This window comes from Anabrus simplex, chromosome 6, assembly GCF_040414725.1.
Source record: "Anabrus simplex isolate iqAnaSimp1 chromosome 6, ASM4041472v1, whole genome shotgun sequence".
Lineage (NCBI taxonomy): Eukaryota > Metazoa > Arthropoda > Insecta > Orthoptera > Tettigoniidae > Anabrus > Anabrus simplex.
In genome coordinates, this window is record NC_090270.1 from 308,224,481 (window position 1) to 308,368,659 (window position 144,179).

The window sequence follows — 144,179 nt, forward strand, 5'->3', positions numbered from 1 at the left end:
CTTCGCTTCGCTTCTGGCTTATTCATTCGTTCAGACCGATGTGTTCTGTTGTACGTAACTCAGATGTGAGAGGTTTGGCAACTACAAGCAACACGAGCCGACCAACAAGTCCATCTCCATGGCAACAGCAGTGGAACCACCCACGTTCAAAATAATTATGTTATTGGCTTTACGTCCCACTAACTAATTTTACGATTTTCGGAGTCGCAGAGGTGCCGAAATTTAATTCCGGAGGCGTTCTTATTATATGCGAGTAAATCTACCGACTCGGGGATGACGTATTTGAGCACCTTCAAATCCCACCGGACTGAGCAAGGATCGAACGTGACAAGTTGGTGTCAGAAGGCCAGCGCCTTAATCGTCTGAGCCACTCAGACCCCTCCCACGTTTCCTTGGCAGCAATACCCCTCTCTCCCAACCCAGGCAGGCAGTAAACGCACCTCCCTCTAAGAACTGTCAGAACTCATCTTTCACTATTACGACTATAGACGGTAACGCCCTCTCTCAGGCTAGCGAGATCTGATTCGGTGAAAGTAGTGTTCGGCCGCCGTGCTTTTACTGCAGGTGAATGGAAAACCACTGTGAACAATTCTCACGACAGCCGATGGTGATGACCAGCCCCTTTCCATCTCCCGATTGCAGAGCTGTAGAGCCACCAAAAACTGAAGCTACGATCATTTTGTGTACCCCTTCAGACGAAACCGCAAAGCCCTAGTTGTATGCGTACCACACTTTGAATATCAACAAACTTTGAAGTCCTTAAAATCACGCAATATTCAGACTAATTATGGTACGATTGGCAACACTGGTCCAGGTCGTACATCATATCGGGGAACCGTTCAGTGCTGTGTTTTACTATGAGAGGAGTTTGCAAGAGCAGTCATGGAACGTCGTGGTCGCGTGGGCGTATTGTACACCACTGGCTATGATGCAGGCAGCAGAGTAGAGTTACAACTGGTAAGTGGCTTGCCGGAAGTGGGGTCGCTTACCACATCCGACACTCTTCCACAAACCGCAAGTGATTAACATGTAATACAATACGCAAACAGTAAGTGGTCGGGCGCACCAAATCCCGAACTAGCACAGATGTTCCATTGTCATCAGCAGTGGTATGATCACCTTGGAGAAGTAGTGCTTAGTCGACCTGCGTAGCTCAGCAAGCTAGTCAAGGGGCCTATTACACAAAAGTATGGTCTTGGACATTACAAGTTACTAGTGTGGGTTCTTGTAATGTATGGAGTTGTACATTTCTGTTCCACAAAAGATTGAAAGTCTTTTGTATATTACGAGTGAATTGTTACAAGTTTTACAAGTGACGACATATCTATAAAGATGAATCAGCTATTTATCTTCGTATTCTATCCGTCGAATTAGGTTATGCTTGCCTCATTTATCATAACATCTTATTTTAAGGTAAGTTATGCAGCAAAGATTACTCCGCTATTATCATCCATTCTGTTCTTCCGTGATCCTCGCATATGCTCCACGATAGTCTGACATACCTTGGTCTGTCATTAGGAATCGGATGCCGCTAATAAAGATATTCGGCCGCCAAACTTAATTCTTACGAAATTGCGAACTCTGCATGAATTGTTAAAATTTCGTGTGGATATTTCTAGCCGAGTGCAGCCCTTGTAAGGCAGACCCTGCGATGAGGGTGGGCGGCATCTGCCATGTGTAGGTAACTGCGTGTTGTTGTGGTGGAGGATAGTGTTATGTGTGGTGTGTGAGTTGCAGGGATGTTGGAGACAGCACAAACACCCAGCCCCCGGGCCACTGGAATTAACCAAGGAAGGTTAAAATCCCCGACCCGGTCGGGAATCGAAGCCGGGACCCTCTGAACCGAAGGCCAATACGCTGGCCATTCAGCCAACGAATCGGACATGATGTCAAGAGAAACGAAGTTATTCATTTTGAAGGAGATAGAAAGAAGAAAAAAATATTCGTTTCGGTGCATTCAGTGCGAGTCTGAGAAAAGAAGACAAAATAAAGGGTTGGATAGAAATATTTGACTTGGGAAAAGCTCACGGACCTTTTGAGGTTAAAAGTTGGACATATGTAAGAGATATTCTGCTTATTAATGATTCCAGGAATGTCCTTCTTGGAACATGTTTGGTCACTATTTTCAGGCAAACGAACAGTTTGAGGAAATTTTATATAATTTATTTCAGCTACCACAGAATGTATTGACCTACAAACCGAAGATTTTCCATCCCATGCATATCTGGTACTGACCACCAGTTCCTAGCCAATGTAGCGATGTTAGTAACTGTTGTTTAGCAGAGAGAGATTTATTTCTATTCGTAGAATGTTTGAACCTATGCCCAATATCTATCAATAGTTCTTCCACTTGTATTGCGCTTAACCTAAAACGCTCATTGTATTCAAATAGAGTGTTGAAGGGGAATTTTATTATTTCCCTGTACAGACGGTAGTTTTCATTTTCATCACTACTGCTAGACCAAACATTTATCAAAATGTATCTGAAATAAGCATATTTAAATAGCACTTGTATATTTATACATTATTGTCCTTTCATTGGTAGAGAATACTTCCCAATTCACTAGTAAGTTACAAGTAGTGGTACTTTTGTGGACCACACCCATGAAAATTCACTGGTAATTTGGAAGTATGGAGTAGTAAAGTACAACTGTATAAAATTCTTTTGTGGAACAGAATCTCTGGTATTTGTATTAGTTACTAGAGAATTTACTTGTAATTTACAAGACCATACTTTGTGGAATAGGCCCAAGGTAGCGCGGAGTACAGGGATGGCAAGAGTACAAGGGAAAAGTAACTGGTTCGATTACATTTACTTGGGCAAATATGTTAGTGAATGACTATTACACGTTACTTTTAACGTAGACTTACGTTCCTCAACAACGGGTACAACGAAAGCAAATTTTGAAGATGCTTTTAGTGTTTGGGCAGAACGCGTACACCACCGAGAGGTCCGGCTCCGTGGCTAAATGGTTAGCGTGCTGACCTTTGGCCACTGGGGTCCCGGGTTCGATTCCCGGCAGGGTCGGGAATTTTAACCATAATTGGTTAATTTCACTGACACGGGGGCTGGGTGTATGTGTCGTCTTCATCATCATTTCATCCTCATCACGACGCGCAGGTCGCCTACGGGAGTCAAATCACAAGACCTGCATCTGGCGAGCCGAACTTGTCCTCGGACACTCCCGGCACTAAAAGCCATACGCCATTTCATTTACCACCGATAGTATTTAAATCACGGTTATGTTTAGTGTCTCAATTGACAGATAAAAGGGGAGGATACCTGTTGCAAGATTAAAACAAATTAAAAGTATGAAAATCTGAAACGTAGTATTCAGGAAAGTAAGGGAAGATGTGTACTAAATGTGTGACGTCATACCCATACTCTATTATAAGATGGCGCTGTGTTTACGAGTACTCGCGCGCTCAGTTGGATATTAGATGTCGTTGTGAATACATCGTGGTCAGTTGTATACAATTACAAATTCATTTCATAGACTCGCACTACACCGAGTTATTACCCACATTCCAAGTGTACCACATTCTACCGAATAAAATGTATTATTCACATAATATTTGTCTCTTATTTTTAACAAGTAAGGCTAGGAAACTTCAAAACCCTGCGGCAGTTACAACAGTAACAGCATACCGTCAATTTCTTCCACAAATAATCAGTAAGATTGAAATTACGGTTACAATTACTTTACAGAATGTAGTCTTAAGGCAATCACTGATTTTTCCTGGAACAATACAAGAGCTTGCAAGGAAAAGGAATATACTGTATTACTTCATTTTGTATGTGGCTTTTTCTTTTAGCACAGAGGCATTAATTGTCCATCACCACTAGGTTAGACTGAACATGATACCTTGGAATTTTCGAAATATTTTTCCATCATTTTACTTAATGAATTTTAGCGTTTGAAATGATTTTCTATTTACTTTGCAAATACGTTAATTTGTTCTCAAAATTGTTATCGCTAATCCTCGACGTCTTTTACTGAAAAAACGCACTTCAGCGTCATTTGAAAGAATACCTGTGTTTAATTTTGAAGGACGTCGTCGAAATGTCTTTGGAAGTACTGGAGAGATAAGAAAGTACCACATCCAGAACTTCTTTCTTAATCCCTTTTCACTTCAAGACTGGTTTTTTCCCTCGGAGGGATCCCACCTCTACCGTCTCAGCCGCAGTGTCCTGGAGCGTGAGACTTTGGGTCGGGGTGGGGGGATAGAACTGGGAAGGAGGACCAATACCTCGCCCAGGCAGCCTCACATGCTATGCTGTACAGGGGCCTTGTGGGGACGGGAATATTGGAAGGGATAGACAACGAAGAGGGAAAGAAGCGGCCGTGGCCTTAAGTGAGGTACCATCCCGGCATTTTCCTGGAGGAGAAGTGGAAAACCACTTTGAGGATGACTAACGAGGGAATCGAACTCCTCTCTATTCAGTTAACTTCCCGAGGTTGAGTGGACCCCGTTCCAGCCCTCGTGCCACTTTTCAAATTTCGTGGCAGAGCAGGGAATCGAACCCGGGTCTCCGGGGATGGCAGGTAATGACACTAAACTGTACACACAGAAGCAGACAAGAAGTAAATTACATGTAAAAATTATATTTTGTAAAAAGTAACGATTATATTTAGTAAAAATTACTAAGAAAGTAATCGTTACAAACCATTTGATTACCTATACTTTATTATTTCCCAACTGTGGCAAGGACTCTCTCAGGACTGTTGTGTTCAGCCTTCATAGTAAGATGTTCTTGAAATAATTTCCCTAGGTTTCTCTCATTTTATTTTTGACGTGACTAAGTCTATAAAATCAAGGTTCCAACTTTCGTGGAACGAAATCGTATGGTGCCCACATCTGGGATTATAGTTCTGAAACTAAAGTTCCGATCCGAGTGGCTGGATGCAGTTTGATTGGGAAAATATGACTCTCGATGGGCCTCAATTAAATCCACGGAGCGAGGGGATCTTAATATGAGGGATGTTTTACAGGTCTAGGGTGTGGTTTGCGAAGAATAAAGCCAAAACCAAAAGTTATACAAAGGTGGTTAAGGCGTCTAGAGCAATTGATTCCTTACATCCGCATAATAAAATGATTCGAATCCCCCAAATATGTCACAGCAAGGAAGGAAACGGTCCAAAATCTGAAGTTTGAATTTTTTGAAAATTGGACGATCTGACATTCTAAATATCAATCCCGGCCCCTAATATGGCGCACTGTCAGAGGGCTCTTACTGAATCCAAGGTGATGATAGCAAAATGGTTGCCCTACAACTGTTACGTTCCCCCTTTAAGATCTTGAACCAAGAACTCATTCTAGCATTAATTCTCACTGGAGCTCAATTGCCAACATAAATACCTTTGATTGATTTTAATAATCTACCCTTAATCCCATAGTCACCCAGTACGGCGAATATCTCATATTACTGTCGAATCTCTGTTGCCCAAAACAAAGGGGGTGGGGTGGGAGATGAAGTGGGGTTTCGGATAATCCAATTTTTTGATAATAACTGACTAATCACAAGTTGGGAATCGTTGTTGGAAGGTGTAGATAGAAGTAAATGAAGACAATAAGCTACATATAACGTACAGTGCTGACAAAGTATTTAAAAACTGGAAACACGAACTACTCAACTGTATTCACAAAACAAAGCAATGTTCAATAGTTGATGTACTGTAAATAATCAGTAGGCAATATTACTTATTTATAGAAAAGTCTTCTATTTCCCTTTGTTTTTTCTTTTCCGATCGTTTGCTAGCCGCTTATGTCATGCACATTAGCAGAAATTCAGGATAATATAATCAATTACATTTCTTTAATACGTTTTCTGTCTGACTCGTTGGCTGAATGGTCAGCGTACTGGCCTTCATTCAGAGGGTCCCGAGTTCGATTCCCAGTCGGGTCTGGGATTTTAACCTTCTTTGGTTAATTCCAATGGCTCGAGAGCTGGGTGTTTGTGCTGTTCCCAACATCCATGCAACTCACACACCGCTCATAACACTATCCTCCACCACAATAACACGCAGTTACCTACACATAGTAGATGCCGCCCACCCTCATCGGAGGGTCTCCCTTACAAGGGGTGCACCCAACTAGAAATAGCCACACGGAATTATTTATTTAATACGTTTTGTTATTTAACCATACGTTTTGTTATATAACAATTTTTCCGACTGTTTCGGTTAAAAGTGTTTCGGATGACGGAGGTTCTACGGTCCGCCTCCGTAGCGTAACGATTACCTCCCGTCCTCAGTGGTCCGGGTTCGATTCTTGGTGCTGCCGGAAATTTATGAATGGCAGGGTGGTACATGAAGCTCACCTCCATTTGGGGTGTGTCTGAAAAGAACTGTACCACCTCGGGAAGAGGACACGAGTTTACTTACTGTATTATTAAAATGAAAACTAAATACACTGCTACTGTATGTAGTATGTACATAACTGGCAGTGATCCTTTCTTCGCACTTGTTCAAACTAATCTATACTATAATATTCTTGAAAGTACCTGTGAAGCTTAACGTGCTAAGTCTATACGATAAGTTCAATAATCTGATGCAGTGGTAGATATAGCAGAAAAGACCCAAGATCATTCATTACTGGTTTCAATCTACGAAAAGGAGACAAGAATGTGTATTCTTGGAAGGCGGCGAGCAAGGTAGAAGATTTGCAGACTCTCCCTAAGTTGCCAGCGGCGTAAACGAGACCTGAGCAGCAATTATAGTCCATCTTCGTAGTAAGCGTCTTTCTGGACGACCGGAGGTGTGGCCTGGCCTCGAGTGCGAGGAACTATGGGAGCGTTCGCGCTGGTGGTGGGGGAAGAACTAGAACCTTTCCTCCAGCTGACACAGTCGAGTTCAGGCAGCGGACGTAGCCCTGGGAACTGACTGAAGTAGTGTGGAAAGCTTAGGCGCGAAACGTTCCCGGGTCGGGGTGGGCATTATGCAATGGCACATCGGTGTACATACATCACACTAACTCAAAGGTTTAGCAATTACTTAATATGATAAACTAGTGAAAATAAAATAGTACCGTACATTGTACAAATCGAGTCTTACATTTCGATTGTCTGCGTTAAACCTTGTCAATTAATTACACAGGCCTTTGAGCATAACATTCTAAAATTTCAGTTTTATTCCAGTACGGAAATACTCCGTAACTTTCGTAGTAGCCTAAATGTTGGTGACATGAAGAAATCAGAGGGTCATGCCTAAAAGAATTCACATCGGATGATGCTTTCGATACAACGTGAAATAAATCTCGGTGTATAGTAAAAGAGGAGGTCAATATTTTGGCACTCTGTAGCCTTTAATTTATTCTTGTGCCTTTTATTATTATACATTCTTACGAATATGACTGTAATATAAAATTGAAAGGTTTGAACCATTTAGTAGAAAATCAATTGAACATAAGACGGTAACTTGCAACTGGTAATACTGCGAATAAAGGAAGTTCCTTTGAAACTGTACTGTATACCAAGGAAAGGCGCATCGGTACGCGCTATCAGCTCATCAATCGCCTAACGAATAGGAGGAAGTTGTTTCCACTGACAGCCCGGAGATATAATCTACTTAACGTGATTTCTAGTGAAATACGTATAAAAGAGATTAATTAATGCAAATTTGTCAGGAAAATGCAGAGAAGAAGCTTTAGTAGAAATACTTCAGATACTTTCATAATAACATTAACAATGTCTACTTTTCTTTTCCATCAGAAGAAATATAATAATACTTTTGAATAACCTGCTATTGTTATGACTGAGAGAACAGGTCTCCTACAGCAACAGCAACAACGACTAAAACAGCAACAAAATGCTCCGGAACAATAGACAATATAAATCTGTCTCATAAAATCAGAGCAAAAATATTATCGGACTTCTTACGTGTTCTATGATCACGTTTGTTTAATATTCGGAGTTCAGGGATCTTATTTACAAATTATTCAGAATAATCTTCACTCTCGTCTGAATCAGCGCCATCTGAAGTTTCACCGAGGTTGATGTCGGACTGGTCTAATTCTAATTCCTTATGCATGGTGGTGTCACGCTCCCAGTATTCCTGCTCAATGTCTTTTACGTGGTCGCAACATTATTCCGTTTGTCTTGCGAATACTGTGCAAGCAATATCCGCAAAGAGCTTCCTTTTTGTCGAGTGTGTCTGCTGTCAAGTCACGAGAGATCTATAAGACAGATAAATATTTCGTACAGAATAATCATTTTTATTTATATTGGGAATAGGAGCGCCTCATTTATAAACAGTGAAGGCATTAGAGATGCTATGGCACACATTTTTATGCTAAAAACTAATTATGCTGTGTTACTATTAATTGAAATATATTCTTATCACGGACCTCTCCTTTGAAATCTCCCCGAACCGACTCAGTGTGATTGACATCTGGATGATATGTTTCATATGTTCACTCATTGTATAAATACTTTCACGTGCCTTGTCTCGCAGTGGTCTCGCAGATTTAGAAGAGGACCTAGAAGCCATGCTCGTCACTTCAGTAAATTCAACTTAGCCCGCACGTATCAACACGCGCCGCTTGAGAGACGTTTGCACTTCAGTGCTAGCCTGGCGACTGGACCTGCTGTAGGAGTGGGGGGACGATAGCTCCCACCACTGCATGCGCAACCATTTCTCGCGCAGGACGCTTTCAACCAAAATGGACTTTAGTGAAATGATCACAAGAGATCGATGTGCCCCAGTTAAAGAGTAACTTCGAGGACTGGTCGGTTCGGGTCCCCGGCAAGAACGAATTAAACCGCGGTCTCTCAACCAGTAGGTTATGATCACCAGAGGCCTTTTAGCAGAGCACACAGAGAGCACAATTTACTGCATAACTAAATACAGTACATAAATAGGAAAACTGTTAAAACTGTAACACGTAATTCTGTCAAACACTGACTGCCAAACAATATCTCTGAGAACAATGAGAAATAAATACAGTATAATAATAATAATTGTACCGGGCGGTACACCTCCACTCCGCTAATTTAAAATGTGCGCCAGTTGAAACTCCTCTGCTGGAGGAAGTCTGAACTTTATCTACGCTATTAATTCTCTACTTTCTCAGAAGATGTCACCACGTGGAAAATTTTGAGTTTTTGAACTGTGTCATTTTTGATGTGGTTTTGTTTCACTTGAAGTAAGAGGTGTGAACTTTCTCTTCTAGAGGACACTACTGAAGATCTACAATAGTGCAATCTAGTGCGGAGTCAAAGAACTATTTTTTGGAGAAAATTTAATTTCAAGAGTTTGTTCTTTGTTAAATTTCTTTCTGTCATTGTTTAAGTTGGCAATATTTACCCCTTTCTCCCCCTTGTTATGAATGTATCCAATCCCGAATTTCTTCTATTAATTTCTGACCAATCTGGTGTATCTTCCCCCAACTTGAATCTGTTGCGGGGTCCTACCCAATAAAGTGTTTGTGGGAGGGTGTTTTCTTTCCCCTAACGCCTAGAAACTTCCGCGAGAGTATTTAAACTACTGATTTTTGGGTCTCTCGGCCACTTCTGTTCCATCTTTCAGTGTATTAAGTACTTAGCAGGAGGCGGGAAGCGCCTCCTTCCTCGGCAGCGGTCAACAACAAGGTAATGGCCGATTAATAAATTCTTTCTTTGCTAGCTCAGCAGTTTAACTTTCGGGGCGGGTTCTAAGCGTTCCACTGTGTAACCTTTTCCTAAAATGTAACTTCTCTTTTCATCTATTCTCTTGTAAAGCTACATACTGGGATAGAGAGTGCCTACCCTCTCGAGCTCCCACTCACATTGTCTTGAGGTGAACTTATTTTCTCAACCAATTCTTCCGTAATGTAATGTAAATTGTTATTTTCTTAAGTCACCTCTGTAGTATGGGATTAGCCCTTGCACTAACGGCCTAAGGCCAAGTAGGTCTTAAACAAAGTGTATTAGGAGTGCAAGTTCGCCTCCCCTCAAATTGTATTTTAGAGGTCATGTATTAACCTTCCTGTCATTTAATAGACCTCAGTAGGTTGGGTATTTTACCCCTGTGTATATGTCCTTTGAGGACAGCTTAAAGGTGGAGTTTGGTGTGGCCTGGGAGAGGCTTAAATTTGAGAGCGAGTGGCTCTTTTGAAAATTGTATGTTGTATGCCTCGAGGAGGCTTTTCAGTGTAATGTGGAGCAAGGGCTCCTAGGTATGAATGGGGTTTTCTGCCCCTCTGTTAAAATTGTGTTTGGGGTAAAACTGAGCTGATTGCCCAAGAATTATGTTTCTGACTTTTGAAGCCCCAAATGGGGTACCTATGTAAATGTATTTTTTCAATCGTGTTTCGGCTACTAAGTACCTGTTCTATTTGTTGTTACCTAATTTTGCAAAGAAAATATAACCTTGTTAAATTTTAAAATTAATTTCACTTTAGTAGCTTGAGACCTATTCACCACCCAGCACCTTCTTTCATGCATAACTACCACCAAAACACGGTAACAAGTGGTAGCAGAGCGTGGTTGAATGGCTCTCAATTTAGCCCCTTTTGACGGCTAAATATTGTTTGTTCCGAACTCTAACTATTTTCCCAGTTGCTGGAATTTTTTGAGTTTTTCAAAATTGTTCTGTCACCATGCCCGGCCCTCGCGATGTTCTCCATCTTAATTATTTGCGCAAAGAGGAGTTGATCTATGAATTAAATATCAGAAATGTGCAATCTGGAGGCACGGTTGCAGTAGACACTAACAAGCTTAGAGAGTCCCTTGATTTGCCCATTTCCATCCCCAATTTGGGAGAGAAAGAAATTGACGATTCTCTTTCCACGATCACGGAGAACGTTACTGGGCTAGCTTCTGTAGTTAGTTTTTTTGATGAAAATGATCCGTCTCCGAATCAAATTAAGCGTGTGCAAGGCAGGCTATATCATTTTTCGAATAGGGTTAACGATCTGTTGTCTCTAAAACTGAATGACGTTCAGAGGAAGGAAGCTAGTACGCTCCTGGAAAATATTTCCGAATTATCTAGTAAGGTCACTCAATTGTTAACTGGGGAAGTTCCTCCCAAATCTGATCAACCCACCATAGTGAATACTGGTAGTGAGGAAGCGCCTCCCAAGGGAGAAGTTAATAGGGTAACCGTTGCTGCTCAAACTATCCCTGCCCCATTGGACAACGAATCTGAACGTCGCGCATCATTGAGTAACATCCGTTCTGAATTAACTTCTTTGCCATTGAAGCCTTTACCTACTATGTCACCCGGGTTTAGCAGCTTGCCTCATCCATTGGCAATGTTGCTCAGAGGTATTTCTAAGTTTTCTGTTAATACCACCAGTGATGTAATTTCATTTTTAAGATTTCTAGTGGAATTTCAGGATCATGCCCTTGTGTTTTCTCTGTCTCCATGTCAAATTTTGCAAATTATCTATCCGTATGCTATTGGTATTCTCTCTGATAAAATCGTAAGAGCCATTGCCGAGCAATCATCTATTGAGGATTTCCATGCCCACTTGCTAGCTAACTTCATCCCTGCTAGGGCCAGGTCCTCCCTTATTCAGAAGTACTATTATCGTGTACAGCGCTTGGATGAAAACTTGGCTGATTTCATACAGGACATTAAGTTTTATACTAGGGTGTTTGCCCTTCATTTTCCTGAAGATCAGATTGTACAGGCTATTGTAGAGGGAATTTCACCTCCCTATAGGTCATATTTGTGTTTCGCGGCGTGCCCGCAAACTTTCTCGGAACTTGAAGCATTGGCCGTCTCAGCGGAAGGAGTTAGATACGCCGATTCTTTGCGTGTCGCGAAAGAACCCCCGCCTTCCATTAGTAATACTCGGCCTCCACCTCGCCGATCAGTCACCCCTCGTAAATGTTATGCTTGCGGGTCGCCTGACCATCTGCGCAATAAGTGTCCTCTGATCAAGTCTAGTAGGGCAAATAATGGAGCGGGTTCATCACAAGGCTGTTTTAAATGTGGGGCTTTCTCACATATCGCAAAGAATTGTCCCAATTCGAATAGCACCCCCTCCTGCTCAACGTCTGGTGTAACTTCCAACAACAATCAAAAGTGACTAGTGGCTGCGGCTGAGTCAACTAATTCTGCTTCCCAAGGCTCAGCCCCTGGCAAAAAGGTCGAGAATTCAGGGAACGATAAGTCTTCGAATACATCTTTTGAATGCCCCAAAGAGTGTCTTAGGATTGCGGCGGATACCCCCGCACCTGTTCCTTTTTTTAAGATTGAGTTAAATAACGAGCCTATAACAGCTCTCTTAGATTCAGGCAGTGTTTGTTCGATTATTTCGGCTGAATGGTATTCTAAATTGAAAACGGTTTGTAAACTTCCTGACTATGTCTCTTCTCCTGTTCAATACGTATCGGCTAATTCATCTCCATTAGAAATTCTAGGTTCCTTACTGGTCAAAATTCGTATTTTTAAGTTTACATGGAAAAATTAAATTGTTTGTGGCCAAGCAATTGTCTTGCCCCATTATATTGGGAGCTGACTTTATTTCTCACACTGGTCTTGTGCTCGATCTCCAGTCTAGGTCGTGCACATTCAAATTTGCTTCTAGTTGTAAAATTCCACTATTAAAGTGTAATTCTGTGTCATGTTCTTCTATTTCGCCTACCCAGGATGAGATGTTGTTAGACCTTAGACATCTTCCTGAGGAGCAGGCTGATAGTATTCGCAAACTGTGTCAGTCGTTTCCCGAGGTATTCTCTGATACTCTTGGCGTTACTGACCTGATCGAATACAAAATTGAGGTCACGGATTCGATTCCTGTCCGTTTTCCACCGTATAGGCTATCTCCACCTAAAATGAAGGCTCTGAAAGAAATCATCGATCAGATGTTGAAGGATGGTATTATTAGGCCCTCTAAGTCGGCGTATTCTTCGCCTATTTTTCTAGTCCCGAAACCCCAAGGGGGCTTCAGGCCTGTAATTGACTACAGGGCTCTCAATCGGAAGGTGGTGTTACAATCTGTGCCCCTTCCCGACCTTCATTCTTGCTTTTCATGGTTTCGTAAGGCCAAGTTCTTTACTATCTTGGACTTGAATCAGGCCTATAATCAAATTCCCCTTGCTGAAGAGTCTAAACACCTTACAGCGTTTGCCACGGACTGGAATTTATACGAATACAACCGCGTGCCTTTCGGGCTCCCCACGGGGGCAGCTGTGCTCACTAGGCTACTAGATAGGGTCTTCTCCGACATCAAATTCGAGTACTTATATCACTACTTGGATGATGTCGTCGTGTTTTCGGAGACCTTCGAAGAACATCTAGATCATCTGCGAGAAGTTCTGAATCGCCTTCGTAAGGCTGGGTTAACTGTCAAGTTGTCCAAGGTCGCTTTTGCTAAGCCCTCTATGTCATTCCTAGGGCATATTGTGTCACCTGATGGTGTAGCAGTCGATCATTCTAGAACACAGGCCATCCGTGATTTTAAACCTCCCAAGGACATTAAAGGTATCGCCAGGTTCATTGGTATGGTGAATTTCTTCAGAAAGTTAATTCCTAACTTTGCTAATAGAGCGGCGCCCTTAAACCTTCTTCGTAGGAAAGGCATCAAATTCGAGTGGGGACCTTCTCAACAAGCCGCTTTTGAAGATCTTAAATTAGCTCTCTGTAATGCCCCTGTCCTTGCTATGCCTGATTTCTCAAAGAAATTCATCGTCCAAACGGACGCGTCATCGTCAGCTGTAGCTGCAGTCCTTCTTCAAGAGACTGAACTAGGGAGGCGACCCATCGCCTATGCATCTAGGGCTCTATCGGCTCAAGAAGCCAAGTATTCCATCTATGAGCTCGAAGGGTTGGCAGTCTTATTTGCCTTAGAAAAGTTCCGTCTCTATCTGGAACATGTCAAATTCGACCTGGAGACAGATAATCAAGCCTTAAGCTGGGTCTTAGGTAGGCCGCGTCGTACTGGTCGTATAGCCCGCTGGGCTATTCGTATTTCCGCCTTCCAGTTTGATGTTAGACATATCAGAGGTACCGAAAATGTTGTTGCTGATGGACTCAGCCGTATGTTTCATAACGACGTCGAGACCCACGAACCGGTCGACAGTTCATCACCTTCAGAGTCCATACTATCTGGTGTTAATGCCATCTTAACAGATGCTCCCATGCTTTTTAGGGATATTGAGAAATACCAACGTGAAGATCCGACGCTGGCTCCGATAATGGAAACCCTTTCTTCTGGGGAACATGCTGTCCCTTATGTTCTGAGGAATGGTGTTCTATGTTGCCCTTCGAGGCATGATAAGTTGATGAAAGTTGTTGTTCCAGCGGTTCTTGTACCTATGATCTTCAAGTATTATCATGAGACCCCATTAGGAGGGCATCTTGGAATCTTTAAAACCCGTGAAAAGATTCGTGAAATGTTCATCTGGAAAGGTATGGACGGCGAAATTCGTGAACTTGTAAAAGCTTGTAAATCTTGTTTGCTCAGTAAACCCACCATGTCCACCAAGGTAGGCCTTTTGTCTTCGCATCAAGCGTCGCGCCCCATGGAACGCCTGTATATCGATTATGTAGGACCCTTCCCCCAGTCAAAGGGTAATGCCAACAAGTTCATCTTTGTATGCGTAGATGGTTTTACAAGATTTTCGTGGTTATTTCCGACTAAGCTGGCTACCGCTCAGTCTACAATTACTTGCTTAAATTCTATTTTTGCTTCTTTTGGTCCGTGCTAATATGTTGTATCTGATAATGCTAAGGCTTTTACATCTAATCTTTTTCGTAAATTCTGTTTTGACTTGTCCATCTCTCATGTAACTACTTCTGCTTATTACCCTCAACCATCCCTAGCTGAACGGGTTAACCGTAATCTCAGGTCCGCACTTATTGCCTATCATCATGAAGATCATTCCAGGTGGGACACGTCCCTGCATTGGATAGCTTTTGCTTTGAATTCGGCGGTTCATGAATCTCACAAGTTTACTCCTGCTTCTTTGATGTTCAAGTTTGTTCCCAACTCGCCGCTCTCTAACCTCTCGTCTCTGAATGACATTCTACCCGAGACAATAGATCCGGATAACATTAAAGATCTTTGGAAGAAGGCTAAAGCCAATCTTAAAGTGTCTCATGAAAAGGTTAGGGAAAGGTATGATCGTGGACGGAGACCCACCCTTTGAAGGTAGGTGACCAGGTTATGGTCAAAAATTTTGTTCCCGCGGGCAAGCTTGCCCCCAGATTTCATGGGCCATGCATCATTCTCGATTTTCTCACCCCGGTTACATTGTTAGTCAGTAATCCAGCCACCGAGAGGATATTTAGGGTTCACCTGTCCCAGGTGAAACCGGTGTAAATTTTGTGTTAACTTGCTTCATATAATTTGATAGGAATATGATGGTTATATTTTTTTTGAGTTCCACACTTAAGGCATTCTGCTCCTTCTATAATATTTTGTTTTATATGTAAGCATTTCTTGTAAACCTCCCCCGACTGTTAAACTGCCATCCTGTCCTTGCCACGGCCATTACCACGCTCCCGTCTCCTGCTCCAATACACACTGTGGCTTCATAATATTAAATGCCATGGATATCTACACGCCGCTGGCCCCTCAACCTCTCCATAATGCCTGTGCCCTCAAAAAAGATGATGGTCCAACACAATTCTGCCGCCTAGCTTTATGTTTCAGTGCCCCCGCAGCCGCGCGGCGCTGTGCCGCGGCTGGGTTCGAGGACGGGCCCCCTCGGCCCCAGCGAGGACGACATGTGCACGGCGAGTCGGAGCTCTCCTCCCGGCCAAGGCTGATGTGCGGCACACGACCTGCTACTTGCCCGCAGCCTGTATATGTTCACCGCGGGCGCGGCGTGCTTCAACACCTCTGCTCCCCTCATAGTGCGGGCGAGCGGTATCTCAGGGTACTTGAGGGGTCCGAGCGGCCTCATTTGGACGCAAGCTGCAACGGCCGGTCTGGCCATCCAACTTCATTAACCTCAACTACATGAACAGTTACTATAAGCAATGACTACACTTGGGAAACCAACAAGCAATATTTGGTGGACATTGCAAAATTCTTCATCACTTTTAAGTATTACAAGTTTATCTTCAGAATTCAACTTCTACAACTTAAAGACTATACTTCACCTGCAACAAGAAAATTTTGAAATTGAAACAAACCAAATCATGAAAATCTTATAAATTTTTTTTTGGCAATTAATCTCCATATCTACATCAAAACTTGGACCATGTTCGCAAACAATTTCATGTGTCACCCCGGGAGGAACTTTTGGGGGGGGAGGTCTGTACCGGGCGGTACACCTCCACTCCGCTAATTTAAAATGTGCGCCAGTTGAAACTCCTCTGCTGGAGGAAGTCTGAACTTTATCTACGCTATTAATTCTCTACTTTCTCAGAAGATGTCACCACGTGGAAAATTTTGAGTTTTTGAACTGTGTCATTTTTGATGTGGTTTTGTTTCACTTGAAGTAAGAGGTGTGAACTTTCTCTTCTAGAGGACACTACTGAAGATCTACAATAGTGCAATCTAGTGCGGAGTCAAAGAACTATTTTTTGGAGAAAATTTAATTTCAAGAGTTTGTTCTTTGTTAAATTTCTTTCTGTCATTGTTTAAGTTGGCAATATTTACCCCTTTCTCCCCCTTGTTATGAATGTATCCAATCCCGAATTTCTTCTATTAATTTCTGACCAATCTGGTGTATCTTCCCCCAACTTGAATCTGTTGCGGGGTCCTACCCAATAAAGTGTTTGTGGGAGGGTGTTTTCATTCCCCTAACGCCTAGAAACTTCCGCGAGAGTATTTAAACTGCTGATTTTTGGGTCTCTCGGCCACTTCTGTTCCATCTTTCAGTGTATTAAGTACTTAGCAGGAGGCGGGAAGCGCCTCCTTCCTCGGCAGCGGTCAACAACAAGGTAATGGCCGATTAATAAATTCTTTCTTTGCTAGCTCAGCAGTTTAACTTTCGGGGCGGGTTCTAAGCGTTCCACTATGTAACCTTTTCCTAAAATGTAACTTCTCTTTTCATCTATTCTCTTGTAAAGCTACATACTGGGATAGAGAGTGCCTACCCTCTCGAGCTCCCACTCACATTGTCTTGAGGTGAACTTATTTTCTCAACCAATTCTTCCGTAATGTAATGTAAATTGTTATTTTCTTAAGTCACCTCTGTAGTATGGGATTAGCCCTTGCACTAACGGCCTAAGGCCAAGTAGGTCTTAAACAAAGTGTATTAGGAGTGCAAGTTCGCCTCCCCTCAAATTGTATTTTAGAGGTCATGTATTAACCTTCCTGTCATTTAATAGACCTCAGTAGGTTGGGTATTTTACCCCTGTGTATATGTCCTTTGAGGACAGCTTAAAGGTGGAGTTTGGTGTGGCCTGGGAGAGGCTTAAATTTGAGAGCGAGTGGCTCTTTTGAAAATTGTATGTTGTATGCCTCGAGGAGGCTTTTCAGTGTAATGTGGAGCAAGGGCTCCTAGGTATGAATGGGGTTTTCTGCCCCTCTGTTAAAATTGTGTTTGGGGTAAAACTGAGCTGATTGCCCAAGAATTATGTTTCTGACTTTTGAAGCCCCAAATGGGGTACCTATGTAAATGTATTTTTTCAATCGTGTTTCGGCTACTAAGTACCTGTTCTATTTGTTGTTACCTAATTTTGCAAGGAAAATATAACCTTGTTAAATTTTAAAATTAATTTCACTTTAGTAGCTTGAGACCTATTCACCACCCAGCACCTTCTTTCATGCATAACTACCACCAAAACACGGTAACAACAATAATAATAATAATAATAATAATAATAATAATAATAATAATAATAATAATAATAATAATAATAATAATAATAATAATAATGTCCGACTCCTTGGCTAGGGGCTGCCTGGCCGAGGTAAAGGTGTGCTCGGTTCGCCCGGAAGGACGTGGTTCAAATCCCAGTCAAGAAGTCGTAAAATTTAAGAAACGAGATTTCCACTTCCAGAGGTGCATATGGCCCTGAGGTTCACTCAGCCTACACCAAAAATGAGTACCAGGTTAATTCCTGCGGGCAAAGGCGGAGAGGCGTAGAGCTAACCACTCTACCCCATCACGTGCCGAGGTTAACAATGGTGGAAGCCTTTACCTTCCACTCCTCCAAGGGCCTTCATGGCCTGTACGGAGGTGACTTTGCTTTTGCTGACTCTTTGGCTGAATAGTCACCGTTGAGGCCTTCGGTTCAGAGGGTCCCGGGTTCGATTACCGGCCGGGTCGGGGATTTAAATCGCCTCTGATTAATTCTTCTGGCCCGGGGACTGGTGGTTTATGTTTGTCCCAACACTTTCGTCGTCATATTCGCACAACACACTACACTACCAACCACCACAGAAACACGCAATAGTGATTACATCCCTCCATATAGGGTTGGTGTCAGGAAGGGCATCCAGACGTAAAACAGGGGTAAATCCACATGTGCGACGCAGTTCGCACCCGCGACCCCGCACAAGTGGGAAAATGTGGTAAAAAGGAGAGATAATAATAATAATAATAATAATAATAATAATAATAATAATAATAATAATAATAATAATAATAATAAGGAATTGAAATTGGCACGTGGTCCTCTGGTGGCCCATTCGAAAGAATAATAATAATACATTGACAAATTTCAAAACAGTGTCCGGCTCCATGGCTAAATGGTTAGCGTGTTGGCCTTTGGTCGCAAGGGTCCCGGGTTCAGTTCCCGGCAGAGTCAGGAATTTAAACCTTATTGGTTAATTTCGCTGGCACGGGGCCTGGGTGTAAGTGTTGTCTTCATCATCATTTCATCCTCATCACGACGCACAGGTTGCCTACGGGCGTCAAATCAAAAGACCTGATTCTGGTGAGCCAAACTTGTCCTCGGACATTCCCGGCACTAAAAGCCATACGCCATTTCATTTCATTTCATTTCATTTCATTTCATTTCATTTCATTTCATTTCATTTCATTTCATTGCAAAACAGTTAATCTACCGGAAGCTCTATATGCATCAGATACCTTAACTTTAGGAGGTCATTCTAAATGTTACAGATACTGAAAAACAAGAACGTTACATTTTTAGGAAAATTTTTGGCTTCACACAAGAAAATGGGCATAGGATCAAAATGCGAACTGCAGACCTCTAGGGTAACACAGATAGTTTCATTAATACTGTACGGAAGAGACGTCTGAAATATTTTTGGACACATTTTTAGGATGGACAATAATAGACTCTCAAAAATGTTGTTGTCGGTTAATTATGTTTTAACTTTAATTTATTATCACACTGCTGTAAGTGATCACTGCCTATGGGATATTTCTCAATTTATAATAATAATTTATTAAACTGGTTGGAGAAAACAAGAGGGGACCTGAATGTACTGAACATCACGAAAGACATCATGAAAAAATGTTGAAGTCTTCAGGACATCAGTCAATAAAACTAGCAGCAGGAGTGGTACAAAGTGGTCAGAAGAACGGAAGACGCAACACAGTGAGTTCATGGAGAGATTTTGGAAGAATAGGAGCGCGAAAGTCATCAAGCCAATGAACAAATTCCAACGTGCTCAATGAACGGGCACAACGGAAGGATAATAATAATAATAATAATAATAATAATAATAATAATAATAATAATAATAATAATATCTTGTTGCCTCCTGAGAAGCCTGGTGCAGGTTTTTCGAGTTGACGTCGTATAGGCGACCTGCGCGTCTATCAGGATGGGGCCCTACCTGTGATGAATTCTAATGATGATGACGTCACACACACCCAGCACCCGAGCCGACGGAATTAACCAATGAAGATTAAAATTCCAGAACCGGCCGGGAATTGAACCCGGGACCCCTTGAACCAATGGCTAGCACACTAACCATTTAGCTATGGAGCCGAAAAACAACAACAACAACAACAACAACAACAATAATAATCATAATAATCCTCTGAAGAAGAGAAAGGAAGCTCCTTCGAAAAATCTTGGGTCCCAAGAAGTCTGAAAATGACCAACACACTTTCCGGTTGAGACCGAACCAGGAACTGTAAAAAACCATCGAAAAAGTTAGAACGACGATGAGGAAAAGCAGACTGACCTTTTATGGACACATTTAAAAGGATCAGTCGAGAGAGGTTGGTTAACAAAACACTTATTCTGCAAGAAAAGCAGAAAACACAGCCAGGGTGTACAGTTGTACAGGGACGTAGCAGAAGTGGATGAACAACATTATTTTAGAAAGAAGGTTTTGGGAGTGAGGGATGTACCTATTGATGGGTTAATCGAATAGTTTTAATCATCGAATAACCTCCACCAGATTATTTAAATAATCGAATAGAATAATGGAACGAGTTTCAAATATGATTCAGTTGTGTCGCAAAGAATATTCGGATGTGTCAAGAATCAATTTTTTGGTTTAAGTGAGTCAGATGGATAATCAATATTGAAATAAGCAAATAGATTAACTCTTATGAATTTTTTTTTTTTTTTGCTAGTTGCTTTACGTCGCACCGACACAGATAGGTCTTATGGCGACGATGGGATAGGAAAGGGCTAGGAGTGGGAAGGAAGCGGCCGTGGCCTTAATTAAGGTACAGCCCCAGCATTTGCCTGGTGTGAAAATGGGAAACCACGGAAAACCATTTTCAGGGCTGCCGACAGTGGGGTTCGAACCTACTATCTCCCGAATACTGGTTACTGGCCGCACTTAAGCGACTGCAGCTATCGAGCTCGGTTTATGAAAAACAGAAATACGCCTTTTTCCAAATGTATCTCCGAATGTTGATACTAAACGAGTGAATTAACTGTCTTAATAACATCACTTTTCATTCGGTTATTTCGAAAGAATTCACTATTTAATTGCCTTACTCATTCGAATGTAGTTCCAAATGAATAGGCCTAATCGAGAAATAATCGAATGGGAAAATTCACTATTCGATTGCCTCATTGATTCGAATGGAGTTTCGAATCAATAATCGAAAAAATAATCGGATGGAAAAATTCACTATTGCCTCATTCATTCGAATGAAGTTTCGAATCAATAGTCGAAAAATAATCGAATAGGAAAATTCACTAATCGATTGTCTCATTTATTCGAATGCGGTTCCAAATGAATAACCAAAAAAATAATCGAATGGAAAAATTCACTATTCGATTGCCTCATTGATTCGAATGGAGTTTCGAATGAATAATCGAAAAAATCATCGGATGGAAAAAATATTCACTATTCGACTGCCTCATTCATTCGAATGAATAATCGAAAAGATAATCGGTTCGTAAAAATATTCACTCTTCGATTGCCTCATTCATTCGAATGAATAATCGATAAATAATCGAATGGAAACTGCAATCTAATAAGCGAATACAAAATAATCGCTTACTCGATTATGTCATTTTATTCGATTATCCCATCACTAGATCTACTCGAAAAGCCACTAGGCAAGCTGTGGAACATCACGGCGGGAGAACGAGAAAGAAGGCAATGACTATCTTTCGCGAGGGTGCAAAGAGAAGGGCATTATTCAGCGTGACAGAAAGGCAGGTAGACTGTGTAAAAGGGGCCACAGGTGGCCGTATCGATGAATGATTGATGATGATGATTGTACCGGGTGGTACACCTCCACGTCGCTAATTCAAACTTTGCGCCAGTTGAAACTCCCCTACTGGAGGAAGTCTGAACTTTATCTAATGTGTTAATTTTCAAGTTTCTCAGAAGATGTCACTACTTGGAAATTTTGAAGTTTCTGAACTGGGTCGTTTTCGATGTATTTTTGTTTTGCCTGTAGTAAGAAGTGTGAACATTCTCTTCTAGAGGACACTACTGAAGAACTACAATGGTGCTTCCTAGTGCGAAGTGAAAGAACTGTTTTTGGAGAAATTTTTATTTCAAAAGTTTGTTCCTTGTTAAATTTCTTTCTGTTATTGTTTCAGTTGGCTGTATAACCCTTTCATTCCCCTTGTTTTGAATTTAGCCAATCCCGAATTTCTTTAATTAATTTATGACCAATCAGGTGTATCTTCCTCAACAGGGATATGTTGCTTAACCCTAACCAATAACATTTTTGTGGGAGGGTGTTCTCATTCCTGAAACGCCTCGAACTTTCCGCGAGAGTATATAAACTGCTGATTTTCGGGTCTCCGCGCCACTTCAGTAACATCTTTCAGTGTGTAAAGTACGTAGCAGGGGGCGGGAAGCGCCTCTTTCTTCGGGCAGCAGTTCAGCAACAAGGTAATGGCCGTTTAATAACTTCTTTTCTTGTTAGCTCAGCAGTTTAACTCTCGGGGCAGGTCCGAAGCTTTTCCACCATGTAACTTTTCCCTAAAATGTAAAGACACTTAGTATCTATTCTCTTTTAAGCTACATATTGGGATAGAGAGTGCTTAACCCTCTCGAGCTCCCACTCATATTGCATTGAGGTGAACTTATTTTTCACAACCGTTTCTTCCTTAACGTAATGTAAATTGTTTCATTCTAAAGTCACCTCTTTAGTATGGGATTAGCCCTTGCAGTAATGGCCTAGTACCAAGTAGGTTTTATATAAAGTGTGTTAGGAGTGCAAGAACGCCTCCTCTCAAGTTGGTATTTTAGAGGCCACGTAATTAACCTTTCCTTACTTAATAGGCCTCAGTAGGTTGGGTATTTTACCCCTGTTTTCGTGTCCTTGGAGGACAACTTGAAAGTGGAATTTGGTGTGGCCTTGGATAGGCTCGTACTTAAGAGCAGATTGCTCTTTCTAAAAATTTTGTTTCCTGCGCGCCTCGAGGAGGCTTTACTGTGTAATTGGGAGCAAGTGCTCCTGGGCATGATAGGGGTCTTCTGCCCCTTTGTTGAATTGTGTATATTTGTGTATATCGTAAAGTTGGGCTAATTGCTCAAGAATTGTGAGTCCGGGGCTCGAAGCCCAAATCCTGTGAATACTGTAATTGTACTTTGGTTGCCTTGCTACTCTGTACCTGCCATGCTTGTTATTTCTTGATTTTGAAAAGAAAATATAACCCTGTTAAATTTTATCTTAACTTTAATTTCGTATTTTGAGGCCCGTTCACCCCCGCACCTTCTTTCACCTCTGCTGTTCCACAGATACCTCGGAACAATGATAATAATAATAATAATAATAATAATAATAATAATAATAATAATAATAATAATAATAATAATAATAATATTGTTGTTGTTGTTTGAGTCATCAGTCCACAGACTGGTTTGATGCAGCGCTCAATGCCACCCTATCCTGTGCTAACCTTTTCATTTCTACGTAACTGATGCGTCCTACATCTGATCTAATCTGCTTGTCATATTCATACCTTGGTCTACCTCTAGCGTTCTTACCACCTACACTTCCCTCAAAAACCAACTAAACAAGTCCTGGATGTCTTAACATGTGCCCTATAGTTCTATCTCTTCTTCTGGTCTAATTTAGCCAAATCGATCTCTTCTCACCTATTCGATTCAGTATCTCTTCATTCGTGATTCGATCTGTCCATCTCACCTTCAGGACTCTTCTGTAACACCACACTTCAAAAGCTTCTATTCGCTTTCTTTCTGACAAGGGAAGGCTATGGCGCTTAGGTGACCGATTCGATCCATCTTTGGTACACATGTAGGGCATGGCCAGGGATATAGCGGGTGCAAGTAGTAAGACGCAATTCTCAGCCGTTTCCGAGAAATTAATTAATGAAAATTTGCTGTGCGCTTACTTGCAAGTTATGTTTGCGAAAAACACAGCGAGCTCAAGGGCTAAGCTCCGTAAGCGCACTATTGATGGAACGAATCTTGACGATGGACGATTGTTTTCAAGTATTTCACATGTCTCACAAATTAAGGTGTATTCAATAATGTTCATTTTCGAATCAATTCCGTTAAATTATTTTTCTAGCAGGAAAAGTGCTCCGAAAAAATCGTACAGGAGCTGCTCGAAAAATTAATATATTCCCAGTATTCTGTACAATTTATTCTATCCTATTTTTTTAATTCACTGTCGTGCTGTTCGCATCGAATTACTGCACGAGCTAGGATGACATTGCTCATATAAGTAAGGGAACAATAATTATCGCGGCATCTTGCGCAAGTGATAAATGCTGTATTTTTGCATGCGCAGGGTTTTAGAAATACATCTATAACAAAGCAAATTCGTTGCCATTCATGAAGATGTGCTGTCATCGAACAATTTGGCCGCAAACCACGCGTATTTTAACATGCTGCAGAAAATTGGCGCCGACAAATGATGGTGTACTAGAGATTGAATTTTTATACAATCTTCTGTGGTTGTGGTAGTTATTGAAGACACCTTACTTTGTGAGACAAATGAAATATTTGAAAAAATCGTCCATCGGCGGGACTCGATCCTTCGACCGCACGCTTACGAATCTGAGTACTTACCGCTGCGCCTCGAGCTCGTTGGCTTTTTCGCATACGTAACTTGAACATAAGCGAACTGCAATATTTCATTAATTAATTTCTCGGAAACGGCTGTGAATTGCGCCTTGGTACTTGCACCTGCTATATTCCTGGTCATGCCCTACACATGTACCAAGGACGGATCGAATCTGTCACCCATCGCCGTAGCCTCCCCTTGTGAGCTAATTATCGCCCACGTTTCACTTCCGTACAATGCCACGCTCCAGACGAAAGTCTTAATGTTCTAAGTGAGCAAATTTCTTTTCTTAAAAAAGGCCTTCCTTGCTTGTGCTAGTCGGCACAAACTTCCGCCATCGTTACTTATTTTACTACCCAAGTAACAATATTCATCTACTTACTTTAAGACTTCATTTCCTAATTTAATATTTCCTGCATCTGCTAACTTCGTTCGACTACAATCCATTACTTTTGTTTTGGACTTATTTATTTTCATCTTGTACTTCTTCTCAAAGACTCCATCCATATCATTCAGCAATTTCTCAAGATCTTCTTCAGTCTCAAATAAAATACATCATCAGCAAATCTCAGAGTTTTGACTTCCTCTCCTTGGATTGTGATTTATTTCCCAAATTCCTCTCTCATCCCCTTTACTGCCTGTTCTATATAAACAATGAAAAGGAGGGGGAGGCTAATAGTATTTATTTATCTATTTATTTATTTATTTATTTATTTATTTATGTATTTATTTATCGTATCAGAAGCACTAACATCGGTTGCATACAAACGCCATATTATTACAACAAAGACTTATATACATACTCACAACAAAACATAAAGAAAGAAAGAAAGAAAGAAAGAAAGAAAGAAAGAAAGAAAGAAAGAAACAAACAAACAAACAAACAAAACAGACAAAAAACCTAAGGTAGTGGATCTGGGCAGCGCAGATAACTCCGTATCGAGAACAGCGCTTGGAGAATATGATGCTGCGTTGGTGTGTTTACTCTTGCCTTTAGAGGTGCCCATCCCAACGGAAGGAATCTAACAATAACTACAAACGTGGCGGATGAACATTCTTATGTAGCTGCCGACCAGAAATAAGCTGCTTTCTGAGAGTCGGGTGTTACATTCATAAGATGATGATGACGATGATAATGATGATGATGAACCTGTCAGGTTAGCGTGCTAGGCTTTGGCCCAAGCGGTCCTGGGTTCAATTCCCGGCAGGTTCTAGAATTTAACCTTCATTTGTTAATTCCGATGTTTCGGGAACTGAGTCGTATGTGTGCCGTCTTCAGCATTAGAGTTCATCATAGGAAGTGCTCTACACTCACAGACGGAGTAGGTCGCCTATCGGGTGTCAATTAGAAAGACCTGCACCAGGCCTCTCCGTAGGCCACACGTTAATAAAAAATTAATCTAAGTCTTGTATCGTAACTTGTGACCAGCATTAAATTTAAGTAGGAGAGAACAAAAAAAAAGCACTAATCTGTGTGCATTGATAAATTCCCATTGTGAGATGACGTCCAGTTCTGTACCTATGCACAAAAGTATTTGAAGAGAAAGGTAATTCAATTTTTATTACTGTCCCGAGAGACAATAGTTCGTCCATCTACGACTTAGAGAGCTAGAGTAATTATGAGTGCCCGGTATGCTGTCATTACATTTCACACAATTATAAAAAAAGTAAAAAAGAGAAGTGCAAGCAGGTTGATAAACTCCCTTAGAGTTATTTAGGATCAACTTCCAACAAAATGTCACGGGAATATCTGTTAAAGTGCAAAATTATCCAGACCTATTTATTTTACGCGACGGTCCTATAATGAAATGTATGGCTTTTAGTGCCGGGATATCCCAAGACGGGCTCGGCTCGCCAGGTGCAGGTCTTTTTATTTGACTCCCGTAGGCGACCTGCGCGTCGTGATGAAGATGAAATGATGATGAAGACAACACATACGACCAGCCCCCGTGCCAGGGAAATTAACAAATGACGGTTAAAATTCCCGACCATGCCGGGAATCGAACCCGGGACTCCTGTGACCAAAGGCCAGCTCGCTAAACATTTAGCCATGGAGCCAGACACTGTCCTATCATTTTATTTTTTATTGACTTCTACTGACATCCCCTATAAATCAAGCCAGTATACTCTTTCGGGTCAAATAATTGTAATGGAATAAATACTTTGATGGCACATCGATATGTCAGGTTATGCTAATTATACGCCTGTTGCTACTTTTTTCTTGTCCGAATCCTTGGCTGGATAGTCAGCGTTGAGTCCTCCGGTTCAGCGGGTCTCGGGTTCGATTCCCGGACGGGTCGCAAAATGTAATCGCATCTGATCAATTCTTCACTGGCTGTTTGTGTTTTTACCAACACTGTCCTCTTCATATTCAGACAATACACCATACTACCAACCACCAGAGAATAGTTATTGGATCCCTCCACATGGGGTTAGCACCACGAAAGGCATCCGGCAGTAAAACAGGGCAAAATTCACATGTGCGACACAATTCGCACCCGCGACCCCATGTGTGTGTAAAAAAGGTAGAAGAAGGAGACGGCTTCCACCTGGAGGGTAAAGATTTCGATCTCAGATGCAATGAATATCAGAGACAGTCACCAAATAATACAGGTATGTTATAGTGTTATAGCCTAGATGTTATATTTGGAGTACAATACACTGAACATCCTTTAAAGTTATATTAACTGAAAACTATGGCTTCCTTCTCAACCGATTTAAATTCCAAAAATCAAACTTTATCTGCTAGGATTCGAACCGCGGCCATCCTGGCCAGTAGCCAGCAACGATATCATTTGACTCTCATGCCCCAATATTTGACGGAAGTGAACAGAGGATACCGGGGAAAACATCACCCAAAATGGCTGTGAAAAATTGCTGTAATCCGGATTGGAACCACGTTACTTTTGCTCTCATTCTAATTCCCAATCTTGTCATATTACGGGGCTAAAATACATGGCTAAGAGCTATCAGTTTAATTTATTCCTCCTCCTTCTTCTTCTTCTTCTTCCTTTTCTGTTTATCCTCGAGGGTCGGTTTTTTCCTCGGACTCTGCAAGGGATCCCACGTTCACCGCCTCAAGGGCAGTGTTGTGGAGCTTCAGACTCTGGGTCGGGGATACAACTGGGGAGGATGACCAGTACCTCGCCCAGGCGGTCTCACTTGCTATGTTGAACAGGGGCCTTCTGGGAGGATGGGAAGATTGGAAGGGATAGACGTCGAGGCCTTAGGTTAGGTACCATCCCGGCATTTGCCTGAAGGAGAAGTGGGAAACCACGCAAAACCACTTCCAGGATGGCTGAGGTGGGAATCGAACCCACCTCTGCTCAGTTGACCTCCCGAGGCTAAGTGGACCACGTTCTAGCCCTCGTACCATTTTTCAAATTTCGTGGCAGAGCCGGGAATCGAACCCGGGCCTCCGGGGGTGGCAGCTAATCACACTAACCACTACACCACAGAGTCGGACTTAATTTATTCCAGTCCTACAAATGTACGCCCTCATTCCCAGATGTTCATGGTTTAGGTACGGGCATTTATCTTAATGCACACGACGTTGATTGCTGAATGTTACAATCGCATGCAATGTAGCAACACTGTAGCTTCATGCTACAGCAGACATGACCCACGATCAAACCCACGTCACGAACTAATCCAAGTCACATTCATGGTCCGAGATTTTTCTATTCTTATCCTTTCACCTCGAGGGTCAGGAGTTCGATCTCAGATGTCTCGCAGACAGTCGCCAAATAATACAGAGCACGTTCAATGAGTTAATGAAGTTAGTGAGAAATGAAGTGATGTAGTAGCACATGACAACGTGAGTTTCGTCTTGTCCCTCACGGATGTATTGCGTATAGCATACTCGTTATGAGCAAAGGATAGAATAATAATAATAATAATAATAATAATAATAATAATAATAATAATAATAATAATAATAATAATACACCTTCATTATAGGCTGGTATGCCTTACAGCGTTCAGTCTGCAAACCTCTGTAAATTTACTAATCGCCACCACAATCCTCTATTTGCAACTAGTGTGGTGGCCACGTTTGTCTTTAAATCGTTGGAAACTCTGTCTAACCATCGTCGCCTTAGTCTCGCTCTACTCCTCCTACCCTACCCTCCTAGGTAACCTATCCTCCTCCATTCGCCTCACACTGCCCACCACCGAAGCCAGTTTATGCGTAGGGTCCATAGCTTCAACCATTGAGTTCATTCCTAACTTAGCCTCCTGCCATTGTTTCTACCTGTTTGTACAAGTAATCATTCTCGCTACTTTCATGTCGGTTACTTCTAGCTTATAAATGAGATACCCTGAGTCCATCCAGATTTCACTCCCGTAAACCAAAGTTGGTCAGAAAACAGACCGATGTAAAGATACCTTAGTTTCGTCCGGGAGCTGTTGATCGCAAATGCAAGCTCAGTGCAATAGCTTTACTGCACCTTGATTCAAAACCACTTAAATGCAATTTGCTTTACGTCACACCGAAACAGATAGTTCTTATGGCGACGATGGGATAAAAAAGAGCTAGGAGTGGGAAGGAAGCGGCCGTGGCCTTAAGGTAGAGCACCAGCATTTGCCTGGTGTGAAAATGGGACACCACAGAAAACCATATTCAGGACTGCCGACAGAGGGGTTCGAAACCACTATCTCCCGGATGTAAGTTCACAGCTGTGCGCCCCTAACCGCACGGCCAACTCTCCGGATCCAGCGAAAACACACATCCTAAATACTTGAAATTATCTAACTGTTCCAGCTTTGTATCACCAATATGACATACAGTCCTCTTGGATTTCCTTCCTACTGACATTAATTTAGTCTCAGAAAGGCTAATTTTCATACCATACTCATTGCACCTATTTTCAAGTTCCAAGATATTAGACTGCAGGCTTTCGGCACAATCTGCCATTAAGACCAAGTCGTCATCATAGGCCAGACTGCTTGCTACATTTTCATCTAACTGAGTCCCTCTCTGCCACATAATAACTGTCAGTAGATTATTCATATAATAATAATAATAATAATAATAATAATAATAATAATAATAATAATAATAATAATAATAATAATAATAATAATAATAATAATAATAATAATAACAATAATAATAATAATAATAATAATAATAATAATAATAATAATAATTTCGTGTGGCTATTTCTAGCCTGGTTCAACCCTTGTAAGGCAAACCCTCCGATGAGGGTGGGCGGCATCTGCCATGTGTAGGTAACTGCGTGTTATTGTGGTGGAGGATAGTGTTATGCATGGTGTGTGAGTTGCAGGGATGTTGGGGACAGTACACACACCCAGCCCCAGAGCCATTGGAATTAACCAATGAAGGTTAAAATCTCCGACCCGGCCGGGAATCGAACCCGGGACCCACTGAACCGCAGGCCAGTACGCTGACCATTCAGCCCACGAGTCGGACATAATAATAATAATAATAATAATAATAATAATAATAATAATAATAATAATAATAATAATAATAATTGTTCCGGCGATACCGTGGCTCGCAGAGGGATAAGAAGCGTGTGGCTTGAATTGCTGGACAAGAAATTAACTAGAGCAGAACTTAACACAACAAATTTTGAAATTTTACTTCTTTCCTTTTTTTTGTTCTAGTTCAAAAATTACGAAATAGAAAATGTTAATGAATAAGAATAATACTAATGAGCTCGTCAGCTCTAACAATGGCAAGGACTTCGAAGTCCGAACATGAGGTACAAAACTTGAGATAATTATCAATTAGTTGATTTACGTAGAAAAGACTGTTGACAGGAACAATATTTTACAAGAGCTAGTTTTGCTCTGATCATTTACACAACATAGGAGTTTGCGCTCCATATATACTACAGTCCCGCCTCGCGGAGGCATTAGTTTTTTATGGTGCACTCCAATTCCGCCTGACAACCTATAGGTTGTCCTCCCATTAAAGTATGTATACACAGTTGCCCCGATATGGGCTTATCTACTGCTCAACAGTTATAGAGTTCACTGTTCTCAAATAGAACCACTCTGAAAATAATATACTTGGGGCATAATAGCCCATACTACGTGGCCTTAATGGTAAAATAAAAGGTTGCACATAACCGGCCATGAACAAAAGGCAAGGAGGCGAAATTCTTGCACTCCTTCAAGAAATGTTATTAAAACCCTAAGTGTGCTTATGGCCCAATAATACAGAGGCTAATCCTATACTACACCGGGGTGACTTAATGAGAAACAGTAGTGCCAAAAGGATTTATTAAATTTAGTCACCCCATGCAAGGCTGAATGGGATACGGCAAAAGGTCAATACTTTTCATTCCCTTACATTACCGGTACCTATTTCCCCGTACGAAATAGAACAGAGTCCTTAGACTTGCTGTAAATTCTACATTTAAACCACCAGATTTAGAAATTTACATTAAATAAAAGATGTTCGAAACCTTCCCCTCAAACTATCTGCAGGAGCTAACACATGTCTATGAAAAGTCTGCGAATACCTTGAGTCGCTGGGCCTTTCTCCGACACGCCGCACTCAGAGTAACTGGAACAATTCATACTCACGGCCCTAAAGCGCCTTGTTGTTAGAGTACTTTAAGGGGAAGTTTCCAGAATTCTTTACTGATAGGCTGGATTCCTGTACACACACCCAATTTTAATTGGCTAGAGAAAATATTTACAAGCTTTTTATAGGTTGATTGCAATCGAAAAGGAACCAGCTGAAGTGTTGACAACGTCATTACATAAACACAACAATCGTCGGAACCAAAGGTTTCAACTGCAAAAATAAACATTTCTTTATGAAATAATTAAGAGTTTAGCCCGAGAGATGGAGTAAGTAAAGCGATGGTAGAGACATCTAACTGTAGAAGGCTAAAGTTTCTGGTAGTTCACAAGTTCAGGTTTGTTTACATACATGGCCTTACAGAACGGCGCGCAGTTTAACTAGCCAGGGAAAGTGTACCCCTGATACAATAATAATAATAATAATAATAATAATAATAATAATAATAATAATAGTAATAATTGGAAAGCAATAACAAACCATCCTTAGGAAAGTATATGGTCACAAGAATGGGCAATGACAGATTTGCTAAAAAACTATAATCGACTCAAATAAGGTCAAGATCAAATGGTTGGAGGAAATTACCGGTAAAGAGGATTTACAAGAAATGAACGCTATACACGACACCATAAAAAATCGTAAAGTCTTTGGAATTCTGGTTGCAAATCAAAGATTCGCGTAAAAAACAAAAGTATCACTGAAAAACAGTGGAAAGGAGAACGGAATAAACACCACAGAAAATTCATGAAGAGATTTTGGGAGGAGAAAAAGAAGGGCAAATCGTCAGACAAGTTCACACGCGCTCATTAAATTGGGCAAAATGAAGAAAGAAAGAAAGAAAGAAAGAAAGAAAGAAAGAAAGAAGAAGAATACAAAGTCACCAGACCATGAAGGCCCTTAGAGGACTGGAAGGTGACAACATCCATTATCCGTAATCTGGGTAATACAGTTATGTTTAAAAATTCATATTGTCGTGATCAGAAAATGATCGCACTTGGCGGCAATAACTGATCTCTGCTGATTTCGTTGATCAGTCTAATCACTGTTCTCTTGTCTCCCTCTGTATCTCATACCCTCTATTGCCGATTCCATTATTCCCCTCGGTAACCTCTCTGTAGGCCTAATAATTGACCTGGAGAAAATATGGCGAACAACGAAAGCATGCCCGAAGACCGATCAAAGCAAGTAAGGTTAGAGAAAAAATTCCACCATTTTTGGATAGAGAAATTTGAAATTTGGTTTTATCAAGTGGAGGCTCAGTCTAGTATTTGTAAAATTAAGACAGGTCCGCCTCTTTAGTGTAGTGGTTAGCGGCTGCCACCCTTGGAGGCCCGGGTTTAATTCCGGGCTCTGCCACAAAATTTGAAAAAGTGGTACGAGGGATGGAACGGGCTCCACTCAGCCTCGGGAGGTCAACTGAGTGGAGGGGGTTCGATTCCCACCTCAGCCATCCTCGAAGTGGTTTTCTGTGGAAAAAACTAAAAGTACCACTGGAAAACACTGGAATGCAGAATGGAAAAATCACCACAGCGAATTCATGAATAGATTTTGGGAGGAGAAAAAGGCAAATGTTGGGATGGCACCTAACTTCAGGCCACGGTCGCTTCCTTCCTCTTTCTTATCTATCCCTTCCGATCTTCCCATTCCGCACACAAGGTCCCTGTTCAGCATAACAGGTGAGGCCGCCTGGGCGAGGTTCTGCTCCTCCTTTTCAGTTGTATCCTCCGACCTAAAGTCTCACGCTCCAGAACACTGCCCTTGAGACGGTAGAGGTGCTATCCCTCGCTGAGTCCGATGGAAAAGCCTACCCTGGAGGGTAAGCAGATTAAAAAAGAAGAAAGAAAATTAAGACAGAAGGAACTAAATTTAAGATTTACTTTCTCACTAGATCCTAAATATATAGAAAAAATATATGAGATATTATTAATGATAGTAATGTAAACAGATAGTCATTGGCTAAGGAACGCCTATTAATATAGGCCTATTTAAGGAAAAAGAGGATAAATGAATTAAGAAACTAGTTACTGGAATTGAGTTGGGAGACCAGAAGCTTAGTCAATTCGAAATACAATCTTTAGCCGGAGCAGATGTGTCGGAGAAGATCCTAAAATGAAACCACTTTTACCGAGCTCGATAGCTGCAGTCGCTTAAGTGTGGCCAGTATCCAGTATTCGGGAGATAGTAGGTTCGAACCCCACTGTCGGCAGCCCTGAAGATGGTTTTCAGTGGTTTCCCATTTTCACACCAGGCAAATGCTGGGGCTGTACCTTAATTAAGGCCACGGCCGCTTCCTTCCCACTCCTAGCCCTTCCCTGTCCCATCGTCGCCATAAGACGTAAAGCAAAAAAAAAAAAAAAAAAAAAAAAAACTTTTCTCTTTGCGAAAATCAAATGATCGTAAATATGGCTCCTGGTCATGGCCATCCATCAACCAGCCATAAGACATAGCCTGCACGGTTGCTATGGTTACATTTCCGTCACACAAATTTTCGGATGACGCCATGAGACACATTTTTGTCAAACCTCTATGGTTAGAAAAACGCCCTGATTCCATTATGAACATTTTGATTGTTATTGATGAAGGACTTGAGAAAGTGGCTATAATGACCGATAAAAAATAACAAATGATATCCCATATGAATATAATTATATTCAGTTAAACATGATGACCGTGAAAACAGCTTGAAGTTCGTTACAATTAACGACATAATGGTTCGAATTTCAGGCTTCATATTATGTTCTTCCCTACCTTTAAAAGCTCCACTCAAGCTTATCCTTCTACTTATGTCATTCCATGCCAACTCTTCACTGACCGCTCGAAACATACCACATAGTTGAGCATCTCTTCTTCTTACTGCCAAGTCTTCCAGTACAAACTTTGCAACATTTTTATATCTCTACTCCTTTATCGGAAATCACCCAGAACAAACCGTGCTGCTCCTTTGAATTTTTTTCCATTTCTCGTATCACATAGTCTTGGTGAAAATCCCATATAGTGCAGCCACACTCTATCTGCGGTCTTAACAGAGACTTATACGCCCTCTTCTTTACATCCTTACTACAACTCCTACATACTCTCATAAATATGTGAAGGGTTCTGTAACCTTTCTTAACAATCTCGTTAATATGATTTCCCGAATGCAGATCATTCCTTATATTTCCACTGCATTGTTCACCATGAGGTACTATTTTTATTTATTTATTTTTATTTATTGACTTGTTTTACATAGCGTGGCTCAGGCTATGAAGCCTGCTGTTATGCCAAACCATCTTATATGTGCTACATTGTACAAACTCCAGAGTATTAAGATTTCTAATTACATATAACTAATTATAAAATTAAACTTAAATAATAGGTATAAACAAAAGGTAAATTTCTGAGAGTCACTATTAAAAAAACATTAAACACTAATTTCTTAAGTATGTACCATTTATAACATATTTTTTAAAATACATTTCTAGTATGTATGTCTCTAATTACAGCCGGAAGGGAATTCCAAGAGCGTATGGTTGCAGATATGAATGAGTTGCCGTACCCGGTCGTGCGGTAAATTGGGAAGCTCAGCAGGGAAGAGGTTTCTGACCTACAAGGTTTGGAGATGACAAGTATTTAAGATCCATTCTCAGAATACTTGGTGTGTCTGTAGGAAGAATGTTGTGAACAAGCGAAACAGAGTGAATAGATTTAATTATAATAATGATAAAATTAGTATATAAAAGTGTAAAATATTTAATGCATGTTAATTTATATGAAGGAACTAGGCAAATTTAATGTTCGCCTGTTTATAAAAGACATGTCCCTTTGAGATGTATTAAAGGTATTATTAGCCAAATATAACCACGACAGCTGTTCAAGACAATGTGATATATGACAATACCTGGGCATATTTAATACAAAACGGATGCATGTATTATAAGCCCGCTGAAGTTTAGCATTAAGTGTGGTGTTTAGGTTGTTATATATTACGTCACCATAATCAAAGATTGGTAGAATTAAGTAACTTTCTCGTATTTAGTGGAAGGAGATCCCGTAAACGTTTAAGAGAGTGCAAAGAAAAGAATACTCGTTGGCATATTTTCGTCTTGTGCTCCGTCCAGTTAAAGTACTTATCAAAAATGAGGCCAAGGTTGTTTACAGTTTCGTTTATTTATATTGGTGTGGTGTCGAATAGGATTGGGGAAATTTTAACACTTTTCAGTTTGGTGTGATTATTTTTGGATCCTATTATGATTGCTTGCGATTTGAATGGATTGACTTTAAGAGAATTATTTTTAGTCCAGTCTTTTATATTTTCCAGGTCATCGTTTAGTTTGTTAATGTCTAGTTGGATGTCTTTCGGGTTTGTATGTATATATAGTTGAATGTCATCTGCGTAGAAATGGTATTTACAGGCTTTTGTATGTTCAGCACAATAATTAAAACTGAGAGGACTTTTCCTCCTGGTGAAGTTTACAGTTTGACTTTTCATCCCATTTACCTTCATACCATTGTCTGCCGTCCATCTCACTACATTAAGTCCCCCTGCAGTCGTTCTCATTCCTGCAACTTATTCACTACTCTATACAGTATAACATCATCCTGTTCTTCACTCAATATATAAAGTCTTCCCAGTCCAAACTTTGCAACATTTTTATATTTCTACCCCTTTATCGGAAAGAAGAACAGGATGATGTTATACTGTATAGAGTAGTGAATAAGTTGCAGGAATGAGAACGACTGCAGGGGGACTTAATGTAGTGAGATGGACGGCAGACAATGGTATGAAGGTAAATGGGATGAAAAGTCAAACTGTAAACACTAGGAGGAAAAGTCCTCTCAGTTTTAATTATTGTGTTGAACATACAAAAACTTGTAAATACCATTTCTACGCAGATGACATTCAACTATATATACATACAAACCCGAAAGACATCCAACTAGACATTAACAAACTAAACGATGACCTGGAAAATATAAAAGACTGGACTAAAAATAATTCTCTTAAAGTCAATCCATTGAAATCGCAAACAGTCATAATATGATCCAAAAATAATCATACCAAACTGAAAAGTGTTAAAATTTCCCCAATCCTATTCCACACCACACCAATACAAATAAACAAAACTGCAAAAACTTTGGCCTCATTTTTGATAAGTACTTTAACTGAACGGAGCACACGACGAAAATATGCCAACGAGTATTCTTTTCTTTGCACTCTCTTAAACGTTTACGGGATCTCCTTCCCCTAAATACGAGAAAGTTACTTAATTAATATATATATATATATATATTACCAACATAACACTAAACATTTAAATAGTAAAAGAAAATCACTAATTTTAGATTCTGTGGCCTTTACATATCTTCCTACATATTCCTTTCATCTCCTCATTACTATTGTTGCTATCTATTTGCAACAGCAATCATTCTAATGAAACAATATTTAGAACGTTTATTCAATTTGGCCGGAAATAAATACAATTACATTCTGTGACTTTCTTAAGAAGGGCATATTTTATGACAGTTTTCAAGAAAGCAACGAGCGTGTTAGTTGCTACGAAAAGACAACAATCAAATTAATTACAGACAAACGATAAAAGCATTCTTAAATTCGAACCTTCATAATTAGAAAAGTCTTAATCTTGAACGGACGAGATTTCGTTCTGAAGATACAGAGCAAAATTCTCCATGAAACGTAAAGAATTCCACCTTGTTTTCCGACATGGCCAAAGCCCAAAAGCTTATTAGGAGCCGTGAAAGCATCATTCTAAATTTAAGATTTTTTGTTTCAACGACTTGACAGCTTAATCCATCCAATTCACTCTTAACTTAGTCTTTACCTCTTCACTCCACCTGCTTGTACCTACAGCCACTCTCAGGAAAAATTAGTTTTAAAAAGACTTCATCAATTTGTCCAGGTTTAAAATAATTTACAGTTCTACCACATACCCCTTCAGTAATCCAATCGAAAACAATTTTCCAACATTTTTAATATACCAGCAAAGGAATCGTAATGTCTTGAACAGCAAAAGAACTCCATCTTTTCACGGAAAACTATTACCTGCACTTAGCCAAAGTCTCCGTACATACGACGAAAAATAATCTTGAAAATGGTCACCAGAGATGAATGCGATTTCACTTCGATATGGCACGGCTTAATGATGCGAATACCTATAACTTGACTAGTTAAGAAGCTAGAAATTATGGTCAACGAATAGAATGCTCTTTTAATAAGGGACTATTGAGCATCGGAGTAACAATTGGGTGTTTACAAGATTAAAAGCCACGAAGGATAGTAGAGCTACATCTAAGGCAGCATAGGTATTATCCTGCTACAACGTTTTATAGTCAATAAAGCTGAATAGCCAATCACATATTCTACTAAATAACAACTTTAAATCAGATCAATACAGCTCTAAGTACTTTTTTTACATACCAAAACGAAACCTACATAAAGTACTGGTTCGTTTCCGACCTCATCAGATTACCGTACCTGAAAGGACAAGAGACATTTGCATTAATATGGCAATACAACTAGAGGAGAAAATTGAACAAATATGTACAAGAATGTAATACATACATACATGCATACATACATACATACATACATATATACGTACGTACATTACAATGCATACATATTCAATGAACACTGATCTGTATTTAGGGGAGTCATTCAGGTGAGAGATTCCCTATCTGTTGTTTGCCTAGTATTTTTTCTTAAATAATTGCAAATAATTTGGAAGTGTATTGAACATCTCCCTTGGTAAATTATTCCAACCCCTAACTCCTCTTCCTATAAAATAACATTTGCCTCAATTTGTCCTCTTGGATTCCACCCTTATCCTCATAATGTGATCTTTCCTACTTTCTCAACCTGTTCGTCAGCTAATGTCATTCCACGCCATCTTTCCGCGGACAGCTCGGTACGTACCACTTGAATCAAGTAATCCTGGTGACGGTCCCATACACCGGAACCATACTCTAGTTGACGTCTTACCAGAGACGTATATGTCCTTTCCTTTACATCCTTACTACAACCCTTAAATGATTTCATAACCATGTGCAGAGATCTGTACCCTTTATTTACAATCCCATTCATGTGATTACCCCAACAAACATATTTCCTTTTGTTAACACAAGTTGTTATTTAGTTCCTAAGTGGAACTTTCACCCCATCAACGCAGTAATTAAAACTGAGAGAACTATTCCTACTTGTGAAACTCACAACCTGACTTAACCCCGTTTATCATCATGCCATTGCTTACTGTCCATCTCACAACATTGTCGAGGTCACGTTGCAGTTGCTCACAATCTGTAACTTATTTATTACTGTACACAGTATAACATCATCTGCAAAAAGCCTTATTTCCGATTACAATTGTTTGCTCATACAATTTTTATATATAAGAAAACATAACGGTGCAATAATACTGCCTTTAGAAATTCCCCTCTTAATGATTACAGAATCACATAAAGTTTCACATACTCTAATTATCCGAGTTATATTTTCTAGCAATATAGCTCTAAATGAGATACGCAGTTTGTTTGGTCGAAAAACACTCAGTGGATCAAGCGCTTTCTTTTGAGGTAATAACTACTTAAATTGGTAGATTCTGAGAAAAGTTATGAGTGCACTTGTCTCCATGACGAAGATCTTTGAAGGACTCTTTAACAGTTCAGCGCGTAGTGTTGTTCCAAGGAGCGCTTAATTCAATTTCTTTGTGTGATGTATTCTCAAGTGTTTTGCTGACATAATATTACATTCTATTACCACAGCAGATCATGTGCTTTATTTCATTAACTCAAAACTTTGAAAATACTTCCGTGAGGATAGTAACGAACAACACCATACTTTGTACATTGCGGGTGGAGCCAGCGGGAAACTGCTAGTAATATTTATAAGAATGACGAGGAATTGGCCCTTATTAATGAAAAGGAGAACTGCCCATCACAGGAAATGCTGGAAACCGTGTGTTCGATGCACCAATTGGATGCTGAAACATGTATGCACGTGGGCACCTTCAGGAACGAAACATGTCATTCTATTTTAAGTTAATTGTTTCTTTTACACTATAATACTATTACCGCATGTTTTCCTCTTACAGGTAGTTTATAGATTTATTATTCTAAATTATTTTCTGCAGACTGAAGAACGTAACAGTTATAAAGAAAGTTAAAAATCCACAGCAAGCAACTCAATGTTGAAAACATCCTTCGCATATGAGCTACGAATTTTAGGTAAGTAAAAATATACTATATTATGAGAATATATTCTTCATTTATTTCTAAAAATATCAATCCTTTTCTTAATCATCGTTATCCGGTCGATTAGATCAGTAGTTTGCATTTTTTCTACCGCCACGAGCGCTAATGTGAGTCAATGCATTGTTTCACTTAAGCACTACTACGAGCGCTAATGTGAGTCAATGCATTGTTTCACTTAAGCACTACTACGAGCGCTAATGTGAGTCAACGCATTGTTTCACTTAAGCACTAGTACGAGCGCTAATCTGAGTCAATGCATTGTTTCACTTAAGTACTAGTACGAGCGCTAATGTGAGTCAATGCATTGTTTCTCTTCAGTACCACTACGAGTACTAATGTGAGTCAATGCACTGTTTCTCTTCAGTACCACTACGAGTACTAATGTGAGTCAATGCACTGTTTCTCTTAAGTACCACTACGAGCGCTAATGTGAGTCAATGCATTGTTTCCCTTGAGTACCACTACGAGCGCTAATGTGAGTCAATGCACTGTTTCTCTTAAGTACTACTACGAGCACTAATGTGAGTCAATGCACTGTTTCACTTAAGCACTAATACGAGCACTAATGCGAGTCAATGCATTGTTTCTCTTGAGTACCACTACGAGCACTAATGTGAGTCAATGCACTGTTTCTGTTGAGTACCACTACGAGTACTAATGTGAGTCAATGCATTGTTTCACTTAAGGACTAATACGAGCACTAATGTGAGTAAATGCATTGTTTCACTTAAGTACTACTACGAGCACTAATCTGAGTCAATGCACTGTTTCACTTAAGCACTAATACGAGCACTAATGTGAGTCAATGCACTGTTTCACTTAAGCACTAATACGAGCACTAATGTGAGTCAATGCACTGTTTCTCTTAAGTACCACTACGAGCGCTAATGTGAGTCAATGCATTGTTTCACTTAAGTACCACTACGAGTACTAATGTGAGTCAATGCACTGTTTCACTTAAGCACTAGTACGAGCACTAATGCGAGTCAATGCACTGTTTCACTTAAGCACTAATACGAGCACTAATCTGAGTCAATGCACTGTTTCACTTAAGCACTAATACGAGCACTAATCTGAGTCAATGCATTGTTTCTCTTAAGCACTAATACGAGCACTAATCTGAGTCAATGCACTGTTTCTCTTAAGTACCACTACGAGCGCTAATGTGAGTCAATGCACTGTTTCTCTTCAGTACCACTACGAGCACTAATGTGAGTCAATGCACTGTTTCACTTAAGCACTAATACGAGCACTAATCTGAGTCAATGCACTGTTTCACTTAAGCACTAATACGAGCACTAATGTGAGTCAATGCACTGTTTCTCTTCAGTACCACTACGAGCGCTAATGTGAGTCAATGCATTGTTTCACTTAAGTACCACTACGAGTACTAATGTGAGTCAATGCACTGTTTCACTTAAGCACTAATACGAGCACTAATCTGAGTCAATGCACTGTTTCACTTAAGCACTAATACGAGCACTAATCTGAGTCAATGCACTGTTTCTCTTAAGTACCACTACGAGTACTAATGTGAGTCAATGCACTGTTTCTCTTAAGTACCACTACGAGCGCTAATGTGAGTCAATGCATTGTTTCACTTAAGCACTAATACGAGTACTAATGTGAGTCAATGCATTGTTTCACTTAAGTACCACTACGAGTACTAATGTGAGTCAATGCACTGTTTCACTTAAGCACTAATACGAGCACTAATCTGAGTCAATGCACTGTTTCACTTAAGCACTAATACGAGCACTAATCTGAGTCAATGCACTGTTTCTCTTAAGTACCACTACGAGCGCTAATGTGAGTCAATGCACTGTTTCTCTTCAGTACCACTACGAGCGCTAATGTGAGTCAATGCATTGTTTCACTTAAGTACCACTACGAGCACTAATGTGAGTCAATGCATTGTTTCCCTTGAGTACCACTACGAGCGCTAATGTGAGTCAATGCACTGTTTCTCTTCAGTACCACTACGAGCACTAATGTGAGTCAATGCACTGTTTCACTTAAGCACTAATACGAGCACTAATCTGAGTCAATGCACTGTTTCACTTAAGCACTAATACGAGCACTAATGTGAGTCAATGCACTGTTTCTCTTCAGTACCACTACGAGCGCTAATGTGAGTCAATGCATTGTTTCACTTAAGTACCACTACGAGCACTAATGTGAGTCAATGCATTGTTTCCCTTGAGTACCACTACGAGCACTAATGTGAGTCAATGCATTGTTTCCCTTGAGTACCACTACGAGCACTAATGTGAGTCAATGCACTGTTTCACTTAAGCACTAGTACGAGCACTAATGCGAGTCAATGCACTGTTTCTCTTGAGTACCACTACGAGCGCTAATCTGAGTCAATGTACTGTTTCTCTTAAGTACCACTACGAGCGCTAATGTGAGTCAATGCATTGTTTCACTTAAGCACTAGTACGAGCACTAATGCGAGTCAATGCACTGTTTCACTTAAGTACCACTACGAGCACTAATGTGAGTCAATGCATTGTTTCACTTAAGCACTAATACGAGCACTAATGTGAGTCAATGCACTGTTTCACTTAAGTACCACTACGAGCACTAATGTGAGTCAATGCACTGTTTCACTTAAGTACTACTACGAGCGCTAATATGAGTCAATGCACTGTTTCACTTAAGCACTAGTACGAGCACTAATGCGAGTCAATGTACTGTTTCTCTTGAGTACCACTGCGAGTACTAATGTGAGTCAATGCACTGTTTCACTTAAGTACCACTACGAGCACTAATGTGAGTCAATGCACTGTTTCACTTAAGTACCACTACGAGCACTAATGTGAGTCAATGCACTGTTTCTCTTCAGTACCACTACGAGCGCTAATGTGAGTCAATGCATTGTTTCACTTAAGTACCACTACGAGCGCTAATGTGAGTCAATGCATTGTTTCACTTAAGTACCACTACGAGCGCTAATGTGAGTCAATGCACTGTTTCTCTTAAGTACCACTACGAGCACTAATGTGAGTCAATGCACTGTTTCACTTAAGCACTACTACGAGCGCTAATATGAGTCAATGCACTGTTTCTCTTAAGTACCACTACGAGCGCTAATGTGATTCAATGCACTGTTTCACTTAAGTACCACTACGAGCACTAATGTGAGTCAATGCACTGTTTCTCTTAAGCACTAATACGAGCGCTAATATGAGTCAATGCACTGTTTCTCTTAAGTACCACTACGAGCGCTAATATGAGTCAATGCACTGTTTCACTTAAGTACCACTACGAGCACTAATGTGAGTCAATGCACTGTTTCTCTTAAGCACTAATACGAGCGCTAATATGAGTCAATGCACTGTTTCTCTTGAGTACCACTACGAGCGCTAATGTGATTCAATGCACTGTTTCACTTAAGCACTAGTACGAGCACTAATGTGAGTCAATGCTTTGTTTCCCTTGAGTACCACTACGAGCGCTAATGTGAGTCAATGCACTGTTTCTCTTAAGTACCACTACGAGCACTAATGTGAGTCAATGCACTGTTTCACTTAAGCACTAATACGAGCGCTAATGCGAGTCAATGCACTGTTTCTCTTAAGCACTAATACGAGCGCTAATATGAGTCAATGCACTGTTTCTCTTGAGTACCACTACGGGCGCTAATGTGATTCAATGCACTGTTTCACTTAAGCACTAGTACGAGCACTAATGCGAGTCAATGCACTGTTTCACTTAAGTACCACTACGAGCACTAATGTGAGTCAATGCATTGTTTCACTTAAGCACTAATACGAGCACTAATGTGAGTCAATGCACTGTTTCACTTAAGTACCACTAGGAGTACTAATGTGAGTCAATGCATTGTTTCACTTAAGCACTAATACGAGTACTAATGTGAGTCAATGCACTGTTTCTCTTGAGTACCACTACGAGTACTAATGTGAGTCAATGCATTGTTTCACTTAAGCACTAATACGAGCACTAATGTGAGTCAATGCATTGTTTCCCTTGAGTACCACTACGAGCGCTAATCTGAGTCAACGCACTGTTTCTCTTGAGTACCACTACGAGCGCTAATGTGAGTCAATGCATTGTTTCACTTAAGCACTAATACGAGCACTAATGCGAGTCAATGCACTGTTTCTCTTGAGTACCACTACGAGTACTAATGTGAGTCAATGCATTGTTTCACTTAAGCACTAATACGAGCACTAATGTGAGTCAATGCATTGTTTCCCTTGAGTACCACTACGAGCGCTAATCTGAGTCAACGCACTGTTTCTCTTCAGTACCACTACGAGCACTAATGTGAGTCAATGCATTGTTTCACTTAAGCACTAGTACGAGCACTAATGCGAGTCAATGCACTGTTTCACTTAAGTACCACTACGAGCACTAATGTGAGTCAATGCACTGTTTCACTTAAGCACTAATACGAGCGCTAATATGAGTCAATGCACTGTTTCTCTTGAGTACCACTACGAGCGCTAATGTGAGTCAATGCACTGTTTCACTTAAGCACTAATACGAGCGCTAATCTGAGTCAACGCACTGTTTCTCTTGAGTACCACTACGAGCGCTAATGTGAGTCAATGCATTGTTTCTCTTGAGTACCACTACGAGCGCTAATCTGAGTCAATGCACTGTTTCTCTTGAGTACCACTACGAGCGCTAATGTGAGTCAATGCACTGTTTCTCTTCAGTACCACTACGAGCGCTAATGTGAGTCAATGCATTGTTTCACTTAAGCACTAGTACGAGCACTAATGCGAGTCAATGCACTGTTTCACTTAAGTACCACTACGAGCACTAATGTGAGTCAATGCACTGTTTCACTTAAGCACTAATACGAGCGCTAATATGAGTCAATGCACTGTTTCTCTTGAGTACCACTACGAGCGCTAATCTGAGTCAATGCACTGTTTCTCTTAAGTACCACTACGAGCGCTAATCTGAGTCAACGCACTGTTTCTCTTGAGTACCACTACGAGCGCTAATGTGAGTCAATGCATTGTTTCTCTTGAGTACCACTACGAGCGCTAATCTGAGTCAATGCACTGTTTCTCTTGAGTACCACTACGAGCGCTAATGTGAGTCAATGCACTGTTTCTCTTCAGTACCACTACGAGCGCTAATGTGAGTCAATGCATTGTTTCACTTAAGCACTAGTACGAGCACTAATGCGAGTCAATGCACTGTTTCTCTTGAGTACCACTACGAGCGCTAATCTGAGTCAACGCACTGTTTCTCTTGAGTACCACTACGAGCGCTAATGTGAGTCAATGCATTGTTTCACTTAAGCACTAGTACGAGCACTAATGCGAGTCAATGCACTGTTTCTCTTAAGTACCACTACGAGCACTAATGTGAGTCAATGCACTGTTTCACTTAAGCACTAATACGAGCGCTAATATGAGTCAATGCACTGTTTCTCTTAAGCACTAATACGAGCGCTAATATGAGTCAATGCACTGTTTCTCTTGAGTACCACTACGAGTACTAATGTGAGTCAATGCACTGTTTCTCTTGAGTACCACTACGAGCACTAATGTGAGTCAATGCACTGTTTCACTTAAGCACTAATACGAGCGCTAATATGAGTCAATGCACTGTTTCTCTTGAGTACCACTACGAGTACTAATGTGAGTCAATGCACTGTTTCTCTTGAGTACCACTACGAGTACTAATGTGAGTCAATGCACTGTTTCTCTTGAGTACCACTACGAGTACTAATGTGAGTCAATGCATTGTTTCACTTAAGCACTAATACGAGCGCTAATATGAGTCAATGCACTGTTTCACTTAAGTACCACTACGAGCACTAATGTGAGTCAATGCACTGTTTCACTTAAGCACTAATACGAGCGCTAATATGAGTCAATGCATTGTTTCACTTAAGCACTAATACGAGCACTAATGTGAGTCAATGCACTGTTTCACTTAAGCACTAATACGAGCGCTAATGTGATTCAATGCATTGTTTCTCTTAAGTACCACTACGAGCGCTAATGTGAGTCAATGCACTGTTTCACTTAAGCACTAATACGAGCGCTAATATGAGTCAATGCATTGTTTCACTTAAGCACTAATACGAGCACTAATGTGAGTCAATGCACTGTTTCACTTAAGCACTAATACGAGCGCTAATGTGATTTAATGCATTGTTTCTCTTGAGTACCACTACGAGTACTAATGTGAGTCAATGCACTGTTTCTCTTGAGTACCACTACGAGTACTAATGTGAGTCAATGCACTGTTTCTCTTGAGTACCACTACGAGTACTAATGTGAGTCAATGCATTGTTTCACTTAAGCACTAATACGAGCGCTAATATGAGTCAATGCACTGTTTCACTTAAGTACCACTACGAGCACTAATGTGATTCAATGCATTGTTTCAGTTAAGCACTTGTACGAGCGCTAATGTGAGTCAATGCATTGTTTCACCTAAGCACTACTACGAACGTTAATGTGAGTCAATGCACTGTTTCTCTTAAGTACCACTACGAGCGCTAATGTGAGTCAATGCATTGTTTCACTTAAGCACTAATACGAGCGCTAATGTGAGTCAATGCATTGTTTCACTTAAGCACTAATACGAGCACTAATGTGATTCAATGCATTGTTTTACTTAAGCACTTGTACGAGCGCTAATGTGAGTCAATGCATTGTTTCACTTAAGCACTAATACGAGCACTAATGTGAGTCAATGCACTGTTTCTCTTAAGTACCACTACGAGCGCTAATCTGAGTCAATGCACTGTTTCTCTTGAGTACCACTACGAGCGCTAATCTGAGTCAATGCACTGTTTCTCTTGAGTACCACTACGAGAGCTAATCTGAGTCAATGCATTGTTTCTCTTGAGTACCAGTACGAGTACTAATGTGAGTCAATGCATTGTTTCTCTTGAGTACCTCTACGAGCGCTAATGTGAGTCAATGCACTGTTTCACTAAACACTTATAACTACGTTCGGTGTGGTCATTTTTCAAGAAATCAAGAATCGACCGAGATTAATGAATTAAGGAGCACATTACAGAAAAAACATGTAAATAAGTTAATTTGGCTAGGATTTGAATCAAAACGAAAACGAGTAAAGAAATAAGCGATTTTAGGCTGTTTTTTAACTGCATTTAGGGCGGAAGTGATTTGTTTTCTAGTTTGATAGAGCTATCCCAAACTCACAATCGGAGACCTTTTCAGGCTTTTTAGCACTTCAATTTTCGGCACAATTGAGAAAAATGCTTAATTGTACCTTTTTCGGACTATGGAGAGCCATACTTTTTCTACTAAGAATGTTTTTCAACATTCAAACGCTAACCACAAAGTAAATGCTATACGTTTGCTTGAGACATGCGATCTTCCAATTACATTCAGTCGTAGATTTTCCGCTTTCACAGAACATCTCAATTCCCTGTTTTAAACTCAGAGGCTGTAGAGCTTTGCGTGTTTTCTGCTAGCCCGCGGTCTCTGACGCTGTCCTCTCCCATAAAGCAGAACAAGCACGTCAGGATCTAAAGATTACGATCGGATGTATTTGTGGATAGCCCTGAGCAAAGCGGCTATCGTGAACATATCATTCCCGATATGATGATGTGCTCAGTGACTGGAACCAGAGCCAGTGAATAGATTAATTGCAGCGATGATGGCCGTCATGGGACAATGATCGGTGACCTTGTAACACATCTCTGCCAACAATAGAGGCTTTACGCTACAAAGATGAAAGTGAATCAGGCATTATTCTATCTATCTCATCAGTACCTTCCATCTTAGAAAAAAAACATAACGATAGTAATTTCTGGAAATGGTTACGTAACTATTCTGACAGTCGAAGCCAAACTAAAATGTCAGATACCAAAGTGAATACTGGTATGCAATTCCTGCGTTCAGCCTCAACTCCTCTCCCCAATCCCTCTCCCCAATCCCTCTCCCCACATAGCTGCTTTTTCATCCTCTTCCTTTATCCTTCCCACTTCACCCTCGTTCTATACCACCTCACCTATGGCAATGCGAACATCATTTTTAGAATTGAAATCTGTTTGTATTAGTTGTATCCATGTACAGTAATAAAAACCAAACCAAACCCCATGGTGCTACAGCCCTTGAAGGGCCTTGGCCTACCAAGCGACCGCTGCTCAGCTCGAAGGACTGCAGATTACGAGGTGTAGTGTGGTCAGCACGACGAATCCTCTCGGCCGTTATTCTTGGCTTTCTAGACCGGGGCCGCTACCTCACCGTCAGATAGCTTCTCAATTCTAATGACGTAGGCTGAGTGGACTCGAACCAGCCCTCAAGTCCGGGTAAAAATCCCTGACCTGGTCGGGAATAGAACCCCGGGCCTCCGGGTAAGAGGCAGGCACGCTACCCCTACACCACGGGGCTGGCATATACAGTAATGGTTGTATATGGGGCGTTCAGTGCACAAAGGAATCAAGTCACAATAAGAATGTTTTGAGAAAAATAGACATAAATGTTTTGCGGAATAATTAATTACAGGAAGACGTTTACAATGTTTTAAAGTGTTTCAATAATAGAAGTTATTTTGTACAATGTATTCGCATATTACAAAAGGGTAAATATAAGTGCTAATACATGATAACTAAAACAGAAAAGTAAAGTTTTGGACTTGATTCTTTTGTGCTCTGAATGTGTTGTACTTGTACCTTCCTCTTTATTATAGGCTTCTGGTTTTATTAAGGAAACAGTAAAGGAAATACCTTTCTTGAATATATAATTATAATTTTCTTCTCTATGTATGCTTACAGCAAATATTTCCAAACAGTAAGTTATACAATTCAGATTCGAAGAAATACGTATTCACTTTCGTCTGCTTGCCCTTGCAGAGCCGAGGAAGCCCTTGTGGCATTTTCACACGGTAGGCTCTTGCAAAAATTATGATGCACAGGCGGAATGTATAGCAGTAAATCCTCTATGTACTTTTTCTTCGCTTTTGTTACTGGTCGACGTTGGGTATAAAGAGGGCCTTGCTGGATGTTATAACGGTGTGTAACGCGATGGTCGGGAGACTTCTTTCTTATGTCCACTTCGTCAAATCGCATATCAGGGTTCAGAGTCTGCTTAAACATCAGGGTAAAAGGGGATTCACTTTTATAAAGTAACCAACTCATAGTCAGTCAGTTGATGTCATAACCATCAACCGCCTTTTTTTTTTTCTGTTCGTTACAATTCTCCTAGTTTCTGGTGGATAAGAAGTCTGAGAATTTCATTCCAATGACCTCAAATCCAGGGGACGTTTTCTTTGCTTGTTTATCGATATCCATCCAATCATTTGGTGCGTAAAAGTGCGAGATTCTCCTACTGGCTTTCTCCACTAAACCAAAATCACTGTCATTAGGTAAGTAATAATGTCCTGATACCAAGAGTTTGTGATCAATGGCTGAGACATTCATGCTCGGATCTTGACACAACTTCATCAGAGACAATGACATTTTAATTAAATCTCACACACCGACAAAGCAAACCATGGAAACTGTGCCAGTGGACATGTTCCCATTGTGCTCTGAACAAATGACTGCTTCCCTCCGTGCTCAACAGAATTGCCAATCATATAACAGTTATTTACAATATCTGGACATGAATCTTTTATGCTCTGAAAGCAGCTTCATAAATAGTAGTTAAAGGTGGAATAAGTCCAAAATGACCAAAAATGGACCTGAGTCCCTTGTGCTCTGAACGCCCCATATAATGTGGGGGCGGAGACATTTCTCGTGTAAAGGATGCCTTATGCTCAAACTCTGCTTCCACTCATAGTGTATGTATTGATTGCACACCCATCTACACTTGAATTAGTATGCTGTAAATAATAATAATAATAATAATAATAATAATAATAATAATAATAATAATAATAATAATAATAATAATAATAATATAATAATAATGAGACGGCGTATGACTTTTAGTGCCGGGATTATCCGAAGACAAGTTCGACTCGCCAGATGCAGGTCTTTTGATTTGACGCCCATAGGCGTCCTGCGCGTCATCATGAGGATGAAATGCTGATGAAGACGACACATACACACAGCCCCCGTGTCAGCGAAATTAACCAATTATGGTTAAAATTCCAGGCCCCGCCGGGAATCGAACCCGGAACTCCTGTGACCAAAGGCTAGCACGTTAAACATTTAGCCATGGAGCCGGACATAATAATAAACTTGCTTTACATCGCACCGACACAAATAGGTCTTATGGTGACGATGGGATAAGAAAGGCCTGGCCTTAATTAAGGTAGGTACAGCACCAGCATTTGGCTAGTGTGAAAATGGGAAAGCACGGAAAACCATTTTCAGGTCTGCCAACAGTGGGGTTCGAACTCACTACCTCCCGGATACAAGTTCACAACTGCCCGCTCCTAACCGCAGGGCCAATTCTCCCGGTAGAAAGAAATTTCTAAGGCGTCTCTCACGAGAAACAGACGCCTCTCTCCTTCTGATCTCAAGTTGGCGGGTTCGATTATGGTTCGGTCCGGTGGTATTTGAAGGTGCTCAAATACGTCAGCCTCTTGTTCGCAGATTTATCGACACCTAACAGAACTCCTCTGGAACAAAATTCAGGCATCTGGGCGTCTCCAAAAGCAGTAAAGTTAGTTAGTGGGCCGTAAAAACAGTAACATTATTATTACTTCACCGCACTGCTTCCTTTAATTAGGTGTAGATTATTACCGAGCAAACAACACGCAGTTTGTTTACGAGCTTCCAGTATTTCCTTTTTTACCACTTTCGAAAGAAGTCTGAAGATTTAGTCGCACGGTTTCCTCTAGGACTGGGGTGCCCAAGATACGGCCCGCCGGCCGGACTCGGCCCTGTAAAGGCATTTTATGTGGCCTCCTGGCCGAGTTTTTATAATGCGTTTATGTTTTAGTTTATGTTCTTTGTAGATACCTAAAAACATAGTAACAACTTTGTTGTACATAACGGAGACAAGAGATAAACCATACGAAAAAATCTGAATAATTCCCAGTTTTCTTCTTGACGCGAGGTTCTTTTTTTTTTCACTCGACATGTGGGAAAGTTCTAAGATGCATACTAAATTATTTACACTGTTGGCAATGGTTACGCTGTGTTTAGTTGAAGCTAGATAGCAGGTCAGTTATATTATTGTGAAAATTCGTGCCGACGTCACTAACACGAAAATTCGTTCAGATGGAAAACAAAACATTTGCGGGATATTTACAAAAAATACCTTAAAATGCGGGAATGTTTATCACTCTACTTTCCTCCTTAGACCATTAGAAACAAATTCTCTGTGGATCGTGGTGTTTGAGTTACGATTAGGTGACCCACATAACACAAAGATATTCTCACTCGTTCTAAACAAAATGCAGAGTCTGCCTTCCTTGCGCACTTCCACGTTCTTGGCTCAAACTTACGAAATTTATAGCTCCCTGCAACTCACATTTCTCTGTTCTCGTAATTTTTCATGGACAATATTATTTCCCGATATCTTCTCACGGAAAGAGGAAGTCATATTCACATATCTACATACGATAATGATGAAAATACCGAACCTATTCTCAAAGGGGCAAACTGTGACTTCTATACCAATACACTACTATTAGGAGGAGCGGTCTGACAGATAGGGCTGGAGGATGGAGCAACTGTAGTGCCATAGCACGGTGTTGCCACATTCCCGCGTTCCTTTCTCCTTCCCCTGGCTTTCGACTGTTTGTTCGTTCAGACAACTGTCTTCTGTTGATATCTCTCAGGAGTGAGAGGTTTGACAACTCCAAGCAACACGAGCTGGCCAACAGGCTTATCTCCATGGCAACCGCAATGGGTTTGTCCACTTTTCCATGGCAACCGTCTCCTCACTCAGGCAGGCAGTAAACGGACCATCCTCTAAGAACTGTTAGAACGCAGCTTTCAATATCACGCCCAAAACTCTTGCCAAGACGAACGCCAAATTTCCCCCTCTGCTCATTAGTGAGTGCAGGAAATCTTGCGATGAGCTCAACTTGACCTGAGACGAAGAAAAGGCAGTCTAGAATGCACTGGATTTGGGCAAAAGGCACCTGTTTAACGAGATTGCGGCACGGAGGCCTGATAATTCATACACTTGTGGATAAAACATTTTGTAAATATCCTCGTGTAGTCTGGTTCCTTGGCTAAACGGTCAGCGTTAAGACCTGCGATTCATACGATCCCGAATTCGACTTTCAGCCGGGAGGAATATTTTAGTGGCATCTGGTCGCGGACTGGGTGTTTGTGTGTATCTCAGTAAAGACCTCTTCATACATGAACATCACTACCGAAACAGAGTCACGCAACAGCGAATACTGGCGTAAAACACAGTTGCGCCCTCGACCCCGCAAAGGTCAGGAAAATGTGACGGTAGAAACAAAAGGTTCTCATTTAAGATTACGAAACACGTTCCTTAACCACTATTCAGCGATATGTAGCTATAGACCTATGGAAAGGCAAAAACCCACAGTTCTAGCTAGCCCTTCAGGTAAGCAACTCAATGTTGAAATCAAACTAGGGATATGAGCTAGGAATTTTAGGCAAGTGAAATATAATGAAGTATGAGAATATAATATGTTTTATTCCTAAAAAACACAATCCTTTTCTTGATCATCGTTATCCGGTCGATTAAATTAGCAGTTAGCCTTTATCAATGCGTTGTTTCACTTACGCCCTTATAATTACATTGCAGAAAAATTGTATAAATTAATTTGGCTAGGATTTGATTCAATAAGAAAATGAGTAAAGGAAAAGCTATTTTATGCTGCGTTTAGGCCGGAAGTGCTTTTTCAATTTTTGTTTTTAATTTGATAGAGCTACCCAAGACACAATCCGAAAACTTCCCGGGTCCTTTAGCCCTCCAATTTTCGGCACAATTGAGGAGAAATGTTTTCAATTAAAAGTATGCAAGAAAATATAAGGTGCCTCCGTGGCTCGGACGGCAGCGCGTCGGCCTCTCACCGCTGGATACCGTGGTTCAAATCCCGGTCACTCCATGTGAGATTTGTGCCGGACAAAGCGGAGGTGGGACAAGTTTTTCTCCGGGTACTCCGGTTTTCCCTGTCATCTTTCATTCCAGCAGCACTCTCCATTCTCATTTCATAGCATCTATCAGTCATTAATAAATCACTTTGGGAGTGGCGACCTCATCGTATATCTGCTTCATTCATTCCATCCCTGACCCGGTCAATGACTGGAAAACAGGTTGTAGGTTTTCATTCATTCATTTTCACAAGAAAATATAATTTGAAAGGGACAAAAGCCATTGAGGGAAAAACGTCGCTCGTATTTCTGAGTGAAGGGCATTGGAGACTGATATTTAAGCCCAGACGCTGCGTCCCTCTCGCCTCGACTCACTTGCTGAACCCGTGATCATGGGTTAGACACCGCTACCGATCTACCAAGGGAGAGAATAAACCAGTGAAGGATGAATACAACCGCTGGTAATGCTGTAACTTTCAACATTTTAATTTAATACATAATAATAATTGATAGCCTCTAAAAAGGCTTGGTGGTGACCTGATGAGGAAGACGTCATAAACACCCGGTCCCAAGCCAAGGGAAGAGTACGAGAAGTTTGATGGGAATAATTGAACCGGGACCTTCGGACAAAAGGCGAGCAGTCTATCCATTTGGCCACAAAGCCGGACTTTAATTTGCTAAACCCTAGGGTATCATTTCTACTGATCAGGTGTTGAGTATTGGCAGTAGCAGAGGCCAGGGCAGTAGGCATGTTAAACAGCCACAACACAGAAGGCTACTCCGGTGGTTCAAAACGCTTTAGGCTTGACGTTGACTAAACCAACTATCGAAAAGGGTAACTTAAGTCTAGAGGTAGCCCACGTCTTGATTCCAGCATACGACCGGGCGAGTTGGCCGTGCGCGTAGAGGCGCGCGGCTGTGAGCTTGCACCCGGGAGATCGTGGGTTCGAGCCCCAATGTCGGCAGCCCTGAAAATGGTTTTCCGTGGTTTCCCATTTTCACACCAGGCAAATGCTGGGGCTGTACCTTAATTAAGGCCACGGCCGCTTCCTTCCAACTCCTAGGCCTTTCCCATCCCATCGTCGCCATAGCACCTATCTGTGTCGGTGCGATGTAAAGCAAGTAGCAAAAAAAAAAAAAAAAAAAAAAAAATCCAGCATACGCAACTGATAAACGGGACAACCGACTTAATGAATCAAATATACCAGAGGAAATATACTCCTCAATTGTCAATACTATCCGACGTAATGGGAAGCTTAAAAATATGAACCGATGACCGAATACAACAGTAGCCCTTGATATGAATCACAGACACTTTCTCAGATCAGTATCTAAATAGGAGGAAGCACCCTACAATAATTATCGTGTGTATTGCTACGAGGACTTACAGCTACCTACATCACACAGATGAATCTGCAGCGCAAAGGAAGACGGCTGACGAAGTTAATAACTGGAAAGCAATCTGCACTGCCAACAAGCTATGTGATAACTTGTAATGCAAATTACCCTTAACGGCTCCGAAGAACAAAGAGCCACTCATTAAATGGCTTGAGGGATTAGAATGAAGCACTTGTAAGTCATGTTTTATGAACGCCTTTAGCAGGAAAGTTGATGTCTCATAAAACATCTTCATATGTAAACTTGCTCATACATAAGCTCAATATTACTGCTTCTAAAAACTGACACTCGCTAATAATTGTCAATGACTGCCAGTGGGGGTCGCAAACGAGCTTGGACTAGAAGTGGTATTCAGCGAGACGAAGGATATAAGCAGACGTTCTCAACCAAGAATAAGGAACAAGCCCGTCAAGATGGCAACTCCAGTGTGAGGAGAACAATTTGGAAACTATCGTGAAAATTACGGTATTTAAAATATTTTCGTCACCCTTGCATTTATGTTCGTTTTATTTTCATTTCATGTTTACATTCATTGATCTGTCTCAGTCTTATCGTTGACAATATGAAAGTGACGGAAGTACGAGTTTGTCCGGAAAATACGTATAAAAGTTGAATAATAACTTTATTTGACAATTATTCAGGTATTACAATATGGTCTCCTTCAAAGTACTCTCCCTGAGACAAGATGCACTTCTGCCAACGCCGTTTCCACTGTTGATAACATTGTTGAAAGTCTTCAGTTGTGATGCTGTTCAGTTGCCGTGTCGTTTCTCCCTTGATGGCTTCCACATCACCCAAGTGCCGCCCCCGAAGCACCATTTTGCATTTCGGGAACAGGAAGAAGTCACAAGGGGCTAAATCGGGGAAATAAGGCGGGTGGTCTGTCAAGGTGATTGAGCTTCGGGCCAAAAACTCACGCACAACGAGCTACGTGTGAGCGGGCGCATTGTCGTGATGAAGGATCCACCTGCCCCCTTGTGCCAAATCCGGTCGAACTCGGGCCACACGAGCTCTGAGACTTGATGTTGATGCGCTGTTCCTCAATCAGAGAGAGTTCCATACCGACGGCAGGTGAAAACGGGTAACTTTCAACAAGCAGCCGCACACTGCTACTGACACGCAGAGCTCTCCGACTCGACCTGAGCGTTGAGAAGATTGGCGACAACAGCAGTGCCACCTGGCGGCGCCTCCACGATACGTAATCCGTCACCCCGACGGATTTATACGTATTTTCCGAACAAACCTCGTATGAGCGATGCTAGCAATGCCGATCCATATTCAGCCAGTACCTGCTGTGAATGATGTGAAAATGTTGCTCATATGGTCGGTTGGTGCAAGCATTTCAGTGGGCTCGGCAGACTGATATGTAATAGTAACTTCTAGCTCAGTGAGGAAACCAAAGAGATACTATCTCACTCCTCATTTTGCTAGTACGACTCTTCAGTGATGCCTAGGTCATCTATGGCAGCTAATGGTGGAGCTGTTAAGGATGCAACCACCCTTCGGGATGAACAACATATATACACGAATTACATGGATATGGGTGCAATACATACAGACATACACTGAAATGAAATTGTGTATGGCTTTTTAGTGCAGGGAGTGTCCGAGGACAAGTTCGGCTCGCCAGATGCAGGTCTTTTGATTTGACTCCCGTGGGCGACCTGCGCGTCGTGATGAGGATGAAATGATGAAGACGACACATACACTGATCAGCCAGAACATTATGACCACCTACCTACTATCGATATAAACCCGTCCAGGTGATAGCAGCGTCACCTGACGAGAAATGACTGCTAGTCAGACACACTCACTGTGCATGTAGTATCAGTGAGCGTAATGTCCGTGTGTAGGATGGGGAAGGAGCGCGAAGTTTGACCGAGGGCAGATTGTGATGGCCAGGAGGCTCGGCACGAGCATTTCGGAAACTGCACGACTTGTCGTGTGTTCGAGGACTGGTGGGTCTTCAACAAATGGCCAAACCAAGGTGAAACCATGTCCAAACGTCGAGCAGTTCGGCGGCCACCCCTCGTTATAGATGTCGGACGTCGTAGAATGGGCAGACTGGAAAAACATGACAGGAGGGGAAGTGTGGCGGAACTTTAATGCTGGGCAAAGTAGAAAAGTGTGTCTGAACACACAGTGCACCAAATACTCCTAAGGATGGACCTCCGCAGCCGAGGACCCATGCATGTGCCAATGTTAACACTACGACATCGGCAACTACGACTGAAATGGGCACGTGACCATCATCACTGGACGTTGGCACTGTGGCAGAGCGTTGCATGGTCTGAAGAATTCCAACACCTCCTTAATCTTGCCGATGGGAGGGTGCGAATCCGTCGTGTTCCAAGGGAACAGCGCCTTGACACTTCTACTGCGGGACGGAAACAAGCTGGCGGCGACTTAATTATACTCTGGGGAACATTCACGTGGGCATCCATGGGTCCAGTGGAGCTCATGCAAGGCACCATGACGGTTTAGAAGTATCGCACACTGGTTGCAGACCAAGTACACCCTTTCATGACGACCATGTTTCTCAACGGCAGTGGCATTTTTGAACAAGATAATGCGCCATGTCACAAGGCCAGGAGTGTAATGGAGTGGTTCGAGGAACACAGCGGCGAGTTGCAATTGATGTGCTGGCCCCCCAACTCGCCAGATCTTCATCCTCTCGAACACATCTGGGATGTGATTGAACGCGGAGTCACAGCGCGTCGCCCCCTCTCCAGAACTTACGGGAATTAAGAGACTTGTGTGTACAGGTATGGTGCCAACTCTCTCCAGCGACTAACGCCGGCTTCAATGCATCCACGCCAAGACGCGTCGCCGCTGTTATCCGTGCCAAAGTTGGAGGTACCTAATAAGTAGGTGGTCATAATGTTCTGGCTGATCAATGCATATACATGCATAAATAATATTAATTTGTGGACAGTAGGGGGAGAGCTTCTACGGCCTGATATATTGCGATTTTCTTGTGTAATGAAATGAGATGGTAGAGTTTCCGTAAATTTCCATTTAGAAAGGAAGCCATGGATGGTTGTTGTGAGTATCCACAGGGTTTTTATTCATGCGGTAGGTGAATTATATTTTGATTACAATTAAAGTTAAGTATGATAAAATACTAAAGACGAGGAGCATAACTGTAATACCATGTGCTCATTCTCCTTTGAGCAACTGTACATAACTGCGATGTCGTCGTAGTTATTGTTTCTCTTAATGTATGTCCCGTACTGCACGGAAATGTGTAAAAGAAAAACGAATGTGTTATCGTCTCACTGCACGAATACTATCCTATTGTAACCGGCAGCTTCCGGGTGATAATTTCTCCGCTAATAGAAGCAGGAAAGCAAATAATGAAACAAAAATATCTCGTGGAAGTTAAAATAGTCGCAAGATCTCTAGGATTCTAGTCCTATAGTAAGCAGATAGTGGGACAAACGAATAATATTTAAAACGAGTTAATGATGGACAAATAAATCAGAGTGTTCTATGGAACAAGCTAGACTGGAATTCTCTTTGAGTAGTACAGGCGACGAGAGTGAATGGCGACCGCGAAGCACTGAGCGGAATATTGCTGCATATCCAATAACTGAATGATGATAATAATAATTTAGAGAACGAATAGACAAAGTTGAAATAGCCTACAAAACGTCTCGCATGATCTATAACAAAAAATAAGTCTTATCATTTAGACTTTCACGGCCCGTGTAACTATTCATGAGGTATATTTTTGGGCTTATGCCGTGTAATTAATGATAAAAACACACTCAACGCGTTTCGAAAGGAATCTTGCCTTTCTTCATCAGGAGACACAGAGAATCATGGCTACCTATTATCAGAACCATTAGAAAGTAATGCATTACTGTTGCCATTCGTTGTCTCTATCTGGGGCTAAAATGGCGTCCCGTTTACATCTTAGGGTACCATTTCAAGTTCCTTGTTGCTTTCTCCTAGCAACCTGTTATGCGTCATTTCATTTTCTCTGTATCTCCTGATGAAGAAAGGCAAGGTTCCTTTCGAAACGCGTTGAGTGTGTTTTTATCATTAATTACACGGCATAAGCCCAAAAATATACCTCATGAATAGTTACACGGGCCGTGAAAGTCTAAATGATAATATTAGAAACTTCTATGGGGAGGATATTTTTCGATCAATGTCTAAATTTAGTAGATTACGACGCAAGAAGGTGTGTCTTATTTCCTCTCTCACTTTTCTCCTAAGCATACCTTCAGAACACCAAAAGCTATGCGAATCTATCGTCGTACAAGCAAGGCGATGTTGTTAGAGAGGATACAGCAGACGCGTAAGGAGTTGGATTTAATCTCGAAGGAGTTGCTTCAGCTGCCTCTACGCCTCTCAAACTTCGTAAATGAGGAATTATGGAAGGTCTTTGATCGTATTACTGCAGTGCAAGCCAACAGCATACTAGATCAGATAAAGGGCAGGCATATTTCCAAATATGAAAGGTTATGTCAGATGCAGAAGCCACATGCTATTAGACCTGATCCCAAGAAAGTTGTCGTAAATTTGTCCAGTATGCCTTTGAATGAAACCCAACAGGCAGTTCTCGCTAAAGGTCTAAACTTTGCTGTAGCGCCTAGAAGAATTACAATTGAGGAACTTATTACATCTATAGAATCCTCGGTACATAACCTCACACCTGAAGAAGCTGAGGAAGTTAGACAAGAATGTTCCAGAGTTCTCAAGACCGCTAATCCACCTAAGTCCAACTTAAAACAAGGTGAAATCCAGGCGCTAAAAAATCTAAGGGACAATTCTGATATAATCGTTCTCCCCGCTGACAAGGGTAACGCGACAGTGGTGATGGATAAGGATGATTATGAAAACAAGATCTTGTCTTTGTTAGCTGATCCCATATACAGGATTAACGGTCGTGATCCCACAACTCGCTACTCAAATGCGACCCTCAAATTGGTCAAACAATCTTCTATTCCAGAAGATACAGCGAAGAGTCTCCTTCCAGGGGAAGCTATTCCTCCGAGACTATATGGGCTTCCTAAAATACATAAGGAAGGTGTTCCTCTTAGGCCTATTGTGAGTACGATTGGTTCCCCGACATATGCCCTTTCTAAATATTTAGGTAGTCTACTTCAACCACACCTGGGTAACACCCCTTCTTACATTAAGGATTCCACACATTTCATTGAGAAGTTAAAAACTATATCACTTCAGCCAGGCGATATCTTGGTGAGTCTCGACGTGGTGTGTCTGTTTACGAAAGTACCTGTTGATGGTGTTATGTCTCTCATTAATGATATTTTCACTGAAGAGATCGCAAGGCTTTTCTACCACTGCATGACCTCCTCCTACTTTCTATGGAATGAGAAATATTATGAAGAGACAGATGGCGTGGCCATGGGAAGTCATCTCTCTCCTGTTGTGGCTAATTTCTTCATGGAAAACTTCGAAGAGAAAGCTTTGTCGTCGGCACCTTGCAAACCGAAGATCTGGTGGCGTTATGTGGAAGAAATATTCGTCGTATGGACAGAAGGTGAAGACAATCTCAGTCACTTTATGGTTCACCTTAATCGCCAGCACCCTTCCATTTGTTTCACCATGGAAATGGAATCTGACGGAAAAATACCATTTTTAGATGTTCTCGTCATCAAGAAAGAGGATGGATCTTTAGTACACAGCGTTTAACGTAAGCCTACACACACCAATAGATATCTCCACGCAGATTCTCACCATCACCCTGCCCAGAAACATGGTATCCTTAAAACTCTGACTACCAGGGCCAGGAGGATTTGTGAAGTGTCAGATCTACAAGAGGAAATTAACACCTTGAGAACCACCTTTGAGAGCAACGGTTACAGCAGACCTTTGATCTCAACGGCTCTTAAATCGACACATAATCGGACGTCTGTTAAGAAAAAAGATGTAAAAGGAACTGCTTACCTATCTTACATACATAACACGACGGATCGTATTGCTGAAATCTTACGTAGGTATCATGTACGAACTGTTTTTGGAACATCAATTAGGATTAGGCAACTCCTGCGATCAACTAAGGATAGCTTGCCTAAATTGCAACAACCTGGTATCTACAGAGTTCCCTGTACTTGTGGCAAGGTTTATATTGGGCAGACTTCAAGAACGGTATGTACTCGCATCAAAGAACATACCAGATGTATCAGACTCAACCAACCTGATAAATCAGCTGTTGCTGATCATGCCTTAACACCTGGTCATGATGTTTTGTTCCACGAAGTGGATGTTCTTGCCCGTATAAAGCAATATCGCCCAAGAATTATCAGGGAGGCGGTAGAAATACGTAAACACCCAGATAATTTCAACCGCGATACAGGCTACAACCTCAGTGAATCATGGCTACCTATTATCAGAACCATTAGAGAGTAATGCATTACTGTTGCCATTCGTTGTCTCTATCTGGGGCTAAAATGGTGTCTCGTTTACATCTTAGGGTACCATTTCAAGTTCCTTGTTGCCTTCTCCTAGCAACCTGTTATGCGTCGTTTCATTTTCTCTGTCTAATGATGAAGAAAGGCAAGGTTCCTTTCGAAACGCGTTGAGTGTGTTTTTATCATTAATTACACAGCATAAGCCCAAAAATATACCTCATGAATAAAAAATAAGTCTTTCCCAAAATACTAACATAGGACACTATGAAAAGGTTCTGAAGCCAGTAGTTATGTATGCATCCGAAACCCTATCTTTAAATGCCAATAAAGGACTCCTCGAAGAACGGGAGAAAAAGGAGCGCAGAATAATTGGGGGAATCATGGGATCCAACTACAAGAATGGCATCCACCAGAAAAAGATCCAATAAGGAAGTCAAACAAAATACAGAAAATTACTGACACGATCCGGGCATGATTTTACGATCACCTCAAACGAATCGATGGAACAAGGTCGATCAAACAGATCTTTAACCTATTTGGTTCAAAACGTAAAACCACGATGTCTCTGTTCAAAAACACAAAAGAAGACCTTCAAGTGCTACAGATCAAACAGGAAGACTCCTTTGACAGAAGTCTTTTCCGAAAAAATATAGCGATGAACGGGCTAAACCGGGAAGAAGACACGGTGTACCTTGGGCAGAGGAACACAAGCAGGCTCACTCAGAAAGAACGAGGCAATTCTGGACTCAAAAGAAAGCAACGTTCAGTGCCAAATGTAACACGACAATGGTCCCAACGAATAAATAAATAAATAAATAAATAAATAAATAAATAAATAAATAATATACGTTGCGAAAGTCATTCATCAGCGGACACGTCAGCATCACCGATCGTGCAACCTACTATTGATATCAGTTAACGATAACCAAAGGTGGAAATTGTACTGGAACTGTAAAATACAGACTAACAGAACGCGTCACAACCAACCTGATACTGTACTGAAAGACACGGCGTCAAAGGCCGCATGTTGTCCAACCCTTGTCCCGTTTTTCAACGGGGTCGGGTATGAGGTGAGATGAATCTTAATAGCGAGTTTTTGCGACGGATGTCCTATCTAATCTCAACCTCTTCAGTGTTAAAAGGGATGAAATGAATGACATGATATATGAAAGAGAGAGGGTGAAACCCGATTCCGGCACTTAAACTACTCCTGCCTAATAGCACCAAGGGATCTGCTCATGGCTTAACGTCTCCATCCGACGGACAAATCACCACCAAGAGCGTCATTTGCTGTCACAACATATGAACTCTGCGGAGAGATTTGTAACTGAATCCATGCTTTTTGCACGCAGTCTAGTGATTAGAAATTCTATACCATCTCCTCTCGTACACGGCCGGTAACCTTCTTCTTCTTCTTCTTCCTCAGCTGCTTACCCTCCAGGGTTGGTTTTTCCCTCGAACTGAGAGAGGGATCCCACCTCTATCGCCTCAAGGGTAGTGTCCTGGAGCTTCAGACTCTGGGTCGGGGATACAACTGGGGAGGATGACTAGTACCTCGCCCAGGCGGCCTCACCTGCTATGCTGAACAGGAGCCTTGTGGGGGGGGGGGGGGATGGGAAGTTTGGAAGGGATAGACAAGATAGAGGGAAGGAAGCGGCCGTGGCCTTTAGTTAGGTACCATCCCGCCATTTGCCTGGAGAAGAAGTGGGAAACCACGGAAAAGCACTTCGAGGATGGCTGAGGCGGGAATCGAACCACCCTCTACTCAGTTGACCTCCCGAGGCTGAGTGGACCCCGTTCCAGCCCTCGTACCACTTTTTCAAATTTCGTGGCAGAGCCGAGAATCGAACCCGGGTCTCCGGGGGTGGCACCTAATCACACTAACCACTACACCACAGAGACGGGCCGGTCAACATTCTAATGGTGAAAATTGTTTTGACCAAAGGCACTCGAAACGGCTGACCATGGTGTTCAGAGCTTATAGACTTTAATCCACATATCTGCTAGATACTGCAGTCCCTGTTCCTGAGATTATCCAAAAGAAGATCGGAGAGGAAGTCTACCTGTCGCTGGCAAAATACAACATATACGTGTATAGCATCAAGTTGTTGTTGTTGTTGTTGTTGTTGTTGTTGTAGGATAAATTCCTCATCAACTGTACGATGCGTTTCACCTGTTTAGAAACCTGGAGATTCATTAGGAAACTGTTGAATAGTGAATTGAAGGACGCATAACTGAAGAACATGAGAAGGGTTTCACGCTCCTTTCCTATCATATAAATCACGTCAAACATTTCATCAAATCTAACTCCTCTGATAACACTGACGTCAGAAATGGCATCCGGTCGTAAAAAATCGCTACTGAATAGTTGATTGTTTGTGTTTGTCTCAGAACAGACGTTTTTCCGTGGTTTCCCATTTTCACACCAGGCAAATGCGGGGGCTGTACCTTAATTAAGGCCACGGCCGCTTCCTTCCAACTCCTAGGCCATTCCTATCCCATCGTCGCCATAAGACCTATCTGTGTCGGTGCGACGTAAAGCCCGTAGCAAAAAAAAGAACAGACGTCTTCATATTCATACAGCATGCCGCAAAAACATCCATGAAGGAAACGCGCAACAGCAGACAAATTCCTTTGGAGGGATTTGCGTCAGGAAGGGCATCAGATCGTAAAACTAGGCCAAGATAGCATGTGCGACACAATTCGCATCCGCGACGGAAAAAGTATGGCATGTATTTAAACCAGATATTAGTTGTTTAGCATGTGGGCATATGAATTATACTTTTAAGAAACTACTTACATTATTTACAAATACACAAATTAACTATTTTTGTAGTAACACCTGATGTTGTTACGAAAGGTCTCTGGAGGTTCTTTGCCCGGCTGAGTGGCTCAGACGGTTAAGGCGCTGGCCTTCTAACCCCAACTTGACAGGTTCGATCCTGGCTCAGTCCGGTGGTATTTGAAGATGCTCAAATACGACAGCCCCGTGTCGGTAGATTTACTGGCACGTAAAAGAACTCCTCCTGGACTAAATTCCGGCACCTCGGCGTCTCCGAAGACCTTAAAAATGTAGTTAGTGGGACGTAAAGCAAATAACATTATTATTATGGAGGTTCTTTGATAAGCTGTGAGCGGACACTGTTTCATGATGTGCTGAGCTACTTGTTACAGAACCACATTCTGCTCGACGAAAGTTTTCCCTACCTAAGCACTAGGCCAGAGATGGCAAACCTTTTCCGACTAGTTACTGTCTTGTTTATTACTTTTTACTGCTTAGTGCGCCATCGGTTCTTCTTCTTCTTCTTAATCAGCTTACCCTCCAGGGTCGGTTTTTCCCTCGGGCTCAGCGAGGGATCCCACCTCTACCGCCTCAAGGGCAGTGTCCTGGAGCTTCAGACTCTGGGTCGGGGGATACAACTGGGGAGAATGACCAGTACCTCGCCCAGGCGGCCTCACCTGGTATGCGGAACAGGGGCATTGCGGGAGGATGAGAAGATTGAAAGGGATAGACAAGGAAGAGGGAAAGAAGCGGATGTGGCCTTAAGTTAGGTACCATCCCGGCATTTGCCTGGAGGAGAAGTGGGAAACCACGGAAAACCACTTCCAGGATGGCTGAGGTGGAAATCGAACCCACCTATACTCAGTTGACTTCCCGAAACTGAGTGGACCGCGTTCCAGCCCTCGTACCACTTTTCAAATTTCGTGACAGAGCCGGGAATCGAACCCGGACCTCCGGGGGTGGCAGCTAATCACACTCAGCCATCGGTTATTTTCCATTAAAATCAGCAAGAAGCCCCTCAACTGACGATGTTTAAGTATTAGATTGCATTAGATTCATTCGAGAGAATGTTTCATGCAAACACCACTGAAAATGACATTTAATAACAGGTAAATTTTAGGAAAAAGTTATATTTTTTCTTTAATATAATAAAATTAATTGTGACATGCCCCTTTATTAAAGCGCTATGTTGAAATAGGGTATGTTGCAAGCTTTTCGCTGTGAGCTTGCATCCGGGAGATAGTGGGTTCGAATCTGATTGTCGGCAACCCTGAAGATGGTTTTCAGTGGTTTCCCATTTTCACACCAGGCAAATGCTGGGACTGTACCTTAATTAGGGCCACGGCCGCTTCCTTCCCACTCCTGGTCATTTCCTATACCATCGTCGCCATAAGACCTGTCTGTGTCATTGCGACGTAAAGCCACTAGTAAATCCACTAGCAAGCTTTTCGACCTATTTGTTACATGTTAGAAACATTAAAATATGTTAGTATGTTGTGTGGTGTGTCACAGAAATTGTGTTCAGGTGTCACCTAGTGCTACGTCGGGCTCCATGGCTAAATGGTTAGCGTGCTGGCCTTTTATCCCAGGGGTCCCAGGTTCGATTCCTGTCAGGGTCGGGAATTTTAACCATAATTGGTTAATTTTGCTCGCACGGGGGGTTATACTCATCACGACGTGCAGCTCGCCTACGAGCGTTAAATCAAATGACCTGCATCTGGCGAGCCGAACTTGTCCTTGGGCATTCCTGGCACTAAAAGCCATACGCCATTTCATAACCTAGTCTTACGTGTGTCATAGGTTCGCCATCCCTTACACTAGGCTAATATGAGTTCGAATCCTGTTGATGGTTATCCAGGTTTTTCTAATAGTTTAACGTCGCATTAACACATCGAAGGTTTTTGGCGACGCGAGGATGAGCCGTGGTCTTATTTAAGGTACAACGACGCATTTTCCTGGTGTGAAAATGGGGAACTACAGATAATAATCTACAGGGCTGCCGACGGTAGGTATAGAGTCCACCATCTCCCGAATGTAAGCTTACAGCCATGCGACTCTAACCGCACGGCCAACTCGCTCGGTCCCAGATCTTTCGAGGTACATTAAGACCCGTAGGACCGCACAGTAGTGAGCTTGCATTCGGGGAAATTGTGGTTTCCAGCCCCACATTCGGCCGATCTGGAGATGGTTTTCCCTTTTCCTTACCAGGCAAATGCTGGGGCTGTACCTTAATTAAGGCAACGGCAGCTTCCTTCCAACTCGTAGCCCTTTCCCTATCCCATCGTCGCCATAAGATCTGTCTGTGTCGGTGCGACATAAAGCAAATTGTAACTTATGTATTTTTTTTTTTTTAAACTTCCGGTTTACTCGTAACCCATGGTTTGTTGTGATATTCTAGTGGGGCGTTGAAGACTGAAACTTGCTTCTAGATTTAACTCGTTAGGTTCCTGGCTGCCCTAGGAAGTAGATGTCTAGAGCGTAGCTGGGCTTTTGATAGCTCAATGCTCTCCATTGCTATCTGACACTCTCGTAGGAGGGAACTTTTCCAGCGAGGATGTTTTGGTGAGATAGGACTAACAGCTAGAAAGTGGGAGTAGATCTAACTGTACCCTATACGATACGTATTACGTGGGGCCTACGTGGCTGTAAGCTTGTATCCGAAGATAGTGTGTTCAAGTCCCACCGTCGGGATCCCTAAAGATGGTTCTATGTGGATTCCATTTTCACATCAGGCAAATGCCGCGGCTATTCCTTCAATAAATATACCGCCCCGATTGCGTCCCTCTTCACTCTCACAGTCAATCGAAATGTCCAAAATTTAGGGTGGAATAAAATGTGTGACTAAAATATATATATTTTTTTGCTAGTCGCTTTACGTCGCACCGACACAGATAGGTCTTATGGCGACGATGGGATAGGAAAAGCCTAGGAGTTGGAAGGAAGCGGCAGTGGCCTTAATTAAGGTACAGCCCCAGCATTTGCCTGGTGTGAAAATGGGAAACCACAGAAAACCATCTTCAGGGCTGCCGACAGTGGGATTCGAACCCACTATCTTCCGGATACAACCTCACAGCCGCGCGCTCCTAAACCGCCTGACTAAAATCATTGCCACAGGTCTATCGCATTTAAGCAGCGTAAATGGCAAACCTCTGCATCAGGATTCAATCCCACAACTAACATCTAACCAACTGTTTTACAAATAAAAGAAACATTTAGACATTAGGGTTGCAATTGTTCGAATCTCACGTTTTGTTCATCATTCTTCTTTGTCGTTTGTGCCTACTGAGGACCACCGGGCTCGTATTTTCTCGTCACCTGGGCCTTCAGTTTCCTCCTCTTCCAGTACTCCTTCATTTTCTGGCTGTGAGCCAGTTTCCGTTCCTCCGTCCACATAATTCTGCTGGTCCCTATGTTCTTCCTACTCGTAAGTGACGTTACAAAAATTCCCTGCTGTGTAGCTTGCCGAAACTGTGGGTGGCCATATGCGGACTCATGTGGGATCCCCAGTTGTCCCAGATCCGACTTGAGCGAAGAGATTCACTTGTGTCTGGATGCCTTCCCTATACCTCAAGATCCTGTTGGTAAATCTGGAGGGGTTCATGCAGGTTAGGTTCCCACAGAAGACCAGGTGCCTTTTTCTTATACAAGTAACGATGTCTTCCTGATGTTTGTATAGCTCATCGCTGTGCTGAATTCTATAGATGCCTTCCTCTTCTCTTTTTTAAAATGCTATTTATTCGGGGCGTCGTCCCATGTCGATCTTTTCCCCCTTTCCTCCTCCCTTACGGGCCCCAGTATTTTCCACAGGATCTCCCTTTCTATGAGCTTCACGTTCCTGAGAGGGCTTTTCCTGATCATCACGGGACACTCAGTTTTATATTTCGATATTTAAACGTACTTGTTTGGGGTTCATCATTTTCTAACAATCAAAAAGAGGACATTTTAAAAGGATTTTTTCAGTAATTTTCAATTTACCCAACAAGAACTGATATTCAAATACAGATTCTGAAAGTAAATATTCTCCCTTTTAACATCTGTTTCTGAATTTTTTCTATATAAGTTCTATTTTTACTCTATTGAGAATCAAATATGTGACCCTGGGAACACGAAGCCATTCTCTACCTCATATCGAGATCATGCCCGACTCGTTGGCTGAATGGTCAGCGTACTGGCCTTTGGTTCAGATGGTCCCGGGTTCGATTCCCGCCTCGGTCGGGGGATTTTAACCTTCATTGGTTGATTCCAATGGCCCGGGGACTGGGTGTTTGTGCTGTCCCCAACATCCCTGCAACTCACACACCACATATAACACTATCCTCCACCACAATAACACGCAGTTACCTATACATGGAAGATGCCGCCCACCCTCGTCGGATGCTCTGCCTTACAAGGGCTGCCACTCGGCTAGAAATGGCCACACGAAATTATATCGAGATCATAAATGTACAAGAAGCTCCAAACTCCGGAAATGATTCACCAACACTCGTACAAGAAACAAGAATACATATTAACACGAACATGATAAGATTATACTTGTTGCAGCATCTACTTTGGACATTAGCAGCTTCATCCCAAGCCACCAGTGATGTATCCTAATGTGGAATATGACAAGAACCGGTCCAGCCACATTCGGACATGTCAAAACCACTTTTTATCTGTCTGTCATCTCTACAACATTCTTTGCTGTCAAAAATCGAGACCTGTTTTCTTCACGATCACAACAGAATTTCTGTTAGCTCCAAATAACAAAGCCAAAAGCAGCTGCACACCGTCTTGTTGATGTGACCGTCGCATGGCAAACTGAGGACCACGAAGACCGTAAGATTTTTTAAATAAAAAAGGAAGATATTGTTACTTCGTGAAAGGGTCTTAGAACACCTCAGTGCACTTAGACGGAACGTTCATCTGTAAGTAGTGGTTACTATGCAAGGTGTAGTTACACATGGCGATAATGAAATGACGTATGGCTTTTAGCGCCGGGAGTGTCCGAGAAGATGTTCGGCTCGCCACGTTTAGGTCTTTTGATTTCACCCCCGTAGGCGACTTGCGCGTCGTGATGAGGATTAATAATGATGATGAGACGACACATACGACACAGCCCCCATGCCAATGGAATTAACCAATAATGGTTAAAATTCCCGTCCCTGCCGGGAATCGAACCCGGGACCCCTATGACGGAAGGCCAGATCGCTAACCATTTTGCCATGAAGCTGGATATCGCGGTAATAATACAAGTTTATGACACTTGCTCAAGACATGTATTATTATTATTATTATTATTATTATTATTATTATTATTATTATTATTTTCATCCATTCCAACTGGCCATCTTAGGAACACATGAAACAGTTTTCTTTTTCTTCTTGTCTCCCCCAAATTCCTTCATCCTTTCTCGGTGTTCTTGTTTTCTTTCTTCCGTCCATTTACTACCTTATTTCTTCTTGGTTGCAGTGCTGAGTGGCTCAGACGGTTGAATCGCTGGCCTTCTGACCCCAACTTGGCAGGTTCGATCCTTCCTCAGCCCAGTGGTATTTGAAGGTGCTTAAATATGTCAGCCTCGTAACGTTAGATTTACTGGCACATAAAAGAATTCCTGCGGGACAAAATTCCGGCACCTCGGCTTCTCCGAAAACCGTAAAAGTAGTTAGTGGGACTTAAAGCAAATATTATTATTATTATTATTATTATTATTATTATTATTATTATTATTATTATTATTATTATTATTTCTTGGGTTTCTCTGAAAATTCACCATAAAATATTGCTTTCCTATATTCTTTTCCATTTGCAATATTCTATTTGCAAATTGTTACTTTTTTGAATTTTGAGTAGTTCTAAATCTCCTTCGGCTTATTTGAACGTTGCTAGTTTGGTCTTTTATTTGCATAGTGTTCAAAAATGTGTTTTGTTAATCTGTCTTTGTCCATCCTGCACAGGTGACCAAACAATCTTGATCTTATTTTTCTGAAAGCATGACCTATTTTTCTAGTGGTTTGTATAAATCTTGTTCTGGTCGAAATTTCTTCTTCTTTTTCTTCTTCTGCGTGAATGGTCAAGCAGAATCAACATTTATTGAGCTTTTCTCCTTGCCCTATAGTTATTCATTTTCATCGATAGTTGTAAGTTCTGTTGCTCCGACCAAGTACGTCATGTTGGTTTCTTCTCGTCATCCGTTAATCCCTTTGTGTGAACAATTTTCCTAATTACGTTTCTATCCTGCAGATTTGGTGATCCTGATTCAGTGCGATCTTTCTCTACCTGCTTATACCATTTTGACCTCGTACGTTTGGTTGCAAAACATATTGTATTCGATAAGCAAGTCTGTTGCTATTTATTCTTTACAAATGGCTTATAAATTGTATGAGTAAGTTTAGATATATTTGTTAAAATATTTACGAGTTGGGTTTGGGGTAATGTTTTCCATTTTTGATTCTTTGCCCAAAGTTTTTCTCTCACGATGTTCCTTTCTTTAATCTTTAACTGTTCCTTTAATTTTTTGTGATGTAAACTGAGCGTTTATAAAGCATAAGGAGCTTCAGGTTTTATCACTGTTAAGCAGTGTCGAATTTTACAATTCCAGGACAAATATTTTTGTTATAAACACGTTTTGTGTTTTGAAAAACAATTTTCATTTTCGGAATTCCTGAAGCAATTTTCAGTGATCCATTCACCTAGGCACTTAAATTCCTTTAGTCTTGCCATTTTATTCATGTCAATAGTAGGTAATTATTATTATTATTATTATTATTATTATTATTATTATTATTATTATTATTATTATTATCATTATATAATTTGCTGGGACCATCAAGAACCAGGTCAAGTCTTGTTGCATTTGACACTGAACTTGGCCTCCCTTAGAGACCAAATTTCCCTCATATTTTGTGAGTGGGCCTGCTTACGCTCCTCTGTCCAAGGGGTACCGTGTCTTCTCTTCGGTTGCTCGTCTCGGTTTAGCCCGTTCGTCAATATTTTCTTGCGGAAGAGATCTCTGTTAAGGGCGTCTTTAGCTGAGATATGTAGCATTTACAGGTCTTCTTTGGTATTTCTAAACCAGGGAAATGTGGTTTTGGAGTTTGAATAAAAAAGCGAAAGATCACTTTTGTTAACTTTCTTCCGTCCATTCTTATTATTACGTGAAATATAGCAAACCCAGATAGACTTGTGATTAATGACACAAAAGCTATGTTCAAGATCAACGCCTTGAAGAAGAAATTAAGATCAATGGTAAGGACATACTTTGTCCTTGTGGCAGCCTCCGCATGGGGGAAGTTGTAATAATAATAATAAAAAAAAATACTACATCTATATAGGTCAGATAGTTTCATTCTTTAATAGGCAAGGCAAAGAGATTAGACGGAGAATGGGAAATGTCTGGCGTCAGTATTAGTTACTAATTTTTATCCTCAAAAATGATTTTCCCATGAAAAGGAACATATTCATCACGTGTGAACTACCTCTTCTTGCATATGGTATTCAGACTTCAACTCTGCACAGACAGACAGTTAAACAAACTCTCCCAGACAAGAATGGAAATAAGTTTGCTCAAGGACCGTCTGTAAAACAAGTAAGACAAATAACATTAAAAAGAGAGGGAGAGAGGAAAATATGTTGGACGTGATTCGAAAGAGAAGATAAAAATTGTTCGGACACACGTAAAAAATGATGATGACTTGAAGGCTGACGGCAACGGGAAACAGTGAACAGTGGAGAAGTAAAATGGGTAGCAAAAATACTACTGCACTGTAGGAAATTCCTAAATTAATAAATATACCTTTATTATTATTATTATTATTATTATTATTATTATTATTATTATTATTATTATTATGTGCGTATGGACCCAATGGATCACGCAAAGCTCTAACGATTCTGTTTTCTGAGTTGCCAAACAGCTCTCATCCTTTCTCCGTGGATCCTTTTTCGTTCTTCTGTCCACTTTGCTCCAGTCTTCTTTTTCACTTCGTTCTCTGGTTGCACTTTCCATCCATTAATTTTTTTCCTATAAAGGTTTCTGTCCGCGGTGTCATTTGGGTTTATCTGGGCTTTTTCCAGATCCTTCTTCACTTCTAGTACCCATGGAATATTTTTTAGATGTTCTATGTAAGTGAGAATCTTGTGTGTCAGTCTACTTGCCGGCAATCTGTGGACGTGCCCATAGAATTTCAGACGTCTTTTACGGATGTCTGCTGCAATGTTGGAATGCTCTTCTGTCTCTCTGCGTAACCTCAGTCTATATCCATCTTCTGTTTTTCGGGGGCCGAGAATTTTCCTCAGGATTCTTCTTTCTTCTTTTAAAATGTTTTCTAGGTCACCTTTCCCGTTTAGTGTAAGGGTCTCACTGGCATATAAGACATCGGGCTTTATTACTGTATTATAGTGTCTGATCTTTGCATGGCGGGACAAGCACTTTTTATTGTATATGTTGTGAACCCTACCGTAGGCTTTCCGAAATTTTTGTAGGCGAATTTTCTGGGCAACCTTCTCGCCTCCCGTTGGTTCAAGTATTTCTCCCAAGTACTTGAAGTGTGGTACTCGGTTGATTTGCCCATGTGTCGTGTTCAAAGTTTGGATGTCAAGTTTTGAGCAGAAGAACTTGGTCTTTTCAAAGGAAATTTGTAGGCCAACCTTTCCAGCACATTCGCTAAGGGTTTCAATTTGTTTAACGGCTGTGAATACATCATCTGTAAGTATGGCCAGGTCATCTGCAAAAGCGAGGCATGATATCTCAATACCGTCTTTGGGTCGTCCTAGTCGTATGGGGCGCAGTATCCCATGTCTTTTAATACCTTTTCCCACTCGCGGAAGATATCCTGGTGGCAATATCCGCATTTAATAGATTAGCAACGAAATTAAATGCAAGTGTACCTTGTGTAGCTACAAAAATTACACGAAGACAAAATATAACAAGAAATGAAATCAAAACAAAAAGGTTCATAATAGTGAAAGAAGTATAAAAATTTAACCCAAGAAAATAAGAAAAATTCACGTAAAATGCTAATATTCCTACGAGTAGTGTAAGATAATTACAATCGATTGCATGAAAATACACAAACAAATTATAAAATACTAGCTGTAGTACCCGGCGTTGCCCGGATAGTTTCTGAATGTTTACCATTAAGATTTGTATTACCAGTTAGTTATATTGTGTGAAGTGAATGTTTATAGAATTCCTTTTTGACTTCCAGATTGATATGTTACGATCTGCTATGTAGTTTTAGAATTACTTAGATGTGTTTGATTTCAAGTTTTTAGATGAATTAATTTTCGAATAAAACTTTGTCCTTATGGAAGGTCGAATCAACTGGGAAGTATATGGTCCTGTCAAAGATGTAAAAGTGATAACTATATGTATTTAGCCGTCGCACTATAGATCCGATGTACAGGATTTCAACTGTCAATGAGACCGCCCCCTCTCGCCCCCCACCACTAAGAGATAAAAAATCTGTATTGTCACCATTCATCTCAGTGACCCGAAAAATTTTCGACTATTTTTATATCTCACTCCCCCCTCACACCCACCCCAAAGGGGGCTGAACATGGAGTCAAAAAATCTGATTGCCACTATTCATTTCAGCGACCACGAAAACTATCGATTCGATACTATTCTAGACTATTTTTATACCTTAACACCCTCGCCCCTATCCGTAAGGGTGCTAGGGGTGTCTTACGCCCACGCGGGTTGTCTCCTGATACTAAGTCATAAGTGTACCAAATTTGGTTGAAATCGCTCCAGTGATTTAGGAGGAGATATAATACATACATGCATACATGCAAACAATGACATTTATATATATTACTTTTATACTTCACTCCCTTTCTGTCCCCGCACAAAGGAGTCCTATGAATGTCTTACACAACAGTACATTTTTTCCAGATAGAAAGTCACATGTGTACCAATTTTGGTTGGCAGTTGTGCCCAAACGTACATGCATAATCTGACGTTGCCATGGTTACGGGAGTTCATTTATCAAATTCCTAGAGCAGGGGTAGTGTGGTGACAATATCACCATAGCGATTGGTTTTAGGGGCTTAAAATCAGCTTTGTCTAGTCTTTGTACGACAAATTCGATATTTCGTCTATATTAGCCTGTTGTTTTTATATCTCCCCCCGTCGCACCCCCTCGAATTGTTTTGAAAATAAAATACATCCCATGTTACTGACTGGCAATGTAGCTTTCTATAGGTGAAGTAATTTTTAAAATCGGTTAAGTAGTTTTTGAGTTTATCCGTTACAAACAAATATACAAATTTTTCCTCTTTATAATGTTAGTATAGATAACTTAAAATATTCCATTACAAGTTCGATTCCAAAGGAGAGTGTCAGCGTCACGGCTTTCGGTTCAAAGGGTCACGGGTTCGATTCCCAGCCGGGTTGAATATTTCACTTTTTTACAAGGTGTTTTACGTCTCACTGGCACAGATAGGTCTCAAGGCGACGATGGGACAGAAAGGGCTAGGAGTGAGAAGTAGCGGCCGTGGCCTTAAGTAAGGTACAGCTCCAGCATTTTCCTGGTGTGAAAATGACGGAAAACCATCTTCAAGGCAGCCGACAGTGGGGTTCGAACCCACCATCTCCCGAATACTGGATACTGGCCGCACTTACGCGACTGCAGCTATCGAGCTCGTTCGGACTGGCGTCTGATTCGGGGACTGGAATTTTGTGTCTGTATCAGTACGCACTCACGCACGCACACACACACACGCAGAGAGAGAGAGAGAGAGAGAGAGAGAGAGAGAGAGAGAGAGTGAATAGACAACATCCCTTCAGATAGCGTTGGCGTTGGGAAGGGCATCCGGCGGTGAACATGACCTAGTCTACATTTGCGACATAGTTCATACGCGCGACCAAACCAGGATGTGGGAAGAGCGGAAGAAGAATAATAAGAAGGAAAAGAAAAAGCAGAAGCAACTTTTTTTTTTGCAAGTGGTTTAATGTCACACTGACATCTCCAAGATTTTCGGCGACGCAAGAATGTGAAAGGCTTCCAGCACTTGTCTGGTGTGAAAATTGGAAACCATCTTCAGGTCTGCCAACGGTGTGACTCAAACCCACCACCTCCCGAATGAAAGCTCACAGTTTCGAACCTAACCGCACGGCCAAGTCACTCATTGGAAGAATCTTAACACAAATGCAACACGGTCACGTAGGAATTCACACAAAATCATTCCACTATGGTATGTTATGATATAATGTATAGTTGGTTCCAGGAGAGTTTGATTCTGACATTTGTGCGGCGAAAGCAGTAACTACGAAGCACGCTGCGTTGTCATAGTTACCTCCATCTGCGGCATATCACCCTTTCATAAAGGCTGAGTGTTTAATAAAATATGTAATTCCAAAACTTTGATCCGTCCCGAAGCTCCTGCTAATTAATCCCAATAGTTAAGACAGAACAAATCATTGCCGATAAATATGAGATTTCTTAATCACTAACAAAGTCATCAGTTTCTGACAATAACCTCGAGAAATGCGCTTGTAAATACAGAATAGAACACTATCCGCATTGATAGTTTTATTATTTAACGCCGAATGTTAACGACACTCCAGAAATAAACTACGGTAAAATACGCACAATAGGAGGCCATTACTTTATCGATAAAAAAAAACAGTCGGAATAAGAATGAATGAATGAATAATATTCAGAAAACAAACAAGTAAATACATAAAGCAACAACAACAAGTAACACAGCTAACACAGTACCACTCCCACTAGAAAGGCAGAGGCGTATGCCTATGTCAAGTGTTTACTCCAGCCAACCGGTGGATAAGAAAACAAGGACTCACAAGCGCGGAGTGGAAAGATGCTCTTAAAATATGTCTCCTGGGCGCGCCATACCAGCCAGATCCAAAGACGACACTGCAGACGATACGGTGAGATTGAAACTTTAAGATCTTGCCCATTCGGCGAATGCCTACGGAACACCAGACAGCATCACATCCCGTCTTTCTTGGCCGATACGCTACATGGTAAAGGGTACCTAGTACATGAAGAGGTCTTTGGGCACGCAGATGACGGTGGGGCAAGACGTATCGACATGATCGCCTTCAAACTCGAGAGCAAAAAATGTTTCATTCTCGACCAGACTGTCAGATTTGAAGCAGATGCACAACAGCCCGTTGACGTCGATGAAAAGAAAGATGATATATTCACCAACCATTCCACATTACCTCAATAAGTACAGCCTTGAGGACATCGAGGTCATAGCGCTCATGCTGGGTGCAAGGGGCACCATTCCTAAACTACAGGTCACCTTTTTACGACGCTTTGATGTACCGAATGAGACCATCGTGATCTGGGGCCTACAAACATTGAAAGTCTTGATAGCAATCTTGAGGCATCGCCTCTACGCTCCATTAAAGTAATTTATCTGCTGCTTCTTTGCTTTCTGTATATTATCAATAGAATGATTATTTTTTACTCTGTACTCTGTACAAAATGGCAACCTCAGTCATTTGAGGAAGAATAAATATTCACAAAAGCTACTGAGAGCATGTCGACCCATGAGGCGATAGACAGCTTCCTGTGACATAGTTGTTATCGTTGTCATAGCAACAGACTATTTTCGAGCAGCGTTACTCAACTTTTTCGCGCCGGTGGCGCTAAACGTCAGACTCAAACTCTCGTGGGCCTTAGTATAGTGTAGCATAATTAGTTACAATGCTCTTTTTACTAGTGTTTGAACGTTGCACCAGCTCAGACAGTTTTTTATAATTTTGTGATGAAATGAAATGGCGTGTGGCTTTTAGTGCCGGGAGTGTTCGAGGACAAGTTCGGCTCGCCAGATGCAGGTCTTTTGATTTGACTCCCCTAGGCGACCTGCTCTTCGTGATAAGGATGAAATGATAATGAAGATGACACAAACACCCAGCCCCTGTGTCAGCGAAATTAAACAATTATGGTTAAAATTCCGACCCTGCCGGGAATCGAACCCGGGATTCCTGTGACCAAAGGCCAGCACGCTAAGGAGCCGGACGCAAAGAAAACGGTATATGTTTGATCTTCTGGCGCCTCGCTTGCCCAGCAGGGTCTAATTTTTGATGGCACTGGGCTTTAAAACGTAAGTTCTCAATTCCCCAAAAGATAAATCCTCACAGCTCTGTTGCCAATGAACCGCTTCTTATGATAGCCGTCAAGTCTCTTTTTTTTTTTTTAGGTCTAGACAATACGCACGTGCTTTGTTCGCTGTTTGAAGGGTTTGTCATACTTGCTTCGTAAATTAATATTTGTGAAGTGTATTTCTTTCACTTAGCTTCATGTAATAATGTGGAGGCTGAAAAATATGACAAGCATGCTCTTGACAGCGCGCACTTGCCTTTTATAAACGGCATGTGCTCCTCTTGTCGAGAGGTAATAAACCGACTGACAGCCATCATTATCACTAGGGCAGGCCATATTTTGGGTTCAGAAGCTGCTGCCTGGGGATACGTTCACCGTCCCAACTTTACCGCGGAAAACCTCCTTCAGGAGCTGCCGAATGTGAGCTAACAGAGACATATCTACGCACTCAGGTCGCTCATTAGGGCAGGGTATGTGTGTCTATTTGCAGATATAATTCACCGTAATCTACGTACTGCGAGTGGCAGTGGGTGGCAATTCAATTTCCCTTGCTCTGCCTGCCACAGCATGAGGTCGATTTCGAATTGTCCTGGCTGGGTAACAAAATATATTAACCTTTCGACTCTTTGCTGAATCAAACACTCAACTCAAAGGCCTTCTGACCTACTAAGGACCTGAAGTAAAAATTAACAGCCGAAACAAAACATGCAACGTTAAGAAGAAATCACACTTATGTAAGATTTCCTGGAAACAATAACTGCAGAAGATAATACACAGTCCAGAGTAATTACGCAAGACAAGTTTCTTGGATTCGTTCAAGAAGTCTCAATGCCAATCTCAACACACACTTTTCCTCTCTGCTTTCCCAGGGATAGGTAACTTAATCGCTTCTTGTAAGCCAAGTCCTTGCGCTCGTATTCAGTACATATGTAAAGAACACTAAAAGCTTTTGCTGGGAGACAATGCTCCTTAAATAATTCATGATCAGCTTCTACTTTAACGAGAATTTTTCAGCACCATAGAAAGGAAAACAGTATTTCAAATTAATGTTACATAATATCACACTGACCCGGTGTGTGTCACCTGGTAAGGCTCCCAGCTCAGTGTTACGAGTCTACAGCGGAATCTACAGATGGACTTCGGTACTGTGGAGATTGCGAAAGAGGCAGCCCAGTACTCAGGGATTAGTATGAATACACTATTAATCAGCAGTGTTTGTTTCCACTGTTTGGGGTGGCTGCAAGGTTGTCTGTTCCTCATGTAAGGGGTGGCTTGAATAATTGCCGGCAATAGCTTTAAAAGGTCTTTGGAAGTGGCGACCCCAACGTAACAACAGTAGTGATGGTAAACATCAGCTTCGGAACACGAGAGGCAACGGTGGAGAAGTTTTTATCAACACCCCGACCTGGCAGGGGCTGGACAAGGGGAGATAAAAAAGAACGAATATCAACTGACGTGATTGCATATATCATTTTCCTCTTGTCGGTACGGTAATTAAGTGGTTAGCGAACTAGTTTCCTTACCCAAGTTCGGGGGTTCGATTCCGGTCGAGATCGGTAGATATTTGAAGAGGAGAATATTCAAAGCACGCCATCATTCTTGTCGCTATTAGCAGGAGCCCTCGTATGTACACTAACTGAGCAAATATCATGGGATAGCGGAGCACTGATGCGCAGGTGTGTTGTCTTCGCACCACACGTCCCCTGTGCCAGCGGCAGTTGTATAGGAGACCTTGTGAGCAGTGGCTGTGCATGTGACAGGTGTAACACAGGCCGTGCTAGACACGTCTCCCAGTGGACAATCCGTGGGAACATGGGTTCTATAGGGTATGGGAACCGGCGCCGCACACGGGTGCCACTGTTAAGCCATCGACATCGGGCACAACGACGCGCATTTGTCGCCAGTCACCAGGGATGGACACTGGAACAATGGCGTAACGTGATATGGTCGAACGAATCACGATTTCAACTGCACCATGCCGATGGGAGGCACCGTGTATGGCGCAGACCACATGAAGCGATGGATCCTGCCTGCCTCAAAGGTGTGGTCCAGGGCGCTGGTGTCTCTCTGGTATAGAATGGGCGCCTAGTTGTTCTGGAAGAGCTGCTCGGAGACCATCTCCACCCATTTTTGGCCTTCCAGCGCCCAGCCGGTTCTGCGGTGTTTCAAGATGATAACGCGCCGTCTCATCGCTCCCACGTTGCCCGGGATGGTTCCAGGAACATGCAGCGGAGGTCCAACGACTGCTATGGCCACCCGGGAGCCCCGATATGAACCCTATCGAGCATATCTGGGATGTCCTGGAACGCAGGCTCCGAACCATGGATCTTGCACCCACGAACAGACCAGCATTGACGGCCGCTCTGCAAACGATTTGGTGTCAGCTGCGTCCAGAGGACTACCAGGGACTTGTCGACTCACTTCCACGGCGTCTCACTGCAGTTCGCAGGCCCAGAGGAAGCCCCACACGCTATTAGGTGACTATGCTACGACATTTGCTAATTCAGTGTACCAGTACATGGGACGCGGTTACCCGAGCATTGCGCGGTGCGTTCGGGTAATAAGAAGTGGATAACTTTCTTAGACCTACCTGGGTACTCGTTCACTTAAAAGTTGATTCTCACATTCCCTCAAGCACGCGTTCGTTACAATTTTGCAATCTACAGGGTGGTCGGAAACAACGCGAACAGGGTATATGAGCCTTAGAGGTTTGGTCATGCTGATAAATAATTCGGTGTCTGATGATGATGATAATGATGATGATGATGATGATGCTTGTCGTTTAAACGGGCCTAACATCTAGGTCTTATTATTATTATTTTTCTACCGCTTTTCCCACATTTGTGGGGTAGCGGGTGCGAGCTGTGTCGCAAATGTGGATTTGGCGCTGTTTTACGGCTGGATGCCCCTTCTGGCGCCAACCTTATATGGAGGGATGTAATCACTATTGCGTGTTCTGTGGTGGTTGGTAGTGTAGTGTGTTGCCGGAATATGAAGAGGAAAGTGTTGGGACAGACATAAACATCTAGTCCCCGATCCAGAAGAATTAACAGTCACGAATCAAATCCCCGACCCGGCCGGGAATCAAACCAGGGACCCTATAAACCGAAGGCCTCAACGATGAGCATTCAGACAAGGAGTCGGACACCTAACATCTAGGTCATCAGGCCCTAATGGTACGAAATGATACGAAATGTAATGACAATTTAAAAGTCCAAAATCATCCACTGACCAGAATCCAAAACATGATGAAGAGGAACGAATGGATGGATTTGAATTTAAAACAATCAGTGGATCCGACTCGCAATGCCCCACATTCCCAGAAACTAGCGTGAAACAATAGTATTACTGACCAAGGGACTGCTTCTAAAGCACAATCCTGAATCGATGATACTTGTAATCTAAAGGGGTCCAAATTCCAGGCCATCGGTCCCTCACAATGGTACTTATCACTAGGAAAGTAGAACCATGACATTTGTCATATTGCGGTACTAATCAAAATTAGTGTAGACTCGCGGTATTCCACACATTATGGTGCTATTCACAGGTAATGCAATGCGCACATGTAACACAGACCTATGGTGTTTCTCACATAATGGCGCCACTCGTACGCAACGCAAACCCGTAGTGGGTAATAATCATAGACAAGGCAGACCCACTGTGTCGCTCATATAGTGGTACTAACCACAGGTACTGTAAAATTCACCCTGATTCACACACTGTCGCTACTAATCACAAAGCTTTTGTGTACCTAACATAGTGGTGCTACGCGAAAGTAAAAGCGACCCATGGTGTTCCCTGCGTGGTGGTACTAATTACAAGTAGTCTCATGGTTCTAATTCGATCATCCATTGGTCGCCCTTTTACTCGCCTCCTACGACAGGCAAGGGATACCGTGGGTGTATTCATCGCCTGCGTCCCTCATCCACAGGGGGATGTGTGTTTGGTCCGTGAAAGCTATTATTTTTTCGCTCAAGTCCGCCGGCAAGCCGGTTAGGATCCCCCTATGCGCCACCTGGGATGCGGCACGTGGGAGAATCACCTCTCCCCCTGCTACGCCAACGAAGTAGGTTCGTAAAATTCGATATCTCGCACCGTCGTCATTTTATCAGCTGCTGAATTTAGCCAATCAGATCGCTTCGCGGGCGAATTCAATTGGGTTTTGAGCGGCACTGTTGCTAAGTCTGCACATGACTTAAGAACGGACTGAGAACCACGCCGATAAATCAGCATCAAACACAAGCACACCGTTCGTGTCACCATAGCGTACTTGCTTTGACACGATCCTGTTATCTCGGAGGTTTGTATTCAACCCCCTTTCCTGGCGAAGTTTTATTCTTCGACTGGTGGTCTCATGTCGGTCTTCTTTTCCCACACATATCGACCAGTATGAAAGTGAATCATATCTCGGTGGGGAACAGATTCGCTCCCGTTCCTCACTAATGAGTTGGAATAATTGGATACTTAACTGTAGAAAGGTGCAAAGTGCAAAATTCATGAAAAATGTGATACGTGGTTTGAAAGGTGTAGGATACCGAGGAGGATTACATGTGAGAATTGTTCGGCTCCATGGCTAGGTGGTTAGCGTGCTGGCCTTTGGTTCAAGGGGCCCCGGGTTCGATTCCCGGCCGGGTTTGGGATTTTAACCTTAATTGGTAATTTCCACTAGCTCGGGGATTGGGTGTTTGTATCCTCCTTAATTAGAAAATACAAGGAGATAATGAGAAAACCAAGAAAACAAATAAAAAACAAAAAGGAAACCTAGCAAAAAACTGCTCCGCAGAGGCGGGCATCATTATTTACAAAAGAATTAGGACAAAAGGGCTACGTCCGCTGAAGATTCGAAGCGGTTACAAATGCCGCCGCTAAATGGCAATAGTGCTAAGTTGCCTGATGATTTATTAAGAATGGTGCAATGTGCCATTCAATTGTTTTTGTTTCTCTTTATCGACGTGATAAGTGCATGCATGGACTTTTATTCTGTCCTATTTTGTGAATAATTGCACTCCAAATTATAAAGTATGTGTACAAAAATTCCCTGTGACTCTGAGTTTGCCTAGATAGAGAGAAGGAAGGAGGAAGGAGGTCAGTGACGAAATAATTTGCACCCAGTTCTATGCAAAATAGCCGGCCCCGTGGTATAGGGGTAGCATGCCTGCCTCTTACGCGGAGGCTCCGGGTCGATTCCCGGACAGGTCAGGGAATTTTACCTGGACCTGAAGGCTGGTTCGAGGTCCACTCAGCCTACGTGATTAGAATTGAGGAGCTATCTGACGGTGAGATAGCGGCCCCGGTCTAGAAAGCCAAAAATAACGGCCGAGAGGATTCGTCGTGCTGACCACACGACACCTCGTAATCTGCAGACCTTGGGGCTGAGCAGCGATCGCTTGGTGGGCCAAGGCACTTCAAGGGCTGTAGTGCCATCGGGGGGGGATGTCTATGCAAAATGGTCGAGGAAGCAAAGCTTGTTAGTAATTTCCATGAACAGTTCAATTATTTTTTCTTACACTCAAGCTGTCGCAGACTAACTCTAGAAAAAACAATCTGAACATTTCAAAGGCTGTCACCATCACATGCGATTCATCAGATGTAGAAAGTGTGACAGTAAAAGAATGTTACACCGACACAGAAACGGTCCGTAAGGTGAAAGTCCGAAAAAAAATGGGGAACATGCAAGAAACATTCAATCTGATGTCTTTGAATCTAGTTCTTCAATGAACTCGAAACTTCTTTTCCTTCTTCTTAATCAGTTTACCCTCCTGGGTTGGTTTTTCCCTCGGACACAGCGAGGGATCCCACCTCTTCCGCCTCAAGGGTAGTGTCCTGGAGCTTCAGACTTTGGGTTGGGGGATACAAGTGGGGAGGGGACCTGTACCTCACCCAGGCGGCCTCACCTGCTATGCTGAGGAAGAAATAATTAGAATATTGCACTCAGGCAGTTTTTTAAATATCTTTCTTTCTTTCTTAATCTGCTTACCCTCCAGGGTTGGTTTTTGCCTCGGACTCAGCGAGGGATCCCACATCTACCGCCTCAAGGGCAGTGCCCTGGAGCGTGAGACATTGGGTCCGAGGATACAACTGGGGAGAATAACCAGTACCTCGCCCAGGCGGCCTCACCTGCTATGCTGAACAGGGGCCTTGGTGGGAAGTTTGGAAGGGATAGGCAAGGAAGCGGGAAGGAAGCGGCCGTGGCCTTAAGTTAGGTACCATCCCGGCATTTGCCTGGAGGAGAAGTGGGAAACCACGGAAAACCACTTCGAGGATGGCTGAGGAGGAAATCGAACCCCCTCTACTCAGTTGACTTCTCGAGGCTGAGTGGATCCCGTTCCAGCCCTCGTACCACTTTTCAAATTTCGTGACAGAGCCGGGAATCGAACCCGGGCCTCCGGGGGGTGGCAGCTAATCACGCTAACCACTACACCAGAGAGACATTCTAATACAGATGAAAAAGGGAAGGATTTGAAGGCTATAATCCCTTACCTGGAAAGGAACGAGCATAATGAATATTATATGCAAATCTGCAGAGAGTGACTGAGAACATAGCACCTAGAATAAATGTCTAAGTTTGAATTTCCTTCAGCGTCAAAATATTCTAATTTTGTCATGAAAATGCCAATAATGTATGATAAGAAACTCTCATTTTTGTAACTTGGAAACGTTTGAGGAAGGAATAATTAGAACACTGCACTCAGACAGTTTTCTAAATAATTTCTGTTCATAAATTTGGCACTTTGCACCTTTCTACAGTTAAGTATCTAATTGTATAGTAGCTATACGGCTATTGTTTTACGTGCCAGTAAATCTACTGACACCTTCAAATACCACCGGACTGAGTCAGAATCGAACCTGCCAAGCGCCTCAACCGTCTGAGCCACTCAGCCCGGCGGGCTATTGTTTTAGTATTTGGGATAAGTTCCCTTATTTAAAAAAAATATGCCTGAACTTAAACCTGACTGCTACATGTCAGACTTTTTTTTTTTTTTTTTTTTTTTTTTACAGAAAAACCGAAGAGATGATTCTTGGATACCTACCAAGTGCACAGTATGTTCATCCAAGTTTAAACATAAGGATTTTAAAATAGTCACCTCCTGCGACGGCCACTTCTTGTGTGGTTGAGTGTACATTTCCCGAGACGAAAGCTTAAAAGGCCTGCAATAACACTGGCAATACTTTGCAGTCGAAATGGACTGCACGTGCACTTGGTTAACATTCGCGTCTTAGCAGATCATGTAACTGAATTGAGCACGCTACACTACCAGCTTTTGAAGTCGAAACCGACGCAGCGGTCTCTTTGTTGCCTGTCCTCGCCAAGCTGTCAGTTTCATGAGCAGCAGCCGATGATGATGATCGTTGCTCTTGTTCTTTAAAGGGGGCCTAACATCTTGATCATCGGACCCTGAGCCGCAGAACGACTGCATTTATTTCTCTGTTCTAGTGCAATACGGACGTAGAATGAAATGGCTAAATCGTTAGCGTGCTGGCTTTAGGTTACAGGAGTCCCGGGTTCGATTTCTGGCAGGGTGTATGTGTTGTCTTCTTCAACATTTCATCCTCATCACGACGCGCAGGTCGCCTACGGGATATCCCGGCACTAAAAGCCATACGACGTTTCATTTTATTCCATACTGATGTATTTATTGCTGAAATTCTGAAAAATGGATGCATATGGCATTCTGAAAATAATCTAACCGAAAGAAATAATACCTGGGCAATCATCTGTGAGAAAATGCGGTAATGCAGTGTTAAACCAGCATCTCATGAACATCACTTCACTGAGTCACGTTCTGCAGCGCTACCACTGAGAGAGCGGCAGAAACATCACAAGCAGCTCTTCGCAGCTCGGGCATAATGCAGAAGTGTAACCCGTTACCGTATTTTAGTAGTTTAGGAGACAAGTTTTAACCTAGTTTTAGTCGTTTTCTCCTCTACGGGTTCTTAACTACCCTACTGTACTGTAAAAGCAAAGCAGTCATCTCCGTACAGGCCATGAAGGCCCTTGGAGGGGTGGAAGGTAAAGGCTTCCACTATCCGTAACCTCGGCACGTGATGGGGTAGAGTGGTTAGCTCTACGCCCGGCCGCCTTTGCCCCCAGGAATTAACCTGGTACTCATTTTTGGTTTATGCTGAGTGAACCTCAGAGCCATGTACACCTCCAGAAGTGGAGATATCATTTCTTAAATTTTTGCGACTTCCTAACGGGGATTGGAACCCACGTCCTTCCGGGCGAACCGAGGACGCCTTTACCACCTCGGCCAGGCAGCCCCCTATGTAATGTACTGTATTGTAGAAACTATTTTCCTCAGACGGTTGAGGCGCTGGCCTTCTGACCCCAACTTGGCAGGTTCGATCCTGGCTCAGTCTGGTGGTATTTGAAGGTGCTCAAATACGTCAGTCTTGTGTCGGTAGATTTACTGGCACGTAAAAGAACTCCTGCGGGAGAAAATCCCGGCACCTAGGCGTGTCCGGAAGCCTAAACCTAGTTAGCGGGACGTAAAAACATAATAATAATAATAATAATAATAATAATAATAAATTATTATTATTAGAAATTATTTTCCGGTTAATCCGAAAATTTTGTAATCCGAACAGACGAGACTTTCCTGTACTACCATTTACTACTATTTACGGCCGGGTGCCCTTTCTGACGCCAACCTCAGCTGAGGAGCTAATGAGGATGAAATGAATGATGGTGAAAAGCTTCGTGTAAGGAGGTGAAAAGGATCGGCTGTAGCCTATGAATAGGCCTACTTATAGTAGCTACACTGACTGCCAAGAGTTATAAACCGGCTCGAAACTTCAGTATTTAGAGTTTAGATAAGGAGGATATCTTTGTTATCGAATCTGCACTGAATACTGGGTTCTCTGAACTGGCTAATTGCTTCGAAAGCCTTGTTGATTGTTGTGAGTGGCAACAAGGGATGGTTATTATTGGAACAGGTTGGGAAACCCACAGTCTTTAAGAAATAAGTACCGTCCTCCTATTGACGAAAGAAGTTCTGCACTGTGACGGTGGTGGTTCATGTTGGCAGTATCTCACTCTAGTCTCAAATTTAACCACTACGCTGTCATGTCTGACCTCTAGAAATTTTCACTGTACAATGATTCACAACGGAAAACAAGGCCGAAGGAATTATAAAGACAAAAGTGAATAGGGAAAATAGAATAATTAGACAGGAATGCTTTGTTGCTTCACATTTACTAATTGAACTGGAGCCATGCCGTTAGAACTGGGAGCAAATTAATTAATCTAAGAGGAATAAATGAGCGACGGACTAGCTTAGTCACTGTAACAGGAAGGCTATTCTAGAAAAAGAAACATTGGACTGAGATGCTTTTCAGCATTTAGTCAATAAGCTTCTATGAGCTAAATGAGCATTTCCGCAATACATTATATAGAGTCAGTAATGCGATCGTATCTGAAGATACATGTCTTAACCTACAGGCGACAAGGTTGCCAGACGTCCCGATTTTACGAGACAGTAGCTACGGTATTCGTGTTAAATGTCTCGCGTCCCGGACAGTTTCTATCCAGCACGGCAATTGTCCCGTATTTTGAACCTCGAGAGGAATACGCCGGTGTTTCCACCTATGAGAAGTACCAAGAGCTTTTCTTCTTTCTTTCAAAGCGGGTATATTTCTTCTTTATCTGGTGTGAGTTCGTAGATTTTTAAATTTTTGTTTGCAGTTTACAGGTTGTCCATCCTGGCGAATAAGACGCGTAATACCGGACAGCTATCTGAGGTAGTCTGAGTCCACAGCATGTTCGTGTAAAATTGTCAGCTGCGAGAAATATTATGTTCTGTTAACTTGATTACGTCTGAGCTGTTCATTTCTGTAAATTTTTCTTCAGTGTCATGCAGAGATTTTTATGAAATTCCTACGAATGACAAAAAATTGTTAAGGACACTTCAGAGAAATTAAAATACATTGAAATTTAAAGAAGTGGTGTAAATAAAAGTTTTGCTTCTATTTGTTTTAAGTCGCATCGACGGTGACGATGGGATAGAATAAGCCTAGGCTTGGAATCGACAGTGGCTTTAAAACAGCCCCAGCATTTTCCGGGTATAAAATGGGAAATCACGAAAAAATACTTTTAGAGCTGCCGACAGTGGGGTTCGAACCCATCATCTCCCGAATACAAGCTCATAGCTACATGATCCAAATAGCGCGGCCCACTTGCTACGTACTGTAAGTTTCTCTTTCCTTTTTTTTTTTTTTTTTTTTTTTTTTGGAATTGGCTTTACGTCGCAACGACACATATAGGTCTTATAGCAACGATGGGACAGGAAAGGGCTAGGAGTGGGAAGGAAGCGGCCGTGGCCTTAATTAAGGTACAGCCCTAGCATTTGCCTGGTGTGAAAATGGGAAACCACGGAAAACCATTTTCAGGGCTGCCGACAGTGGGGTTCGAACCTACTATCTCCCGAATACTGGATACTGGCCGCACTTAAGCGACTGTAGCTATCGAGCGCGGTATTGTAACTTTCAGTCGGTGTATATTGTTAAGGCACGCTTTAATAAACTGCACTATGATGTCAACATAATAATAAGCGTATAATTTTGAAACGAACTTTATGACTTGTAGAATACGAACCCGTTGATTTCCTCAATCGCACATCTGCCCCGTATTTTGATTTCAGGTATCTGACAACCCTGACAGGGGATGACCAACGTTTCCAAGATATTCTCTTTCTATTCACTACCACAGTGAACCATTTGTCTCTATGGAATTACTTATCTAACATATCTTTCACGTGACTCGTACTATCTAAATCGCACAGCATACAGAATTTCGGCATATTCAAACGGTTAAACAGCAACTTTTGTCAGAGTTCGATATCTGGCTCAGACACGAATTTAAGATGGTTCCAGGGACTGGAACGGGATGTACTCTGCTTCACTTAACAACATTCAGAATAAGATCAATTTTTCGCTTTTTCGGCAACCCTAAAATTAGTTTTCCATACTTTCTGTATTTACCGTTATGTCTGGCGAGCTACAGCAAGGCGTTCGTCTCTGCAAAGTTAACACTTCTCTGGACCATTCTCTTAGACATGAGAGGACCACATGTCCTCGCTGCTGTGTCAACATCGCGAATATGACAATGCTCTTCCTATCCATTATTTCCCTTAAGACTGGTCACGCCTCCCAGCCACATACTGAAATGAAGACAACGAGAACAATTTTCGTTGAGTTTATTTTACTATACGCATGTGTAAAGGAAAGTAAGGTAAGGGTGTATTCTGCCCGAAGGCAGGTCCGAACCTCCGCAGAGGTGTGCCTGAGCCGGAGTTTACGTACGGTAGGGTGGCCAGTTCCTTTCCGCTTCTCTATTCCCTTACCCCCACCCATAGCGCGTGGCAACCCGTCCAAATCTCGACCATGCCCAATATTGCTTAACTTTGGAGATCTCACGGGATCCGGTGTTTGAACGCGGCTACGGCTGTTGGCAGTGTAAAGGAAAATGACCCTTAAATACATCATACTCTAAAAGTGGATAAATATGTTATGCAAACATATATTGCTACAGTACGGTACAGTAAGGTGCAATTTTCTTTTAAGCACGCGCGTAGCAAAATGAACTCAATGAAAATTGTTCTGATGGAAATCTCATCAATCAATCAATACTGATCTGCATTTAAGGCACTCGCCCAGATGGCAGATTCCCTATCTGTTGTTTTCCTAGCCTTTTCTTAAATGGTAGCAAAGAAATTGGAAACTATTGGAAACTTATTGAACATTTCCCTTGGTAAGTTATTCCAATCCCTAACTCCCCTTCCTATAAACGAATATTTGCCCCAATTTGTCCTCTTGAATTCCAACTTTATCTTCATATTGTGATCTTTCCTACTTTTAAAGACACCACTCAGACTTATTCGTCTACTGATGTCCTCCCACGCCATCTCTCCACTGACGGCTCGGAACATACCACTTAATAGAGCAGCTCGTCTCCTTTCTCCCAAATCTTCCCAGCCCAAACTTTGCAACATTTGTGTAACGCTACTCGTTTGTCGGAAATCAGAACAAATCGAGCGGCTTTGCTTAGGATTTTTTCTAGTTCTTGAATCAAGTAATCCTGGTGAGGGTCCCAAACACTGGAACCATACTCTAGTTGGGGCCTTACCAGGGACTTATATGCCCTCTCCTTTACATCCTTACTACAACCCCTAAATACCCTCATAACTATGTGCAGAGATCTGTACCTTTTATTAACAAACCCTCATAACCATGTGCAGAGATCTGTACCCTTTATTAACAATCATATTTATGTGATTACCCCAATGAAAGTCTTTTCTTATATTAACACCTAGGTACTTACAATCTTGTAGGTATCGTCGCCGTAAGACATATCTGTGTCGGTGCGACGTAAAGCAAATAGCAAAAGAAAAAAAAAATGTTGTAGGCTTTCGGCCAACAACAATGTATCATCTGCAAATCTTAAGTTATTGATTACTTTTCAATTAGCTTTAATTCCTGCTGTTCATCATCATCATCATCTGTTTACCCTCCAGGTTCGGTTTTTCCCTCGGACTGAGCGAGGGATCCCACCTCTACCGCCTCAAGGGCAGTGTCCTGGAGCAATTCCTGCTGTTTCTTGCCTTAAATCTGTTTGTATTATTTCCTCTGAGAATTGGTTAAACAACACAGGAGACAGGACACAACGCTGTCTAACGCCACGTTTTATTTCCATCTCTTCAAAGAACTCTTTACTTTCCTTTACGATAGCAGTCTGACTGTAATAAATGTTGCTGATGATTCGAATGTCCAGTGCAATACCTACGAATCCACTAATCCATACTATAAAGCAACTTAAGTTAAACATCTATAGAAGTAGTGAGTCTTATGGTTGGACTTACAGGCAGTCCGTCTTCGTAGCGTAACGGTTAGTGTTATTAGCTGCCGTCCTCGGAGGCCTGGGTTCGATTCCCGGTACTGCCAGAAATTTAAGGGCTGGTATGTGGTCCAAATGGTACATGCAGCTCACCTCCAATGGGGGTGTGCCTGAAAAGAGCTGCACCACCTCGGGATGAGGACACGAGTTTACTTGCTTAGAGGCAAAGTAACGTCCATGGTTGCACAGTTCTTTAAGCTGGTCAGGCTGGGTAATTAACTTGAACACGATGACTTTAGCCCTCTACAGCATCAATTATGTTTCATTTTCGTTTGGTGAAGAAAATTTCAAGCTTTAATGTTCAACATACGTTCAGTGTTTTAGATACACCAGCAATTCTTAACTAGGGCTAATAGCTTAACACTCGTATGTGATGGGATATATATACGATTTTTCACGATTTTACGCTAAGCTTTTAACATTCAAAGACCGAACATTACTGCCTACTGGCCATGGGTACGTATTGCAAGGCCCAATTATACTTACACGGCCGAAGGTCGGTAATGTCTTTGAGGTTGAGCCAGAGGTACTCCTGAAGACTGTGGTAATTTGATAGGGAGGGCCCACGTAAAATAAACGGTGGTTGGTACGCGTGGATGTTGACGAGGAGGAAGGAGTACCTTTAGTTGTAGGGCTGTTTTGTCTTATGTAAAAAATAAAAAAAAACAAGGAATTACTGGCATATGTGTTTAATTGACTGTGCGTTGAAGGTGCGCCATAAAACTACCTCTGTCCATAATCTGTATCCATTTATACAGGTGAAAAGTTATATGTTGCCTGAGGGCAACAGAATGCAGTAGAGGGTTAGTGGATGTTAAGGGTGCTGTTGCTATATTGGGGAATAATTTTTATGTCTGTTATGAATGACAATCTCATTACCATCTGATTATAAGATAACTTGTAACTCTCGTTCGGAATGCTTTGTCTACTGGACAACCCATATTTAGGGGAAGCTGAATAGCATATGATGTTAAAGCTTCATAGAGCATCCTGGTAATTTGTTTTGTGTATAATTGTGAAATACAAGCTATTTCACAATAGTTGGAAATATATCCTGTTTAATTTTGTGAGTTATGTGTGCGTCGGAAACTCGGCTAAGAGAGACTACAATAGTATAATGGCTGTGGACCTGAAAGTTATAATTCAAAACGTTGCGCCATGACAAGTTGATATTTCAGAATGTTACATCATGACAAGGTGGTGTTTAAAATGTTATATCATAACATGTTGGTGGGGGAAGAAGAGATTGACAGTATACATAAAGTGTGTGTTCTAGAAGAGAAATGCGTGTACTATTACAGGATAAGTACGTGTACCACTGGAGAGTTCTAGGAGAGATCATCAGAACCGCCATCACACCTACCATTACTTTTGCGGTGTTCTGTCCTTACTCTGACGAAAGTGCTTAATAATATATGGTCCAGTTACAGCGTGTATTCGCTTAAGTATATATAATAAAGGAACAGGTAAGAGCCGTGCGCTTAGGGGCGTGGAGCTGTGAGCTTGCATCCGGGAGAGAGTGGGTTCGAATCCCACTGTCGGCAGTCCTGAAAATGATTTTCTGTGGTTTCCCATTTTCACACCAGGCAAATGCTGGGGCTGTACCGTAATTAAGGCCACGGCCGCTTCCTTCCAACTCCTAGCCCTTTCCTATCCTATCGTCGCCATAAGACCTATCTGTGTAAAACCACTAGCAAAAAAAAAAAAATAGCACAGCTAAGAAGCAATTCGCTTCCTGGAAAATCTTCATGCAATTATGTCTAAGACTGAACTCCTAATAGCATATGAGAAAACCCGACATATGGGAAGATCTCCTCGGGAAAAATCCCTCACGTAAATAATTTCAAATAGTTAGGGGAAATCATCCAACCATCCGGATTAAATTGTGAAGCAAATAGAGAGAGAAATTCTAAATTGAAAATGACTATAGGATCACATGAACAGGTACAACAACAAAAATCTCGGAACGATAAATTATAACACTGTAATAATAATAATAATAATAATAATAATAATAATAATAATAATAATAATAATAATAATAATAATAATAATAATAATAATGTTATTTGCTTTACGTCCCACTAACTACTTTTGCGGTTTTCGGAGAAGCCGAGGTGCCGGAATTTAGTCCATCAGGAGTTCTTTTACGTGCCAGCAAATCTACCGAAACGAGGTTGACGTATTTGAGCACCTTCAAATACCACCGGACTGAGCCAGGATCGAACCTGCCAAGTTGGGGTCGGAATTCCAGCGCCTTAACAGTCTGAGCCACTCAGCCCGGCTATCGTAGCTTGTAACAGTTTTCAGTGAAAAGGGTCGAGTCCACTGATTTTCAATATAATCTTGTTTAGATGTAGTGTTTTTTTGCTTTCGTCCCACTAACTACTGCCACTACACAGAATCCCCTTTCCGAACTATTTTTTCTAAACCGTGTCAGTTTGCATCTCCCACTGACCTGGTATGTAAAAATGTTTACTTATACTGCATTGCTCTTGTTTTAATTGCCTGTTTCGAAATCCTGCCATTCACTTCAATTTTTCAGTAGTTGTGTGTATAGTACAACAGTAATATTGTAGCATTAGTAATAACTAGGGGACCCGTGTGAGAAATCTCGCAATTCCATAAAGTATGTAGTGGAGTAGCCCACTGGTGAACTGAGGAATACACATATCGGTGCAATATCAGACAGTCTTAGTTACCACTCAATGTAATCTTTAATTTTTTAACATTTATGGTATCCACTCGAACGGAAGCGAATGCAAGTTCATTATTACACTAGTTTTACAGTATTTGTACAGTATTCCTTGTTTCACTCTCGTTCTTTTCTTAATTGTTAATTACAGCATGTTATTTGCTAGGGGCTTTACGTCGCACCGACACAGATAGGTCTTATGGCGACGATGGGATAGGAAAGGCCTAGGAGTTGGAAGGAAGCGGCCGTGGCCTTAATTAAGGTACAGCCCCAGCATTTGCCTGGTGTGAAAATGGGAAACCACGGAAAACCATTTTCAGGGCTGCCGATAGTGGGATTCGAACCTACTATCTCCCGGATGCAAGCTCACAGCCGCGCGCCTCTACGCGTACGGCCAACTCGCCCGGTACAGCATGTTATAATGGCATAAAACAGGCGCCCCAGCAGCCAAACTGTGAAGTGGACACCAATGATGGCGCATTATTTTCCTACAGCAACAGTATTTGCAAATCGCACACTTCGTACAATTTTTTAAATTCATTTTTAAAGAAATTATCGACATTTATGAAATGAGAGTGCAACCCGTCACTGCTAATGTCTATTCTATTTATTTTGAATACTTATTTGTCACGCTCGGTTACTTGTGAGCGCCGCAAAAGGGATCTCTACTACTGAAATAATATACAGTATATGATACTCGTATAAATTGTTGCCAGGCAATGAAAAACGGATAATTTCACTCACGAGAAAAACATGTTTCTCCGTCTGTCTGAAGGATTTTCGTATTGCCTGAGAAGGGAACAGAAGACTCCTATTGTCGAATTATTTGGCTATCATTAAACAATGAAAATGCCAGGAACAGTTCTGTGGTCATTGCTGCCTGCTCAGTTCTGGATTTCCTCTGTAAACTTTACTCTGAAGGAGTTACGAGGTTTCCTTTCTACAGCGACGATTACATACAATACATTATTGTCTATACGAATGACCAACCTCTTCCAGTTGGCACCAGAATTTTCACATATGCGGATGATCGAGCTATTGCTACTCAAGCAAACTGCTTTGAGGTTGTAGAAGAAAAGTTATCAGAGGCTCTTTCTGAACTATCCTACTACTACAGAGGAAACCAATTGAAGCCTAGCCCATCTAAAACTCAGGTATGTGCCTTCCATTTAAAGAACAGACAGACGTCAAGGAAATTGCAGATAGTATGGGAAGATACTCAACTAGATCACTGCCCAACACCTAAATATCTAGGTGTAACATTGGATCGTGCTCTCACCTACAAACAACACTGCATGAACATCAAGCAGAAAGTGTCGGCTAGAAATAACATCCTTCGCAAGTGGTCTGGAACCAATTGGGGTACACATCCAAAGACGTTGAGAACTACAGCCCTGGCTCTGTGTTACTCCGCTGCAGAGTACGCTTGCCCTGTTTGGTACAGATCAAGTCATGATAAACAAGTTGACATTTCTCTAAATGAAACATGTCGACTCATTACTGGCTGCTTGAGGCCAACTCCACGAGATAGAATCTACGTTTGGCTGGAATCGCCCCACCAGATATAAGAAGAGAAGTTGCATCCATGAATGAGAGAACTAAAGCACTTGCCTCATGTGCACCCCATTGAATGGATATGAACCTGCCCACCGAAGATTGAGGTCTAGGAGGAGTTTCCTGAATACAACCGAAGATTTAAACGAACCTGCTCAATCCACAAGGTTGAGATTATGGAGAACTAGAAATCTTCAACTTGCTGGTTGGATGCTACCAATTGAACATCTCCCCCGAAGACACGAGGAACATTGGTCTACGTGGAAATCGTTGAACAGGCTCCGCACTGAGGTTGGTAGATCAAGAATCAATATGGTAAAGTGGGGCTTTCCTGGCACATCCAGACAATGTGAATGTGGTGAAGACCAAACCACAGCCCATTTCATGAACTGTAGTAAATGTCCTTTAAGTTGCACAATAGAGGACTTGATGGCTGCGACACCTAATGCCCGTGATTTGGCAAAATTCTGGGCAGACACTATTTGATATGTATGTCGTTAAGTACCATTATGCTTTGTAAAATGTATGCTTCTGATACGAATAAATAAATAAATAAATAAATAAATAAATAAATAAATAAATAAATAAATAAATAAATAAATAAATAATTGGGGAACAGGATGGTGTAGCAGCTTAGCTGCTTGCCTGTCAGCCGACGACCGTGGTTTTATTCCTGGTGTTGATAGGGTGGGTTTTTCAGTTAAAAATCCCACGTTGTCAGGAAGGCCTTGCGACCTTAAATCCCAGGCCAACACTCTTTTATGCCTCAATCCGTGCAGAGACCCTGAGCAAGTGGGATAGGCCTAAGCTGCGGAAGACGATGATTATTAGGGCCCGAATGTTTATGACCTAAAAATGCTAGAAATACGTAAGCATTTATGACCTAAAATGTATTAAAATATGACAACAAATATGACTTAAAAGTATTTTGGTCACGTTTTCGAAATTTTCAAAATGTTTCGGTTGTTTAAATTAACATTATATTGAAAACATATTTTTTTAAACTATAACATTCAATAATTATAAATGAGTAAAGCCCGGATTTTCACGCCGTAACAGGTTAGATTGCAAACAAAATTTGGTTAATAGGAAGTGTCGGCCACCCGCTCTTCCATAATGCAGCAAGAGTAACATAAGTTATAGGGGTTCTGTTGGGGCCGTACCCGTAATGTTTATGCAAACCCCATAGCATAATCATTGTGAAGGTAGACTATACTTCGCTTCAGAAACTTTGCATTCTAACCTATTAATGCATAAAAGTCCGGGCTCTATAAATGAGTAATAATATTAATTTTATTATATTTTGAATTTATTTAATTACACATTCCAGAGATAACTCTCGACTCTACACAGAATGAAATACATGTCACATTTCGATGGGCGATCAGAAAGAATTACAGTAGCAAATTACATATTTTTTAATGTTTTCAAATGGAAACTATCTTCTGTTTTCACTCAACATTGACTAGCAACGGGGAAAATACCGCTCAACATCGCAGGATGTTACTGGGGCTTATTTGAAACACATCAAATCATTTAGGCTTCAATTGAGGCTCACTATTCTGTCGCTTTTACGCATCTATCTCTTTCTATTCAGCTTACCCTCCTAATTCACATAAATATATATTTCTAAGAAAGATAATTGTCCGCCTCTGTGGTGTAGTGGTTAGTGTGATTAGCTGCCACCCCCGGAGGCCCGGGTTCGATTCCCGGCTCTGCCACGAAATTTGAACAGTGGTAGGAGAGATCGAATGAGATCAAATGAGTAGAGGGGGGTTCTATTACCTCCTCAGCCATCCTAGAAGTGGTTTTCCGTGGTTTCCCACTTCTCCTCCAGGCAAATGCCGGGATGGTACCCAACTTAAGGCCACGGCCGTTTTCTTCCCTCCTTCCTTCCCATCCCCCCCACAAGGCCCCTGCTCAGTATAGCAGGTGAGGCCGCTTGAGTGAGGTACTGGTCATCCTCCCCAGTTGTATCCTCCGACCTAGAGTCTGAAGATCCAGGACACTGCCCTTGGGGCGGTAGAGGTAGGATCCCTCGCTGAGACCGAGGAAAAAACCGACCCTGGAGGGTGAACAAATTATTAAGGAGAAGACGAAGAAGGAAGGTAATTGTAAGAAATTATGGACAACAATAACGAAATGTGAAAAATCCGTCTTTGACACAATTGAAAGCAGGTATCCGAAAATGGAATAAAAATATAGAAAATATGACAAAAAGACGAAAATTCATGGGAAATATGACCATAATATGAGAAATTCCGGGAAAATGACAAAACATGCTAAAAGAGTCAAAATATGACTTCATATGACCCGTGAAATCGCTGAATGCCGTGGTTCAAATCCCGGTCATTCCATGTGAGATTTGTGCTGGACAAATCGGAGGCTGGACAGGTTTTTCTCCGGGTACTCCGGTTTTCCCTGTCATCGTTCATTCCAGCAACACTCTCATTTCATGTGTCAGTCATGCATCATTGCCACAGAACAGTGGGACAGGCTTCGACAGACGGCACATTTCCTATTCTCGCCGCTAGATGGGGGCTTCATTCATTCCATCCCTGACCCGGTCGAATGACTGGAAACAGGCTGTGGATTTTCATGACCCGTGAAAATTGCGTAATTTCAGTCACCGTAGATAAAACAATGCTTAACATGTATTTTCCATGGAAATAATATAAAGAAATAAAATATGATATGTGATAAACATCCGGGCCCTAATGATTATAGTTAATATTGTTTGCCATTCAGCAACAATAATTTGTTATTTCTGGTATAGTCGTATTATACTCGTACTTCGGGATTAAATGTACGAAGGCAAGACAATAATTGGATTTTGGAGGGTACTTCTTTTCTTTTTTAATCTGCTTACCCTCCAGGTTTGGTTTTTCCCTTGGATTCAGCGAGGGATGCCACCTCTACCACCTCAAGGGCAGTGTCCTGGAGCTTCAGACTTTGGGTCGAGGGATACAACTGGGGAGGATGACCAGTGCCTCGCCCAGGCAGCCTCACCTGCTCTGCGGGGCATGGGAAGATTGGAAGAAATAGACAAGGAAGAGGGAAGGAAGCACCCGTGGCCTTAAGTTAGATACCATCCCGCCATTTTCCTGGAGGAGAAGTGGGAAACCACGGAAAACCACTTCCAGGGTGGCTGAAGTGGGAATCGAACACAACTCCACCTAGTTAACCTCCCGAGGCTTCGAGCCCTCGTACCAATTTTTAAATTTCGTGGCAAAGCTGGGAATCGAACCCGGGCCTCCGTGGTTGGCAGCTAATCACACTAAATCACACTAACCACTACACCACAGAGGCGGACTTCGAGGGTACGCCAACCAAAACGTTTGAATGCAACTGATGTATAGCAAAACAGAATTAGTACATCATTGATTGTTCTCTAATGGATTTTTACAGACAATCCCTAACACAGCAGTACTCACGAGAAATAAGCTAAAACACAATGCGTACTATTATTTGAATGCGTAATCGGATTGTCTTGTGGTAACGAGAGAGACACACGAGGGTTTCCTTTGGGATTCGGACATATTGTGTTACTGATTGAACACAAATCATCTCCCTCTAATGCACACAGCTATCGGACACCATTGTCACCCCATTAATCACTCCCAGTTGACAGGCACAACAGGAGAACGCGCAGTAACAGAGGCAAAGAAGCAAGCCCCTTCGACAAAATACACAGCTAACAATAACATACAATTACAAACTTATATAACATCAATGTCTATGTTTAAACTGATACTGTAAGCAGAACATCCTTCACGTGAAGGACGAAGAGAAACTTAGTTGGCCAGGTGTGGATGAACAGGACAGGGCATTTAGCTGTATGTGTAATGATTAGAATTAATCTCGAATGAGGCTGTAGCCTCCGTGGCTCAGGCGGCAGCGCGTCTGCCTCTCACCGCTGGGTTCCATGGTTCAAATCCCGGTCACTCCATCTGAGATTTGTGCTGGACAAAGTGGAGGCGGAACAGGTTTTTCTCCGGGAACTCCGGTTTTCCCTGTCATCTTTCATTCCAGCAACACTCTCCACTATCATTTCATTTCATCTGTCAGTTACTAATCATTACCCCAAAGGAGTGCGACAGGGTTCGGCAGCCGGCACAATTCCTGTACTCGCCGCAAGATGGGGGCTTCATTCATTCCATCCCTGACCCGGTCAATGACTTGAAAACAGGTTGCAGCCTTTTTTTTTTCCGGATGAGGCTACGCTTTTTCTTTCGTTGAAATATGTACAGTACCTCTGAAATGTCACATTGCTGGTTTTGGTGGGCGAGTGATAATTTTTTTTTTTGCTATTTGTTTTACGTCGCACCTTCACAGATAGGTCTTATGGCGACGATGGGATAGGAAAGTCCTAGGAGTGGGAAGGAAACGGCCGTGGCCTTAATTAAGGTAGAGCCCCAGCATTTGCCTGGTGTGAAAATGGGAAACCACAGAAAACCATCTTCAGGGCTGCCGACAGTGGGATTTGAACCCACTATCTCCCGGATGCGAGCTCACAGCTGCGCGCTCCTAACCGCACGGCCAACTCTCCCGGTAAAATAATTTATTTATTTATTTGCATTTATTTATTTATTTATTTATTTATTTATTTATTTATTTATTTATTTACTGGTAACATGCACGTACTTTGCTACGCTTTTTACCGGTAGAGTTGGCCGTGCGGTTAGGGTCGCGCAGCTGTGAGCTTGAATCCGGGAGGTAGCGGGTTCGAACCCCACTGTCGGCAGCCCTGAATATGGTTTTCCGTAGTTTCCCATTTTCACACCAGGCCTCGCTGTACCTCAATTAAGGCCACGGCCGCTTCCTTCCCATTACTAGGCATTTCCTATCCCATCATCGCCATAAGACCTCTCTGTATTGGTGCGACGTAAAGCGAATAGCTACGCTTTTAAACTGAAATCTATCACTTAATGTTTTAAATTTTAGCAAGTCCTCTGTCGGCTGAACTCGTAAAATATATCCTCAGTTATCAGGTCTCACCCAAACCCCAGGCTCCTCACTTTGATCTATCCTATCCGACCTCCCTTGGCCAACTCTTGTTCTTTTCCGACCCCGACGGTATTAGAGCACTCGAGGCCTAGGAAGTCTTTCATTTTCATGTCCTTCGTGGCCCTTGTCATCCTTTGCCTGATACCTTCATTTTTCGAAGTGTCGTACCCCTTCCATTTTTTCTCTCCGATTAATATAATATGAGGATGTTTGCCTAGTTGTACTTCCTCTCAAAACAATAATCACCACCACCACTTTCAACTGGTGACTCGCCATAAGACCTATCTGTGTCGGTGCGACGTAAAGCCCATAGCAAACAAAAACAAAAAAAAAAACTGGTGTCATCCTACCATACTTGCTACGACGTGGTCCTGTCAACTCGGAGGTCCGTGTTCAAATCCCTCCCCTGGGAAAGATTTTCTCCTTCCAAACCTATCTTAAGACACGTGCAAATTTATAACATCGCCTCGCACAGCCCATTTGAATTCGCCCACGAAGCGATCCGACTGACTAAGCTGATGAAATTACAATGGCGCGAGATATCGAATTATGTTTCCCAAATTATTCATCAGTATGACCAGCCCCCTAACGCTCATATACTCGGTTCACGTTGTTTGCGACCAACCTGCATAGGGGTGAAATTTCAACCCCGTATTTCGGTTATTAACCCCCAATTAACCCTTAAGGGTTTAAAGTTTTCCTAAACTTGCCATATCTGACATATAGCATATAAGGAAGCAATCACTCAGTGAAATTTTAACTCTGTCCAGTGAACGCTTTCGGAGTAATGAGTATTTCAGTGTTTTACCCCCGTTACTTCGCCTTAGAGCTGAACCTTTTGAAAAACCTTCCTCGGTGAGTGTCTACACTGCAGTAGAAATGTATCCCCAAAATTTAATTTCTTTGTCACGTAGTTTTGGCTCGGCGATGATGAATCATTCAGTCAGGACATGCTATTTTACACATATAACTGTATTATTTATTTATTTATTTATTTATTTTACCGGGCGAGTTGGGCGTGCGTGTGGAGGCGCGCGGCTGTGAGTTTGCATCCGGGAGATAGTAGGTTCGAATCCCACTATCGGCAGCCCTGAGAATGGTTTTCCGTGGTTTCCCATTTTCACACCAGGCAAATGCTGGCGCTGTACTTTAATTAAAGCCACGGCCGCTTCCTTCCAATTCCTAGGCCTTTCCTATCCCATCGTCGCCATAAGACCTATCTGTGTCGGTGCGACGTAAAGCCCTAGCAAAAAAAAAGTATTTATTTAGGACCGAACCCAACTTAGTGGCTTCGATCCCGGCTCAGTCCGGTGCTTTATTTGAAGACCCTCAAATTCGCCGGCCACCTGTCCATAGATTTACCGTAAAAGTTACTTTTTTATCTTCTCATCGTTGTGCATAAGTAATGAGAGTGTTTGGAATCATTTGGCACATGCATTTGCTTTCTTCCTTTCCCAGAATATCGTCATTCTCTCGCTATGGTGCTATTCGACAAGAGTAGGCTATGTGTCGGCACAGGGATTCGCCCTCTTCCTTCCTACTATCATACATCATGTCATTCATTTCATCTCATTAAATCCTCTGATGAGGCTAGCGTCAGGAAGGGCGGTTCTAAGACATTTCGTACCACGGACACTTCGTACCACCGGACATTTCGTACCACTTGACCGGCTGATTACCTGCAAAGTGTCAGTTAATTACTTTAAAATATTTAGGAGAGGACATTCCGTACCACTTGAGAGAGTGAGAAGTATTGCGAAGTTAAAACGATATCCTAATGAATGTCTGTCTGTTAGGTCATCAGCCCAGAGGCTGGTTGGATCTATCAAATAGCACCATCAAGGGTTATGCAGTTATAAGGAAACCCCCAAAACAAATGGTAGCACCAAAATGAGGTGTACTAGGGAAGATGAGGAGTGAGGTAGTTTGCCACTGCTTTCCCCACTGGGTCAGAAAGTACTATTGCAGCACGACTGACCCTATGAGTAACACCTTTCATAACACTCAGATGCACTCGTCATGCTCTGAATGTCAGTACTCAGCACTACCCATACCCCAGCAGCTTCCATACTGTCACAGCCATGGATGTTGACTGGGACTTCGGTGGAAGCTACACTTTACTCTGTCTGTGTCAAGAGATGGATGCAAAAGTACTGTATCCATGAAGAAATGACAGCAGGCAGCCTAATGAATGTATTCATTTGTATATCCATTGTCCATTAGTGGTGCAGAAGCCTCCTCACGGAATGACCACTACTGATGTTAACCTGCCGCCGGGCGCAACTGATTTGACTGGCACACGTATTAATTCTTATCACGTAATCGTCATTCACGGGGACCTAACTACTTCCACCTTTCAGTAATTTCCTGTGTCCACGTGACCTTCAAGCTCATATCGGCCACTTCATCAGAATATTCTTTTTACTTACTTGATACTGAAATAATGCAGTAGTTTATAACTATTCACGATAATAGTAATATTATCCACCCTTATGCTCGTCAGGCACATTGCACCCGAACACGATGTATATTTCTATTGTACTGCTTTGTTTATTGATACATACTTCAACAAATCGACTTTCTGGTGATATTTTCGTAAACGTAAGTGATTAGACAAAGATAAAGACAAAGACACCTCCGTACAGACCATGAAGGCCCTTGGAGGAGTCGAAGGTAAAGGCTTCCACCATTGTTAACCGCGGCACGTGATGGGGTCGAGTGGTTAGCTCTACGCCCGGCCGCCTTTGCCCCTAGGAATTAAACTGGTACTCATTTTTGGTGTAGGCTGAGAGAACCTCAGGACCGTATGCACCTCCGGAAGTGGAAATATCGTTTCTTAAATTTTACGACTTCCTGACGGGGATTCGAACCCACGTCCTTCCGGGCGAACCAAGCACGCCTTTACCGCTTCGGCCAGGCAGCTCCTGTAAGTGATGAGTATAGTTTAAAATGCAATTATTAAAATAATGTAAAATTTTCTTCAGCAAATGCTGTGATTTATTTTTGTTTCTGATTTCTAAAGTGTGTCTGTAAGGCTCATTTCGCCAGCTGGCGTGGAAATGGGATTCTAGTTTAACATCAAGTGGTACGGATTGTCCTGGCGTAAATATTTGGGGATTACGGAAGAAATGTTGACCGGTAAATAACGGCCTAGGTGGTACGAAATGTCCGGACACCCGCTGGCGTCAGGAAGGGCATTGCACGCCTCTAGCGATAACTCGTATCATCGTGGGCTCTGAGGAAATAAAAACGTCGTTTCGGGAAAGAGTGTTGACATGTTATGGAAAATTAGTATGTTACGGTTGCTCTCGTGATTAGGTCATAAACTGCAAACAATAGAAGATTGGCACGGTAAATGTGGCTTGACATCCAGTAATTCATGACCGATTAAGTATGTAAGTAGTCACGGTCATCAGTGCAGTGAAATATACATGTTCAAGGCTTTACAAAGGTAAGGCAATAATTTCTTATTTGAATCGGTCATTTGTAAAACCACATGAGTTACAGTATGTAGTATATATTTTGAGGAAAATAGAAAAGAATTATGTATAGTTATATCGGTGGAATTTTTCAGAGGGATCAAAAATCAGTATGTTTTATTACAAAGGTGCCGGCATGTATCTTAATTATCTCATTTCATATTATATTTTTTTAAATTCCTGGACACTTGTTGTTTTAACAAGTACCCAAAATAACAGATCTAGTATGCTAATACCGATTGGGCAAAATTAAACTAGCCTGGAAAATGTTTACAATAGGACTGACGCGGAATTACTCGTTGGCTGAATGGTCAGTGTACTCACCTTTGGTTCATAGGGTCTCGGGTTCGATTCCCGGCCGGATCGGGGACTTCAATCGCTTCTCATCATATTCTGAGAACATACCACACTACCAACCACCACAGAAACACGCAATAGTGATTACATCCCTCCATACAGCCTTGGCGTCAGGAAGGGCAACCGGCCGTAAAACAGGGCCAATTCGCCCTGTGCGACCCCACAGGTGTGGGAAAAAGCGGTAGCGAAAGAAGAGGAGGAGGACTGACGCGGGATTGACCCTTGTTAATGGAAATGGGTCCGCCTCTGTGGTGTAGTGGTTAGCGTGATTAGCTGCCACCCCCGGAGGTCCGGGTTCGATTCCCGGCTCTGCCACAAAATTTGAAAAGTGGTACGAGGGCTGGAACGGGGTCCACTCAGCCTCGGGAGGTCAACTGAGTAGAGGTGGGTTCGATCCCCACCTCAGCCATCCTGGAAGTGGTTTTCCGTGGTTTCCCACTTCTCCTCCAGGCGAATGCCGGGATGGTACCTAACTTAAGGCCACAGCCGCTTCTTTCCCTCTTCCTTGTCTATCCCTTCCAATCTTCCCATCCCCCTACAAGGCCCCTGTTCACCATAGCAGGTGAGGCCGCCTGGGCGAGGTACTGGTCCTACTCCCCAGTTGTATCCCCGACCAAGGGTCTGAAGCTCCAGGACACTGCCCTTGAGGCGGTAGAGGTGGGATCCGTCGCTGAGTCCGAGGGAAATGCCGAACCTGGAGGGTAAACAGATGATGATGATGATGATGATGATGATAATGGAAATGGACTCATCTGAAGAAATGAGGATCCAAACGACCGATTCCAATTCTCTCAGAAACCGCCGGCGGAACTCAACACGCGAAGGTTCGTCTCGACGCTTTAACGAACGCACAACAGTAAATTAGTAAGGATACAGATGCAGGTTCCTTTTGATAATGTTTTAACACGACGATCTGTTAATTCCCACTTGCACAGATAAATGGCGTTGAGATCTCGTCGGACTTCGTTCCAGGATTTCCTTCACTCGAGCAATGTTTTCTGGTGTTCCAACTCTTTTCGGATAGTTACGGTTTTTATTCGCTACAGAGTTCGTTTCACGCCATTTTGTCACCAAGATTTTCATTGCAGACTTAAACTCTTGCGCAACAGTTGCGGACAGGCTTTCCACGAATCGTGCTTCCGCGTAACACTAGACAATAAACACGCGCTGTTTTATCGTGAACACCATTTTGTGTTGCATACAACTGGTCACTAAACACGTCTACTCCTCTCACTCACTGACACGTAACGTCCGACTCGCTGGCTGAATGGTCAGCGTACTTGCCTTCGGTTCAGAGGGTCCCGGGTTCGATTCCCGGCCGGGTCGGGGATTTTAACCTTCATTGGTTAATTCCAACGGCCCGGGGGCCGGTTGTTTGTGCTGTCCCCAACATCCCTGCAACTCACACACCACACAACACTATCCTCCACAACAATAACACGCAGTTACCTACACATGGCAGATGCCGCCCACCCTCATCGGAGGGTCTGCCTTACAAGGGCTGCACCCGGATAGAAATAGCCACACGAAAGGACTAGGACCCGGATTTTTAAAAAATGCATATGGGCATATGCAAATGCATATTTTGAACGTAAGTGCATATACAGATATATTCTTCTCTTATGTTGTGTTCGATTATCCAGGTTTTCTGAATGAAATGAAAAATTTAATGAACTGTGTAATATGTTGTACATCTACAGGCAAAACGAGAAGCCTTTTCCGATCAAGGAAAGTGCTTTCAGTGTCGCAATACAAGCAGGTAGACGGATAACGACTCTTTTCAAAACAGCTATTTCCGCCGGAATCTGTTCTCACAAGACGGGGAACTTGGCTATCCACAGTATCATTCCACCAGGAGAACTTTAATCAAGTAAAGGATGTAGTTAAAAGTATTGATGATAGTCATACTGCGCGCGTTTGTGAAGCAAAGTACGCATTTGAATCTGGAACTGTATATAAAGATATGAGTTTCATACAGGTGCATTATTCATCACATTAGATGGCGATTAAGGGCCAGAAACTCGCGGTGCACCCCTACAGGAATCCCTTCAGTTAATTCAAAACACCATCAATTCTTTAAATTGTGTCCCTGGTGAAACTGGAGAAAAAGTTAAAAGGAAACTCAGTGAGGGGTTGGACTTACACCCAGGACTGAAGAAGTTAAGAAACTACATAAGTGGAATTAGACAGTCTTTGCCAAAATAATTTTCCGAGCAGTCAGTGCCAGTGTACAAGTATTGCCCAGTTACGTCCGTCGACGTAGAGCGATCATTTTCAATGTATAAATTAATTCTATCCGACAACAGAAAGTCACTGACCCCTGAAAACATTGAAAAACAGTTGATAACCTACTGGTATACATCATTTTGCGAGTAATTAAACTGTTTATCAATTAAACACTGAGTTAAAATTAAATGATGCGTTTGTAAGTTATTTTGTTTTATTTTTTGTGCATATTTTGGTGCATATTTTCAACATTTTTAGTGCACAAGTGCATGCATGTTTAGTGCATATGAATCCGGGCCCTTAATGACACAGCGACCTACTCTGGAGATCTTCACGCGCATACATGTGACAGCAACCGATTGGTGCATCGAAATCAGGGTTTCCAGCATTTCCTGTGATGGGCGGTTCTCCTGTTCATTAACAAGGGCCAATTCCGAGTCACTCTCATAAATATTTTCAAAGCCAGTTTTATTTTGCCCAGCCTGTACGATATGTTGATGAGCCCGCTGCTACACTGGGCTGATACGCTGGTAATTTTACGACTGAAAAATCCTAAAGTGATTAAATTCACATTTGCAATCGATAAAATTAATTATGGTTTCCTTCTGGAAACTTAAATGTTGTATGTCCGGCGCTCCCTTCTCGCTCCGCCAGCCAGCTGCACGCGCGCCTGTGTATCATTCTGCTAGCTTCGACGCGCAGCCCTCAGTGCGCGTGCCTGACCATCGAGTGTACTATAAATATGAGCTCCCTGCCTGCTCACTTAAAGGGCTAACTATAGAAAACCGGCTCCTGCTCTACAAATCGACTATCAGACCAATACTTGAGTATGCCAGTCCTATCTGGGGCACAGCAGCTAAGACGCACCTGTTAAAGGTTCAGCGCGTACAAAACCGTGCGCTGCGCCGAATGACAGGTGCCCAGTGGTATGAATCAAATGACGACCTGCATGAACGGTACCAACTCCCCACCATTCATAGCAGGATTCGCAACACTGCCGCGAAATTTTACGACGCGCTCACTGAGAGCAAAAATCCGCTGATCAGGAATATAGGAAATTATGATACCGAGGGTCTTCGATACCGAAGACCTAAGGACATCCTAGCCTAAACCCCACCCCTTAGAGGGGTGCAGACCATACCCTGGTCAGCGTGATTTAAAATTTCAAGGTCCACAACCAACCAACAAAAATGCAGTTCCTAGCTAGTACTTCACGATGAAATAGCACTCAAGGCCCAACTTGGGTCGATGGGCTAAAATCACTCACTGGTACCGGGACTTCCCGGCACCGATGAGAATTGTGGCTCTGCCCACTTGCCCCGGTGTCCAGCTCCAGAATACACCCTACGTCGAGCACGGAGGATACTCCTCTTGAAAATGTGCTTCGACCAGGTGGACTGAATTTCTGGCAGTACGAGGTTTCACCTCTGGTCACCGTTCCCTTACCTGTTTCCGCTGCCTATGTTCCGTAATTCTGTTACAAGCCATTTTCATTCCCTAATTTACGCAAGCTCCCTTAGTTTCGCTAGGTGGAATTTCTTCAATCAATTGAACTTGCTTTTTAGGAATTCAGGCACTTCAACAAACAAGGACTCTCATAGACATTTATGTTAGTGTGCCAGATAGTTTTCGACTATCAACGTGTCAATTCACAAAGACTATCTTTTCAAGATAGGAGTGTATATAAAGACTGTAAACCTGTACATATTGTATAAAGACAGACTTTTCTCAAGATTCAATATTCCTTTTTGCTTCAAAATAAATTTCAGTTATTTGTGTAAATATCATAAAGTGAAGCAATAAAAGTTGTGTTTTGTAAACTTCAACCTTGGTTACAACACAACTCTATGGCGACGAGGTAAAAAAGCAACTCTACAATTCTTCGGCCCCAGTTGCCAACTCTATGGCGACGAGGTAAAACGCCACAACCTACAATTCTTCGACCCCAGTTGCCAACTCTCTAGCGACGAGGTAAAAAGCAACAAACTACACGTCATCAGCCCCAATCGCCAACTCTATAGCAACGAGGTAAACACGACACTACAATTCAACAGGCCCAGTTGTCAACTCTACGGCGACGTGCTCAACAACAACGACACTCCAACCAGTTCTGACACACAGCTTACCTTACTCTTTCTTGCACGCATCTCGCAATGGCTACTGCGGAACAACTAGCTACGGTCTTCCAAGCCTTACAGCAGCAACAACAACAGTTTATGCAACAACAACAGGCAGCCTTACTTCAAGCTATTCAAGCTATTTCTGTCTCTACACAGCCATCAGCTATTCCTCCGTTCTCTGCTTTTGATCCGGCTAAGGAAGAATGGTCAGTTTATTTAGCCCGTTTACAACAGCATTTCATCTGCCATTCTGTCACAGATGATCAACGCCGCCGCGCACTATTTCTTAGTTCGGTTGGCAATGCTACGTGTGAATTACTACGTAAATTAAGTCCGGAAGAACACTTATCTGAGGTACCCTTCACGCAGCTATTGGCCCGTCTCACGGAACACTATGCCAAAGCTCCTCACATAGTGGCTGCTCGCTATAAATTTTTTCAGTGCAGAAAGCAACCCCATCTGACACATAATGAATGGATAACTGAATTGCGTGGTCTAGCTAAACCCTGCCAGTTCATCTGCTCCAAGGACGGTTGTGGTTCATCCTACACTGATTCTCTCATTCGGGACATGATAATTTTACATACTCCTGAAGACAAAATACGTTTTGCCGCTGTCAAACAGAGTAACCCTTCTTTAGAAGACGTCCAGCGTATTGCTACGGTTTATGAGCTTACTACCAAGACTGCCGCAGCCATAGCTTCTCCACACGAAGTTGCACAAGTCTCGCCTCAGGCCCGCAAGTCCTCTGCTACAGTGAACCGTACGGATAAGGCGCTCTCCACCAAGCATTCTCGCCAGGTTCCCTCTCGTAATGCTCCACGGAAGCCCAATTCTAAAAGCACCTCGAAACTCCTGCCTTCCTGCCGAGGTTGTTTCAAGCATCATGAACGTCGTGACTGTCGTTTTTTCAAAGCTACTTGTGAACGATGTAATAAACTTGGACACATTAAGACTGTCTGTCAAAGTTCGCTCCGCCCTGCTAAGACTACTGCAGCACGCCGGAAGCATATACAGCCCCGCCAAGACATGGAAGTTGATCAGATCAATCTTATTCTTCCCACAAAGGATTCTCACAAAATCATCATTCCTCTCTCATTCTCTGATCGATCTGTCAATTTTCAATTAGATACTGGATCACCTGTCTCTATTATTAACCTGACTACCTACCACAACTTAGGTTCACCTTCATGCTCTCCAGCTGACATCCAGCTCGTGACATTTAACAAGAAGAAAATTGACATCAAAGGTCAAATCAAGCTTCAGGCTAGTTATAAAGGAATTCAGAAGGCCATTCCTCTTCTCGTAGTTAACAACTACACTGCATCAAACATTATGGGCATGGATCTATTTAACTTATTTGGTTTCCAGATACATGACAACATTAACGTCGTATCTACATTGCATCCTACTTCTGACGTTACCGCTCTCCTAGCGCAGTTTCCTGAAGTCTTCGACTCTCAGCTCGGAACAGCAAAAGACTATACAGCTCACATACAGCTGAAATCCGGAGCTAAGCCTCGCTTCCTCAAAGCTCGTCCAGTACCCCTAGCACTTCAAGACCAGGTCACGAAAGAATTAGAAAGATGGATACAAACTGGAATTGTTGTACCAGTTACTTCTAGTCAATGGGCTACTCCACTCGTGGTAATCAAGAAACCTGATGGTAATGTTCGACTTTGTGGCGATTTTCGATCTACAGTCAACGCACAACTCGACACAGATATCTTTCCTATCCCACGTCCAGAAGACTTATTCCGTCGTCTCTCTGGTGGACAATTCTTCTCTCGAGTTGATCTTAAAGAAGCATATCTCCAGCTACTTTTAGACGAAGAATCTAAGAAATTTCTCACACTCAACACTCCTCTCGGACTGCTCCAGCTCCAGCGGCTCCCATTCGGTGTTTCATCCTCAGCGGCTATTTTTCAGCGCTATTTGGCTCAACTCACCGCCTCCATTCCCGGTTGTGCTAACTACCTGGATGATATTATTGTTACTGGAAAAGATCATCAGGAACATCTAACCAATCTACGCCTCCTTCTCCAGAAATTGAAAGACAATGGCCTACGAGCGAATCTCGCTAAATGTACCTTCTTTCAGCCTCAAGTTCACTACCTAGGACATATACTTGATAAGAATGGAATTCGTCCTAGTACACAGAATGTCTCAGCGATAGTAAACATGCCAGCACCTCAGAACCTCAAGCAGCTTCAGTCCTTCATAGGCAAAGCGAACTATTACAATAAGTTCATTCCACGCTTCGCTACAGTGGCAGCTCCATTAAACGCTCTACGTAAAAAAGGTGTTAAGTTTCAGTGGACTCCGCAATGCCAACAGGCATGGAAAACAATCAACAACGCCTTAATTCAAGCTATACAACTCACTCATTTTCAGCCCGACAAGATCATCACGCTAGCTACTGACGCTTCAGACTACGGTGTCGGTGCCGTTCTCTCCCAGAAGGATCGTCATGGACAAGAACGCCCCATCGCCTTCGCTTCGAAAACACTTAATGACCATCAACGTCGATACTCACAGATAGAGAAAGAAGCTTTAGCCATCATCTTTGGTATTCGCCGTTTCAATGAATATCTCTATGGCAACCATTTCCTGATCATTACCGATCATAAGCCTCTCGTACGCTTATTCCATCCTGGTAATAAGATCCCAGAGAATTCCCTCAGAAAGCTTCAAAGATGGTCCATGTTCCTTTCTGATTATTCCTATCAGATTGTATATCGAGCCACATCCCAGCATTGTAATGCTGATGCCCTCTCCCGCTTACCCGTTGGTCCTGATACTGCCTTCGATTCTCAAGAATCTGAATGTCTTCAGTTGGACATAGAACTTGAAGATACTGTATCCAGTTTTCCTATTGATGCTACCTGCATAGCTAAAGCTACGGATAAGGACAGTACACTTGCTACTGTACGTACTTACATCCGCAACGGTTGGCCTCTTCAGAGCACACTTCCTGCCCACCTTGCACCTTATTATCGTATGCAGCATCGTCTCACGACTCGTGCCGGAGTTGTATTACTAGAAGCAGGCACCATCTTCCGAGTGGTTATCCCACTTAGCCTACAGAAACAAGTTCTCGAATTATTACACCAAAGCCATTGGGGTATCTCCAGAACAAAGCAACTCGCCCGTCAACACTGCTACTGGCCCGGTATTGATGCCGCCATCGAAAAGCTAATACGTCATTGTGAGCAATGTCAAACGAATCAGAACGCCCCGTCTTCTGATCTTGCTTCATGGCCTCCTGCTACTACTCCATGGGAACGAGTTCACATCGATTTCGCAGGTCCTTTCCTCAATTCCATGTGGTTAATAGTCATCGATTCCCTGTCAAACTTTCCATATGTCGTGGATATGCATTCGACTACTACAACCGAAGCTACCATTCGTGCTCTCCAGAAAATCTTTACTACAGAAGGTTTACCGCAAGTACTCATTTCAGACAACGGACCTCAATTTACAGCTACTGCTTTTCAGAACTTTTGTACACATAATGGCATTCGTCATATCCTAGCACCACCTTTTCACCCTCAATCTAATGGTGAAGCTGAACGCTTCGTACAAACATTTAAAAGAAGTATGAAGAAAGCTGTCTCTTCAGGCTTAACTAAAGACCAAGCCTTGCTCCAACTCTTAAACAACTACAGAACTCTACCCGGCGCTGATAATATCACTCCTGCACAGAAGCTCCATGGACGACCTCACAGAACTTTACTTTCTCTGTTACAGCCTCTTCCGGCCCAGCATAAGACCTCACCAACGAAGTTCGCCCTCAACGACAAGGTCTACACCAGGACATTCAAATCCAACCCACTCTGGATACCTGGAGTCATCTGCAGATCTTTGGGTCATCGTCTATACGAGATACAGACTACGGAGAAACGTATCTGCCGCCATCAAGATCAGATACGTCTGCGCTACCGCCCCTGTCCAGCTATTGATGCTATTGCTAAACCAGATAAATCTATTGCTGAACGCGCTTTAGATCATTTAATAACAATGGGTTCCTTTCAGGACGAGACAGCGCCACTCCGCCCAGTTCCAGCTCCGGACAATACAACAGAGAAATCAGCAGCTCCGCCCCAGCATCGCAGTCGCCGCCAGCGCCGCCGCCGTTTCACGCCGTACCGGCGTATTTAGGAGGGGAGGGTGTTGTATGTCCGGCGCTCCCTTCTCGCTCCGCCAGCCAGCTGCACGCGCGCCTGTGTATCATTCTGCTAGCTTCGACGCGCAGCCCTCAGTGCGCGTGCCTGACCATCGAGTGTACTATAAATATGAGCTCCCTGCCTGCTCACTTGCCCACTTGCCCCGGTGTCCAGCTCCAGAATACACCCTACGTCGAGCACGGAGGCTACTCCTCTTGAAAATGTGCTTCGACCAGGTGGACTGAATTTCTGGCAGTACGAGGTTTCACCTCTGGTCACCGTTCCCTTACCTGTTTCCGCTGCCTATGTTCCGTAATTCTGTTACAAGCCATTTTCATTCCCTAATTTACGCAAGCTCCCTTAGTTTCGCTAGGTGGAATTTCTTCAATCAATTGAACTTGCTTTTTAGGAATTCAGGCACTTCAACAAACAAGGACTCTCATAGACATTTATGTTAGTGTGCCAGATAGTTTTCGACTATCAACGTGTCAATTCACAAAGACTATCTTTTCAAGATAGGAGTGTATATAAAGACTGTAAACCTGTACATATTGTATAAAGACAGACTTTTCTCAAGATTCAATATTCCTTTTTGCTTCAAAATAAATTTCAGTTATTTGTGTAAATATCATAAAGTGAAGCAATAAAAGTTGTGTTTTGTAAACTTCAACCTTGGTTACAACATTAAATTTTGATATGTTGTGTACTGTTTGCTGTAATGTGAAATGCATTTTTGTACGGTTTTCAACCTTGTTTATATTGTCATTTTTAAGATCCACAATAGTTCTTAATATTTAATTAAATGCAAAAAACCATTGCTGACCTAAAAAGTTATTGCACAGTATTCAAACCATTCTGTCACATTTTCATTGCCAACATATGTGTGAGTACACAAGTACCTTTTTGCTCGACGATGCCGAAATATAAATATCACAGTATATGCCAGAAAACTGAATCTTAATGAGGCTCATTATAGTTCAAGTTTTATTATGATACAGGTTCTCCACCAATAACAGTTTAGATTTTCATTATGATACAGGTTCTCCACCAATCAGATTTCATATTTTCATTACGATACAACTGTTTGACCGATTAGATAAGGATAGCATCGCACCTGCGCTCAGCGCACTAGCTTCGCACTTGTTTCCAAATTCAAACATGTCGGGCACACATATTAACATCAACGCACCTTCTACTTCCAATATTCTACATCCACACGGCACATTCCCACAAATTCATTTCACCAACTGTACAATAAACAATTTTTATTTGAAATAAAGCTAGGTTATGTTAACTTTCTATCAAAGCTTTGAAAACATATGACATTGTCAAGGTCTCTGATCCACTCACGGAAAATCAATAACCCAGCGCATGTGCTCTGCACTCTGTTCAGTATTATCTGCGCACCTTTTCTGGATACATTTACACCCTAGTGTTGAATTGGTCGACCTCGGCAATCTTCGAGATTTGTACTGGCAACCTTTGAAACACAAACTATGAATTGCTTATGCATCGCTGTGCGACATCTGGCGTACACTTTGCGTACTAGTACTGTTGTTATTTACACAGCAAAGCCAAACTATAGAATTCACTTCAGGAATAAGATTCGCATCGAGAAATGTTATATAAAGTGTGTGTGACACAGTTGTTGGCTTAAGATAACAAAGGTTTAGCAAAATTCATATCAATCGATCATATTATCGATTCAATTTAGATTTCATTTCCATTCAGTTGGCAGTACTACTGGAACCGGAACTGCTCCCTCCTTACTCCTCACAACCGTACACAAAAATATCGATAAAAAGTGCGCAGATAATAAACTAGTCTGTCAAGCGACACCTCGATAGGAGTTTATGAATATTAAAAAAAATAGATTTATAATTATCGTCGAGCATAAACAGTCGTACGCAACTCGCTTATAATGGTAATTAAGACACTCGTACTCGTGTCTTAATTATTGCCATTATAGGCTTGTTGAATAATGTACTGTTAGTTAACAATGAGTAAATAAAACACTCTACAGTTTGCATTTTAAAACACTATTTTAAAAATCCACGAATAAACAGGACCAATGTTATATATATTTTATTTTCAGATACTACTACTAAATGTTTTCATTCCTCCCCTGAAGGGAGAGGCGGGCCTCCAAGACGACTTCTCTCAGGCCACGAGATTTGTATCGGAGAAGTAGATTTGTGATGAAGGTCAGAGGGTTGGCAGCCATGGCCTATACTAGAAACTGTCCCGGCATTCGCCTTAGAGCAGGAAAATGGAAAACCACGAAAAACCATTATCAGGACAGCCGACGAAGGGGAATAGCTTCTCTACCTCTCCCAAATGCAGAGGCATACAGTCACGGCAGAGCCGCGGCCACCCCTCCCCTGTTCGGTTGGTCGGTCGGAGTGCAGAGCTGTCGGACCACGGACCAAACGTGCCACTTGTAGGCTGCAGCCAACTCTATGTCATTTTCAGATTTTCCTTGTATTTAATCAACTTATGTCTCCATAGCATATAAGTGACTGCAGTAAGTAAAATCAACATGCCGATGTGAGACATACTGAATGATCTTTTTGTCCCGTATCTTCCTTTTTTGAATGGGCACCGGTGAAAAGTATTTTTTTCAGTACATTTGTAAAACCACATGAGTCACAGTAGCCTGTATATGTTTTGACAAAAATAGAAAAGAAATATCCATAGATATATCTGTGGAATTTTCCGAAGGGAAGATTCAATATATCTTTTTGCTATTGGCTTTACGTCGCACCGACACAGATATATCTTATGGCGACGAAGGGACAGGAAAGGGCTAGGACTGGGAAGGAATCGTCTGTGGCCTTAATTAAGGTGCAGCCCCAGCATTTTCCTGGTGTGAAAATGGGAAAACACGGAGAACCATCTTCAGGGCTGCCGACAGTGGGGTTCAAACCTACTATCTCCCGAATACTGGATACTGGCCGCACTTAAGCGACTGCAGCTATCGAGCTCGGTGGAAGATTAAATAAACGTATCTAATTTAATATACCATGAGCGCATCATTCGTTCAGCGTTAGAAGCGCAGGAGACCTGGACTGTTATTGTTTTGTAAGAAACTCAATATTTTAAGATTCTCGAGAATGCTTAGCAGTGATTGGACTCGTGTTGTTTTGACTGGAAATAATGTGTCTACCCACAGTGCTTGTTACAGTACCGGTAATTCAATTTCGTGTGGATTGACACATGGCCGATTCATTTGTGGTCTACGATACTATGACAAAGGAAAGAAAGTATGTATAAGTATTTTTCGAGAATTGGAGTTTGATGTTGGCGCAGGTGTTGCGAAAAATGTGTTATTGTCATGGTAACGTGGGCAACGCTGGCATGTTTATGACGCTAAACCGAGTGTTTGTCATACTGACTTCGGGTACTTTGCCCGCAAATTCTGTTTTGTGCACGTTTCGTGTTTTTTGTATCATTGTGCGTGTGTACGGTATTTGTATTGTCAGTCAGTCTTTTTAATATTTATAATATTAGCTTACTATTAGTTTGTCCATGATCATTAACTGAACGCTGCTACAGAAAACCTGTCTGCAGCGGAAACCCAAGGGACCAGAATTCTCTCCCGCTGTATACAGGATTCCGGTTCATAAAGGTGGTGGTTACCATGGAATCGAGGGCGGAACCACTGCGGCTGTTCAACCCCAGAGACAGTCCAATAATTCACACAGTCAAACACAGTGAACAACTTTACAGCAACAGCTGAACAGTGTTCAACACCTGGACAATACTCCTCACAATAACGACCATTAACACTCTCCCAATTACACCCACGATAGCTGCTCCAGTCGCTGACACGACAACAGTCCTTAGTCCAAAGATGTACACAAACACACAGTATTCAGTCCCATGCCCGACGATACCCTGATGACGGCAGCCAACAGCCGTCATCAAGCCAGCTACTCACGGGACACTCCGACGCAACAACAACAACAACAACAACAACTCCTTGTTCAAACTCAGCTGGGACACTCTATCGCCCACAGCTCAGCCACTGAGCCCAATTCTGACTGACTTCTTGCCTAGCCTCCTTTTTTATAGATCGGATGATGTGTAGCGGAATATTCGCGATGTCGCTAGAGACGGAACATTCTCGATGCACCTCACAGAAACATATGGGGAAATGAGACGAAGGGAACAACACACGGGACGGCCAGTCACGCCCTCCAGGACGACTGGAATCTCTCGAGTCGTCTGAATCACTAGCCCCTTCTACAAAATACCGAAAGGGGCTATAGAAGGACTGGACCGTAATAAAGAATATTAACAATAATAGTAATTTTTCATCGCTATTTTTCAAATCTTTGTTGGTTAGGTGGAGCATCGATGCCTGATTTTAAACTTGCAACCACGCTGTCTGACTGCTTGGCTGAATGGTCAGCGTAATGCTACAGGTTTCGAAGGGCTTCGTGATGGATTCCTGGTCGGACCGGGGATTTTGGCCTCGTCAGGTTAATTTGACCAGCACACTCGCTGGGTGTCTGTGTTCGTCTTAAGACACATCTTCATTTACATGCAACGCATCACATACTGACTACCATACAAACATGCAATAGAGAATACATCTCTTCACAAAAGATTGGCGTCAGAAAGGACACCCGACCGTAAAACTGGGCTTAATACACATCTAGTAATGAGCCCAAGTAATTACGAAAGTGCCACGAAAAAGAGGCTGACGTATTTGAGCACTTTCCAATACCACCGGACTGAGTCAGGACCGAGCCTGCCAGCGCCTCAACGGTATGAGCCATCAAGCGCGACCTAAGCCGTCTCACATAATAATAATAATAATAATAATAATAATAATAATAATAATAATAATAATAATAATAATAATAATTTTCAAACGTTTCTTATTTACTCGAAACATGCCACGTAAAAGGATATAATGAGGTCTACGAAATTACATAACCTACTTTGATTCTGTACGAACATTTCCAGCCACACACGACCATGCAGAAGACTCTTTATGTAAGCCGCTGTTAATTAGTTGCACTTGAAGGAGTGCATAACAGTTTGTTTGTTTTAATTTCTGCTACTGCAATTCTCCACCATCAACTTAATTCACGCAACACTGACCTATAAAAGCAAGGTCTCTGGAGTAATAAGAAGCAAATGAGATTCAATGAAGCCAGATTATGTCTTCTTTTATTGTTCAGTTTCAATAAACTTTATACCACGACCCATTAAAACTTCCTTCATAGTTCCGCATCCTGAACATCCGCAAATACAGCAAGTCGTCTCTTGTTTCCATGAATAATTTGAGAGAAGTGATTTAAATTCGGAGCACGCCACAAACATCATTTCTGTTCCAAAAAATGGTCTGGTGCTGCTTTGTGCACGAAAATTGATCTAAATTTGAACCTTAAAAATATTAAACAGACTTTATTTGGATTTCCGTCGAAAAACAAAACAAAATGTCGTGATAAAATTGGTAACAGGGAGGTTCAATTATGCCGACTCTATCACTGACATTGATCCTACAATCGAGGACGATGTCAAGCACCGGTGACTCTTGCCTTGCGCGACAGACGGATGACCGTAAAGTCTATAAGAAAGTCATTAGTAGGGCCCTAATTCTTATGTAATTACAAAGTGAAAAATATGCCCATAAATATGTAGTACGAAGTAGTAAATATCAGTAAAATATCAGGTAAATAGGTTTGTAATATTTAAAAAATATGTAATAGTATTAGGATCTAATGCACTAAATTTAAAAAAAAAAAAGCCCGTATATTCCTTTTATTATGACTTATGGTTATGATATGAGGCAAAATTGTTTCTAAAAACCTCCATATTTTATGACAAAGTCATCGTTGTTGCTTTAGATCAGAGGTGCTCAGTTGGACGCCCGTTGAGACTAGCCCAGTGCGCCTGGGCTGACGTGACGTAAATGCGGGCAGCTTACGTAGCAAGGATACGTTACAGTGAAGCGAGAGAGCAAACACAGTTTGCAGGGAAAGCAGCAGAGACTTCGACTGTGATTACGAAGCTCTCCTTCACTAATCGGCGAAATGTTGATGGGGGCACAGTATATAAAAATAAGACGCAAAAAAAGAAAACCCTGACCTTTTCAAAATATTCCGGTTTGAATTTTACTGTGCTCGATATGAACAGTCAGTTTTTTTCATATATTTATAGATTCAATGAAAGCTTTTTTTTTTTTTTTTTTTTTTACTATTTGCTTTACGTTGCACTGACACAGATAGGTCTTATGGCGACGATGGGACAGGAAAGGCCTAGGAATGGGAAGAAAGCGCCCGTGGCCTTAATTAAGGTACACCCCCAACATTTGCCTGGCGTGTAAATGGGAAACCACGGAAAACCATCTTCAGGACTGCCGACAGTGGGGTTCGAACCCACTATCTCCCGGATGCGAGCTCACAGCTGCGTGCTCCTAAAAGCACGGCCAGCTCGCCCGGTCTAAGAAAACTAACACGTTATAATTTCTTGTGTTGCAATTTACAAAGGTACACGGTTTAAGCTTATAAGCTACGATTTACAATTCCTTGAATGGGAATGACAGTATTTCCATTTCTTCAAATGTAACACTCCTGTTATTCTTCAGCAGGATTAAACAAGTTTACTGCTTGATTTTGCACAGTGTTGTAGTATTCTTTGAATTTCCCTGTTCACTGAATTTGAAAATCGTATTTAAAATTTAATAGGCATCCGATGATAACAGCTAGCCTCTAAATGGCGAAGAAGTTTCATAACGAATCCAAATTTAAGTATAACAGCAATGCAAATGTATCTACTAAATATATGTACAATATGCTTTCAAATAAATAACGAAACTGAAGTTATTCCCGTTAAGGATGGCTGGATTGTTGGTGAGCTTATTAGATAATTTAAACCCAAGCAACTACGCTACAACTTATCCACCATACCTCTGCATTATATTATAAATGGTTCTAAAACACTTCTTAAAATTTATTAGTGATTTGTAATTCATTACGCACAACACAAAAATATTTTTGTCCGACACGTTGGCTGAATTGTCAGCGTCGAGAACTTTGGTTCAGAGAGTTCCGGGTTAGATTCCCAGCCAAGTCGGGGATTTTAATTGCGTCTCATTTATACCGGGCGAGTTGGCCGTGCAGTTAGGGGCGCGCAGCTGTGAACACGAATCCGGGAGATAGTGGGTTCGAACCCCACTGTCGGCAGTCCTGAAGATGGTTTTCAGTGGTTTCCCATTTTCACACAAGGCAAATGCTGGGGCTGTACCTTAATTAAGGCCACGGCCGCTTCCTTCCCAGTCCTAGCCCTTTCCTATCCCATCGTCGCCATACGACCTATCTGTGTCAGTGTGACGTAAAGCAACTAGCAAATAAATAAAAATACATTTGAGTTTGTAGGACTCTTTACTGTATCCTGTCAAAGTATATAATCTTCAATGAACATAAATAAATACTTCTTACAACGTAAATTGAAAATGACGTGTTTTTTTGCCATCTTTCTTTCAATTATTTCCTGCCTCTATTTCAAAATTGTACTGCGGGCAGTATCCAGTATTCGGGAGACAGTAGGTTCGAATCCCACTGTCGGCAGCCCTGAAGATGGTTTTCCGTGGTTTCCCATTTTCACACCAGGCAAATGCTGGAACTGTACCTTAATTAAGGCCACGGCCGCTTCCTTCCCAGTCCTAGCCCTTTCCTATCCCATCGTCGCCATACGACCTATCTGTGTCAGTGTGACGTAAAGCAACTAGCAAATAAATAAAAATACATTTGAGTTTGTAGGACTCTTTACTGTATCCTGTCAAAGTATATAATCTTCAATGAACATAAATAAATACTTCTTACAACGTAAATTGAAAATGACGTGTTTTTATGCTATCTTTCTTTCAATTATTCCTGCCTCTATTTCAAAATTGTACTGCGGGCAGTATCCAGTATTCGGGAGACAGTAGGTTCGAATCCCACTGTCGGCAGCCCTGAAGATGGTTTTCCGTGGTTTCCCATTTTCACACCAGGCAAATGCTGGAACTGTACCTTAATTAAGGCCACGGCCGCTTCCTTCCCAGTCCTAGCCCTTTCCTGTCCCATCGTCGCCATAAGACCTACCTGTGTCGGTGCGACGTAAAGCCAATAGCAAAAAAAAAAAAAAAAATTCAAAATCGTGTTTCGCCGCAGTGATCCAGAGTGAGTGGGAGAACTTCGCCCCAACTTCACGGCTCGTGACGTAAATACAACGTCACTGTGGCTGGCCCGCCTGTCCGCCCGCTCACAGTGTTGTGTGCCCGCGGGACGTAATGCCCAGCGTGAGCACCTCTGCTTTAGATAATTTATATAGTCAACTACTTTATAATTCTAACAGTATTAAACACTAAAATTAAAAGCATATTCAAAATGCTTCAAATATTCAAAAATAATATTATGCACTATAAATCGCGGAGTATATTGCACAAGGTATTGTTGCAGATAATTTCATGTTTCGCTCATGCCCTGAAAATGAAAAAAATAAATGTTACTAATTAAAGTTAATATGTAATCTGTCTTTAAAACCCTATTAAGAAGCGCAAGTAGTACAGTGCCGTTTCTATCGTGATGCGCAGTGTCCCCAAATACTACTCCATGTTTTCCATTGTGATGTTTTTCTCTCATAGGCTGAGAAGGACCATTAAACATCGCAGGAAGTCGCCGGTGCACAATTTAAAAGATAAAACTAGCTGGGTGAAATACTGATACATGCCAGCCCCGTGGTAGTCCTTTTCGGTACTTCTAGGAAGGGGCTAGTGACTCACACGACCTGGAATCTCCCAGCCGGCTTGTAGGCTGGGGGCGACCTTTCCGTGTATTATTCTCGTTGGCCGGCTTACCTGTGAGTTTCTTGGAGATTCAGCGGGAATGTCCTGCCTCTAGTGACCTCACGAAATTTCTGGATGAAATCATCCGAGCTATAAAAAGGGGGTTAGCCGCGGACATTCAGTCAGTGTTGGACTCCATGTGAGACTTGGAGTTTGGTGGCTGGGCTGAGGGCGACAGAGGTGTTGGCTGCCGCGCGTGTCCCACCGAGGTCTGAACGGCGAGCTGTTGCTGTGGTGTCGGAGAGATCAGTGAGTAGGTGGGAGACGAAAGAACGGAAGACTGTATTGCGTGTTCGTGTATTTCTGTGAACTGAGACTGAGCAAGGGAAGCCGCTATCGCGAGTGTGAAGATAAAAGGACCTGTGTTAATGTTCGCCGTTGTGAGTATCGTCGTGCTGTTGGATACTGTTGAGCTCTTTAGTTGTTCACTGCAAGTGACTCTGAATTACTGGACTATCTGTGGAGTCGAACCAACGAACAGTCATCGTGTATTGTGTAGCCAGTGGCACTGTGTTCAAATCCAGCGGTCTACACACAGCTGCTGTAGGAGTTGAAGTGGACTTGCGGAAGAGAAAGTAGCCTTTCGCCGTCCCCAGGTAACAACGGGCCGGACCATCTACTGTGCCATAAGGAAGAGGGATTTGTGCATAGACTTGTAATTAATAAGTGTGGCCACTCATAACTGGTTACAATTGTGTGTGTTTAAATGTGTGTGTGTGCATTTATTAGGTCATACTGAAATAAGTTAGAGTAATGAAACAGATGGAGTTTTATTTGCAACAATATCCTCCGCGGGCTTTTCTTGTTAGCTGCTAATGAACTTGAATAAAGACAGAGTGCTTGAATAACCTGGATTTCGTTTCAAGACTGCACGGACTTTGTTAGAAACTGTGACCAATGAAAGGCACTTAGCCGTCCCTCATTCTGAGAAAAGATTGCTGATGTTGTATGTAGTTAAGTCACTCGGATCTGCTGTATTTAACAGACAATGTGTTAGAAATTCCAACTTCAAAGAATTTTAAAACCAACTGCATCAATGAAAATATATTCTACACGAGATGAAATTCGTCAGTTATTTTACTAGGCCTATAGTTTGAAAATTAAACGAGCTGACAGAATTTATATATATTTTTTAAATTACTAAGGCATGTACAAAAATGTTGCATTCCTCACATAATATGTAAAAATCTATACTTATATAAAAAGCAGTTTTATCTGTACACTGTTCAGAACTTAAAAATAATGGTATTTCTGTATCGGTCGTGTCCACAGTAACAAGGAAATGCTTTTATTTATTTTCCGTCATTTCTGTATGTATGTTCGCGCATCGCGAGAAAATGGCAAAAGAGAATTTAATGAAAATCGGTATCTAAAGTCGGGGAATGAGGTACTAAAATCTAGGCTATAAATAAATGTATTTACGCTGAGTGAAATGGTAGTTTAGGGGAAGGCCTAAAATGTAATTCTCAAATGTTTTATGTTATTAGTGTAAATACTGCATAAATAAAGTTATATAGGCTAAAATTAAATCTCAGATCATTTTTATGTTGTAAATGTTTACCGTACCAGCTGTGATAATAGAGACATTCTTGAATTTCGATTTTTGTTGCCAGGTCCATACCAACGCCTAGCAACGAGAGAATGGTGAACAGAATTTAAAGAAAATCGGAAGTAAAGTCCGGGAATAAGGTACTGCAGTCTAGGCTATAAATAATTTTGTTCACGCTGGATGAAATGTTAGTTTAAGGGAAGAGGCCTGATTTTTTAAATACCTATGTTATTGGTCCTATCAAAAAGTATTACATAACAAACGTTATAGGAAATACAAGTTCTGATCAATTATGTCTTACACAGTTTTACCATATCGACTATGATATTAGAATTCATGAATTTAGACTTCTGTTGCTTAGTTCATATCTACGTTGATTTTTGTCATGATTGTTTTACGGTGTATAACCGCGTGGTCAACGATCCATATCGACATGGAAAATTGTCAAGATGACTATAAAAATGGGAAAAAACTGCAAAAGAGCGGTCGCTTGAAAAATAAGACAAAAGAGAGATTCATAAAGAAAGGAGGACACTCTTTACATCAGGTGCCCTAATAGCACAGAGACGGAAGAAAACGAAATGTGAAGGGCTACAACATCGAAAGCTCATAAAACTGATCAAGAATAGGGTACCGAGCTCGATAGCTGCAGTCGCTTAAGTGCGGCCAGTATCCAGTATTCGGGAGATAGTAGGTTCGAATCCCACTGTCGGCAGCCCTGAAAATGGTTTTCCGTGGTTTCCCCATTTTCACACCAGGCAAATGTTGGGCCTGTACCTTATTAAGGCCACGGCCGCTTCCTTCCCACTCCTAGACCTTCCCTGTCCCATCGTCACCATAAGACCTATCTGTGTCGGTGCGACGTAAAGCAATTAGCAAAAAAAAAAAAAGAATAACGTTATATTGATCTTTGTCGTGATGTGATTTTTTTCTTGAGCTGCCACTCATCTTCGATAGATGGGACTACTGCTGTGTCCCGAGTGCATTGCCGGAAAGTAGCTAGTCCATGGGTAGAAGTTGCATCAGTGAAGCAAGGCAGTACGTAGCGAAGGCAGCGGCTCAGTAGTCAAAAAAAATGAAGCGGCAGCAGAAGGTAGGAATGTAGAATTACGCTGAAACTTGCATACTGGCAGAGAGAGAATATTAAAGGAAACAGAATGAGAACTGCCCTCAAGACTTTAATAATCAATGTGAAGTTTTAATGTTCCTACTGTAGTTGTGTCAGTTTGCGTGATTAAATGTGTCTGCTGTATTATCATTTATCACGTGTTGACACGTTTAATGTTGGAAATACTCTGATACTTGCTACCTAAACCTAAAATGTTTAAGTCATATTTTACAGTTTTTTAGGGCATATTTAGCTGGTTTTCAGGGCATATTTCCTTGCGTATTTTTTTACTTCTTTAGGTTATAATCTGCCTAATCCGAGTAATAAACAATGCCACCTCCGTTTTAGGGGCTGCCTGGCCGAGGCGGTAAAGGCGTGCGTGGTTCACCCGGAAGGACGTGGTTCGAATACCTGTCAGGAAGTCGTAAAATATACGAAACGAGATATCCACTTCCGAAGGTGCACATGGCCCTGAGGTTCACTCAGCCTACACCAAAAATGAGTAACAGGTTAATTCCTGGGGGCAAAGACGGCCGGGCATAGAGCTAATCACTCTACCCCATCACGTGCCGAGGTTAACCATGGTGGAAACCTTTACCTTCCACTCCTCCAAGGGCCTTCATGGCCTGTACGGAGGTGACTTTGCTTTTCTTTACCTCCGTTTTGACGTAGTATATTTGAGAAAACCGTAGAAACTACGAAAAATCCATCCATAGTAGTTGGCATCTCTGTATGAACTATAAACTAATATACAACGTTAGCCGGCCTTCCTGTCGAGGAGTTAGGACTTGAAGAGCCCGCGGTGAAGCTGGATACCACCCACGTATGTAGCGTGCATGTCTCTGTGCTGAATTGGCTAAATTTGAGTTAATTAAAGCACATGCGGCAGGGAGCTGACTTCACCAGACTGTGTTAGGTCATCGGGTGCTGCCTGGTGCCGGGAGCACTTTTCAACGCTCCCCGAAACATCCCGCACTTATTGGGAAAGTTACTACTAAACTCTGTGTGTGTGGTGGTGGTGGGGGGGGGGGGAGGGGGGAGAGCGCCAACACGCAGGTTCTAGAAGTTTTTTTAAAAGTAGAGTACTGTAAGTATATAGTTTCGGAGCCATACTTAGACCGGCGAGTGTTTAATAACACGAAAGTTTTAAAATTAAGATAATTTATGGACAATACGTGCAACAACAGTGTTCACAATCTCATTGGAAGCAGGAAGGACCACGTATATAATATTATGAATAAAACTCCCTGTATGTTGTTACTTTTATTTATTTCAGAATGACCCAATAAATGTACCCACACATAATTCTAATCAACCAAGAATGGCCACACTTACTAACTGCTATCAATTTAAAAGTCTCTCTTCCTTATGGCACAGTAGGCGGCCTGGCCTCTTGCTATTACCTGGGGTGGGTAATCCTTTATTTTACTCCTCTAGTCAACTCATAGAGCAGCTGTGTGTAGACCACTGAACTTGAACACAGAGCTACAGGCTACACAACACACGATGATTATTCCTTGGTTCGACTCCAGAGACAGTCCAGTATTTCACACAGTCACATGCAGTGAGCAACTAAACAGCTAAACAGTATTCAACAGCAGGACGATACTCATATCAGTGAATATAAACGCAGGTTCATTTACCCTCATACTCATGTTAGCGGCTTCCGTCGCTTACTCACGGCGATCCTCAGTTTACAAAAATACACTAACACACAGTACTCTCAGGTAGTATACACAGTCTTCCGTTCTGCACGTCGTCTCAAGCTCACCTACTCAATGGACTCTCCGACACCACAACTCGCTCGCAGTGGCCTTGTATTTATACCTCGATGATGGGCCGCTAGAATATTCAGGGTTCGGCTGGAGATGTAACTTTCCAGAAATCACGTGTAGAAACTAGAGAAAAAGCCGCGGCATGCCCTCGGGCGGGCTGAGACGTTCCCCGAGTTCGCTTAGTCATCCCTCTCAGGTAATACTGAAAGGGCTGTGACAAGGTCACTTGGGCACGTAACAATAAGAATGGAAAAGAAAAGAAAAGTCTGAAAACGGTATATCATCATCCAGTGATGTAATAACACCGCCACCTTGAGGTACTAAAAAAGCCGTGCCGTGCCGCTAACCATTAGTATAGGTCTGGACACCGACGTGATAGAACAGCGTGTAGGATTTCGTTTGATTTTAGTAAGTGAGTTCCACAAGTATACGGCGGAAAGGGAAATAACGAGATAGTTGTGGTGCGAATAAGAGCAAAAAATTTCCTTCCTTCGCAAAATGTCACGATATCATCAACTTCTACGCCGGTGCGAACGGTGTTGCACATGTGGATTTGTCCCTGTTTTACGGCCGGATGCCCTTCCTGGCTCCAACCCTATATGGAAAGATGTAATCACTAATAATAAAAATGATGATTTTACATCCCATTAATTATTTTGGGCGGTTTTCGGAGACGCCGAGGTGCCAGCAGTTCTTTCACGTGCCAATAAATTTACCGACACGAGGCTGATATATTTGAGCACCTGAAAATACCACTGGACTGCGCTAGGATCGAACCTGCCAAGTTGAGGTTAGAAGATCAGTGCCTCAACCATCTGAGGCACTCCTATCGGCAAATGACAGTATTGTTCGTAAGTCAAAAGATGCAAAACCAAACACTGAAGGAGCCGCGCCGAGCTGTATTAATTAATTTGCATGAATTAGTGAATAAAAGCGCTTGAAGAGAGTAAAGTTTTACATATGCAGCCATGTGCAGTGCTATACTTGACCTCTACTTGCTGTACTTGGCATCTATTCTGAACTTCCGCGCTTCCCTGTATGTGTTCTAATGTCACTTGAGCTTTCCATAACTGAATTAACTCGTACGGCAAAAGAGTCCATCGTCTTGCTATAAAGATGATTTAAGTCACCGCAGTACATTCCATACCCAGGAGCACAGTCAGCGCAACCCCATGACACTAATCTCACTAATAAAAGATCGAAACCCTTCAATATGATCTGGAACATTCTCGAAAAGGAGAGTTCCTTCGCATCACTGTCTAGTCCAAGGACCTGTGACCTCCCTTTGCCGGCAGAAGTGGTAGGAGGTATCTGAACAAGTGTACAACATACCCGAAAATGTTTTGGAAAATGTGAGCAGATGCAGAAGCCACAAACAGGAAAACAAAGGGTTATAAATGTTGATGTTGCCATTCGAATGGAAACAGATCTTGGCCATGCACATCTAAACCGCTTTGTTATTCTCGTCACGAGCTGTATGTACAGTACATCAGATGGAAAAGGATAAAAGGTTACTTTACGATTATTACATCCCTTTCATTAGCACTAAGTACTTGATCGTATGCGGCGAAAAATTTGAAAATGGGATTTTAGCGTTTTGAAGTTTTTATCATCTATTAGCTGGTATCATAAATGTTCTAGAGTCTGTAGAGGTTAAACGTATAATATACGCATATGATATGGCTCTGATATCCAGAAACCCTACTGACATCCAAAATGCATTCAACAACCTCAACGCATGGGCCGACAAGAACTCACTATGCATTAACAGTGCCAAAACACACATAATGAAATTCAGAAGGGGAGGAAAACTAGCAAAGAATGATGTATTCAGAAATGGATATGCCCCACTTGAGATCGTGACATCATTGAAATACCTAGGTACTACACTACAAACCAAATGCGCAACACATTCTCTGCACATAAAGGAAAAAAGTGGGAGCAGCAACTGAAGCAATATGCCAGATCCCCAAACCACCCAACTTCTCAGTAGACACTATCATGGCATTATGCAAGCTTAAAATTGTTCCAGTTGCTACGCACGGGGTACACCTAATATTGCACACGCTAACCATGACAAACTTAAGAAGACTTGAAAATGTAAAGGCCAGATACCTAAAGGGAATCATTCAGCTCTCAGAATTTACAGAGAACCGACTGGCATACATTTTAACAAATAAACCTTTATTCTTAGAAGATAAAAAAACCCTCACTTTTTGACTTGCTGACACTGCCGCATCTATCTATAGCTGCCCTGGAAGAAAAACGGCCAAAAGACCAGCAGACCTCTGAAGGCTTGTATGTAACAGAAGTAATGAGAAGCAACGAATGGAGAGGACCAGACTACATGCTACGCCGCGTCCTCACAATATTTGGAGTCCATGGATTCCAATATCTGTATATATAAAATAAGAGTTTTGTCTGTACATCGCTCAGAATTTAATAAGTATGGTAATTCTGCATCGGTAGTGTCCACAGTAACAAGGAAATGCACTTTTTACTTTCCCGTTATTTGTGTCTGTCTGTATGTATGTACACGCATCACGAGAAAACGGCTGATGATAATTTAATGAAAATCGGTATGTAAAGTCGGGGAATGAACCACTACAATCTAGGCTATAAATCATTTTATTCACGCTGAGTGAAATGGTAGTTTAGGGGAAGGCTTAACATTGAATTCCCTTCGCTAGTGGGACCTAGTGTTTACAGTGCACTATGTCTTCTGGTATAGGCTAGAGCATTTTTTTTTTTTTACTTTCATTCATCTGTCTCTGTCTTATCCATGACTTTGACAACCTGAAAGTGATTGAGGTATGAGCGATGCTAGTAATGCCATTCCTTATGCAGCCAGTCCCTGCTATGAATGGTGTGAAAATGTTGCTCATAGGGTCGGTTGATGCATGCATTTCAGTGGGCTTGGCAGACTGATATTTAATAACAAATTCTGGCTCTGTGAGGAAAGCAACTGGAAACTACCTCTTTCCTCATTTCCCTAGTACGCCTCTTGAGTGATGCCTAAGCCATCTATGGCAGCTGATGGCAGAGCTGTTGAGGATCCAACCAGCCTTAGGGCTGAGGACTGAACATACATATATACATACATACATACATACATAGATACATACATACATACATTTATATCTTATATATTTTTACCGTACCGATAATTGTTTTTTGTAAATTGTAAATTTATATTTTTGTTGTTAAGTCCATATCAACGCCAACCCACGAGAAAATGGGTAAAGAGAATTTAATGAAAATCGGCATACAGAGTCGCGCAATAAGAAACTGCAGTCTAAGCTATAAAAAATTTTATTCACCTTGGATAAAATGGTAGTTTAGGGGAAGGCGCCTAAAATTTATGTTATTGGTCCTATCGCAAAGTACTACATAACAAAATTTATAGAGAATACAATTTCGATCGTTTATGTTTTATACAGTTTTACCGTACCGACTATGATAAGAATGGTATTTGAGAGTCGGAAGAAAACTAAATCTGAAGGCCTACAATATCGAAAGCTCAAACTTGATCAACAATAACATTACGTTGGCCATTGTTTGTTGTGATGTTCTTTGTCTCTTATGCAGCCACTCATCTCCGATAGATGGGATTATTGTTGCGTACCGACTATAACAGCCTGCCTGAGCATTGGCGGGAAATAGCAGGGGTGTTAGATAACTTTCTTCTCTAGCATACCATTCCTCTGGTTCATACATTTTCTAATACTGCTGGTACGTAACGCGCTGGTTCATCATAGTATTCCTGCTATTCGATCCCTACTCTGACGCGCTGATTGGATTGATCAGTGTGCACAATCAACGAAATAATGGCAGAGGCTCACTTATGACCTGGTCTAGAATTACAATTTCGGCCTATTCCAAATAATAACCCCACAGTTCAATAAATAACTGAAAATCCAACCCTGAAATGAGCCGTTTCTTAAGAAAAGATTCTTCCTCTTCACTTTTAATAAATTTACCTCCACTTTATTCCAAATTAGCAGCCAAGAGGGGGTTTCTCCTCTGGCTTGGAGGAAAAATTTGCCTCCAAGTCAGATACATTTTCCCCCCGCCAGTGCAGTGAATGGAGATTTTCCAACTCATAGGGTACTCCTAGGAAAGAGAGAGTAGAAGAGCATAGCTTTTGCCCCGGGACTCTTCACTCATCGTGCCCCTCTCGCCCCCAATAATGAAAGAGTGTTCACGGCTCACGGCCGTCTGCGGCCTGCTCATTCCAGCTCTGGAACTTTGGACTGTTGGATCGGCAGGGTACTACCGTTCGTCAAAAGTGAGAAAATGTGTGGTTTTCCATTTGGTCGAATATTTCATATGATAGTATTGCTTTTAATCGTGACATTCTACTGGCGTCAATCTAATGGCCTACGCTGATTTCAGTTGGGAAAACCACTAAGGCTGTAACCACTGAGGATGTAAAAAGGCTGGTGGAGAGTGAGTGTCTGCCATTATAATGAAAATTCCCTGATCGAGTCTTCACATAAAAAGGAGACGTTTGGCGACTTCTTCGTCATGTTTCTAGCATAACGTTAAGAGCTATGCAATTTAATACATCTTACTCACAACGTGTCCACTACCTAACCTAGAATTCTGTATACAATGTAGAACTCCGTAGGGAAGCACGGGTACATCAGCTAGTATATATATAGACTATCTATAAGACATGATGAATTAGAAAATCTTATATTATTTCACAAAATAAGTGTTTTATGACCGATTAATGGACTTTGTTATGATCAAAATACACGCCCAATTTTTCAGAGGAGTATACACATTCCTCTCACTAGTAGACTATGAGAGCTAGGTTTCTGAATACACTCTCCTCTTACTGAAGGAAATAGGCAATCTTCAAGACGGTCATACAGGCACTGGAGAAGTTAGTGTATTGGTCACGTACAGAAGTGCATTGGTGCAAGGCTCCGTAAATTGAGGAAAGATCTATCAAAAAGGAGCTATTTGATGGGATGGGTATTGGAGAAGCAAACAGACAGACAGACAGACAGACAGACAGACAGACAGACAGACAGACAGACAGACAGACAGACAGACAGACAGACAGACAGACAGACAGACAGACAGACAGACAGACAGACAGACAGACAGACAGACAGACAGTTTACAAAATTACCCTAGCCAAGCTATAAGAAATAATGTAGCCTATGTAGTTTGGAAGAATCGAGAGCTGTAGAACGGGCTACATATTTCCATGCAATTTCCACTGACGAGAACGAAGTGCATACTTATGTCCCATAGGAGATCAATCTTAGTGTAATATATAACATAAACGAGTCAAATTATAAACACAATGGGCCCTTTAGCAGTAATCTTGTATATGGAGCAGACATTTTCTAACTTGTCACTGAGGTAAGGCAATTCAGTCAAAAATATAACTTAATTTTCTCAGACTGCTTTTTTTTTTCTTTTCGATTTTGGGTACACTATACTAAGACACTTGTGGAGAAAATCATATGACACTTCTCTTGTGCACTAATATCCCACTGTAAATAGAAATACCAGTGGAATTTGCTGTAAGATAAATACAGTAAAAAAATAGTTCACACATTTTCCCCAAAAATTCTTGGTTAAAAAATGTTTGCAATATTTAAAAAAAGTCTTCAAATCATAACCTCTTCGGACTGATATTGTAGTAATTACAGCAATAATTAACAGACCCTAAAAATAAATAATACTGCTTTTTACGTTCCACTAACTACGTTTACGGAGACGCCGAGGTGCCGCAATTTTGTCCCGTAGGAGTTGTTTTACGTGCCAATAAATGTACCGACACGAGCTTGACGTGCATGAGCACCTTCAGATACCACCGGACTGTGCCACGATCGAAACTGCCAAGTTGGGTTCAGAAGGTCAGGGCCTGCTGCTCGGAAGACTCGTTCAAAATATACCAATCATTGTATTTAAACAAACTCTCTATGCCCGTACAAGATTCTCTGGAAATTCTCGGTTTTCCGTGGTTTCCCATTTTCTCACAAGGCAAATGCTGGGGCTAGACCTTAATAAAGGCCACGGCCGCTTCCTTCCCACTCCTAGGCCTTTTCTATCCCATCGTCACTAAAATACCTATGTGCGTCGTTGCAACGTAATGCAAATTCTAAAAAAAGAAAGAAATTCTCTACCTTCACTTGTAGCAATCGTGATATACAGACTATGAAGAAGTGCTTTAGGTCCGTTTGTTGCAATTCTGAAAGTTGTTAATTGCTACATTTTATGTTATAGATATACATTTAAAGATCAGCATACTCGTATTGGCTTACAGAATAAGGACTGGACAAGCAAGATCTAACGCCAGGTCACACAAATGAGCACTCCAACTCATCAGCATGTGACTCCAAGACATGTGAGCAGACTCTACAGTATAATACACACAGCCCCTTAAGAAAGCATAAAGGACCTTTTGACGACATCACTAACGCTACTCTCCCTATCCTTGACTGGCTCATTCTTTGTTTCTTTGCAGTCTTGCAAGAAAAATCAGAGGTAAAATACCACGTGGCCCGCCAGCGCCGTAGTTTCTAGTTATAAGTGTCCCGCACGCACTAATGATGAATGGGATGCCTAGCATTTACAGGGGTATAACTGCCTGCAGGTTAGTTAGCAGCCGTATGGCAGCTCGCTGCATGTTCCTCAGCGCTATCCGTTAAATGTGTTCCCTTACGTTAGTAAGCCTCGTTTTCGAACGCTAAGTCGTAGGCCGGTATTTGGCACACGAGCTGTCAACATATCAGCAACGACGAATATACAGACATAATTTTAATCTATGGAGGGTCTTGTCGGAATGCAACCGAAGCTCGCTGACAGTATGCAGAGGAGTTTCCAAATAGCTGTCTCCCTTCTATACAAGTATTTCGCCGAAGAGAGTTGCAACTGGATCGTTCAAGGCAAATACAAGTAAATTTTTGGTAGAGTGGATTGTCTGTACGTGTATAAATTAATATGTTCTTAACTTCATTTTCTGCATCTTTAGCGTGATTACAAATTCACACTGTTACAGAACGTGTGTAGTAATATGATTCCTATTTGCTTCACATCGGAAATAGAGCACTCCGGAGCGCTTCTTTGTAAACCACCGATTAGGCATCCCATTCATCATTAGTGCATGTGGGACACGTGTAAGTAGAAAGTACCGGACTAGAAGTCCCATAGGAAAGTGATAGGCATCACTGGAAATTAACTTGAACTTTACCCTCTTGTAAAGTTATTAAACGGAAAGCTGAAGAAACCATGGAAAGGAGCAAAATTATTTAATATTATCAGAGGAATGTAGGGAAAATAAATCTAAGGAAAGTGAAAATAAAGAAGATGCGTGGAGCTAGTAGTAAGGGCATATGAGGTGGTAACTTAAGACTCCATAGCTTACTTAAAGTCTAGGAAGTATCTCAAAGGTCTAAGTTGTTTATGTATTTATTTATTTTCCAAGGGAGATATCAGCTTACAAATAGCAAGTGACCACAGGTGTCCTGAAAAAAGGATCACGATTTCTTGCATTGTTCAATATAATGACGCAGGAACTGTCTCTCTATCCTGTGAAAAACAATAATGTTGATGGAGAAATTTTAGTGAATCTTTAATCATTTTTAAGGCGACGTCATTTAGACAAAGTCCGGCTCCACGGCTAAATGGTTAATGTGCTAGCCTTTGGTCACAAGGGTCCCAGGTTCGATTCCCTGCAGGGTCGGGAATTTTAACCATCATTGTTTAATTTCTCTGGAACGGGGGCTGGGTGTATGTGTCGTCCTCATCATCGTTTCATCAACATCATCATTATTATTATTATTATTATTATTATCATCATCATCATCATCATGACGCGCAGGTCGCCTACGGGTGTCAAATCGAAAGACCTGCACCTGGCGAGTCGAACATGTCCACGGACTCTCCCGGCACAAAAAATAAGCCATTTCAATTTTTTAAAGACAAAAGACAGTTCGAGTCTTTTCATATGTTTCTAGGTCAACAGTGGCACAGTACCCTTCCTTCCAAACAGTAGTCTTATAATGCAAAAGAGTTCTATGGAACAAGCCAGTGATCAAACAGGTATGGTAGACAGGGATCGTACATGGACTTCTTCTCCTGGTTGACCTCAGATGCCTGATGTTGATGGATCTAATACAACAGCTTTTACGATGCACGGGTTTACTGCGATATCAGCTTTCCTAAAATGTCCGTTAGAAGACTCGCAGTGCACTTCTTTCCTAACGATCTCAAGGATGAGGCTAAAGCACTTCTCGCTTTGTGCAGATACGTCCAAGAATGATTTTCAAATGATTTCTTCACCCTTTGTAAATGCTCAACCCACTATAAATTGTAGTATTAAGGCATCTGAATTATTTAACGTACGTGTGAATTTGTATATGACGGTGTTGTAGGCCTAATGTTAAGCTAGAACTAAGTTCAACCTATAGTAATGTACGCCGTAGTGTTAAGCACTGGACATACTTAAGTTGTGTGTGAATTTGTATATGCTGCTGCTGCTGCTGGATTTGGAATGTTAAACTAGTAGTATCTCTCGTAATATTTTCTTTCCATGGAATTGCTTTTCGTACTCTTGTTGTTGATGTCGTTGTTGTTGTTGTTGAGTAATTATGTTTTAACTTTAATTTATTATCATACTTGCCACCGGGATATTTCCCAACTGTGATGTATTTGTTAATAATATCTAATTAAATTTGTTACATTTTGTAAGTTTATGTGTAATTTCAAGTAGTACACATATCCAAACAACAAAGTGCATGAATTAGTAATGATTAAACAAATGGATACTCTGTCCGCAGACGCTGGTCATCCATAACTGGGAGAGAAGAGTAATCCATTCATCAACTGGACTGGCCTTAATCTCTAGATGTGGATATCATCACTGGCTACTTTATTTATTGTTATATTTTCTTACTTTTGTAAACAGTTAACTTTGCTTTTCTCTAAATTACCACATTTCAACACTTGGTTGTTGTTGCTATTCTATTTGTACTGTATATGAATCCTCTAGATTAAAAATCCTCTATATCCACTTCCAAAAACTGTTCAGGAAGTGTGTTTTTCTTTGAAAGGTTATTACTGAAATGGTACTGAACAATTTATGTTATCTAAACATGCAAAAAGGATCCAGAATCAATTATGTTATTTAAAGTACAATAAGAGATATTAATATGCAGTAAAATCAGTGTTAAATATGAACGTAGAGGGTTTTGAATCTCAAATACTAACATAGGGGATTTTGAAACTCATAATCATGAATATTACTGGATATGGAGCATTTTGAAACGAATTCACTTACTTAAGCTCTTATCACGAAAATAATGTTAATAATATAAGATCCCTGAATCAAATTTTATACAACTATTTTGCATTCTTGGCCTAGTAATCATGAAAACAAACTTCTAAATCACAGTTAACAATGTAACTATAAGCACATTAATAATACTTTAATCGCTAAACAATACTCACCCTTCTCGCTTTTCCCTAGACCTTTTCCAAGTATCCACCTAGCGCAAACTTTTTCACCCCCTTCCTGGAGTTGCTTTAGCAACAAGAAGAGTTTCGTCCCTCATTTTTCAATAAATGATGCCAAGGAAATGGACAACAAATCGCTTTCTCCTTAATGCGCTAGGAAGCCACCTACTATCAGAGTAACGCATATTGCCAACATACTGCTTTAGAATTCTTCTGTCCGAGGAAGAAATAACGGACAATTTGTAATTTCTCCAGTGATTAAGCCTTTTACTTTAATAAAAAGCCCCGTTAATAGGTTCAAATTACCCTCTGACCATCATATTGTTTTGTCTTCATTCGGGTCCATTAGTATACGAACATCTGAGGTTAAGAGAAGATCGCAAGAGTTGGCTGCATTGCTAAACAATTGACGTCATTCTTATTCCTCAATATATCTGGAATTTCTCATTGGTTGATACACATAGAGGCTTTTGAACGTAACTGGTGGTGGATATAGAGAATTTTGAATTTAACAGTGATTTGAGACTCAGAGGTTCACCAACCGATCGAACCCATCCTTGGAAATCTACTGTTATGCTTATCTCAATTTAAAAAAATTGTCTTTAGAGGGTTTTGAATCTAGAGAATTCATATGTAAATTACCGTAGTTTTTATTCAAGACCTGTGCATTGCTGTAATTTCTTTGTCATGCAATAAATAGATAGCACTAATAGTGAATATGCATTCATACTTTCCAAAGCTCATGTTTAATAGCCTAAAATTATTTTAAAATATTTTTAAGACGGAAACCAAAAACATCGATCGGTAGACCTACACCTTACTTTCGGAAACGTTCACTCCAGATCTCAGATTTGAGTGTCTCATTGCTAATTCTGCTCGAGGGGAAGGCCTACAATGCAATGTGTGCAAAATGTCACTTTGAGCAGAAAGATTCAAGAAATAAATCACCTTAATGTTTATTCCAGCACTCACTATGGTATTGCGATAAAATGTGACAGATAAGCCTCCGAACATGGAAGCTACGACTACACGCCAAGCTCAGGGCTTCTACCCTATTCGGGTATTCTTCACACCGGACAGATACATTTCTGATGAAGGCAATTCCACGTACGGACACTTATCTCTTCTTAAAGTGTTTTATTTCCATTATAAATGCTCGAATAAGCATTGCACTGGCGCCCTGCCATAATAAGACAGGGCTTCAGCTTGAACAATAATAAGAAGGAATACTTTTCACTGCATCACCAGGGCAGGACTGTGATGAAATCCAGCAAGTACGACTATAAATTTCCCTACGACCCAGATAAAATTCATCAACGTACGTAATGACGGCAAAGAAATGCAAAATACAATTTTCAAAGTGATTTTTTTCCATATACCGTAATATATCAATCAAGTGAAATAAATACAAACGATCCGTTCTTGTTGTTGTTGTTGTTGTTGTTGTTAACAAAACCCATGACGCTATATTCTTCACGCACTCTCGGCGGAAAGAACGATGGCTATCCTTTATGCGGACTTGGTATTATTCAATTTGCTTGAGAGAGTCAGCTACTTTCTGAATATCAGCTAACCACCCAATTTACCTCACGATTCTAAGATAATGTCAGAGTTCGAACCAAGAACACTCCCCCACCACCTTCCCTCCAGGCACTACATGAATCTCCAGACCAAGGAATTGGTCTCTTGATGTTACGTGAAGAAACAGATTGTCACTTTAAGAAAAGTAGAGTTTCCCGACAATTTAAAGGTTAAAAAACTCGTCATCAAAGGACAAAATGCACCTGTTTTGAGTTCTTAAAACTAATACATATAATTTTCAAATTGTGGACTTGATCACAAATCCGATATGGCAAAAACTGTTCTTACTGAGAGAGTGGCCGTACGGTTAGGGCCGTGTAGCTATACGCCTACATTCGGGAGATGCCGGGTTCAAATCCCACCATCGGCAGCCCTGAAGACGGTTTTCCGTGGTTTCTCATTTTTACACTAGGTAAATGCTAGGGCCCTATCTTAATTAAAGTCATGGTAGCATTCATCCCAATCCTATCCTTACGTCGCCGAAAACTTTCAGTGTATTAGTGCGACATTAAACCACTAGTAAATAAAAAATATGTTCTTTTAAAGCTCTGATCACTACAAGCAAGTCTCTACGAGTTTTAAATCTAAAGCAGAGCGTCTCAAGAGTGCACACGCACCGGTGCATTACACGGCGCAAGATGCAAAAGACGACTTCGCTAGGTTGACCAGAGTGCAGACCCCCCACTCCAGGATATTTAACAATAGCGCTGCGTCTCTCTTCCCCTACGTCTGTCTCGCTCGCTCGCTCCACCTGTCTCTCCCTTCCTCACTTGCTCTGCAGCGTTCCACCATCCGAGAAGAGTTGAGCCGAGCTTAGCCGAGTCGCCCCGAGACAAAACGCTGGTTCGAACCGATCCGAGTCGGGCCGTTGCACGGTGCAAAGAACCTCTGCGCCTCGGTTTGCACGCGTGAGTTTTTGAGCGTTTGAGAAGCCCTGATGTAAAGTAATGCCAAGAACTACTCAGCTGATTATTACCTGTACAGCCCACCACAGAATTACCGATATATCAATGCGCTCATTACAGAAATCAGCATATGTCGTGATCACTTGCGGCCTTTCCTTCGAAGGACAGTATACCTATTTACTGTAATTTTTAAAGGCAGTTCTGTTCCAAATTATGTTCTCAACTGTAATAACATAATTATTTTATTACGACTGTTACAAGACCTGTACACATATGTGCAATTATCATGAAACTATATGCACAATATAGTTTTAAAGTCCATATTTAAGCCTTTAAGTCCACTGTAGACAGGGCTACAGTCGAGGATATGCGCGGGTATACGCTGTATGCCCTCTGGTTAAATCCACTCAGAGTATGCCTTGAGATTTATTGCACATACCTTATACTTTGGTATCTTTTCTTTTTAATTTTTTCATTCTCTCAGTCAGTTTTAACTCTCCAGCTACGCTCGTAATTGTAAACATCAACAACATTATCAGCCACCACTTATGTAAGGTTATCACTGGTCGACGCTTACGTCTCCAGCTTTTATCTTCATACATTCAAATGCCTCACCAGTTGACCGACTGAAGCCTGAGAATTACAGGAAAACGTGGCTGCAAAATCATCGTACTGCAACATATACCAATTCAAGACTTTGTTCCAGTGAAAAGTGCGGGTTATGTGGACGAATCGTATCCAAAAAATTTCACTGTGATTTTTGTGCCTAACAGAAGATAATAATTGCTTTTACTCAAAGAGTAAAATCTGCCATAAATTAAGAAATACCGTCGTTACTAGAGAAATATCTATACATATTTACGGGCTGTAGACAGGACTGCCTTATGTTGCATTTCGCTGCTCGCGCCGTCTTTTGTTTCTTTCTTGAGGTCCAGGGCTAGCACCGACGAATGTGCTATGTCTGTGAATTCTCATAATCTTTGTCCATATGACTAGCGCGGGCAGTTCAAACAGCGAAACAGAATGATCCCTGGACCAATATCAGTTAATGAATCGTTTAGGGCACAAAACGAATGAGCAACATGAAGAAAACGACGCCTAATTAATTCAAACAACTTCAGTGAGCAAAGACATCACACACAAAAGTGTTAGACAAACAAAACACATACGGAAGCGCTACGATGTAGAAGAAAAAATAGTTGTAAGGTAGTAAAGTATGTATCCAGTAAGTAAAATATTTCGTACTATTTCTTAATTAACCGGAGATTTTACACATTTTTTGAGTAAAACCAATTATTATCTTCCATTGGGGGTAAAAATTACAGTGAAATTTCGTGGATATCATTCGTTTACGTAAGCAAAAGTGTGAGCGGATGTCAAAAGAGGCACCGTGGACGTAGTTCCAGTAGAAAACTACTGTGTAAGAAAATTAAGATTTTCAAATTAATGCTTTACAATATGGATTTCTTCTTTGTCATCATAAAATGTCTTCTACACGACTTATTTATGCCAAATTTATGGAGGTTTGTTGTAATTAGGTGTAACCCACTAATTTTAAACACCCGGGTTACCTGGCACCCGGGATTTGTCATGCCCTGACTTCAGAGTATACCCTGTGAGAATTTTGAGATTACAGCGCTGATTGCAGGTAAATATATGCACTATTAAACCTCGTTATCCCATTAATTGCAGCTTAAAATACACTTCCTGACTGTTTTCAGAACTGTGCAAAGCAAGAACAAAGATCAGCTTTTGCATATAAGAGTAAATCCGATTTTTAGAAATGACCCAGATTACACTTCCAGCTGAACGACGGAGTGCGCTCCACTCCTTAAGGCCACGTAACGTACAGTCACTAAAATAAATTAATTTAATGACCGCATAGTAGGTATAAGTCCGGCCCCGTAGTGTAAGGGTAACGCGCCTGCCTCTCGTCCGGAGGCCCCGGGTTCGATTCCCGGCCAGGTCAGGTATTTTTCTCTCGAGGGCTGTTTCGAGGTCCACTCAGCCTACGTGATTAGAATTTAGGATCTGTTGACGGTGAGATGGCGGCCCCGGTCTCGAAAGCCCAGAAAAACGGCCGAGAGGATGTGTCGTGCTGACCACACGGCCCCTCGTAATCTGCAGGCCTTCGGGCTGGGCAGGACAAGGCCCTTTCGAGGGCGTTAAGTGCCGTAGGGTTTGTTTTTTGGTTTTGGTTTTCTAGTAGGTATAAGGGTCACTTTTCTCAGAAACAACTGAACCTATAGTTACAGTAAAATGTGCTCAAAGCGAAACTTGAATAAAGCGGAAACTTGTCTACTACGGAATATTTTCTCGGCCGTAGTGAAGTTTATGGCGTTATAATGTTCTTAATTTTGTACAATGCGGATCATATTAGGAACAGATGTAGTCCTACGTACAATATTTGTGCACTTGTGGTGCTGGTATGATCAGTGTCATTGTTTGGACAGACTAACACTCGTGTTTGGAGAGAGTGATAATACGGATGGCGGATCGAATGAAGTGCTTGAAAACACATCGGCAATATCCAATTTGTGTCAAGCAAGAAACGTTCCCTGCGAGGCAGAGAACTTTATTCGAAGTGATGAACAACTTACGACACACCAAATTTTCGAATCAGCTACAGTCTTTCTAAAAGGGAGAAAGAGGAGGAGACGGAAGGAGACGAGCAAAAAGATCAAGATCAAAACAATATTCGAACCCACCGACAGGGCCACAATGCTGTTGTGACGTACAGCAATTTGCCATTATATCTAACTCTTCCACCCTTCTTGAAGTAATGTACTCAGCTCAGGACTGCATTCAGAAAGACACGATTAGAAAGAAGAGGAAACTTGTTTGGTCTATGGAAGAAAGCTTAGTGTTGTGAAGTACTGTATAGAGTTTAATGATGGAAGTAAGTTCAAGGAGCGAATATTCAGGGTTCTGAAATAGGGTTTTGTGATAGTGCCAAAATGATATACTGTGTATCACGGTGCATGTAATAATAATAATAATAATAATAATAATAATAATAATAATAATAATAATAATAATAATAATAATAATAATAATAATAATAATAATAATAATATATCAGTATACTACAGTGCATCCGAAGTCATCTCCGTGCAGGCCATGAAGACCCTTGGAAGGGTGGAAAATAAAGGCTTCCACTATCCGTAACCTCGGCCCGAGATGAGGTAGAGTGGTTAGCTCTACGCCCGGCCGCCTTTGCCCCCAGGAATCAACCGGGTATTCATTTTTGGTGTAGGCTAAGTGAACCTCAGGGTCATGTGCACCTCCGGAAGTGGAATACTACGTACATCAATATGGATAGCAGAGTGTCATTCGTAGACTCCTTTTTTTTTTTTTTTTTTTTGGCTAGTGGTTTTAAGTCACACCGACACAGATAGGTCTTATGGCGACGAAGGAATACGGAAGGCCTAGGAGTTGGAAGGAAGCGGCCGTGGCCTTAATTAAGGTACAGCCCCAGCATTTGCCTGGTGTAAAAATGGAAAACCACGAAAAACCATCTTCGGGGCTGCTGACAGTGGGATTCGAACCCACTATCTCCCGGATGCAAGCTCACAGCCGCGCGCCCCTGTCCGCACGGCCAACTCTCCCGGTAATCGTAAACTCTAAATAATATTTTAAACATCTGTATACTGCATCACGTTTTGTGTAACTGTGGTGGTGATTGGTGTTTTAACTCAAAAACCCTATGTTTTGTGTAATGCCCAAATTTGTCTAATTCGGAAAAAGCTTTCGGTCCCTTGCGATTCCGGTTTTGAGCAAGTTTTACTGTATAATGTTTGCTGCGGGTTGACGAAGGGTTTGCATCTACATATGACGTATATTTAGATAATAAATATTAAAAGCCATAAACATTCAATACTATGCAAAAGTCATTTCCGTACGGGCCATGAAGGCCCTTGGAGGGGTGGAAGGTGAAAGCTTCCACTATCCGTAACCTCGGCACCGGGTGGAGTAGAGTGGTCAGCTCTACGCCCGGCCGCCTTTGCCCGCAAGAATTAACTTGGTACTCATCTTTCTGGTCTAGGCTGAGTGAACCTCAGGGCCATATGCACCTCTGGAAATGGAAATCTCGTTTCTTGAATTATTCTCTTCTTGACGGAGAACCGAGCCCACGTCCTTTCAGGTGAACCAAGCACGCCTTTACCGCTTCAGCCAGGGAACCCCTTTCAATGCTATGCGCTCAATTTTTAAGCAACTGCATCATATTTTCAAAGTATTAACCATTGTAATGACCTGTTACTCCACATTAACGTGTAGCATATGTACAATATCTAGGGTAGTATTATTTCAGAATATGTGCAATTTATTTTGCCCGCCTGGCGGCCATGATCCTTAAGGTGTTGAAGTCTAAACGCTCTGACACCATGGTTAGCCGGTTCGAGTCCCGTTCGTCGAAAAATGTTGACCATCAGAATGTTGGCTGGTAGGATAGGGGAGGTGGTGGTATACAATTTCTAACCACTACATAGCGTGCCAAAAGCCTGGATTAAATTCCGAACCTCTCCGCATTGTTCGTATGGAGTGAGGGCATATAACGCCGATGACTGTGATTCATCCGTCAGATGGAGACTTTACGCCTTAAGCAGAACCCTTGGTGCTATTCGACAGGAGAAAGCTGTGTACCGGCATCGGGTTTCATCCTCCCCCCACCCCCTTCTATCATATATCATGTCATTCATTTCACCTCATTAACTCCTCTGATGAGGTTGACGTCGGGAAGGGCATCCGGTCATAAAAACTCGATACGAAGATTCATCTCAATTTACACCCGACCCCGTACAGGATAGGGAAAAGGGTTGGGCATACTGTGCAATTTATGTATTGTACCCTAATATCGTAACTCACACGATAGTGATATTAATCCTGCTCCTTAGCTGAATGGTCAGCGTACTAGCCTAGAGTTCAGAGCGCCTCGGGTTCGATTCACGACTGGCAGAAGATGTTCACTATGTATAATTAATTCTTCTGGCTCGGGGACTGGGTTTTTAGGATCGCCTTAATACACACGTTCATCTACATTCAACACATAACATTACCAACTACCGCAGAAACACGCAGTATAGTACATATTACTGCACATAGGGTTGGTGACGGGAAAGGCATCTGACCGTTAAACGGGGCTTAATCCACACATTTATCACCGAACGCATATGAGTGGGCAAAGGCCAAGAAAGAAAGAAAGAAAGAAAGATAATAATATAGTGATATTTAGTAGAATGGTATATTGCGAAGCACAAAGACAGGAAGTGTTCAAAAAGGGTAATTCCGTTTGTAAATAGTCTGCTAGTGTTGTAAACAATAAGTGAAACGCAAATGGAAGGTGTAAACATCCTGTCTTTTGAGGGAAAGGAATATATCGGGGTTCCAAGGTAGCTGGATATTTGGAATTTGTATGACGTGGCTAACGGAGACGTTGAAATCTTCCCTTTCCCACACGTAGATAAGGTCACACAGTTAGGTGATAGTTCTGTTTCACCTTCTACTGCAATCTCTACGCCGTAGCCAGCCCTGACCTCTGCATCAGGTCCCCGAAGGAGATCACCTCAATGTACGTAGCACTCTTAAAGTCCCGTTCAGAATTGACACTTTAAGGTTCAAAGTCACAACTATATATTGACAAACAGACTTCTGATTGGTGGATCATGACATCATAATACAGTAATCTGACTGGTAGATCATTGCGTATTAATAGGCAGTATTGCCAACTCAAAAACAGCTGAAGGTGATAATGTTATCAAACCCCAAAAGGTAAGCATTTCCCGATCATGTTAATTACAGTTCAATCCACGAGGTGGCACTCAGAAAAAACAAAGGTGACGTCTTGTGAAGATAATTAAAACTCACGGAGAGGTCTTACTACTGTCACAATTATTGTCATTACCACCTTATATTATTTAAAAAGAAGAAAGCTTTGCACACGGCAACGAAAAAAGATACTGAATATTCTTTACTCTGGAAGGCATCATAAGAATGGACAACTAAAAAACCAAAGACCAAAATAATGAAAGCCTTAATAGTAGATTCAGATGATACGAAGTACAATACTCGAAGCAAAGTAATAATCACGTAAAATGTTATTATTAGTTTTAAAATTGCAAAATAGAATACACTAATTTTTGGCAATGAGACGTAAACTTCTTTATCAATTGATTGTTTCGGCTGTTAATGCTTTATGATACACAAGGCTACAGAGAATGAACACTGCAATGTTCATAATTTTCAACTGGAAAGTCCGTTAGAACATTTGTGTGCCGTAAGCTTCTGTAAAACGGATGGCATTCCGTAGGCAAAAACCAGAAAAGGGATACAAGGTTCACTTGGTTCTCTTTACCTCGGTACCATGACCGCACGTACAGAGTCTCTCTCATAAACCCAGACCGTCCAGCGGCGTTTTTAACTCTCCGAGACCTAAGCAGCTGTACGGGAGGCGCGCGCATAGTTCTTGACCTTGCAAGGAGCGTGCATCAATAGCCAGTCTGAATCTCAGCTGTTAACATGGCGAGACTCCGAACACCGAATGTTCGTATGTAAAAGTAATTTTAATTACGAGCCTGCTCGACGGGTACGCCATGCATTTGTTCAGCAATTCCCTGATGAAGTGCCACCTTCATGAGCACAGATTCACGTAATTCACGTAATTAACAGTAAAGAATTGGAATCAGGTAAGGATTTTTGCGGATGATGTTATTCTGTATAGAGTAATAAATAAGTTTCAAGATTATGAGCAACTGGGGTAATCACATGAATGGGATTGTAAATAAAGGGTACAGATCTCTGCACATGGTTATGAGGGTGTTTAGGGGTTGTAGTAAGGATATAAAGGAGGGGGCATATAAGTCTCTGGTAAGACCCCAACTAGAGTATGGTTCCAGTTTATGGGACCATCACCAGGATTAGAACTACTTGATTCAAGAACTGAAAAAAATCCAGAGAAAAGCAACTCCATTCGTTCTGGGTGATTTCCGACAAAAAAGTAGCGTTACAAAAATGTTGCAAAGTTTGGGCTGGGAAGAATTGGGAGAAAGAAGACGAGCTGCTCGACTAAGTGATATGTTCCGAGCTGTCAGCGGAGAGATGGCGTGGAATGACATTATTAGACGAATAAGTTTGAGTGGCGTCTTTAAAAGTAGGAAAGATCACACAAGTTGGAATTCAAGAGGACAAATTGGGGTAAATATTAATTTATGGGAAGGGGAGTTAGGGATTGGAATAACTCACTAAGGGAGATGTTCAACAAATTTCCAATATCTTTGAAATCATTTAAGAAAAGGCTAGGAAAACAACAAATAGGGAATCTGCCACCTGGGCGACTGACTGATTGATTGATTGAATTGTAAATAAATTTGAAACTACTGGCTCAGTGCTCAATAAAATTCATGCGGACACACGAATAGTTTTAATAGAGGAAAACTAGGTGACATTAGTACGAATCTTTAAAGGTCACCCAATAAATCACTGACAGAATTTTACAAGTAGCAGTTTCGCTTTCTTCTGCATACAGAGCTACAAAGCTCTTACACAACAAACCCTACAGGTTTACACTGGCCCATTGTTTCAAACCTGCTGATCCAGCCACAAGAGTGACATGGTGTGAGTGGTATCCTGCATCACTGGCTGATCGTTTATTCGACCCACAGCTTGTATTCTTTTCGGATGACGCCTCGTTTCATCTTAATGGTCGTGTGAACAGTCATAAATTTCGATATTGGTGCGCAGAAAATCCTAATGGTGTTTATGAAGTCCCTCATTATGAATGTCACTTCCAGCATCTTTTATACGATAAGATATATAAGATTGTATACACGCTTAAAGCAGGGCGGCCGCGCGCGACGTAAAGTAGGGCTGAAGCAGCTGCTGTAGTGCAGAGAACAAACAGCGTTTATAAGAGAGAGCCTGTAGTGCCGTTTCCTAATGGCTAAATAATTATTTTATTAAGCGTAGGGATATAGTGCTTTGCACACTAAAAACAGACCGAAGAATACAATAAGACAATATGAAGAAGTCAGCTCTGTAAAAAATAGACATACCGAGTAGTGTTGGCTACTGAATGCATGATTCGAAGCAGTGTATCGATTCATTCAAGTGTCCGAGTGAATCGATTCACAGGAACGGCGAGCTCACGGCACTCTAGCCTGCCCTATGACTATGAGTCATGCTCTTGACCACTCAAAAGTACCTGTTTTATATCCCTTTGAAGCATCCATCTACACTGCTGAACTTGTCGCCATCCGGGAGGCACTGTATTACTCACAGTCCAGAAATTTCCCCAAGATACTTATCATTTCAGATTCTCAAAGTGCTATTAAGAAATTGGGACATCCTCGGCGAAACATACGAACACACTCCTACATCTATGAAATATTAGAATTATCGTCTGTCATGAAATCGCGCGGAAAATGTGTGTCATTTTTATGGGTGAAAGGACACTCAGGACTTCCATACAATGAACTGGTTGACAGTCTGGCCAAACAAGGTGCACGTACTGGCTTATTCCTTTCATTACGTCTCCCCTGTACTGATTTTTATGTTACTAGTAGAAGGAAAACTTATGTTGAATGGACAGCTCTGTGGAACAGGACTACTCAACACAAAGGACGATACTATGCCTGCATTCAACCAGCTATCCCCCATAAACCATGGTATCAAGACGTCAGATGGGCCCGAGGCCAAGTAACTACCATTATTCGGATGAGGTTCAACCATGCTTCATTTCCCGCTCACCTCAACAGGATGGGAGTTCAACAATCAGCACAATGTCCGTGTAGCGCAAGAAA